General features: G+C 34.5%; 1 non-coding gene across 1 annotated transcript; it reads right to left on the bottom strand.

Moving 5' to 3' along the window:
* Positions 1 to 142,842: 142,842 nt before the first annotated feature.
* On the bottom strand, positions 142,843 to 143,006 carry LOC147830372 (U1 spliceosomal RNA). Its single transcript, XR_015439456.1, has one exon. It is a non-coding gene; the product is annotated as a U1 spliceosomal RNA (small nuclear RNA).
* Between the last annotated feature and the right edge of the window lie 1,173 nt (positions 143,007 to 144,179).

The raw sequence follows: 144,179 nt of genomic DNA, 5'->3' as shown, positions 1-144,179 counted from the left end.
AAATTACCATGAAAGTTTGCCTCTACCTGATTCCAATGATCAATAATTTCAGTATGAAAAAATTTTATAAAATCTATATTCATTCATCGTACATTCCAAGTTTTTGTTAAATAACCAGAAATATGTCAAGACATTATTAGAAAGGAAACAAGTAAGTTATTTTAATTTCAGGAGGCTACATCATCACAGCATGCCTTTTATATACACCATCATATTTTTTTCTGAACTTTGAGACTCTGTTGAAGTTAAAGGGTCTTTCATGCATAGATGAGATGGATGGCTCTGTGCAGAAGTTAAAAATTAGACTGATTATTAATTTGGCCCAAATTCTTACACTATATTTCAAGGAGAAATCTGAGCCAATACCTGAGATCTTAGAAGGTGGAAGTTCAGCCAAAGCAAGAAATTGATCATTCACATATTCAATCACTAAACCTACATCTTGGCAGAATAATGAGTTAGATTTCACATTTGAAAATGGTATTGCATACCAAGTATAAATCTAAAATTAATCCAGCAACCTTGAGCTGAATAATCTAAGAGGAGTGTTATCTAGTAATGAAACCAAAAAGATTTAACATGCTGTCTTTTAGTTTTACTTACTCAGGGTTAATTATTTTTTTATTATTATTAAATTCTTTTATTGGTACATTGTAGGTATACAACACAATTACATTTCTCATTGGGAATTGTACCTTTACATAATACATCTTGGTTCTTATTTTTTTCCCCATTCCTAGCCCTCCCTTCAAGTCCTCCACCCTTCCCTATTTACAAAGACTTTATTTCCATTTTTTCTATTTACATCACTTGTCTCCAATTATGTAGGCTGACTTCTAAGGGCAGACTGGTTTTTCCAGAGCTGACTCTGGGAAAAGATAAAAGATATATTTGGACTCAGAACACTATGTTTCCAGGCTGGGGATTTAGCTCAGTGGTTCTGCTGCCTGCCTACCAAGCACAACGTCCTGAGTTCTATCCCCAGTACCAACCCCCTCACCCCCCAAAACACTATGTTGTAAAACTACACTGGATAATACAAAAATCAAAAAATCTATTTTAAAATATACTTGTTTTTATTAAGAACAAGGATTTTGTTATATGTTTATAACAGCTAAATATCATGTGTTTTATACCCGATTGTCATCGTGAGCTTGTGAGAATCTGAAGATTATATGTCTTACACAGCTTTAAAACAAACAATATTCAACACTTGAAGTGAGCTGATATTTAAAGAATAATGTGAAAACATTAAACATGATCTGAAGCAGGCCAGAACAATGTTATAAACAATATCCTTTCTGCAGGACCAACTGGGTATGAGTGATTCAAAGGAGAAAAGCTACAGAGCAAAATATATTGGACTTGAAATTATACATCATACAAGCAAAGGAAAAATGCTGTGAGTTTATAACAACATTTGAGCTAGTTTAGGTTTATTTTTATCAAGAACTTTTTAAAATTTATGTACTTAATAATTAACATTTTGGATTAATAATTTTGTAAATATTTCCTTGAAAAATGATAAATATATGTGAATGTTTAAGCATCCACTGAATTTTTAAGAAATTCAAGTCATTTTATTGATGAATAGGAGAACTTCGAAGGTAAACTACTTTTGGTAACTATAGATCATCAAGCACCTAATATTATTCTGGAGCTGAAGATAAGATGCCCTGCATTTGATATCTTTATGGGATTTTAGGGTTTAGCATCTTATATCATACATATTGAAAGTAAAAAGCACAATGATAAAAAATTCCTCTTACATGTAATTCAGTTATGATATTTTACAGAGTATGATTCAAAAAGTATGACAAGCATAAAAATGTGTGACTTAAACTAAACACTTAAAAACCATTTTAGGAGTTCAGAGGTGTTTATTCTGTGCTGAAATAATTGAGAAAGACTTTATGGGAAAAAAGAGAATTCAACAAGATTTAATAATTTTATAAAAAAATAATGTTAAATGAGCAAAAATGATGAAAATGTTTCAGAGTTCTAGATAAGCTTGAGTTTTGATACAAGTATAAAATACTCATGTATTGAAATATCCCTATCTCATATTCCACATTTCCCCAAAATTGCATATATCTGATCTCTTTACTCCTTCTTTTGAATGCCCATTTTGCTTCTTATTTGAATTTTCACATTTCGGAATAATGAGGGACCAGGTTTCCAGAATCACTGCGTTGCTATTTCTAGTTTCTCAAAGAGCTGTACTTAATGCCTCATAAATGTTAAGGTGACAGTTCACAGCTGGCTTGGCCTTTCATAGATTGCCACCAACACGAAGTGGCAGGTTTTTTCCCAACCACTTTGATATCAGATAGCTAAGTGAGAAAGCTCATGAATTATTTGTAGATTTAAAAACTGTTTTGTAAATGTCAATTTCTTAATGAGAAAATCAACTAGAAATACAGAGACTGAATTTTAAAAACTGTCATGTATCAATAATTAAAATTTATTCTGCAAATGACAACTATTTCCACATTGTAAGATAATAACAAATAAGAAATACTGCAAGAAAGACTAAAATACAAGCAAGAGAAGCAAGCTGTAAACTAGATTGGGTACAGTGAAATACAGGCTATGAAATGCATTACCTTTTAGGAGCTTTAGGAAAGTTCTATTTGGTTTGAATATTAGAGCTCTGAAAAAGTGTCAACAAGGGATAGTGGAGTAAACAGTAAAAAATACGACTGATTTTTACATAGGTGTAATTTGTCTGAGCAAATATTATAAGAGCAATTTTGTGTTAAGTACTTTTCAATATTGAGAAAACTTGTTTGAGATGACAGCTCTTTTCCTGTCTTGTTTTATTTTAATTCAGTATTTGTCCTCCTTAGAATCTAAGTGGTGCCCTCTCTTGGGTGGTATAGTCAAAGAAGGGAGAAACTGAACATATTGTAGAAGTTTTACAAGTGGTTGTGATTTGACCATATTTTCCATTGAGAACTGTGTAGAAAGTATCAAGTTTTGAAATTCTCAGTCCAAATAAAAATATCAACCAGTGTTTACTTCCAAATCCTCAGATAGGTAAGTCAGAATGTTGCATTTAAAGCAAGCATTCACCACTCTACAGAAGATTTATTAAAATGACAGCCACAGAATAAATAAAACAAACCTATGAAATCTCTGCATGGAATAGAGGTAATAAACGTGAGAGATTTAAAAAAATTAGTGTAATTAGTTGAGTGTAGAAGAATGTTCACCAACAGCCTGGAGAAAATGAAGCCATAGTTTGAGTATATTAAGAAATATGAGATGGCAGTAGTAAAATAATAGAGGCCTAAAACATAGATATTAATGGAAAAAAATTACTAATGAATTATTTGCCTCCATCCAATTTACTATCCAATTTAAATTCAAAGAGAAAAGAAAAATTATCTCTGACCAAAATCGTGAGGTTTATGCACTCATCTAAATTGTCACCAAGCCAGTCCTAAAATATACATCTTTTATAATATCATTTTAAAAATTAAATTGATGAAGTGTATGTATTTTCTAAAACATGAAAGAAAAGACTAAAAGGAACTACGTGGGGGACATTTTGTCATACTGCTTTTCTTTGTTTTCTTATTGCTGGAACAAAAATCCCAACACCCATAAATTAAAGGAGGAGAGATTTATTTTGGCTCAAGTTTGTAAAGGTTTCTGTCCATAGTCACCTGACTCCAAGGCTTGGTAGAGGAGAAAGATCTTGTGACATGGCTGGCAAGAAGCAGAGATGGATCAAGGGAATAAGAAGGATGTATATTTCCAGTCCACACTCCCAATGACCCTGACCTACTTCTTCCCACCTGAGTTCACCTCCCAGTATCACACTCAGCTATAAATTCATCCAGTGGACTAATCCACTGATGAGTACCACCATGATCCAATCACCTTTCCAAAAACACATGAAGGCTTTGGGGAACATCTGAATATAAACCATAACAATCTGCCCCAGCCCTCAAGAAAACCATGCATATTCCTTTATACAAAATGCATTAGTCCGTTTCTAAGAATTGCCAGACTCCTAACAATTTCATCATTGCTAACAAGGCCAAGTCCAAAGTCTCTGTGGAGATTTAAGGCAAACTCTTACCTGTGAACACTTATAAAAATGAAACGAAAGTTGATCACTTCCAACATAGAGTGACACATGATAAACATTCCCATTCCAAAAGGGAGAAACAGAGGGATAGAGAGAAATGGGACTGAAACAAGAACAAGATCCAGCAGAGCAAACATTAAATCCCACAGTTTCATGCCCAGCACCCAGGCCAATCTGTAGCAAGGTGTGAACTCCCAAGGGCTTGATGGCCCATCCCTATGACACTACTGGTGGCTGTAGCCCTCATGGCTTCCCTCTCAAGCTGTCTTTGCCCACTGCTCATGGCTTTCCTCATGGCGGTTCCATGTTCCTGGCTTTTCCAGCATCCTAGCACTCCACTGCACTGGTTCTATCCTCACAGCTTCACAAACTGCTCTGTCATGGGCACACAGCCTGGCCTCCCAGGAGTTTTTTGAAGGAGAGATTTGAAAATATGTTTTCTTAATTTTTTAAATGATTTTTATGAAACAAAATTTCATAATCATATAAGAGAACAATAGTTATTACACTGCATATCATTATCTTCAAAACAGTTACGCAGAGTACAAAACATAAACCAAAAAAAGATTGTTACAAAAAAAGAAACATAATAACACAAATCTTTCTTTTCAAGGAACTAAGAAAAAGTAGTATAAGTGAAACCAATTATCGCATACATTGAAATATTTTTAAAATGAAATTTGTAGTTTGGGGAAGTATTGAACTTCTCCTTATATGGTGGAAACCTTCCTGTCCTCCCAACTATAACATTCTTCATAATTTATCTAAAACCAGCACCATGTGGAAGATGCCATGGTATGCTGCCAGGTAGCTGAGCCCTTTTGCATTTTGCTGATTGTTGCAGAGGCCTCAGAGTTCCTGGATGACTGAGCATGGTGAACTGAATTTTGTGGTGTTAGTTCCCATTCCACAGGTTGCCACCATTCTAAATGCCTCTCTTTTCAAAGCAAAGTCTTTCACCTTTGCAATTTTGCTCTTGCAAAAGATGGAGTCCTGCTGGTTCTTGTGATGCCTTTAGGCCCTTTTCTATTGTTTTATACCAAAATACTTGACATTTTAATGTAAATATTTTCAGTAAGCAAGTTCTCTCCTGATCCATCTTTGAAGGCTACAACTTTATTGGAGCTCCTTTGTGGACAAACTCACAACTTTTTAAATCATTCTGCCGGGCAATTTGCTCTCAATTCTTAAGGGAGAGTTGGCTAAAAGCCCCTAACAGTATTTGTGTGCCAACAGCCTTGAAATTTCTTCTGCCATGTTAATTAGTCCCCTGGCCTTAATCTCTCATAAAGTCTCTGGTCGTGAGTAAAATGCAGACAAATTTTCTGCCAGAGCATGACACATGGCTTAGACTCCAACTACCAATGGAGTCCTTCCCAATTGAAGCCTGCTAAACCTGGTCTTTTCTACCTATATTACTGTTAATATTCTGGTCTATTTAGCTCTGACCTGAATCTCTCGTCAAGTTCAGCTGACAGCACTCTAGGGTTACTTCTCTAGCTATCATCTCCAAACATTCAAACCTTTCCAAACTCCTCCTGCAAGCCAAAGGTTTCTGAACTGCATGTCAGGAAGTATTATAGCAATGACCCCACTCCTGTTACCAAAATCTGTATTAGTCAGTGTTCACAAGAAAAATACATTTAATAATTTAATGAGAGAGAGAGAGAAAGAGAGAGAGAGAGAGAACACAATGTACAAGGGAGGTTTACATGGCTGAATGCAGAGACAGTCAGGTGTGAAAGAATGAAAAAGCTCCATGTCCTGCAGATTTGAAGGATCTAGCCAAAAGTTAAAGGCCAGGTGCTTACTGCTGGCTGTTGTGAAAGTCTGTTTCAAGCTGAATAGTTTGTGCTGGAAGGCTGAAGAGTCTGCACTGCAAGGCTAAAATATCCATGCTGGAAGCCTGGAGATGGGCATCCAAAAGCAGTGATAAAGACAGAAGCTCCTCCCAAAAAGCAGAATTGATATTTCCTTCTTCTCTCTATTTTTATTTAGAACTATGGTAAGCCAATTAGTTGAGCATTTAAAGTTGACACCATTATTAACTGTCACAGTGGTACATGAAGGAACTGAGAGAAAATAAAAGGAAAATTAAGCTTAATTCTATGTTGAGAGAGATTGAAGGAGATAGTGCATCCATGGTACAAAAGCGGAAAATGTTCAAACTGAATCACAAATGATAAAAACAAAAACTACTTCGAATTCCTTAAGATGAACAGGAACAAGAACAAGAGAATCAGAAGAGAAAAACATTAAAATATCCTCTTTACAGAAAAGAGAAAGCAAGGAGAGTGAAATAGCAGAGACAGAAGGGATTGAACAAGGAGATCGGAGAGCTGTTTTAAAAGAGTTTCTCAAACCAGGGGATTGAAAATAAAGGGAAATACCAAGCATTAATAAAAGATAGGTTTTCATTGCTGAAAAAAGATATGTACTTCTGACCTGTATAGCTTATTAATTACTCAAAGCAATTATTTGAGTAACAGCAAAAAGCCTTATTCCTCTCATAAACTTGTGAAATTTCCAACCACATATGATCAAAATAAGAGTTATTTTATCCAAATACTACATGACACCTGCAAATAATGGCAATCAACCAACTTGACTAAGATATCTCTTCACTAACACCAGAGCCTCGAGGAAGGCGGTACACAGCTTGCAACATTCCTCAGAAAATTATAATTATTTATCTTAAATTATAACTCTTTAGTCAATGTAGTGTGATAATAAAAATCCAGAGACAAGGACTAAACATTTTATAATAAAAATGGAAATATTTAATACAGGATGAATCCAAGAAAGTGAAACAGGAAAGTTTCTGAATTGGCTGATTGGAACTCTGAATCAGTGAGGAGTGGTGTATCTTGATTAAAATGGGGGCATTGATGGAAATTATATAAGATGAAATGTTCTGAAAATTCATTTTAAATGGGTGTGAGAGGTAGATAAAGTAGGAATGGAACTTAAACTTGGTTTTGACCTTCTCCATAAGTGGCACAGGATTAATTCATTGAACCTAAAGTGTAACAAGTAAAAAAGCCTCACCTAGCATCCAAACTCTAAAGAATATTCAATATTGATATTTGATTGTTTTCTCTTATGCCTGTTTGAGAAACACTTACTGGGCAGTATAGGAAACATAACTATGGCTTTTAATGCAGAATACAAATCTTACCAAACTTAATGGGATAAAGGTGAGAGCAGAATCATCTGAATCAGAGATGTATAATTAGAAAAGGACTATTAGAAGACAGGTAGAAAGAGAAAAGTCTCCTTATTTTTTAGGAAAAAAATTAAAATTAAAGAGGATTTACCTGTAGTAGAGGTAACCAGATTGGGGCTACCAGCATGGGGTTTTCAGTGGGACAATTGAATATAGGCATAGGGAAGGGTTATCAATAGATCAGAGAGAAAGGGAAGTAAGAAACACCTTTTTGTTTCTTGAGAACTTCTTTTGAGATCTGAGCCTTTGGAAAGTTTTCCTGGTTAAGATGCACAGCAAGAATGTGTGCAAAACACCAATCAGTCTTTCACAGAAACATAACCAAGGTTCAAGGAGATTAAGTAACCTGCCAAGCTTATGCAGCTCTAAAGAGATATGACTTGGGTTTGAGTGCATTTACTTTATCCAGTGCCTCCACTGAACCACTCTACCTTATTCCTCTCAGCATAGGTCATTTCTGTAAAAAAGTGCTGGGTCATAAATTCAGATCTTCTGATTTCAACCATGGTTCACTTGCTGCTTCACAGTTCACACTGGATAAAGCGCTGTTACGTTAGGTAACCGTCAAAAAAGAAAGGGACAATAATGGCTTAACGTTTTTAATGCAATCAATTCTTCTTATCAATACTCTGAAGTGTAGCTCAAAGAAACATTGCTACTATTACAAATACTAAAATAGCAAAAGCTGTAGCCAGACACTAACTACAGTAAAATGCTGATCTTTATAATCAATATCTCAATCTTAAGGATGATACAGATATCAAGTCCATAGAAATAAATGAGAAAATATATCCTTTAAAAACTGTAGTGTGGAAAGGTGAGGTAAAAATTATACTTTTGTGTTTATGCAAAATACTTGTATGAAAAAACACATAATTAAGTTCTGATGTTAACCTTATATTATTATGAAACCATATATCAATTTTTAAAAACGATTGTTAATTTACATACTTTAATCTATTTCAGTGGTGAATTTTTAAAAATCACTATTATATCCATAATATAATAATAAATTTTTAAAAGAATTATTCTTGTGATATTGTATAAATTGGATGAAAACTCTGTGAAAGAACTCTCCATTAATATTTTAGTGTCAGAATCTCTGTTTTATTTCACCAATGAAAATCATTACATTTATTTTTTTCCCTTAAATTCTTTTATTGGTACATTTTAGGTATATGATACATTTACATTTATAATTGGGTACTCATACTGGTACATGATGTATCTTGGTTCTTATTTTTTCCCCATTCCCTGACCTTGCTTCACCCCCTCCACTTTTCTCTATTTACAAAGACTTTGTCTCCATTTTTTCCCTTTTTCACAGTTTTTCCTTTCACTTCTTACTTTTTGCCCTCCCACTTCTCCTACCCCTTTGGACTTTTTCTTCTTATTCCACATTATCAATTATTTGTTTTAATCATTTTAATCCTTAATTCCACTTTCAGTTTCTCATACCTGAGAAATTATTTGGTATTTACACATGTATGTCCTATTTATTTCACTTAAGAGTATGGCCTCAATATGCATCCATTTAGCTATAAATGTCTCTAGTTTCTCATTCTTTATGGCTGAGTAGTACTCCATTTTATTAAAAAACCACATCTTCTTTATCCAGTTTCCATTTGATGGGCACTTGGGCTGTTTCCAACCTTTTGCTATTAGAAACTGTGCCACTATAAACATGGGTGCACATATAATTCTGTGGTATGATTGTTTTAATTATTTTGGGAAGATACCAAACAGGGGAATAGCTTGGTCAAATGAGACTTCCAGTCTGAGTTCTCTGAGGTATTCTCCATAGTGATTTCCACAGTGGTTGCACCAGTCTACACTCCCACCAGCAGTGGAGCAGGGTTGCTCTTTCCCCACAGCCCTGCCAGCATTTGTTATTGGTTGATTTCATGGTAGCAGCCATACTTTCTGGAGTGAGGTGAAATCTCAGTGTTGTTTTCATTTGTATCTGAAATACTTCACAATAAAATCAGGAGCAAGACAAGTATATCCACTATCACCATTCTTGATTTCTTGATAGCAGCCATTCTTTCTGGGGTTAGGTGGAATCCCAGTGCTGTGTACATCTCTATCTCTCAAATAACCAGTGATGTTGAACATTTTTTCATATGTTTCTTTGCTGCTTTTAGTTCTTCATCTGAGAAACGTCTGTTCATTTCAGAAGCCCATTTTTGAATTGGGTCTTTAAATTTTGAGGGTCTGATTTTTTTCAGTTCTTTATATATTCTCGATAGTAGTCCTTTGTCTGAGGTACAGCTGCTAAAATTTTTTCTCAAAATGTAGGTTGTCTCTTAGCTCTGTTGATGGTTTCTCTTGCAGTGAGAAGCTTTTGAATAAGATGAGATCCAAGTTGCTGATTCTTTGTGCTAGTTACCATGCTACTGAGGTTTTGTTTGTAGTCTTTTCCTATGCCAATGTCTTCACGAGTTCTACTTAACTTATCTTCCAGCAAGTTTAGTGTTTCTGTTTTAATATTTAGATATTTAGTCCAGTTCAATCTTAGTTTAGTGCATGGTGATAGACATGGGTCTAGTTTTAATCTTTGGCAAGTTGAAATCCAGTTTTTCCAACAGCATTTATTAAACAGGCTATCGTTCCTCCAGTGAGGGTGGTTGGCTCCTTTGTCAAAGATGAGGTGGCTGAATATGTCTGGAGATGTTTCTGTATCTTCTAATCTATTCCACTGATCTTCAGGTCTGTTTCTTTGTCAGTTCCATGCTGTTTTTATCACAGTAGCTTTGTAATATAGTTTCAAGTTGGTGATTGTGATATCCCCTGCCATGTCTCTGTTGCCTAGAATTGCTTTTGCTATTCTAGGTCTCTTCTGGTTCCAAATGAGTGTTTGGATTGTTTTCTCTAGTTCTGTGAAATATACTGTTGGAATTTCAACTGGCATTGCATTAAATCTATATAGAAGTTTTGGAAGTATGGCCATATGGCCACTTCACTATATTGGTTCTTCCTACCCAGGAACAAGGTATGTCTTTCCATTTTCTTTTATGCTCTTCCATCTCTTTTTTCAGAGTGCTGTAGTTTTCAGTGTAGAGGTCTTTTGCTTCCTTTGTTAGATTGATTCCTAGATATTTCATTTTTTTGGATGCTATTGTAAAAGGAATTGTTTCCCTAATTTCTTTCTCAGTGTGTCTTATTATTTGTGTACAAGAAGGCTATTATTTTGTGAGTGTTGACCTTGTGTCCAGCTACTCTGTTGAATCTGTCAATTAAGTCTAGAAGTCTTTTGGAAGAATTTTTTAGGTTTTCTATGTAAAGTATCATATTGTCAGTGAATGATGACAGTTTAAATTCTTCCTTTCCTATCTTTATTCCTTTTCTTTCTTTCTCTTTTCTAGTTACTATGGCTAATGTTTCCAGAACTATATTGAACAGGAGTGGTAATAGTGGGAATCCTTGTATTGTTCCTGATTTTAGCATGAAAGTTTTCAGTTTTTGACAGTTTAGTATAATGTTGGCTGTTGGTTTTTCATAGATAGCTTTGATCAGGTTGAGATAAAGACCTTCTATTCCAATTTTCTATAGTGTTTTCATCATGAATGGGTGTTGGATGTTTTCAAATGCTTTTTCTGCACCTATTGAGATGATCATATGGTTTTTGTCCTTTGTTCTCTTAATACACTGTATTGCATTTATTGATTCACATATGTTGAGCCATCCTTGTATCCCTGGGATAAATCTGACTTGGTCAGGGTGTATGATCTTCTTGATGATCCTCTGTATTCTGTTAGCCAGTATCTTATTGAGGATTTTTGCATCTATATTCATTAGAGTGATTGGCCTCTAGATCTCTTTTATGATTGGGTCTTTGCCTGGTTTTGGAATCAAAGTAACACTTGCTTCCAGGAATGAATTTGGAAGTATTGCTTCCCTTTCAATTTCATTGATGAGTTTGAAGAGTAATGGAGATTGTTCTCCTCTGAATGTCTTGTAGAATTAAGCAGTGAAGCCATCAGGACCTGGGCTTTTCTTTGTTGGTAAATTTTTTATTACATTTTCAATTTCACTCATTGTAATTGGGGTGTTTAGAATTTCTATATCTTCTTCATTTTACTTTAGCAACTCATATATATCTAATTTTATTAGAGTACAGCTTCTCCAAGTAGATATTGATGATCCTCTGGATTTCTGCTGGGTCTCTTGTGACTTCACCTTTTTAATTCATAATTGCATTGATTTGAGCCTTTTCTTTCTTTTTCTTGATAAGGTTAGCTAAGGGTTTATCAATTTTATTTATTCTTTTCAAAAACCAACTCTTTGATTCTTTGATTTTTTTGTATCATTGTCTTGGTTTCCATTGAATTAATTTCTGCTCTGGTCTTTATAATTTCCTCTCTGGTACGAGCTTTGGATTTGTCATGCTCTTCTTTTTCTAGGAGATTGAGGTTAAGCATTTGGTTGTTTATTTGAGCTCTCTCTGTTTTCTTAATATGCACATTTACTGCTATGAATTTCCCATGAAGAACTGCTTTCATTGTGTCCCATAGACTCCTGCATGTTGTACTGGCATTATCATTTACTTTAGAAACTGTCTAATTTCCTCTTTAATTTCCTCTGTCACCCATTGTTTGTTCAGGAGGGTGTTATTCAATTTCCATGTGTTTCTTGGAGTTTTGTGGTTTCTTTTGCTATTGATCTCCAGTTTTATCACACTATGGTCTGATAATATACAGGGGGTAACTTCAATTCTTTTACATTTACTTAGACATGTCCTATGAGCTAGCATGTGATCTATTTTGGAGAATGACCTGTGTGCAGCTGAAAAGAATGTATACTCTGATTTTGTGGGGTGGATTACTCTGTAAACATCTATTAAGTCCATTTGTTCAATAGCTTGATTCAGTTCTAGAATTTCATTGTCAATTTTTTTTCTAGTTGATCTGTCTATTTGTGATAGAGGGGTGTTGAGGTCTCCCGCTACAATTGTATTAGTGCTTATTTGGTTTTTCATGTCCATTAATATTTGTTTTGTATAGTTGGGGGCATTCGTGTTTGGTGCATATATATTTAGGACTGTCATCTCTTCCTCTTGGACTGTTCCCTTCACAAGGATGTAGTGACCATCTTTTACTCTCTTAATTAGTTTTGGTTTGAAATCTACTTTGTCTGCAAATAAGATTGCTATGCCTGCTTTTTTCTGGGTTTCTGTCAAGTGGAGAACTGTTTTCCAACCTTTTATTTTCAGTCTATGAATTTCTTTTTGAGTTAGGTGTGTTTATTGTTTATAGCATATTGTGGGATTTTGCTTCTTAATCCATTCTGCCAGTCTATTTCTTTTGATTGGTAAATTGAAGCCATTCACATTGATGTTTATAATTGATAGATATTGACTCATTCTTGTCATGATGTTTTACTGTTGTTGGCTCTTTTATTTTTTCATTTTTTCCCCTTTCCCTTTAGTTTATTGCTTTGGGTGGTGGCTTCACTCTGTTGGGACTCATGGAGTTGTGAAAATCATTGTCTTTTTCTAGGATATTGTTTAGCATTGTTTGGAGTGCTGCTTTGGTGTTCATGAAGTTCCCCAGGTGTTTTTTTCATGAAAGTATATTACTTCTTCATCAATTTTCAAAGATAGTTTTGCAGGGTACATCAATTGGGGTTGGAGGTTTTTTTCTCAGAGCTTGAAATACTTCACTCTAGGCTCTCCTTGACTTGCAGTTTTGTGTTGAGAAGTCTGCTGTGATTCTGATGGGCTTTCCTTTGTAGGTGATTTCTTTCTTTTCTCTAACTGCCTGTAGGATTTTGTTCCTTTGTTGGGTTTCTGGGATCATGACTATTATATGTCTAGGTGTAGATTTTTTTTTGATCATGGCTTCAATATGCCTCACTTATCTATATGTCCAAATCTTTACCTCTGTCTGGGAAGTTTTCTACCATTACTTCTGTGAACAGTTGATTTTAATGTTATTTGTATTTTCTCCTGCTTTTTAGTGGGCTCCTATTAGTCTTATGTTATTCTTCTTTGTATCATCTAGCAACTGCTGGATTGATCTCTCGTGGTCCCTTAGTATTTTTTAAGAAATCTCGGTTTTCATGGTCACTAACCAGAATCCTCTCTTCTATATCTCATATTCTATCTTCACATTCACTCAATAGTCTGCTGTTAATACTTTTGAAGGAGTTTTTAATCTCCTGGATATCTATTTGAATATATTTCATTGATTCCATTTCTTTCCCATGTCAGGTGATCATGGTTTCCATTTCTTTCTTATGCTGGTCATTCATGGCTTCCAGAATGTTTCTGAGCTCATCTATTTTTTTAAATCTTTTTTTGTTCTAGAGCCTTTAATCATGTCTTTCACTCTGCTCACCATCTCTGTAGTTATCTGGGAAATTATTTCTGTTTTGAATTTTTCCTTCCTGTGCCATCAGTTCAGTGTGCCCAGTTCATTGACTATCAGACTTTTCCACCTCATTTCCCCCATAATTTGCCTTTGGTGTAGTAGAAGTCTGGGTTTATGCCTTGCTTAAATGTCTTCTCAATTTGTTTTTGGTACTGTCCTTGGTTTAATTCTTGGGCTGATATTTTGAAATTGCTTATTGTAAGTATCATTGTTGCTTGCATTTAGAATGCTTATGGAATAATTGCTTCTCAGAGGTGTCTTCTGGCTATATCTGGTCTTTAGGTTTTGAGTCTCTAATGACTCTGAGGCTATCTCATTTTCTTTATACTAGGAAGGACAACTGATTAGATCAATCACAACACCTTAACCCAAGTGAAACAATCAGCAACACCATAGCATTACTCATAGCTTAGAAAATGACAATTTGTGGTAGTTATTAATCTATCACCTTTAACTGTGTGAATTAAATAAAAATTGAGGACCAGCTCAACATAAGTTTATAGTGAATAAACTCTTCAATATAGCAACTTTACCCTTCAGGATGGGGAGTTAGAAGGAGTTAGGGAGGGCGGGATAGATAGATAAAAGTATAGGGAAAGCTTAGCAGTGAGGCCAGAGGACACAGGAAGATCTCACAAACTCTTAGAAACTGTTGAAGACAAGAGGAAAAGACAGAATGAAAGAACAAGAATGAGAATAGAACAACCTAAGAGCAATAGGGATGCTAGTAACTGTATTTACTTTCCTTTAAAACTAATGACAATCAAGACAAGGAAAAAGAGAACAAAAGAAAAATAAAGAGAAAAGCTGAATTAGGGCCAAAACAGGAAGAAAAAGGGAGATGAAGAACAGTGTGGGCCAGCAAGAGAATGAGAGAGTGAGAGAGTTAAAGAAAAGAGAAAAGAAAAAAAGAAGAAAAAAAGAGAAAAATTTGAAAAGAGTAGAAAAAATAAAAATAAAAATTTTAAAATAAGAGCAAAAAATAATTTTGAAAATAACAAAAAGTAAAAATGAAGAGCCTCCTTCAGGGTATGTCTCTGCTGTCACAATAGACAACATTGGCAGCAGTGTGGAGATGTAAGTCAATGAGTCTCAGCAAATCAGTAGCAGACCCATGAGATTCAGGCAGCTTTCTGGCTGCAAGTCCCAAGTTGAGCTCCCTGTCCTCCTGCAGGTTTGAACTCTGTAAGGTTCTACTGCAGGTTCCAGTTGCCCTTCCCCTGAAGATAGTCCAGGTTCTGATGGGAGGTGATGATCCCTCCAATTTATCAAGTACGGTGGTCTGGTGTGCCTTTATTGCAGAGATTCTCTTCACTTTTCCAGTGGGCTTCAATTTTCATTAAGGAACGTGAGAGAGGCCCTCTTTCTGTTGTTCACTTCTGCTGTACCTTCTGGAGCTCAGGACAATGGCCTTTATGCTCCCCTGTGCCTCTGTAATGTGGAACAAGGTACCCACACACAGCCGGGGTGCGGGGGGGGGGGGGCTGGTCACTGCGGGGTGGGGCGTGGCGGGGACAGAGCCTACATTTATTTTGTAAGGAAGAACCATTCAAAGAAATCCATGTGTTGATTTAATTGCTGCTGATGTGTTTCAAGTACTTTTAAATTTTTAATCAATTTCTGATTGCAATTGGGTTTCCTATCCATATGTGTTCATAGCTGACCTGCTGTTAGGAGGTGGGGCCTGTTTTGAGGTAGGTCTCCAAAAGAAATTCACTAGAAGAGAGGATTCTTGTTCTGGACTCCTTCTTGTTCTCTCTCTGCTCTGGCTTCCATGTAGTGAGCAGCTTTTTTTCTCAATGTCCTTCCACCATGCTGTGTCCCTTTGGAGGCAGTTGATCACAGGCTGAAACCCTGAAACTCTGAGCCTAAATAAATCTCTCCTCCTTTATGTCACAGCTGTTGGGTGTTTTGTTCCAATGAGAGGAATGCTGACTAAAATCAGCATTTTCAGTGTCACATGATCATGGTTTTATTTTTCTTTCTGCTATATTTGTTTCTTTGCTCTCCAACATGAAAAAACATTTATCTTATTAAGTCAACTAATAAAAATAGCAATATAATTTTACACCTGGTTTTAAAATTTTAATGCCCAATAACTGGATTTAGGTGCATTATTACCGTAACACAAATTTTAATTAAAATGGTTCATAAACATATAAAAATGCCTACTGTCATTTATAATTAGAGAAATTCATAATAAAATAATCAATCATGTATAACATATTAATAACATAATAATATTTGAAAAATGAAATTGAAGAGAGTATACTGAAACTGAGGTAATATCAGTCTTTTAAATTAAGACATTCTCAAGAAAAACTATATACATAATAGCCATTGAAATTTTAAGAATGGAAATAATTGGTGATTCAGAAATTCCTGGTATTCATGCATAGTTCTATATTTACAAATTAATTTACATACACGTATATCTAATGATAAATTGTTTATGTATAAAAATGGATACTTCTAAATGTTTATAGAAGTAAGCAAAATAAAATAAAATTTTCTACTTTATTCTATAGAATATTATGCATCATTGTAAAGATAAATTGCTAAACTAGACATATTTTATTATCAGGTAAATAATAAAATGGGTATTTTACTTTAAATATTACATTGTTAAGTAGGTAATTTGTTAGATTACTTATATTAATAGTGCTAGCTAGAGCATAGAAATGGTAAATTATATTACAGAATTCTCACCTTGTGCCAACATAGATTCTAAGCCCTTTGTATTCATTGCTTTATTTACAAGTAGTAGAGAATGTTATATTTAATTCTTATATTACAAATAAAGAAACAAAAGATGGACTGTGATAGATTGTGTGTTGTGCCGCTCTGCTTTCTCTGCCTGGACTGTTTGTCACAGACTTTTGGTGTGATGTCAGCAGATAGATGCCATTCCGATGACAGAGCTAAAGAGAGCCAGCTGGCTCAAAGCCACTCTCTCTTTCCAAGTTAACCCTCTTCCAGGGGTGAATTCATGCCACATTTCAAAGGCTGAGACATCTCAAGCCAACTTGGGACAAGTGTGAAAGGCCCTAACAACTCCAGAACTCACCATGGAGTTAGCTGCAAGGCCTAAATCTTCTCTGTACACATTTGTTTCTTTCCTCTCCTTCCCATAGGTGTTGCTTTGTAAAAACATCACTTAAAAAAACTATTGTGCACAAAGCTCCTATATTTTAGAAGATATTACTCTGGAGACATTGAGATTCTATATCAAAAGATGTGGCAGTTAAAGGGAAATTAAGGATGATTGATTATGATGTGTTTCCTTTATGTAAAAAAGTGATAATTATTCCTTATACATATTTATTTTTAATATATATTTATATTTAATATGTACATTATAATGTATAATTTTAATATTTATACATTATATAATTTGATGTCAATGTTTATATATTGATATATATAAACAATTTATATATATATATATATATATATATATATATATATATATAGAACATGTTCAAAATTTCAAAGAGAAAAACCATAACCACCGAAAATGCTTTTTCCCAGAATTGAGGCTGAGGGGGTGATAACTCATTTTATTTTCTTTCGGTACCGGAGATCGAACTCGGGTCCTTGCGCTTGTGAGGCAGGCGGTGGCACCACTGAGCTAAATCCCCGGCCCTGATAACTCATTTTTAATACTATATGTATGTTTTTTCATGTGTTGATATTTGTTTTAAAATAAATTTGAGATTACAGAATAAGTATTACAAATTCTATATTTGTTAAATATATTTAATAAGTACAAAAATAGAAAACAATTATTAAAAATCTTGGTCAATGCTATTTGGTTTGAAAAATAGTTACTTTCATCTTACTCAACTCCTTGTGAAATTCACTTTTCAAAATACTAGTGATTATGTAATAAGAAAGTAAATAATCAGTTGTATTGTAAGAAGGTATGAGTGCTCTATAGAAATAAAGTTCTTCAGGGGGAATGAGATGGACATTTCTGTAACAGGTTTGCTTATTCTAAGGAAATTTAGAGTCTATTTGATCCACTGAAACGTCCTGGGTGACAAGCCTATGTATATTTTCTATGGGGAAAAGTTTCCTTCCCCATGTTAAGGAAGAGCTCTCTATTCTATTATCACTGCCTGCCTCTCCTGGTAGAGGGTGGCACCAGTAAATACATTATAAAGCATTCAAAAGAGCTGCAAGCTGCTTTTGACTGTGCCTCCCCAGCCAGGGATGCTGATCTGATTCCTAGCTCAGCTGCTGCCGTTCCTTCATTTGAGTTGCTCCCATTTATACTTGATCCTCATGATATTCCCTCAAGATAAAAGATGATTATGTAGTTTTTAGAAAAGGTACCATCCTTCTTTATTTTTCTGTTGAGGACTTAGTTACAGCCAAACTTTTATATGAGGTGCACACACATTAATTCAAATATTAGATGTAAAATTATCCTTAATTAAACTGTAGACATACTATGGCAGTCACCATTATTGTTGATTTCACTTATTATTAAAGGGTTTGTTTTCTTTATAAATTGGAACTCTGCTGTCCACTTATTATTCTTAATATTTACAGACTGAAAACAAGATATATTTATAGCAAAGAAAAATAGAGGCAATTTAAAAATCTGTTTGAAATAAGCTCTGTATTATATGAAACAAATTTTACTTAACACTGTAGAAATACATTAAGTAAAGCATAGATAAGTACATTATATGCCCTTTGCTGGGTAAAATGTTGCCATACACAGAGGATAAGAGCAACATGCATTATCTCATACTTTCTGCATGTTAGGATTCTAGACATGACATAGCTTGGTTTTCTGCTCAGGGTCCCACAAGGGAGCAATCAGGGTATCAGTAAGGCTGCATTTCTTTCTTAACCTTGATATCCTCTTCCAAACTCATATAATTATTGATAGAATCGGTATCCTACCACAGGAAGAGAATGGTGTCACTTTTCTTGCTGCCAGCTGGAAGCTGCTATTATCTCTCAAAGGCCATCTAGAGTTTCTTCCATGTATCCTTTTTCAGGTCCTCTCACAGACCTCTTACAAGATGATAGCTTGCCTTAAGACTACGAGGGTCTTTCTGGATCTATTCTCCTCAGAGAAAGTTTTATGAAACATAGGAATTACAAAAGTGAATGTCTAGCATCTTTGCTATTGTTGATAGGAAGAACTAACTCAGACGTACTCATGCTTTGAGTCTATGGCACACAGGGTCATCTTTTGCATATTCACTATGATGGGATACTCCTTACTTTTTAAAGGGGGTATGATTTGCAAAGACTAATTAATTCCTATAGATTGTGTCTTGTGATTTCACCAAGTTTACCACAATATACAAGTGGAACGTTTTCAGGTCATTTAAATACATCCTTGTGGAAAAATGCATGGGCATTCAATTTAACATAAAGTACTAAATTTACAGGGTGGTCAAAAGTGTGCCCTATCTTGATAAAATAATATCTTGATATGATGCTCCCTAAGGACGAAGTAAACACCTTGAGAGAGTGACAAAATACTTGATTTGAATGTATCATAACTGACCTTCAAAAATAAATTTCAAGGTATTTTTGAAAGTATAAAGATAAGATTCAGTCAATCTAAATTGTGACTAGAGAAATATTTTGGTTACAATAATGCAGGATATTCATATCCATTCTATATTTGCATTTCCTTGAACTAAAAATCAATTGAGCCAAAATGATCATGCTTATTTATATAAGAAGGATATGACATAAAGACAAATGCTAACCTAATTTTACTTTTTCACATGACAAGCATGAAATACATAAATAGATCACAAATGTGGAAAAGTTAATATTTGATATGAACTGTAATAATTTTTGAAGTAGATATTCTGCCTCAAGGATTTTTGTAGAAAATATAAGCCTGATGTCACAACAGTATCCAGTTGCAGAATATGATGAAACAAAGATAAGTAGTTATCTTCAAAGAAAAACGAGGTTTTGATTATACATTTTAGTGTCTATAACTCCTCCAATTCAAAATTTTATTTTATGGCTTTAGCAAAAACACTTTCTTTACTATTCTTCATTATTTAATCATTGTTGATAAATGGAAATATCCCATGATATTTATTTACACAGTTTAAATCATGGTTTGTTTGTTTTGTTTACATTATACATCTTAAGGTTACCAATCTGACATACTAATTATTCTGATTTGTGATGTTTTTCCTAAATGTTATTCTAATTTTATATATTTAAATGGTATTAAATCATTATACTTGTCCTTTCCAAACTAAGGATGCAGTTACAAATACCAATTAATTATATCTTATGCCTCTTTGTAGTCTGCTCATTTTTAGCAGGAAAATTTTAGTAGAAAATATAAAGAATGATTTGATATTTATGGGAGCATATGAGGTATGGAAAGCTGAAATTAATTATTTTTAAGATACTAAATTCTTAATTACAGTAAATGATATTTTGAAAACAAATTGGTTGAATACAAATGAATAAATTTTCATGTTTGATAAGCTACATAAGGTTAGTAACCAAAAAATAAAAAACACAAATATATTCACATTTGGCTGTATAAATGTTTCACACATGTGTACAATAAGACTATTGATTTTACTTCAAAGGAGTAAAACAAATCATAAATGTAGAAAAGTTGATTCAATGCATTGTAGAGAGAGGATTGCTTTGAAGCTTAAGAGGTTATATGTGGAAATAGTATGGTATATGCAGAAATAAGATTCAGTAAGCATTCCAAATGATACTGGCTAATACAAGGTGTACAAATGACAAAAATTGACTTCTATCATAAACCAAAGCAAGGTAAAAATTTTAGTTTGGCTTCAGCTGTCTACACAAACACATGAAAATACTGGAAGGAATACATTTCAAGAGGCATTCTTCTTCATGAATATTGGAAACAAAGAAGTATAGGGCAGGAAAATTTGAAAACGAAATAACAAAAACCCAAGTCAAAGGCTTACACCAAAATTGAGGACTTAAGGTTGTAGTATGCCCCACCCTCCCACACAATCTGAGTTTCAATGTTGAATTTAATCTCAAAGACATATAAGACAGAGGTTATCACTAAGGACAGTACTTATGGAAGCTCCAAGGGAACAGAGATGAAAGGACATTAGGAAAATGGTCAGCTTCTTGTACCTATAGCCACAGAAAACCTTAAACTCACTCATCTCCTAGAAAGATTTATATCAGTATTTATATTAAATGCTACAACCTGTGTTATGACTTGTGTCTAGATGTCCCCCAAAGCCTCATGCAGTCAAATGTGGGGCTTTTCAGACGTGGCTGGATCTAGAGTGTATGATGCTGGGATTAAGGCTGTGTGATTACTAAATCAGTCCACTGATTGGTTTGGCACAGTGCTAGACATGGATAATGGGGAGGTGAACCCTGGCCGTGGGTGGTACAACCCTACAGGCATGTAGCTTCTATAGAGTATAAGGGACAGAAAGAGGGCTGCTGTCACTCTCTGCTTGCTTCTTTTACTGCCTCCTGGCTTCTGCCTTCCATCCCATGCACAGTTTTTTCTCCTCTGTGATGCCCCTCTGCCATATCACCCTGCCTTGGCGCCAGCCCATTATGGACTGAAACCTCTACAAACTGTAAGCCAAAACAGACATTTCCTCCTTTAACTTTAGGGATTGGGTACTTTGTCTCAGCAATGAGAAATGTATGACAGCATATCAAGCTTTCAAAATAAATACAATTCATGAAAAAGTCAAGAAAATATACTGGAAAGAACATGATCACCAGTCAAGTTCAGGCCAGAAAACCCTGATAAAGAGGACAAATGAAGAAGAAAGAGACAGAATATCTTTATTGGGGCATCTGGGGACTTCATCAGAATGAAATGAAGCCCCAAAGCGATTCAAACACCCATATCTATTGAGGAACAATGGAGACATAGAGATCTGCCTAGCACAGATGTTGGTTTTAGGTTAGCAAGGCAGGCAAGTAAGGCATAGTAACACTTTGGCTGAATTATTAACTTTTAGCTGACTGACCCCTAGGGAGCTTCTGTTTTTTCCATATAAGGCCCATATGTGCTGGAGTTGGCAAAACATCCTGTCTTCAATATGTTTTGGATCCTCAGAGTTAGCAGTCTTCTGCCTCTTGAGTCAATCCAAGTAGACATTGGCCCAACCAGTGTCACAAGGAACTCCACAATCACCAGAAGGCTAAAATATGACTAAAAGATGTTGGAAATATCAGATGATTTAAAATAGCAAAAATTAATGTTAAAGGTTTTAATGGAAAGCTAAAAATTGAGCAATAACAAATGGGTAATGGAAACTATAATTGCACTGTTTATATTATTTATTAAAATTTACTCTGTCATAATACATGTAAGAACTACTCAAAGATTGAGAAGCAAGGTCACCTTTCTTGGCATAATTTGTCTATTTAGTCCAGGAAAATGGGTCTGTAAATCAATAAAAATTTAACATTTCCCTTCAAAAAAGTCTTGTGAGATATTTTCCCCCAAGCAAAGAGTGAGCTTATTTAAACAAACAACTTACTTCAGACAATAGATTGATAAAGCTTACTTGTTTGACAACTGTTTACTTTTCAGAGCTTTCATCTTACCGGGCCCATTAATCTTAATTGTGTCACAGTCTTGCCAAACCTACTTTATCTCCATCTTTAATAGATTTGCAATAATCTATTATTGCAAAATCCCTATATTCTATAAATATCCTCCTGTAATCATTTCTTTCTGACACACTGTAAACACTTAAGTCTCTTTTTCAAGAACAATTAGTACAGTTAACTTTGCTTGATTAACAGATAACACTCTTATTCTTTTGATGGAGTTTGTAATCAACAACTGTTTTACATCTGGACAACTATCACCTATCTTATAAATCATAGATGTACAAAAATTTTATACCACATAATGAGGAACAGAGGATCAATGAAGACAGGTTATTTGTGCCATAAAACAGGGAAAAGATATAGAAACAGGTTCTACTATATAGTTTCAGTCAAAGTACTCAAATGTGTTCAGTCACCTTAATAACTTAGTGCATTTCTTCTGTATGTAATTAGCTTCTTTTTAAGACCTACCTTTTTTGTGTTAGAATGATTTACCTTAACCTCTGGTCTTCTCCATCCCCTAAGCTTCAATCCTGCATTTCAACTGCCTGTAGGACTTTTTACTTGAGGAGATTATTTTTATCATTTGACACCATTTAACTGGCACCATTTAAATTGAACTCATCTACAAGAAAAATGTAATTCTCTGGACTTCATTATTATACTGAAATTTGACAGTCATTTAAAAAATATTATGCATATATTTCTTGCCTCCCTATTAACATTGTAAATGTCCTGAGAAAAAGGAACTTGTATGATACTTCTCAATATTGTCCTCCTCTGCAGAGCACAATGCAGTGCATGATGTACTCTCTAAAAGGAAGAGCAAGGGAGGGTATCTAAATTAAAAAGTGAAAATGATTGAGCTATAAGTCATTTTAATTACTACATTAAATTAGAATCTATGTGACGTTTAAAATTCAATTCAATTTGATTCAATGATCGTGAGCTAGTATTACTGAGGGTACTCAAGAAAAAAACCCAGGGGTACATAGAAAGGATAATTATTATACCCTGACCCCTAGGCAAGCTGCCTTTAAGTTTTTGGTATCATAAAATGAGCTTTGGAAGTGTTAATAAAGAGGAGAGTAAAAAGGGAACAGAAAGGTTGGGGCTTCTCTTGGATGTTTTTGCTTTCCCTCAACTGGAACAGTCAATTGAAGAGGACCACTTCAATTTTCTAGGAGATAGAAAAAGCACATTTCAAAAAAACCCTCCATAATTTAATCTTTGTTTTACTTTATTTTTAACTGACACATAGCAATAGTACATATTCATAGGATACAATGTGATGTTTCAGTACATGTGCAAATTGTATAATCAGTTTAGTATAAACGTATCCCTTACCTCAAACACTTATTTCCTTGTGGTGAGAACATTTAAAATCTTGTCTTTCTGGGGCAGGGGATTTAGCTCAGTGGTGCTGCACCTGGCTCAAAAGGGCAAGGTCATGAGTTTGATCCTCAATACCAAAAAAAAGTATTGTCTTTCTCCTATTTTGAAATATGCGAGGCATTAGGGTTACTATATCCCTCTGCCTTGCAATAGAGCATCAGAACTTTTGCCCCCAACTGTAACTTTATATCCATTGGCCAGGAATTGAAAATGAAAACTGCAATAAGCTCATGCTTGTTAGGATGGCTATTATCAAAATCTAACACTGGAGAAACAACAAACATTGGAAAAGGTGTGGAGAAAAAAGGACTCTACTATATTATTGTTAAGAAGATAAATCAATACAACATTATGGAAAAGAAAACAACAAGGAGATCTGTAAAAAACATCAAAATTAGCAGCATAGTTTAGTGAGAGAAGAGAAAATGGAGTGGTAGAACTGGAGAAATTGAGCCCATAATAGTGATCACAGGAAGAAGCTGTCAAAGAAAATTGTTAATGAACTGCTGGGCATTCTTTCCTAGAATCAGTGAAGTTGGTAAACCGGGAGATGATCCAAGCAATGACAGTGCTACAAAATCTAGGCATTCAAATGGCTCTGTGAAGGTGAATCTTGATTGTCAAATTGATGGAATTGAGAAATGCCCAGGGGTTTAGCAAAGCACATTTTGGGTGTCCTTGTGAGACGTTTTCTGCAGATGATTGGCATATGGATCAGGGAAGTTAAGGAGGAAGACCCACATCAGATTTGCAGTCCAGTTGGAGCAAAGGTGGAAGAAGGAGGAAGCCTGCTAGAACTTGATTTGAAAACTCAACTCTTTTTGCATGGGTGGGACTTTAGCTGCTCTTCTTATAATAAAATAATAGATAAGCATGTGGATTCACATACAGTGGCATCTCGGTTTGTGAACTTAATTGTTTTACTATTTGATGGAAACATGGCTGTTTGTGTTTGTGAGGGGACAATGGCCATGGTCAGTGTTTGTCACCAGATGCAGAATTTGCAAACAGAAGTAAAATTTTGCAGAATGATTTTGAGGACCGAATTGTTTGCAAACAGAACCACATGTGAACTGAAGCATTACTCTAGTAGGTTAGGGATAAATGATACTGTCCCAAACTTGTGGATAAAGTGATAAATAAGAAAATTTAATATATGACCTATGTCCCCGAAGGAGATGGATTTTTCTGTGGTGTGAAACTCTGTATTTCTCAATTTTTTCCCCTATCTTTTTGGATAATTTCATACTTCTTCAACTCTTCTGAAACTCACTCACAAAAAAATGATCTTGCTTCTGGGGAAAAGAAGTAAGCAATCCGAAGAGAATTTGCACATATGCTGACACTCATGTTACCCACTTGCTTGTAGATTAGTATCCTAGGTATAAATACTACCTGCTCATTGAGCAATTTCAAATATTGTCCATGATCCCAACCTAATTTTTGCTTTAAATTCAGACTGAGAAATTTAGAAGCCTCGTTGAAATATCCACTTTGGTGTCTAACAGGCTGTGTTAGCTTTTCATTGCTGTGACCAAATACCTAAGAAAACAACTTAAAGAAAGAAGATTTATTTTGGGTCATGGTTTCAAAAGTTTAATCCATCATCGCCTGGATCCTTTGCTTTTAGGCTTTCAAAAAGGCAGAAATATTCTGGAAGAAAGGCTGTAGCAGAGGAAATCTACTTACCCCATGGAATCCAAGAAGCAGAGACAAAGTGAAGAGCCCAAAAGAAAGGATCCAGGGATCATATCCCCAACATCACACCTAGGACCTAGAGATTTAGCCCATTCTGAGTGCTTACACCATTCCACCTGGATGTGGGCTGTCTGAGAGGGAGAACTAATCTAGCTGATATCCACCGAGTATCTGAATAGTGCCTACCATGCGGAGGGGCCCAAATACATGTTGAATGAGTAAAAGACTATTTCAAAATTGTGCCCTTCTTCCTTTCATATGTGAAATTTCCACTTTCTCATTATAGATCCTCCCTGCCCACAAAAGATTATTAAGTACAGCTGATGTTTCTTGAGTTAAAATGATGAGTATGAAAGAACTAGGGACTAGTAAAATAAGTGACATTTTATGGTAGAGTACGATGACTAATGTTTTCCTTTGACAACATCAGATTCTATATTGTGTGACATTTTGTTTTAGAATCATGTGGAATCTACAAACACACATGTCTGTAACGTTCAGCTTTACCTTATACATTCATTTATTTGACATTTTGAGGTGGGATAGAAAAAATAAAGACAGGTGGTAGAAAGGAGAAAAGAAAAAAAAAACACTGCAGTTTTAGGACACAAACCTAATTAAATATATTTTTTTCTTCTCAGAAGATACAATAAGACTAGATCATTGACTTTTTTTGTAGAAAGAAAAAGAAAATTCTATTTTTCACATGCAAATAGTCTCTTTCACCTGTGAATACATCACCTCTTTTCACGTATGATAATAGGTCTTTCCCTATGGGTGGGCTGCAGCTCTTTCACCTGGGATGGCAGTCACCTATTAATGGGCCATCAGCCTTCCTCCACAGAAAGAGCTGCCTTTCACATGTAAATTGAATCCCGTCTTTCCATTGATTCACTAGCTGTACAGATTTCCACTCCCAAATTTCGCATAAAGACAATATATCCAGGCCCAGTCTATGAGCATCTCTCTCTCTTAAGGGCCTGTGCTTTATTTCTTTGAATGTGTACATTTAAATTTCTATCTAATAAGTCCCTCTATACCTTTCACTGATGTGTCCTTAAAATTCTTTTCCTTCTATGGGAGTCAATGAACCTGCAATCTAGTCTACAGATAGGGTGAGTTTAGGTTTTTTATTACTCTTTTGGAAACTTCTTAGGACCCTGTCCAGTGACATTTTGAATGACCATAAAATACTGCTTTCGTTGTCTGTTTTTCTTTCATTATACACAATACTAGAATACATCCTCTTTTAGCTCACGTGTATGGACATGAACACAATGTAAGGAACCATAAATCACAACCCCACAAGATATCTATGTGAATGTGGCCATCATTCCTCTTTTGTCACTTGGAGAAATATGTGACTTTTAAAACAAATTTCATGCACTCTCAAGGTATTAATGCTCAACCATTTTAAATGTGAAATATTTTATTGTGGCTTGATTTACATTGCTAGTAAAATGAATTAGACTATTTTAAAGTATGATTTGTAAGCACAATTCATTCTTAAAGTATATCATGTGTTTTAAGGTAGCATTGTAGTAGCCAGTATTTTGTTTCATCTGTTTGTTTCCTTGTTGCTAATCCTCATTCACCCAGCATTATTCAGTTATTTTCCTTGAAAATTTAATATAGAAGACTTACATATTTATTTATGCATTTGAAAACTAAGTTTCTACCTTATAATGTGAAACAAATTCTCTGTATTAAAATGGTTCTGTCATTTGAAGCTTTAAAAATCAAATTAATATGTGGCATTTCTGTAGTTAGAGAAAAACTATTTTTAGGAATCTGAGTAAGATTAATTTTAATTTTCTCAATGAATGCCTAATGTTCATTCCTCGGTGAAGTAAATAGTGAATATATTTACCAAGGTTCAGTGGTATAAAAGTAGTGACATACTGTGAGCTTTTTTTATACTAATATTGCTAAATTTGTGCTGGAAGACTCAAATGGTGAAATATATACTTTTTCTAGATTTCAAATTTGCCCTCATATTCCCATATTTATTAAAAACTAGATCACGTGATCTAGATTAGCTTAATTCCACTGCTAATCTGGAGATCTTTTGGTTCACCTACCAAGTCTCATACAATATTGGATTTTTCTAATTAGGTTTCATAAAATTCTCATTGTGTTGTGAACAGGTGCACATACCGAAGCTTAATATATTTAGTATGGTTTTTAGATTAAAAGACATTGTGATATTGATATAGGGGATATAAATATAACTCTCAGCCTGCTAGATGTCAGATACATTGAGTTTTTGGACCCCAAATTTGAAAAATACATTCTAAGGAACAAAAGTTGAGTAGGAAAATTTTATTGAGAGAGCTAGCTCCTGAGAGACAGGAGGGGACTCAAAAGTGGGTTGTCAATGAGACCATTTCTCAAAAGAAATTTTATAGAGCAAAATCACAAGGTGGGTACAATGTGACTTAAAACTATAATCAACCAGTAAGATTACAAGTATAGTTGCTTAGAGAATATTAATCCAATGGGGAAGCTGGTCATGTAGCAAGTGTATATGGAAATAAAAAGACCTTCTTTAGGAAAGGATGGATCAGGGGGTCTTGGTCACCCACCAGAGTGACTGATGTCTATCCAGACTTTATTGGACCAGGTGATACCAGTTGTCTTATCCCCCGGGGAAGTACATAGGCCTGGTCATTTGGTCTTTATCTTAGGCCTGGACTTCAACAGATGTGCCTCCAGCCATTTGTTTTCATCCTCCACACTAACTCCCTCTAGGGCCTAGCCCTATCTGATTGCCAAGAATATTTCTATCTAATTTAGCTGTCTATAATAATATCATCATTTTGCCATACAAATTATTTTTTAGCTCTTAAATATAATGTGCAATACCATTTAAGCTTCTTTGCCAATGTATACCCTACATCTACAGCATGAATGTTACATATAAAAATATGGCAGAACACGTACAGTTAGTCAGGAACTTTGACAATTTCCCCCCAGCAGGTTGGATAGTTATGATGATCTCATTCATATTATCTGACCATTCTCTAAGCAGGAAATTTTATATTTACATGAATATTTATTCATAAAGTGTCTAGTTGGTGCTAGTGATACAGGAAATATAACATTAGAGATGAAATATGAAATATTATATCTCCCAACCTGATAGATGGCTGTTACTCTGAGATCTTGTTCTCCAAAAATCAAGGAATGAATTCTAGGAACAAAGGAGGTTATGAGTAGGAAAATATTTATTGATAGAATGGCTTCTGAGAGCAGCGGGAGATGTGAGTGGGTAGCCCAGGGACCCTACTTTACAGAGGATTTTTATAGAGCAAAAATCCATGTGGGTACAATGTAGGCCATAGCCATGATCAACCAATAAGGTTACAGTAGTCATTTAGGTAATAGTGGTCCAATTGGGAAACAAGTCACATAACAAGTGTGGATGGAAAGAACGAAGACTTCTAGGAAATGATGGGTCCAGAGATATCTGGTCACGCAGGGGGGTGGCTGATGTCTATTTAGGCTTCTTTAGGGCAAGTGTTTGTCCTTTGAGGAATATACACGTCTGGTTTTCTTGTCTTTATTTTCAGACCTGGCCTCCAACAGATGTGTCTCCGCACAGTTCTGGTGGGTTTCACCTTTGACCTGACCCTCTTGAGGACCTATCCTTATCTGACTGCTTGTAATATTTCCACCTAACTCAGATGTCTATAATACCGATATTATAATAGGAGAACATTATAGAGTAATGCTCAGTGCCTCACCTAAAAAATGAGCTCATGAATTTAGTGGCAGAAGTAGAGACATCACATCCTGAGGTAGCTACCTATTCTGTCAGTGTTACCTAATATTACACTGCCACAATTCAAATGAAGTCTCATCCTCCTTTAGCTTGCAGCAAGAATGTATCCTCAGAAGACTCTTTAGGTTGTTTTCACAACATGCACTAAGTCAAAAAGTGCATAATATGAGCTAACTAAATAAATAAATGTAAAATTATACATGTCTTTAAATAAGCTATTTCAAGTAAATGGCCTGAAGTGCATTTTCTAAGAAATGATGTACATAGGATGAGCCTCAGAAGAAACCCAATTTGTGGACGGTCTTTGATTTCAGGGGTGACACAGGTCTCAATCCACAAAATAATCAGTTTGCTTAAGAGGCTGATGAGGCTCTGAGGAAGTAAGTTCATGGAGTGAGTCTGTCAACTCTTTTGGCCTGGAATCCCAGAAAGATATGAAGCACACGAAACTTTTTATAATACCATTACCAGGGTATTAAATTTAAAAAGTAATCCTCACACGTATTCACTTCCTCTACTGCACCAGCCCCTTACAGAAGAGAGCAGGAAGGTGATGGATGTAGAGGAAGGCTAATGGAGGATTTTAGGGGCGACTCTTAGGAATGTTACTTAAAATATCTTTTGACCGAGTGCCAAGATAACTTTTTTGTTTTGGAGACAAGGTCTCACTATGTAGCCCAGGCTGACCTTGAACTTCCTGCAATCCTCTGCCTTATCCTCCTGAGTGCTGGGATTATAGGCCTGCACCACCATAGTCATTAAGATAACTCTTAACCAATTCCTCAGGAGGGAAGATGCTGTGAATTGTGAATAAAGAAAATAATTGAAATACTTGTGAGTAATATAAAAAACCAGAAGAGCAAGCTTTCTGGTTCTGATTGCCTTTTAGGAGTAAATAACTGTTATTGCTGGTTCATTTTTCCAGAAATACTACCATAATTTTAGTTATTTTTTTAACATTATCACTGTCCATAGGTCAGGTTAAAAGCTTTTCTAATAACTAATGTAAATTTCAGAATGTAATACATCTTAATGTAACATTATTCTTTAATATTTGGATTCTAGAAAAGAGTCTTAGGGTTGATCAGACATAATTGGATATATGTAATTACATGCTTGTTAAATATTATCTAATATAAATTTGATGAAATATAAATGAAAATATGACTCCGTGCAAGTAAACATTGTTAAAATGCATTATTAATGAAACTGTTTAAAAATCTCTAGGCCCTGACAAAGTAGGTAAAAGTAATTAAAATGAAAATATTTATTGACAGTCTAGTAAATTAAGCTTTAATTTGTTGTTGCTGTTTAAGATATGGCTATAGAAATATTAAAGATTTTGCTCATAAAAATCTCATTCAGAATAAATGTCAATCATAATTCTTTACTTTCATTTGCAGATTGCTTAAATAGTCATTTGAAAAAATTTTAACATGTGTCTCAATTACTGTCAATAACTTGGTTCCTCATAGAACCATGTTTATTGAAACTGTATTTAAGTTACATTTATAGAAATACAAAATATTTTTAAAGCAAAAATTAGAATATTGAGCTTATTAACTAAATCCTGGCCACCTGCCTCGTATCTGTTGATGGTTCCAATAATTCTCATTTTCCTTCTCTTTTTCTTTAATTAACAAGGACTATTTGTACAATAGTCATAAGACCTACCAGTTAAGAACAGTTAAGATCTACCAGTTTTATTGGCCTTGATAGATGGCCAGTATGTAGATCTCTTTTCAATGTGAATAGGCAACTATGATCCTATCCAAAATCTTAAACTACTTATGCAAATGCATCTTTATTACTTGAAAAAAAAACAACAAGGATTACAATGGTCATTTATTCATAAATCACCCTCTTCACTAATTGAGGATGAGTAGTAGGTGTCTCACTAATTTCTTGTCATAAAACAAAGGGACTAATACTTACTGGTATAAAATCACCACTAACTCACATGATTGCCTGTTTTCTACATCAGGGAATGGCATTTCCAGTAGAAAGATTCACAGGGTAGAAATAATTTGAACATAAGGAGGCTTTTAAAAGTATAACCATTTAGAATGACTTTTATATATATTTAAATTGTACATAATGATGTTTGATTATTCAAATACATAGTGAAATGAATGATGACCACAGTCAAGTAAATTAACACATCCATAACCTCACATTGTTACCTCCTGTATTTGTGCATTAAAAGCACCAAAAATCTATTCTTTTATCAAGTAGCCAGTATACAATATACTATTGCTAATTACGGTCTTTTTGTTATGAATTATACTTTTACATGTACTCAGTCTACATAACTGCAGTGTTGTATCCATTTCCTTGGTGCCAAGTTTTAATGGTAGTGTTTGTTTTGAATCATTGGTCTTTTTTTAAAAAAATGCAAATATAAGTGAAATGATGAAGTTTTTTTTTTTTTTTTTGCTGGCTTATTTTGTTCAGCATAATGTCCTTCAGATTTATCCATGTTATTGTAAATTTTAAGGCCTTTTGTTTCTTAAGGCTGAATAATACTCAAGTTTGTGTGCATATGTATCACACATGAACTTCACAATTTCTTCATCCATTCAGCCATCAGTGGGCACTTAGGTTGTTTCCATGTATTGGCTCTTGTATATAATGCTGCAGTGAAACCGGGAGCATAGATATTTCTACTAGATGTTGATTTATTTTCCTTGGGCATACAAGTAGAAGAAGGATTACTAAACCTTTTAGAACTATTTTTAGTGTTGTTTTTTTTTTTAGGAACTTCCCTACAGTTTTCAATAAAGGTTGTACAAATTTACATTCCAACCATCAGTATAAGAGGATTCCTTTTTCTCCACACCCTTCCCAGCACTTACTTCTTGTGGTTTTGGTAATAGCTAGTCTAATAGTGATAAGGATATATTTCATTTTGGCCATATATTTCAAAATAGAAATTAAATTTATTTTTGATTGAGACAAAAACCAAAAATATACATATTTATGGAGAGCATGTGATGTTCAGATACATATACACATTGTATAACATTTACATTAAATTAAAGATATCTACACTGGTACCCGTGTTCACTAACACTTTTGCTTATGAACAATTTGGTTCATGATCAAAAGTGTTTGGCAAAATTTTGTTTTTGTTTGCAAACTCTATATCAGGTGACAAACACAACTGTGGCCATCTTTTCTAGAACTGAGGGGAGAATTAAACTTGGGAACTGGGTTACCACAGTATCTCGTAAAGCGTTTTAACCTTTTGATGGTGGAAACATTCCAACCCTTTTATGTCACTTTTTGAATTCTACGGTATATTGTTGTTATACGTAATCACCTTGATGCAAGAGATTAGGTTGCAGGCAGCCAGCTGGGCATGTGAGCCTGACCTGTCACTCACAGAGGTCTCAGACACATGCTTGGAAACCGTGCACCAGGACCGAGCAGAGACTGCTATCTTCAATTCTTCTGGCGTGCAATCAAGCAGGTTTTTGATAAGATGGCTTAGATGTCATATTAGAATAGAGGAAACAAAACAAAACACAGTGGCCTTTAACCTCATGGCCATTGAAAGCTCTTTCAATGACCCACTCTTACACATAGAAGGTATTTCTTTTCCTACTTTAGTTGGCTTGTACTCACTCTGTGGAGAATACTTCTTTTCTTACCTTTAATAAATGTGAAATCTTGTTATCTTTTGTGCTTGTCTTGACCAAGTCTTTGCTCAGGGCAATAAGAAGCTGGCTGTGGAAGAACTTCATAGCACCCCAGACCCTGGTTACAACCCCACTATGCAAAGGACATCAGAACATTTTTAACACATGTATTGTCCTTATCCAGTCATGAATTGGACACTTAGTAGTTTCTATTCCTTTGCTATTGTGTTGCAATGAACAAGGGAGTACAGATGTCCCCTCTATATACTAAAATTCTTTCCTTTGGAAATACACCATGGTGAAATTTCTGGATCATATGTTAGTTCTGTTTCTTTCCCCTTTTTTTTTTCTTCTTTTTTTTGGGGGGTGGGGTTGAGATCCAACTCAAGACCTTGTGCTTGCGAGGCAGGCACTGTGCCACTGAGCTAAATCCCCTGCCCTCTTTCTTTTTCTTTTGGAGGAACATCTATACACTTCCACAATAGCTGCTCTAATTTACATTTCCTCTAATAAAGTCCACATTTTCTCTACAATCTCAAAAACCTTTGTCCTTTTTAAAAGTAAGCATTCATCCTGGAATGGGATAATATCTCCTTATGGCTTTGGTTTGAGTTTTGCTGATAAGTAATGATGTCTAATATTTTTCATATACCCATTAGTCATTTGTATCTTTTGAGTGTTTGGAGTGCTTTATATGCCCTAGATATTATCCCTTTTCAGATGTATAGTTTGGAAATATTGTCACTTATTCTGTAGTTTATTCCTTCATTCTGTTATTTCTTCTGTTGTCTATTTACATGTCTTCTTTGGTGATATAGCTAGTCAGGTTCTTGGACCATTAATTTTTTTCTCCTTTGTTTACTGGGGAATTTGTGTTTGTTACATATTTTGGATATTAATGCCTTATCAGACATAAAATCTGTATATTTTTCATTTTTTTGTGATGCTAGGGATTGAATGCTGGTTGTCAAACATATACTACATTCCTGGTCGCTGGTTGCTAAATATTTTCTCTCAATTCCTAACTTACTTTTTCATTTTTGTGACTTTTTTTTATTCACTACACAGAAACTTTTTAGTTTGATATTTCACTTCTTTTTGTTTTGTTGCCAGAGCTTTTGGTGTGACATCATTGTCATCACTGTTGAGACTATTTTAAAAAGGCAACATTCACAGAGCAAGTGATCCAAGATAATCAAGTGGAAGTTGTCTGATCTACTATAAATTAAACTCAAAAACATCAGAGCTTCACATGCTCTGTACTCCGCTGTGTCAGGTTGTATAAGCCCATGTACATAAGGTAGGTGAAAGTAGAAAGTAACCAGAGGTAGCTGCTTAATTAGAACAAAAAGAAGAGTGAAATAATGACTCAAGTAGCAATTTTTATTTATTTTTATTTTTATTTTTACTTTTTGGTACCGGGGATCAAACTCTGGTCAGCAAGTTTTATTTTTATAGCCTGAATCTAGAAAACAATCATAAAATGGGGCTAGGATATAAGAAATAGACTATGTAAAGGAGAGGTAAAGAAGATTTACATAAATTATTCACATTACGTTTTATTTTGTTCCACATTATATATTGAAAAAACATTAGATATTCATTTTACTATTTATAATAACATCATTATGACCTATTTTTACCAAAACACTAATTTCTAAAAATTTGCTTTATAACCTGTTTTATTCTAAAGCTTTCCAGAAAAATGATAAGTGAATGTAGACTTAATTGAAGCACATAACTGCACACATAATGTAAAAAATAAAGTGAATGAATTAATGAATTAATAAGTGAATAAGTAAAGAGAGGCTTTTAAAACCGCAATTACTTAATGCTTTCAGAAAATATATTTATTTTGAATAATTCAGGGGAAATTTAATTTCTTATTTCACTTTAAATGATTGAATATCATGATAAAGCAGTATTCCCTCTGTGTTTTGGAAAATCTGAAATTCTGCAATAGTGGAATAAGACAAACTAATCAGACAGCTAATATTTTTAGGAAAAACATTCAAAGATGGTGAATAAAGAGTCGGTATTTGAAGGCAGTAGCCTAAAAATGTATTAGTATTACTTCTAAACCATTAGAAAATGAGCTACCAACTATATAAAAAAAATCAACTTTGATTTTTTTATTGTGCTTAAAATCTTAAAGAACTAATTTAATGATAATATATATCTTTTACTGATGCAAGCAATTTCAGAAAAATTTTGAATATGATATTATGAGTTAGCAGAGATATGGATTATGCTCAATTATTTACTATAAATGAAGGATTTGGGTTCATGAATATACATAAAAGTTTGACAAATTATATTGAATCATTAGTTGATATTATTCATAAGTAAAGAAAAATGAATAATTTTCTGGCTTGGTGGGAATTTATTCAATCAATTTAAATAGTCAGATATAGTTACTCTAAGACATCAGTAGAGCTTTATTCTATGGATTATGACAGAGATTCCTTCATTCAATATATTATTGAACACAGATGCTTAGAATATTTTGCAACACAAACAATTTCTTACTTTGTCTTGTGAAACAACCACTAAATGAATAAACAAATGATATGATTGTTTACACTTGATAAATGTTACATAAATTTAGAAACATGTAGATCTCATTAAGAAAATAGGATCTGAAAAACAACTTGGAGAAGGAACAGTAATCCAATTTGTGTAGATGTTTTTAACTTCATAAGGAAGTGGTGTGTCTTTCCTGTTTGAGAAGCACTTGAGATTTCCGTAACCCTAGAAAGGAGTGTTGGAGTTTAAGAGTGGTGAGAAAGACAGGCAGGTACAGTTTGTAGATTAGGGATTTGTGGGCTACTCTAAATGAATGAAATATGGAGTCATTCTTAGGTTTTAATAGGATCTGACAGAGTTAGTTTGACTACTGTGTTGACTGTTGTTTTATAATAGTGGAATAAGGCAAACTAATCAGGAGGCTATCACAGAAATGCAAGCTAGAGTCAATAATGAGGACCAGCATGCTAGTAATGGAAGTGGTGAGCAGTATGTATCTAGGAAATATCACAGAATTTCCTGAGGGAATAGAAAAGAAATGAAAAAAAATGACTAGAGTCAAGAAAAAGACATAATTGGCATGGTAATATTCTTATCAGGAGCAGGTATAGAACACCACATACAGTACAGTAGGACTGAGAGAAGATCAAGTGTTCTACGTATGAAAACTCACTGCTCATATGAAAAACTTTACTCATTAAAGAAAAAAATCACCATTTTGTTTGTTTCCAAGGACAATATTTTTACATGTTCTGTTTTGTTTTATTCTTTGAGACAGTCTTTCTAATGTCATCTAAGCAAGCACTTGACTCTCTATGTAGCACAGCCTCATGATTCTGCCTCAACTTCCTATGTGATGGGATTGTGCACATGTGCCACCGTGCCTTGTTTTTTTTCTTTTTTTTTTCTGTAAAGAAGAATTTTTTTCGATAGTCATACGATTGAATCAGTTTCTATCAGAACTTTGTATTGAGCACAGAATTGTCTTCATGGCATGTTTTCCTACTGGAAATAAAGGAAGAGTAACTGAAAGCTTGAAAAATGCTTGCCCAGTGAGACTTGTCCACTCATCTCCCTGGGAACACTTTTGTCTTTGTCCGAGCAAATCCAGGATATTATTTTTGAGCATTAAAAAGCACACAGTAAGAGAGCCTACAAGTGGTTCAGTCAAAGCTGTAGACAGGAGTAAAGTCACCTTAACCATGTAGCCCACATCCAACAAAATTCCTGGTCAAAGTGCAAAGAATATATTCATATATTTTTTTTGAGACAAAATCTGGCTATGTATTTCAGGCTGGCCTTGAACTTATGGTGATCGTTCTGCCTCTGTCTCCCAAGTGCTGAAGTTAGAGTCGTGCAGCACAACACTGGATGAGAGACTATTTTGAGCCACTAATTTTTCTAGGGAAAACACATTGTGATGTACACAGATTAGCTGATATAAAACTGAAAGGGTTATTTAGTTAGCCATATTAAGAGTATAGTCTTGAGGATTAAGAACTTTTCATTTAATTGGAAAAGGACAAATTATTTGAGTACCAGCAGAACCTGGGTTTGAATATGAACTGTGACATGTGCTATTTGAATGGCTCTCAGTCTTTGACTTAACTTTGCTGTACTTTACTCGGGCCACAGAATTGTGTATATTTTAGAATGTTAAACATTATAAGAAAATATTCTAGCACATATTACATGCTTGACAAAATACTATTTTTATTTGTTAAATATCATAATTTAGACTTGTAATTTACTTATTATTTTCCTAATATTAGTATTATTATAATTTTTAGCATTTTTGGTCAAAGCTCTAGAGCATGTAACTACCTTAACTATCCTTATTTTTCTTTAAGAATTTTGACTAACACTTTATGAATTTCAAATCAGTGTTACAACTCTTTAACTAGATTTAATTTTCTTGCCATCTTCTCTTTTATGTTTACCTATAATTGATCTTACTTTTTGACAGCATTGTGAGGATACCAAGTGGCATGTAAAGCAATAGATTTGCAGCACTTAATCTGTCAGAGACTTGCCCTTAGAATTAAAGAGGAGTACCATATCTTCAGACCTCAGGTCTCATGCTTAGTTATATTCAAAATATCTTGTAAAATTAGTTTGAAAGTCAGCATACTAATGCCCGTGTCAGCGTTTTTAGAAAGAATGGCAGTGATATACAGCCACCTAACTTTGACTGAAGAATATAAAATAGATGGAGTGGCTAGCTGTAGTCCTAAGTAACCTTTTATTCAATGACATTAATTACTTATTTGAACCTTTAATTCATTTAAATTTACTTGAACTTTCAAGTGACTACCCACGTATTTCTCATTTTGACAGATAAAATTGAATGACTAATATGGAGAACAACCTACCTAATGTTTTGATATGATTGACAGTTTAAAAAATCATAAAGCCCCTTTTACTTTGCCAGATTTGAAAAACTAATTTTAACATGATCAATTTATGTTTATTATGTCATTACACAATTTTCACAGAAATATTCTCTAAAGTAAATATTCGGGAAACGGTAATGAGATTTCAAGCTATTCTAAAAATGTGGAAATTTCTTGTAGGTAAGCACTTTTCTTATCAAGAAACCCACCTTTTTCATCATTTTTCAGGTTTATTTCTGAATCTGTGGAACTAGAAACCACCATGGTAAGTAAAGTTACCCAGGTCAAGAAAGCTGAATATTGCATGTTTTCTCTTATACAAGGAACCTAAACAATGTCTAAACTATTTAACTAAATAAATAAATAAAATAGAGAAGATAGGAAATGAGGAAGTAGACTTCTAGAGAACAGAAGGAGACATTTGAGAAAAGAAAAGGGGAGAAGAGGGTAATAGAATTAAAATTAATTAAAATATGTTAAATACATGCACCAACTTCTCCATCATTACATAACATTAACATGAACAAATGCAATTCTTATAAAAAGAACCAATGAAAAAGAACAGAAAAAAACATTTCCAGTGATTTGCTATAAATGGGCTGCTGAGCAAATGTCGTATTGGAAGTTGGTATTTGTACTTTTGATCCTTGCTGATCAAGTGAATGACAAATTCTCATGCATCTGTTTACTGTGGAATTTTGGGAATCGCTGTTTTGTCTTTGAACACATTCCCCGGAATTCTGATGATACAGCCACATTTTCTAGAGGTGACAGTAAGTTAGTGAGATTGCTTTGTCTTTAGAGGTTGCCACGAGAGAGTAATTAAAAAGAGTGAAGTTTACTTATAGTCTTATTGATACTTTTTGCAATCAATGTGCTGCCATTCTCTAAAGTCCATCTCTATTTTAGCTATATTCTCAATACAATGTTTCTAAGATATAAAATTAAATTTCTGTAACTTGAAATCAGTGGTCCTCCAGATGCAGAATAGATGACACATGGTAGGCTTATTAAAATTAAATTAAATCAGATATAGTGACATCTTCTATTAACCTGTTACTTTATTTTGTGGTTATTACTGACTGGCATTTTTCCTAATTCTAATTCCAGATGGTTCTCAGGTGGTATTAGAAGAGCTTGAACAACTTATTATACATGACAATAATTAAGATTTATTCCAAGTTTTTAGTTTCATAGATTTTGTATGCAACCAATAGATCTGAAAAGTTTAACAAACTCCTTCTAATGATTCTTCTACTTCTTGTGCTTTGAAGACCCTCATTTGAGAAAATGTTTAGATTTTAACTTGAGGTTCTCCCTTGAAAGACTGCCCATTTCCTCACCCTTCATATGAATTGCAATCAGAAGACATAGCCAACAAATCTGTACAATCATGGAGAAAATTGAAGGCACAGTTATACATCTGAGGATTCCTTCTTCTGTGTATAAATATTCACAAATGACCAGTATATTGTCTTCTTCTGTATTCTTCACATCTTCCCTCACAGATATTCAAATTTAAAATTATTTAAAAGACATTAGAACCAAAAAGGATAGTTATACTGATATAAAAAATGCTTCGTATAAAATGAAGAAACTGAGCCTGGAAAAGATATAACTTTTATTTTAAAAATTGTTATTTATTTTAGATCATTTAATAAAACATTATTCTTATTTGTAATTCTACTTTCTTAAGGTAGAGCTACTAACACTTACTTTAATCTTATTTGTTGTATAGTTTTAAAGATCTTTTTGTTAACCTAGAACTCATCAATGACAACATTTAATTGCATTTTAATTATTCAGTGATGCATGCTTATTATAAAAGTGAAAATAGTTTAACTTTTGTACAGCAAAGAGAAAGTAAAAAATAAAACATTTTGCTCAATTTAAAATGTTAACACTCAAAATTAAAGAATAACTTCCAAACCTTTTATTGAAAGACATGTGTGATACAGATGTTTGATATTAAATGTATAACTATATATCTGTAGATATTTTATATCCATATGAACTATATATATTCATATATATATATACACACTACAGTATGTTTTATTTCACAGCATATATTGACAAAATGCTAAAGTATAGATGCTGGAATCAAACTATGTTGTTTTAATAAATTTATATTCAACAATTGTAATTGTGCCTGACACATAGTGTTCATTACTAAATGTATTCTTAACAAATAAATGAACAATAGAACATGTTATATTTGTCCCTATCTATACAATTATAATACTTCAATTTTGTTTGTCTACAAATTATTCAACTATTGCATGCAAGTATTAACATTTAACTAAAATAAGGGATAATTAGATGCACTTCAAGTGCACAATCTTTTTAAGTTAAATTTAAAAGTTCTATGATTTCTACTTATTATAGAGAAAAATTGGAAATGGGATATCATTTCATATAATCAGAATATATAACCACCATCACACTGCCTTCTAAATATCACAGAGTACAAATTAAACTGCAATATGTTTACATTCTTCACATGTGTCTGCTCATATACATAATAAATGGATAAAACAACTAAAATAGTGACAAGTCATCAAGGTATGAGTCTAGAGATAGCATGGCATATTTATTTAATTACCAAGTAAATATCAAGAACTGTCTTAGTTCATGCTGGGTGCTATAACAAAATACCATAATCTGGGTGTCTTTTATTCAATAGAAATGTGCTTTTCCCAGTTCTACAGGCTGAGAAGTTCAACAAGGTGGTAGGAGTTTCTGTGTATGTTGAGAACCCACTTGTGGATAACACACAGCTCTCTTTTTTACTGTTTCTTTACACGGTGGAAGGATTGAAGGAGCTCACAGGTATTTCGTTGACATGGGCATCCCATGCATGAGAACACCTTCTTGGTGCCATATTCAGCTGTCAAGAACTCAATACCACCACCTTGAGGGTTGGTATTTCAAAGTATGAATTTGGGAAGGGCACAAATATTATACCATGGAATGAATCTATTAAATAGAAACATTAAGTGTTTTATATTCCTACATGTAAGAAAACATGATCTGGATTTCATAAGATTTAAAAGCATGAATTTGTAAATAATGTATTACTTGATTGTAATATCTTGCCAGATTCTGCCACTTACTAATTGTAGCATTTGAATGACATAAGCAGTTAGTGTTTTAAAAACTTGTGTAATAATTATTGCAAGCACTGGCCTCTAACCACCTTTTTTTTTTTTTTTTGGTACCGAGGATGGAACTCAGGTCCTTGTGCTTGCATAGCAGGCGGAGAAACTGCTGAGCTAAATCCCCAGCCCTAACCACCTCTTTTTTAAAAAAAACCTCAATCCCCAGAATATAATTTTCCTTGACTTGTTTACCCTTAATATATGTGGTACTGAGGTGTGAAAATTATTAATTTTTCCTCTTCTTTACTCCCTATAACAACTCAAATTCCCTATTTTTCTGCCTATATCAAGAGCAACTGACCCAAGTTTGCTTTTTCTCTAAGGAGTGAAAAACTTTTTACCAGGAACTCTTTGATTGTTTAATAAGACATTTACATTTTTATCCTTGCCTGATAAACATTTTATTACTGGCACTGGTATTTCTACTGAGCTTCCCTTTCCCAAGCACTATTATAACTATCAAATTGTGGTTTCTTTCTTCTTATATCTGGCAATAAACTCAGCTTTTGTTGATCTGCAAGCTATTATGATGGTCTTTGGGCAGTCAAAAATCTATATTGCTTGTGTTATATTATTAAAGGAATAAACCTTTGTACATTAAAGAAGAAGCAGTGTTAAATTTAAAATTTCCCTGGCTGTGCTCAAATCTCTCACTAAGACTATCATGCTTTCCTTTTTATTATTTAGGATATCTACTCTGGCTCTCATTTTTACAATGCAAATTATTTTGTAGCCAATTACTATACATAAGAATCCACAAGACATTAATTTATTTACATCATCAGTGCTGAAACAACAATTACAGATTTTGTCTCTAGATGTCTTCAAAGTTTTGCTAATCTTATGTCACCTAGTCTTTCCCTCACTATGTAATAGATTTAGATTTTTTTCTTCCATGATATATATACAGCTCATAGGTTGTTAGTTTCAAATTGCACAATCCCTATAAATAGTTGCAATTCAAATCTTCTAAATTGTGTTTTGTTACTATCTTAACAGATATAGTTGCTTTATACATGTCTGTGATTTCAGCATAAGGAATTTTCTTTAAAGTGCGTTGTGCTATCCATAACAAAGATCATACCTTAGGTAATTAATGGCTAATTAATTGTCTTAAGCTTACTCTAAGAGGGCCCTGATGATTCCTACTGCCAGATATCCATAGCTTTATGTTTTATCTTACTCATGAGTAATTTCTAACTGAATACAGAAATGTTAAGAAGTCATTTTCCAGATTGTTTCCAAAGACTGTGACTTCTGTATTACTAGCACATTTGCTCATTGACATTCTTAACTTGTAAGCTTTGATGAAGTACAGTCATGTGAGAGAGGAAGTGGCAAAGTATTGCCAACAGTTTTAGACCAACAACCTGAAAAGAATTGAAGCCCTCAGTTCAGGAGTGTGCAAGGGCCTCCATGTTACACTGATCACAGAATGAGCTTGCAAGTAGTTTTCTCTCTAGTTGTGACTTTGGGTTAGACCACAGACCCTGGACCAGCAGCTTCATCAGAACCTCTCAGGAGACTGTGAAGCAGAGGACCTAGATTAATCAGTAAAGGTTATATCTGTTCCCCCAAAATGAATTACTATGGCTTCTAAATGGTTAGAAAAGCATTGTATCTGATTTTTTAACCCATTGAAACTGTAATTAGTTATTTGTTGTTTATTGCTAAATTTTGCAGTGATTTATAATTCAGTCATTAATAACCTGTACACTAATATAACAATTAGAACTTACTTCTTTTGTGAACTTTCATACAAGGATGGATTCTGAAAAGCTATCTTTTACAATTTAGGCATTTAGAAGCCATAGTAATCAATTTTTCTTTGGAAAAGATACAGCTCTTACTGATTAAATGGAGAGAATCTCATTTATCTTTTGGTGCCTCTGATAATACATGGAGGTCCTGAGAGAACGTGAGACCTAGATTTAAAACAAAGCTCACTAAACTAGACAGCAGGATGTTAAAGAATCTGATTCAGTACCTGATGTCCCCACTAAATTTTAGCAGAAACTCCTATAACCATGAGTAACGTTGGTGCTGCAAAGAACTCAATCTTTCAGTCACCACTAAGTCTGAAGGCTGGACATGAACTTCCCTGTAACAAATGATCTCTTTGAAATTGAAGTACATTGTGACATTATTTGGTTGACAAAGCCAATGCAGTGCTGTGTCTCTGATTCCAAAGTAGACTTATATTGCTGGTTTTCTGAGCTCTATTTTAGGTTGATGGGATCTACGAGGCTGAAATGCTTTTGGTGCAGCTAGGAGTTAAGAAAGTGAAAGGACAAGGGCTGAACAAAATTAGAACACATGTTTTGAAGCATGTGTTTTATTGTTTAGTGAATTTCTGCAATGGGAAGAAATGAAGAGTTTCACCACCAGCCAGAAGCAGGATATTGTCATACCTGTTATAACATGTAATTTGTATAAGTGCATTTCCAAATTGTTCCACATTTCCATTATTATTTTGAGATTGGAAAGAGAAGGAAAACCCCTCCACTCAAGATTAAATGAAATTCTCCATATCTGATAATATACATTTCATAATATACATTTCAATAAGGTATCACAAAAACAATATTTAGATATCTATTTAAAAAGGAGAAGCTCAATAATTTAAAAAATTGTATATCTGAAAGGAAATGAAAATATTTTAAAAGAAAGTGTCATAATATGACATCTGAAAAAGGAATACATAAAAAGGATCATAACATGGAAGAAGTAAAAATTATCAAAAATATATTTTAATAGTTTAGTTGCAGGGATCATAATATTGTGTTGATCCTGAATGGAAAGTGTTTCATTCTTACTAGGCAGCCAGTAAACTGCAATTGGCTACATAATTCACATGTAACACAAAATAGTTTTACCATACCTATCTTTCTAGAAATTATTAAATAGCATGCTTTGCCTTTTTTCCAAGACTGGGATGTTCTTCTTCTGAGTCTTACATCTACTTTAATTGTCAACTTTAGCATCCTGTATTTATACTGTCCTGTTTACTTCTCTGGAATTTCTCTTAATTATAAGTTAATTCAGGGTGCAGAATTGCTCTCATTCACCCCAATAACAACATTGGCTGAAAAAACCTGAAACCCAAAACATCATATGTGCTATATTAGTTTATGTAGAAACAATGTGACTCAGTTTACATTTAATGAATGTAAGGCAACCAAGTCAATCATAAATAAAAATACCAAAACTTTAAAAAAATTATACAATCTACTAAAGGCAAAATTCATATTAAGTAAGTGATATTTTGAGTGTACTAGATTTTTAGTTGCTAATTAAGCAATATTAGAAAGGAATGATTAGCTTTTCAATTTTATTTTTCATTTATTGTTGGCATAGGTTTGCAATACAAACTAAATACATTCATCATAAGGAATTTTCACATACACACATCATTGCTAGATTCTTTTTATTTCCCACTTCTCTCTTCTCCCTTGTATCTTCCCCCAACTCCAGGCTTCTTTCTCATTTCCACAACATCTATCAGGAAGATAAACTCTGGAAATCAAAGATGAACTTTGGAAAAGAGCTTCAAAGAAAACTGATCAGTAATTGAAATCATCATCGCTTCTTGGCCTTTTGACTAAGATCAAGTGTAGTAATTGAAATCATTTGGTATATATAACCAGTAGATATTTTTCTCTGTATTTCATAATAAAGTATTTAAAAGAATACTTTAAATACTTATGTGAAATTGACTTTTCTATGGTTGTCAGCAAACTAGTATGGAGTGCCTTTTGCACTACTATTTTGACATGTGAGATTTGGATACAGAACACACATGAGAATTCCTGTCTTATAAATGCTGCTTTAAAATGCAAATACTTTTTATAGGCTCAGTATGGCAGTCAAACACTTACAAATATTGTATAATACACAATAAAACATATCTCTTAAACAATTAAAAAAACCCGAAATATTTCCTGATGTATTTACTCTCATTTATTACAGAACTTTAACTCACTCTTGGCTAATTTCCCAAAGAAAAACACCAAAAGTAGTTGAAGCATATTGCTTACTGCAGTCAAAAACACTTTAAGTAGAGCCTTTGTAATATATAGAGAAAGGAAATTAAACAAATGATAGCTACAAGTTTGGACTGGTAAGAAGCAGATGTTTAAAGTCACAGTCAGAATTGGAAATGGAATAGTTTAGGAGTAGTGTTCAAAGAAAATTCAAAAAGTTTTAAAAAAATAATTTTTATTGTTTGATAGGCATCTAATAATTGTACATGTTTATGGAATAAATGTTATATTTTAATTCATATAGACATTGACTAATTTTCAAATCAAAGTAACTAGCAGATCCAGCATCTTCAGCTTTTACCATTAACTAACTTAGAGTGAGTGTCTTACTAAACTTTGCTTTACTACAGTGAAATATCTAAGAGAGCTGACTCACAAAGAGAAAAGGTTTATTCAGTTTACAGTTCTGTCAGTTCAGGGAATTGTGCTGCCATCAGCTCATTTCTCATTTTGTCACATATGGTGAGGATACAGGTAGTAATGGAAGTGCTTATCACCAAACAGGAAGTGAATGAAAGACTAGGAACTCACAATGACTTTGGAGAGCATACACCCATTAACCTAAGGCAATGATGATGAACCTTTAGACAGGAGTGTCCAACCACAACCCCAAACCCACTTACTTGTCACAAAATTCTAACACTGCAATTAAACCTGAATATTGAGATTTTACTTTAGAAAACCCCAACTGATACATCAATATTTTTTGTCTTAAAAGAAAAACAACACCTAAGATCTTCCCTCTAGGACCTACTGTGCACAATTTCAACCACTTCTCAAAAATGTCAAATTAGAGATAAAGCTTTGAAAATGGGGGCCTTTGTGGGTCATTCAACATCCAAACTATAGCAATGCATATGTTTAAAATCCTACTACTATCTCCAATCTCCGGTAATCACTATTCTACTGCCAAATTCTTCAAGGTCAATATATTTAGATTCCACATATAGTGATGAAATGCAGTGCTGTCTTTCAGTGTCTGGTTTATTTCACTTAACTAAATGTCCAACATGTCCATCCATTTTGGTTCACATGATAAAGTGTTAACTTTTTATGGTTGAATAGTATTTTATTGTTTGTATAGAACATATTTTCTTTATCCACTGGTCCATTGCTGGACATTTTGATTGATTCTACAGCGTGGTTGTTTTGAATAGTATTTCAATAGACATGAAATTACAGGTATCTTTTCAGCAGACTGATTTAAATTCCTTTGGATATGTACTCAGTAGTAGAATTGTTGAGTCATATGATAATTCTATTTTTAGGTTTTTGTGGGAATGCTATACTGCTTTCCATGTTAGTTGTACTGTTATACAGTCTCACCCACTGAATATAATAATTCCTTTCATTCTGCATCTTGGACTTCATTGTTATTTTTGTCTTTTTATAATAGGTATTCTAAAAGGAGTGAAATGATATCTCATTATAGTTTTGATATCCATTGCTCTTATTAGTAGCAATGTTTGGGATTTTTTTCATGTATCTGTTAGTCATTTTTATATTTTTTGAGAAGTTATCTATTCAGGCCTTTGGCCCACTTTTAATTGATTCTTTGTTATTGAGTTGTTTGAGTGTGTCATGAATACATAATATTAACACTTTGTCAGATGAATAGTTTGTAAGTGTTTTCTCCCTTTCTATACATTATCTTCACTCTATTGATTCCTTCCTTTTCTGTGTGTGTGTTCTTTGGGTTGATAAAAATGCACTGCCAATTTTGTTTTATTGTCGTCTGTACTTTTGGTATTGTATCCAAAAAAATCTTTCTCCAGGCTAATGCCCAAAATGTTTCCATTATGTTTTTTTCTAGCAGTTTCATAGTATCTGTCTTAGAATTAAATCTACATTTCATTTGGTTTTCATAAGTTCTGGAAGATAAGCATTGATTATTATGCTACTACATCTGGATAGTCAACTTCAACTGCACCATTTACTAAAGAAAGTACCCTTCCGCATTGCCTATTTCTTTCTTCTTTGTCAAAATAAATTGACTATAAATGTATAGGGTAATTTCTGGTTTCCCTATTCTGCCTCATTGGTCTGCATGTTTGTTTTTAATCCAATATATTGTTGCTTTAGTTACTATAGCTTTGTGATATATTTTGAAGTCCCATAGTATGAAATCTCAGCACTGTTTTTGATCAAGATGATATTGTTTATTTGAAAACTTTTGTAGTTTCACATGAATTTGAGGACTTTTGATCTTATTTCTTGGAAGAATGACATTGAGATTTTAGTAGAAGTAGTATTTTTCAAAAGATTATTATGTTGGGAAAAGTGACCTGAATTTGAAAATAGAAAATACTGACAATAATTGGTTATATTTTCTCCTATTCAACGTATTACCAAAAGTCCTATCCAATCAGATAAATAAAAAAAGATAAAAGACATGCAAATTGGAAAATAAAGACAAAATGATTTTGCAGATGATATTATCTTATATAGTTACAGAAATCTAAAGATTTCAACAAGGGCTATGACTCCAGATTTTTATTGATACATATTTATTACTTAGAAAAAAACACATCATTTCTTTTAATGCCTGGTAGATTTATTACTTTTTTGAGATATTAAAATTTTTAATATGGTAAATATCAGTGAATATAGCCTGCAAAAAACTCATTAGTATCTTGTTTTCTGAAAAACAATTTTTCAGTAATTTTTAACATCATAGAACTTCTGAAAAAAAATTAACTTTAAGAAGTCTATGCTTGTATTTGCTAATTGGTTATAAAGCTACATATATTTCTGTACAAGAGAAAAATTTACTTGTATTATTATTCAATTGCCCTTAGTAACAGATCAAAATATTAAACTGAGTAGGCATTTAAACCAGTAATATTAAAAATATTTTTTTTTGTCCAGAAATTGTCACTTCATCAAATACTCTTGACAGTGAAGTTACCATCTTATAAGTTCCATCATTTATACATTAAGACATTTTTAATATGTGTCAAATCAATCATTGGACAAGAATTACATTTCAAACTTTTAAAAAATATACTTTTACAGGAAAATAAATGGATTTATATTTTATATGAAAGACCATGACCTTATACACACATTTAATCCTAATTTTGATCCATAGTGCAAAAGAAAACCTATGATAACTGACATTTGCTCAGGTATGTGGAAGTATACTAAGAAGTAAGAAATGTTTCGTTTTTTTGAAATTTAAGTTTAACACAATATAGTTTTTTAATGTAAGTGAAATAACACTTTTAAGAATTCAATCCTAGTTGTCTTACATTCTATTTGAGTTTACTAAATAAGATTTCTGGAAGAGTAGGGGTAAAAAGTATTAAAGTTAATTTAAACTAAATGTAGTTTCAAAAACTGATAGTAAATCAGGCAGATGTATGAAAGTTTATAGAATGAGAAAGGCTTCACATTCATCTCTCAGAATTGTTGAAGTGGCTAGGATTTTTGAATGACAGAGTACAATGCTTTGATTAGGAATCAAAGAAATGAACACAGAGAAAAATCCCACTTAGATAAATATAACTTGTCTTATTTATTTACTATTTTAATATTCTGATACTCATGTTTTTTACATATTTTACAGAGTAGAAAAATTTTAATTATATTGCTTACATAGGTTTGAAAACAAAACAAAGAAAATCTGTAGAAGATTGGGATGTGAACACATTTTCTTTAAGTAAACAGTCAAGTTTTAATAAGCAGAAGCCATGAGATAGATGCTAGAGACACTGTATATCACAAAAACCCATTTATGTAGTTTATAATAGTTTATTATTGAGAGATTTCAATATTTTCATATTTACAACTGGTCAAATTAATTTTTATTTCTTTTTCTTAGTATATATTTGCGACCCATAATAATTAATTCATCCTGAGGAATTGGTACATACATGTATCTGCGTCAAAATCATTGTTACATCCCCTTTCCCTTCTCACCCTCCCATCTGCAGATCTCCTTCCCACCTCTACAAAGTTCTCTTCCATTTCTTCTCATCTATCTTTTATTTTACTCATTCAAATTATTTATATTTTCTTTTTCTCTTGTATAAGAAACCATGCAATATTTAACCTTCAGTGTGTGATTTAGTTCACTTAGTATTATGATCTCAAGATTCATCCACATTCAAATGGTACTCAGACCAAATGAAATCTGATGTTTTTATGCACCTTTTATGACTTTGAAACAATTAGAAAGATGAATGCTAAATAAAATTTATTTAATAAATAATGAGGAGTATTTTTCATCATTCAGATATTTGAAGGTCATAGGAAGTTTCAATTTATCTTGTGCTACACTACAGAGGCACAAGGAGTGGAAAGAAGTATGAGGTTCATTTCTGCTTTTGACTGTTTTGATGTAGGCTTCAGATTATTTGATATACAGTTAAAAGATATTTCAGTGTATTTTAGATCTTGATTGGAAATTAAATATTGCCAACTCTATCATTTTATGATTTTAAAAACTAAAGTCCGGGAGCTTTAAATGACTTGCCTAAAGGCAGGAGCAAATCTTTTCAGTGGCAGAATACAGATTAAAACTCTTTTCTTATGGCTTCAAGTACACTTTTTAGTTTACCCTTCAGTACTTTGCTGCAGAAAAGAAATAGGAAAAGTGTGTTCAACATCAATGCATCAAAATATGTGATTAGCAATAAGATTTAGAGAGAAATCATAGCAATTTTATGTGATGAAGTGACATAAAAGAAACACCTTTTGTATCCCTACTGGAAGGACCGAGCAATACCTAGAGGTACCATTCCTTTGTCAATCATGGAGTCAAGGAGTTCTGAACAAAAGAATAAACAGCAAATTAAGAAAATGATAATTTGAGAAAAATATCAGAATATATACTGCATCATATAGGAAGTTTTCTTTCTGTACGAAATAAGAATTCTGCAAATTTGATGTAACAAGAAAGAGCAAGAGGGCAGAATGAGTAAATACAAATTACTTAAGGTCTGATTTCAAAATTAAGGAGATGATTATGGTGGAAACAAGAAATGATTTAAATTAAAATCAACATAATAAGCAATGAAAATGTTAAAGATACCAGACATGTAATGTCCTATAGCATCTAAAATTCCTCTATTTTCTCCTTGTTCTTTATTAAAGAGTATTTGCTTCAAAACTTAAGAGTGCAGGTATCATTGGTATGGAGCCATATGTGCTTGAACCATGTGAGGAATCTGGAACAGCTACAGATACAAAGGTATCTCTTCAGACGTACAATTGGTTCAGCTACATGTCATATGTTCATTTGGACAGTGACAGATTTTTTCACATCTTATATTTTATAGCACAATGCATTTTTTCATAACATATTTTGGCATAAATTTTGCATAAAAACAACTAAGTTATTCTTTATAGTTACTGGTAATATCTGTATTTCAATCACTGTTTGGTATGTTTGTATTTTATTGTTCACATGTTTCCCACAAATTGAAATTACAATAATGATGGGTAGGGAGAAACTGGTAGGAAAATTTCAGCAATGTAACCCTAAATCTTGTGAATTTAGGGTGTTCAGCATAAATGACAAATGCAGAGGTATAATGACAATGGTGGAACTACTGGAGATTTTGGGATGATTGAAAAAAAAAAGCGAGTTAAGAATATGTTTTAAGATTTTAATGGGTTATCTATAAGGGGATACTTGATAAAGTTGGAAACATGAGGCAGAAAAAATATAAATAAATATAAAGAGAGGGCTAAGGTACAGATTTGTGTTTTCTTTTTCATTTTCTGTTTTTTATTGGATGTTTCCAGTATACAAAGATTACATTTCCTTGTGTGGAGTTGGTACACCTACATAATACTTTAATTCCTTTTTTCTTATGAGCTGAAATGCCATTGTTGATATCAACAAAGATCATCTTGCTAAAACTCTGGACAGAGTTTGAGTTCTGTTTAAATTACTCTCCATCATTGGGCTTTTTCCTGATTTGTCCAGTTGTCATTTACACCTTATCAAGTCCATTTAACAAGAACTACTACTCTCAACCTCTGATCATTTTCAATATCAGGTCAAGTTTTTCACCCTCTATATCCGCCATGTTAGAACTGATCATCTTGACCTGCCTTCAGCAAGAATCCTGTTTATTGATGTAGAAACAGCTGCCATCCTTGATGTTCTTTCTTAGTAAATTTCTCCTTACTGACTCCTCCCTATTCCTTGCCCATAGATCACCACTTGTCCTGCTATATTCAGAGTTGAGCTCAATCACAATGTCTTACTGAAAAACACCTATAGAGTACTGTCACAAATAAAATTTTCCTCACCATCTTTAACACATGTCATAATGGGTTTTTTCTTCATAATATCAGTAGAGAAGTAATGTGCCTGAGGGGACAAATTAAATAAATATGACAAAATGACTTGATGCTAATCTCAAATTGTTCAAAATGAGGAGGTAAAAGAGAAAAGGAGAATCACATATTTATATATCTTATAAGTCATTCAGTATTTTATGGAGCCTAACATCAAATGTCATACATATAGCTCTGATTCAAAGAAACCTGGGATTGGAGCTAGAGGATACAGGCTAAAATTATTATTTTTTAAATCTCTCCAGCTGCTGCTTCTTAAACACGATATATAATCTCCTTTTAGATTTATTTTTCATATAAAGTGATATAATAACACTTGTCCTTGCTATACCAATATTCATTTAAACATTAGAATGACATTTTATGTAAGCATTTAAAATGAGTTTTACAAATACAGCTTTTGTAGAATAATTTGACCAGAACCTACTTTTCTTCTAGTCTTGGAAATTCCATAAAATAAAGTGGAGTTGTGCCATCGGTGAACTTCATGGATTTCTAAACTATGTTTTGTAGGAAAATCGAGGGGAGAGGCAAAACAGTGAAGAACATTTTCAATGTATTCCTGTTGTGTAAGTGACGCACAATAGTAGTTTGCAAAAGAGTTATTTGTTCACCTACCACACACGTGGAAATAATGCTACCAAAAGCTGGGGATGACCCACATGAAGACAGGGAGTAAACTCCTAGTACACAATTCGCAGTCTTTAAATAAGGATCCATCAATTCAGAATCCACAGATATGGAGATATCTGAAAGGTAAATGAATAGTCTTGAAGGGATCGCTAAACATCATGAATTTAGAAAAATAAACCATCATCCTTCTTTATATATATAGCTGCCAGATAATGAAATATAATATCCAGAAATGGGGAATTCAAATTAGTCTTATTTCTTAGGAGCTTAATCTTTTATTCCAAAATGAAAGTGTTGCAATTTTCAATGAGAAGTGGTTTCTACAATATTTAGAATTCAATATCTATAAGAGCTGAATGAAAAGAAGCTTAATTGCCAGAAGGGTAAAGGAAGCATGGGAATTGGAAAGAAATAGAATACTTATCTCATGCATTTTCCTCTAATTTCAATAGATTTCATTCACTAAGACTATCTTCAAACCTTGAGATTTATTTTTCTTTCTAAACCATAAAATCATTAATACCTTCTGGGCCCTGTAAAATGATATGAATTAGTCGCAACTCTGAATTACCCATGGTAATGGGAGAAAATAGTCACATATAATTTAAAAATTATAATATGGCAGAATAGGAAACCACTTTCTGTAATCCATTCAGATACAGAGATTTTGTCCAACACTCAACTGCTTACTTCATCTACATAATTTCAGCTAATCATTGCTTTTCTTTGTACCTGGCTCTCAACAGCCTTGAACATCATTTGTTTGACTGAATTTTCAAACATCAACTAGTTAAAACTAGCATTTGGTTTATACTGACCATGAAGCAACGCACTTCAAAAGCGATATAAGTTTGCGGGCATATTATGAAACATGATTCAGCAACAACAACAGAAGTATTTCTTGATCTTTTGGTGTCCATTGAATATGCATATGCTATGTAAAAATAGTTAATGAAATTCAGTGCATCTAATATGTGTGCTATTGGAAGCCACGTGCACATTCAAGATCAATATTACCTCCACTTACAGAAGCGCTCCATTTGTTACACTTTCTCTATTAGAACATTCCTCCATTTACTTTTAGCGTCCTCTTACATCTGCTCTTTGTTTTATGCATGCAACACAACAGGATGCTTGATAAGAATTTTCCTTCATTTTTTATTATCTGTACTTTTGCATTTTTAATATTAAAATATGAAATAAAAGTAAAATAGATAACTTACTTCTTATGTGCTTATTTTAGAATATGTCATATCATTGACAAAGTGTTTCATCTTTAAATACTGTGTGTTACATATACAGAAGAGATCAATCTACTTCTACCCTTCTCATAATTACTCTGTAAAGGAATTATAGTTTTTTAAAATATATATCTTTTTTTGGTTAAAGCAAAAACATTTAAAATTTCCAGCTGTGTATTCAAGGCAATGTGACAATTATAATTTCTACTAAGTTTGTTTTCAGGCATATCAGGCAAGTAAACTTTCATTGGAAAGGGCAAGTATAAACACCTGACAAAAATCTCCTGATTGGAGCAAATCACACCCTACCTCAGCCATCAACATCTTTTCTCTTTTCTAAATTTAGAAGAGAAGACAAATGGAAAAGATTAAAACAAGTTTTTTGGTAATTAACCACAAATGGAGCAATTCAAAATCATTATTTATTGAGGAGTCTGAATTGGTTTACATTTCTTAAAGCAAAATCTTCTTAGTTGGATTCACCAGCCATGTAAGAAGATATATTAATAAATATCATTTTCATATAGAATCCTTACTTGAATGTAAGATACTTAGAGAAAACAGATACAATTTGCTTAGCGTGAAATTATTACTTACTGGGAGAGATATAAATAACAGATAGATGAAAGATAGAAACTGATAGATGATTGATAGATAGATGGTAGATAGATATTGATAGATTACATGTATGTCCATAAGTGTATAAAGATAGGTAAAAACTATGGACAGATAGATTATATATTCATAAGTGTGTATACACATATAATGTAGGAAATGTTGTCTCTAACACTGAGCTACATCTCCAGCTCCCAGATATTATTAAATGCAGAGGAAATTATAAATTTATGGAAATTGTAGCATAATTTCCAAATGAGCCTGAACTATAAGCCAACTATAAGAGACAACCAAATCTAAGAGCTCTCTCCCTGTACAGGAGTATTTTGCGAATTTGTACTTGGTGTAAAGGTATAGCCCAATAAAAAAATGTGTAAAATGTAAAAGAGATTATGGAGACTTATCTTTATGTTGAACCAGTGACTTATTCTTATTTTTTTTTTGTTGTTTTGTTTTGTTTTGTTTTTTTGCTACTGGGGATCGAACTTGAGTCCTTGCGCTTGTGTAGCAGGCGGTGGAACCACTGGGTTAAATCCTCAGCCCATATTCTTATTTTTTGATGTCTGTAAAACCTCTAGTTAGCAAAGAAAGATAAGAAAGTACCTTATTTATTTCATTCTATAAAGTGTTATTTTTGTGAAAAAAAATTTTTTGAGACAGAATCTCACTTTGTAGTTCAGGCTGGCCTTGAACTTGCGATCCTTCTGCCTCCCAAGTGCTGGTATTATAGGTATGTACGCCAACCTGACTGTGAAAACATTTATTTTAAAATATTGACATTTCATGCCTTCGTATTATGCAGTCCTATATAGTATGATGAATTTTATGTAAAAAATTATTAAAATATTGGTTTATAATAGAATAAACAACTAAGTTAAAGGGACAAGGAATAAACAATTAATTTAAAAGGGTAATTATAATGGCAGAAATTTTATAGAAAAGACTTGGATTTTTAAAAATATGAACTTTTTAAAACAGATTTTTCTGTATAAAATTTAGGACCACATACATTTTGCACATGAACCTGAAGATGAAGTTTAGGCTGGGTGTGAAGCCCATGCCTCTAATCTCAGCACACTGGGAAGCAGAAGCAGGCAAAGCTCCACTTCAGTGCCAGTCTGAGTAACTCCCTGACTTAGTGAGATCTTGTGGCAATTAAATAAACAAACAAAGAAGCAAGCAAGTACTTAACTAATTAACCAACTAAATAAATGGGCCAGGCATGTAGCTCAGTGTGAAGGCCCTGTTTTCTGTCCCCAGTACTGTGGATTACAAAACAAAACAAAACCAAAAAGAAAAAAATTAATTCAGAATTTTCAAATAATACAATAAAATGTAAAATGTACCATGAAAAAAAGCCTGTCAATTGTTAATATTAACATAAATTCAAACTATGCAAAGTAGATTTAAAACATAATTTGACTATAAATCTACAATGGGGTAAAAATAGATAAGAATTCCCTGAAAAATAATTAATTTTTAAAACAATAATGTTGCCGTAGTAGTGTTGCTATTTCTGTTCTGAGATGGTAGTGTGTATTATAAGATAAAAATTGAATAATAATATTTTAATTATAAGTTTCTTGCTATCCTAGAAAATTATTAACCTGAGGAAAGGAGATCTATATATAAGTTAAATTACATTAAGTACTAATACTATAATCCTGAACTTTAATTTGGAAATATTATCATGAATTTATTTTGTACTATAACTTGTAAACCAGCAAAAACACAAAAATAACAAAAAATTTCCAGGATTTTATACAGTGTAGACTAGAAACAATGAGGTAATACAAATACAAGATTACAAGATAATACAGGGGATACATCTGCAGCATTCTAATAGTTTAGAAAGCAAGAGAAATGCCCAAGACTACAAGCGTCTTATTAAAATGACACAGTAACCTAATGTAAGAAGCTTCTACTGATTAAGGATGAAACGTGCCAGTTCTCAGAAAAATAAATGCTTCAAATATATTGTGCTCATGAGTTAGTTACTTTTTTTTTTTAAAGTAACACATTTGGAACTGGATCAAAATGTTTTGAATTCTGATAAATTTATTTATTTTAACTTTTTTTTTAGAAATTGTACTGCAGGATTACTAATCGAGAAATGATGATAAATTTCTCTGTGCTGGAATTTTCAAACAATACATGAAGAATGAACCGTCTTAGACTATTTTCTCTTTCAATCCTTTGTGAAATAATAAACATGTACATGAATAATTACTATATGGTGATACCAAAAAAATATAACCCTGAGACAATATGTTTTTCATAATGATAATTATTTATCTCATAGAGGAAAAAACAATAGAAGGTATATATGTTAGAAGTTTTTTTGCCAAAATTTAAACCTTCATCATTATTTACTTACCATTGCATAGGGAATACAGTGAATGCAGAATAACGCTTCATCACTGCATAGTAATATAATCAGCAAAAGCCAGAATGAGGGAGTTAGAGTAGAAATAATTTGTTAAACAGATTTAAAACAGAAACAAAACAGGAAATTTATTCAATAAAAAAACAAAGGAGAGGGATGAGAAAAGGGCTGAGAGGAATATGGAGAGTGGCAGGTACACAGAATATGAGATCCTATAGAAGAAAAGAAGTTTTTAAAGATCAACAATATAGAACTTTTTTCTGGGACAGGAAAAATCAACAATATTAATCTTCCTTAAAGTCTGTATCATTTATGAAATTGTTTGAAATGTGAAAACTGATGATAAATATTAACGTATGGCTATGTTTTTAAAATGACATGTTTTTAAATGGCTTATGTTTAAGAAGTATAAATTTAACAATCCATTGTTTAAATATTACTTTGGAATTTGTAACAAAGAGAAAGGAGGAGACAGTAGTGGTGGCACATGCCTGTAATCTCAGCACTTGGGAGGCTGAGGCAGGAGGACTGGTGTGAATTTAATAGCCTCGGCTGCATAGTGAGTTCAAGACCAGCCTGAACTACATAGTGAGACACTGTCTTAAAAAACAAAAACCAAAAAGGGGTGGTCAGAGGAAGTTCAGATATGATGAAATGCAGATTGATATAAAATAGAATTAGTTAACTCTAGAAGCTTAGTGATAAACACAAAAGGGTTAATTATACAACTGAGTTTAACTTTGAATTGTTTAAAAATTTTCAAATTTAAAAGTTAGGAACACTGTCAACATTCAGAGACAGTGATAGTATTTCAACACTTATTTTTCTTGTTAAGCAATTTTTTATGCATTTATTTGGAAAGATCAATTTAAAAAAAATCACTTTGGATTTCTAGAACTACACTGTCAATATGGTGCAAATGAGCCATATGTCATTACTGAGCACTTTATACGTGTGTAACTCCAGTTGAGATATAAGTGTAAATGTACAATGGATTGCATTACAGTACAAAACTGTGAAATATCTCATTTATAGTCTTTTACATCAATCATCTTTTGAAACAACATTTTGAATATATTAACATATAAGACACCTTACTAAATGAAAATACCGACATATTTCTTGATATATATGATAGAAAATGCAAAATTACATTTGTCACTTTTCTTTTCTTGTATTTCTATTGGATAGTACTACAGTCCCTGATATACGAACAAGTTCCACTCAGGGAGAATGTTTGTAAATCCAATCAAATGAGTCCTACACACTTTTGACGCAAATATACAATGTATCTTGCTTTGCCCTTCCTAGCACTGCCCTGCACATTGCTACTGCTTTTCCTCTTCCAGATGCCCCAGGCTCTGACTGAGCACTGTACTAATGTACACCACCGCACTGTGCAGTAAGCCCACAGCAGCACAGCTGTGACAGTGTACTGGAAATGCATAAGGTACCACCATGATCTGTTCACATCTACAAATGTTCCTACTGTGAGATCCACTGGTATCTGTGAAAATTTGCAACTTGAATGTTTATAAATTGGGGACTTACTATATTCTATATAAAATACAAAAGTTAACTTAATATGCTATTAGAAACTGTGAAATGTATTTCTAATGTAGAAATATAATTAACTTCTTTTTGGTACTAGAAATTGAGCTAAATAAATATGCAGATGACTGTATCAGGTTAATCCATTTTAGGCTTCAAGGAAAACAGCAATAAAAGACAACAAAATTTATATTCAGCTATTAGGATGTACAGTACAGAAGTTTAAAAGAAAGCATTCAAATGTCCAAAATAAAATAATCTCTGAGAGTAACTGATTTTCTAAATATTATCACTTAATGATTAAGTATAGAATAATTAAGGTTATTTTGTATAATCACAATTATAATGCAGAAATCAGTATTGTATTTAAGAGCATCATTGTGAGGATTATATAATATCCAAATGCTACAGGATATTGTTTAAATATTAATACAGAATCATTTAAAAAGTCCATGTTTAATACTTGTTCCTAAATATCACCTGGGAGCATTATTGCATCATTTAGGATGGAGTTCTGCTTATCAGTACATTTTAATCTCAAAAATAATTTAAAACTAGTTTCGAAAAGGAAGAATACAGCATGTAGAGGTTTACAAAAAAACAATGTGTTAATCATCTTGATTTATTTCTTACTGAAAAAAAAATTTTTGAAGCTGTTGTTACAGACAATGAATTTGTAGACACCCTTTGTCACCCATGGAGGGCTGTGTCCAGGACTCTGGAAACACTAGAATCAGGAGATGCTCAAATCTCAAACATACAATGTGCAGCATTTGCATATAAAATATGAACATTAACCTGTATGTTTCCTGAAGGTAACTTAAAATTTCTTTAAAAATGGATATGCAACATACCAAAACCTGTGGGATACAACAAAAGTTTAACCAAGAAGGAATTATAGAGCAACAAATGAGCATACGTGCACACACACACTAAAAACAATAGAAAGTTCTGAAACAACGTATTGCTGCCTTTCGAGAGACTAGGAAAACATTAACAAACAGAACCCCAAATTACTTGAAGAAAAGAAATAGTAAAGATCACAGTATAAGTACTTTAGAAAGTGCAAAAATCAACAAAGCAAAAAGTTGGTTCTTCAAATTGTCAACAGAATAGATAAACCTTAGCTAAATTAAGCAAAAGAGAGAGAAACCCAAAATCAGAGAGGAAAAAGGAGGTAGTGAAACAAACATCACAGAAATACATCATCTTCAGTTGGACTGTCATGGCTATTTGATGTCCTAAATCAGTTCAAAATATTTATCTTTCATAATCACATTGACTTTGGGGAAGAACCAGGAATTGTACCCTGCCAGATACAGTAAGATCAGTGAGGACGCCGTAAGGTCAGACCAAGGTGCGATTGAGACCACCAAGGCAGGCAAAGTCTAGGCAACATGTGATGAGTTTATTGCCATCTGGGTGCAGATGGCCCAGCGGCAAAAAGGCCAATCCTTCCTCCCTGGATCTTCTGCCCCTGCGCCCCACAACCTCAGTCCTTCCTAACCCACCCAAGAGCAACAGCCTCCCCAGCCTCCCTATCCACTCTCCACACTGCTTCTCATGCCAGTTCTGGTCTCCTTTTCGCCTCAGTTCCAGCTCCAGCCTCTCCTCCCCCTCCAGCTGCAATGCCAAAGCAGCTTAGCTTCCTTCAGGACCTCTTACCATAACTTCCTCTGCTCTGGGCCCTATTTCTCCACTTATCTGACACTTTCAACACTTCTCTTTATCTTAACAAGACCATTCCAACTCTCACACAAGGTCTGAACAGCAGTTTGGCCTTTCTTCTTTATCCCCTGCTCCTCAGTTTCTGCTTCTGGAGGTAGTGAAGATGGAGGGAATAGTCCAAGTTGATGCCCCTTTTGCTCTGTCTGATCTTTCTCAGATTAATCAGTGCTTGGGTTCCTTCTTCAAAGACCCCACTAAATATGTTTAAGAATTTCAATATCTCACTCAGTCTTATGACTTAATCTTACTTCTAGTGTCATCCTTGCTTCTACATTCTTCCCTGAGGAGCAAGAACAGAAAAGATTTGGTCCCCAGCTCAATCCTATGACAAAAGCAGGAGGCTTGAGCCCAATTTAGACAACAAAGCTATAGCTATCCCCAGGCCAAGCCCCCATGGGATTTGAATCACACTGATGCATGGGGGCACCTTCCTGCAAGGCAATGCCAAGACTACATGACAACTTGCCTTTTTTAAAAGGTAGCCCACAAATCAGTTAACTCTGACAAAGTAAAGGAAATTACTCAAATGTGAGGTGAAAATCTGGCCCAGTTTATGTCTCACCCAGCCTCCACTCAGAAAGTTTACTGCTCTAAACCCAGAGAGTCCAGAAGGGTAACTTATTTTAAGGATGCATTTCATTTTACCCAATCTCTCCCAGATATTCAAAGAAAGCTCCAAAAAGTTAAATCTGGCCCTCAGATTCCCATCAGAAATTGATCAATCAGGCATTTCAATAATTGTGACATGGCCACCCGCCAGCAGTATATATCTGACTTACAATTACTTGCATCCACTGTAAAAAAAACCCACCAAAATGGCTGAAAGGCAATTAGGGGCCAAATAAAACCTCCAGCTATCAAAAAAAGGGGTCCAAGACTCAGCTTTAAGTGTCACCAGATTGGCCACTGGGCCAAAGACTGTCCCAACCCAGGGCTCCCTCCCAAGGCATTCCTCACATGCAGAAGCCCTCACTGGAAGGCAGACTGTGCTGATGTAGCCAAACCCATCGCAGAGGTCTACTCTCAGGGCCACTCCCTGGACCTCCGATGATTGACATACCTCTGAGATCTCAGATGCCCCTCGGAAAGTCACAGCCACCAAATTCTGGGTAAATCTTTCCTTGGAAGGTAAGACTGTTTCATTTCTGATCAATACAGGGGTGATCCATTTCACCCTCTCTTCATTCTCAGGACAGCTAATGTTAGCCTCAATTACTGTTGTGGGACTTGATAGCACTGCGTCCAGGCCCCTCAAACCCCTTTGCTCTAATGCCAGTTGGGAAACCAGATGTTTACTCATTTATTTCTAGTCATTCCCACCTTGTTCAGTCCTGCTTCTCAGCTGAGATATTTTAACAAAGCTCTTTGCCAGCCTCACTACTTCAGGCTCTGCTCCCCACCCTATTGCCACCCTTCCCACATCTACTGCTACACCCTCCTCCTACCCCATATCTTCTCCCTCCCTGAACCCAGGAGTTTGGGACATCTCAATTCCCCCTGTCACTCAACATCACTTTCCCCTCACATCCCCCTAGTTCTTCCCCTAGAACACATACATTTAATTACTCAGATCCCAACACCAATCACGGCACAACAGCCCCTTTCCTTCTTGGGAATCGTTGTCTATTTCTGTCTCTGGATTTCAGGTTTCGCAATGTTCACAAAGCCCCTTTATAAACTGACCCAAGGGGACCCCCCCCAACCCCTTAGACAACAAGTCATTCCCCCACTCCTCCTTCTCTCCTATTTCCATCTGACTGACCCAAATTCTGGAGGATATATAAATACTTTGCTTTTGTGGGTCTTATCATTTTATCTACTTCCTTCATTACCTCTCTTCCTCCTGCCTAGTCCCTTTGACCTAGTTAGCTTCCTTTCCTTTCTCTCTCCAAGCCCTACAATACCACCTCAGCTGCTCCCCCCTGCTGTTCTCAAGTACCTTTACAAAATCTTGGAGTTAATTCATTCCCTGCTGAACAGGCACAATCAGTCCTTAGCCAAAGACTGCCATTCACCCTTCTTGGGCTCATTTGCTGGAATCCCTTCTGCCCTGGGCAAAATGTCTCCTTTCTCCATCCACAAATTGACTCCCCAGATTCAGTGCCCATCCCCAGATGAACTCACTGAAGGTTCTGTACTCCTGGCTAGAGAAACTCTCCTCTATGGGACCCTTATCCACATCCCCCCAGACAAAATACACCTACTCATCTTTTTCTTCTTTCTTAACCTTTCCACACCTCCCGCCTAGACACCACTCTACTCACTCATATACTCCATTTCCTCTTCCTACTCACCCACACACCCCTGACCCTAATACTCACTGCTGGCTTAGCTTTACCATCCTCCCAGAACCAAGCAGCCAGGCTCAGAAAACAGGCAAAAAGTGGTCCTATCAATGGCTAAGGAAGTCTTTTCCAAGCAAGCTAGATGTCCTGGCTTTTCCCCCTGCTAGAACCCTAGTCTCAGTTTTTCTAGAAATTTTATCCAGGAACAGATCCAATCCATGACATCCAGGCAACTTCTCCTGACTGCCCTCTACACTGCTGTCCCATGAGAGCCTCAGCTGACCCCTGAGAAGGGCCAGAAGGTCATAGCACTCCTGAAACTTTTGCTGCCTCTCTTTGAGACTGAACCATCCTCACTTCCCCCCTTTCTCCTCCTCTCTCTCCCCACAGGATACACATGCTGTCCCCAGTCACTCTTGAAGAAGTCGTGAGGATATATGACCCTTACCCTTTTTTTCTTCTTCGTCTTTATAACACAGCAGGCAGGAATGACAGATCCCCAATTCAGACCCCTGCCCAAGCAGGAGCATAGAGATAACCGAAAGCCAGCAGCCACCTTGTTTATCAGCCAGCCTCAGGCTTATCACCCACGGGATTCTAAAATTTTCTAAAATTTCCACCCTCTCAACCAGTGCCCCCTCCCCTACCTGTACTCCCCTATAACAGCACACCCTCCTCTCAGTGCTAGCTGCCTTTTCGCCCTTGGCCCGTCTGCACCAGATGGCAATAAACACATCTCATGTTGCTTGACCTTTGCCTTTGTCTCAGTCGTGCCTAGGTCTGACATTACAGACACACTGTAATGTTTTTGGGAACCTACTTAGTATTAGATGGGATTCAGCAGCAACATTCACTGCATTTTGATCACACTGTGCAGACACATGAAAGAGAATTTCCGAAACAGCTTCAGAAAGTGTCGTGAATGACTGAATAAGTTTGTTCAAAGTGATATGGAGCATTTTGAAGGGGATTAATGGGAGTGATTCTTTTGCTATTATATTTTTTAACTTAGCCATATACTATGTATTTTGATTACACCTTATTACCATGGATTTAGCAACTAAAAAAAAGCATGAAATTCTGTCATTTGCAAGATATATGGAATGTAAGATTGTTACACTAAGTGAAAATAACAAGACACAGAAAATCAGTACTACATGATTTCACTTATGTGGGAAATTGTAGAATTTAGTTATCTAGTTGTAAGAATTGATCACAAGAAGTTTGTTAACTGGGAAAATTAAGTCGTTTCTGGGAAACTTCACATCTGTTTGTTAAAAGAATGCCAGAAAACTTTAAGAGATGTTGTAAAAGTCTCATGGGAGAAAAACAGGTTTTCCTATTTACCATTTTCTGGGATCAGAGGACCACGACCCAATGACTCTACGGGTGGTAAGAGAGATACGACTCACTATGCACATCTGTGATGTTTGTGGTGGGCCGGTGGGCTTGATTTTGGCTGAAGTCCCCTACTCTCTTGATACTATCTGATAAGAAGAGGGCTGCGGTGTGCTCTTTGATGTATGGGATTGGTGAATGGAAACAGGGGACTTGTGAATTCACCTGTTGCTTTTATGAGTCACTTAGTCACTTGTCACCAGAAGTTAAAATCAGAAAGACAATAGCCAGAATAATTAAGCTGCTTTCCTACATGTATAAAAGCCTCGCTTCTTTCCTTTGTGATTGCCCAATAGTGCCAGAGGAATTGGCTGTCTCCTTTTCTTTCTTTAAAAGTGCTTTCCAGGGTCTCAGGTCTCCTTCTAGAGAGACCACTGACACACTTAAATATGAAAAATAATTTTTAAAAGTTGATCTCATAGAAGCTGGGAGCACAATGATGATTTCCAAACATCAGGAGAAGTGAGTTTAAAATGGTGAATGGCTTATTAAAGGACAATTAGTTACAACTAGGAGTAAGAAGTTCTAATGTGCTATTGTACAATAAGTTGATTATAAATAGAAATAATGTGCTTATATTTCAAAAAGCCAGTAGAAATCATTTTGAATATTATCACCATAAATGAATGATAAAAGTTGGTGGAGATAAGTAGATTATGGAAACATTACATAGTACCCCATTAATATGTATACTCTATATGTTTGTACATATTAGTTAAAATAAATTTTAAAAATAAAAAGATTCATTCTGCTTTTGTTAATCTGTACTACTTTTTCGTATTCTCTTCATCTCTTTGTACTCATGGAATGTGCATACAGGTTGCATTGGATATGGTGTTCAATAAGACTCACTGTGTTTATCTTGTCTGTACAGGTTCTGGGAAGCTGAAAAACAATGGGGTAATATTATCTCTTTTGATTTCTTGAAAAGATGTGAATATTAGAGATTGAATATCTTGCCAAATATGAAATCCCACTCCATACAAAATGGTGGCTTTAAGGCAGTACTACAGTGTAATCGATTTGTAGCCTTTAATGCCTTGACTTTTTCCCAAATGTCAGGAGCCTTAGCTCTGAGTCATACACTTCAGCAAGAGGTAAAGGTCACTTATAAAATGTCTTGACATGTAGCAATTTACAAGTATATGAATTGGACTTAGAAAACAATGTGGAGATAATCCTGTGTGACAATGGAAGAGATCAATCACATCCTCAAATATCTGATTTCGAGTGAGTTTTGGTAAATCATTTTAAGCAACAAGAGAAAAATTCTTTGGGATTTCCCAGTGACAACCTCAGTGAACCCTGATGTGTGTGGCTTATGCACTGGGAAATCATAGAAAGTGGCAGTTGACATTGGTATTCTCTGGCAGAGGCTGAGAATCTCTATGCAATGATTCAAACATATGAGGGAGAGTGTACTATTTGAAAAAATTTCAAGTGGTCCCAAGAGACAGCAATCTAAACACTTAATGGATAGACATTGCCCAATGCTGTGCTAACTTTGAAAATTAAGACAAACAATATCAACACATGTCCAGCCATTTGTTTACAATTTTTCAAACCCGAATAATTAACACAAAAAAGGAGTAGACTGTTATTCATCTCTGGGTTTACTATAACAGGTAGTATTGTATGGTAGTATTGTTTTCCACTTCTGGATATAAAGGTTTACAGGTTAAAGAATTGTGAGTAACATTAAAATCACAGAGCAATAATATATGATATTGTCTTAGTAAAGAAGATCACACAATTCCAGATAATGGAAAATGGTGCTTGTAAAAGAAAAGAAAATATAAACATGGACTTGTCTAACCCCCAATTACACAAATAAAAGTAACCATGAATATCTGTCACTGCTATGTTAATAGAGGGGATAAATTGTACTAGTTAGCCTACTTCAGAAGACAAATTGTGTCCTTTTTAATCTTTCTTGGGCATGACTGCACTTCTCAACAGAGTGGCTGAACTAAACAATTGTGAGTTAAACTGCATAAGTCAATAGAAAAAGTGGGGTCACATGTTCATTATCCAGGGGATAATAGCCTATTGTAACACATATTTCTTTGCATGGCCATTTAAAATACATTTCTATCAAGTATTTACTTCTGCGCATTAATAAAAAATATGGAATATACTTATGATCAATTGTATTTTAATTCATTTAAAATATGAATTCAAACTAAAGTTCTCTCATGAGATTATTCTATTTTCTTAGGAAAATATGTTCTGCAGAAAATAAAACTATAAAGAACACTCAAACCTAATTTATATCAGTTGCTCCTATCATTCTCCTTTGGCAAAATCAACATGAACGCATCTCATTCTATTTCATTTTCCAATAGAATAAAAAAAATTAGCAGTTCTCTCTGGCAGGCAGCAAAACAGAAACACAGCAAATCAATTATTAAAATATAAAGTGCTCTTTCTAGTCTTGCCAGTTTTAACTGTGATCTACAGTTCAGGAAAATGGTAAAAGGTAGATGTGACATCATTGTAGGTTTAAGATTCAAGAATTTCATTTAATTAAGATTGTATAAAAATTCCTAAAGGAACTTCATTTCCTATTCTAAATAGTTTTTGTAATCTCTGACAAAATCTTTTACAATCAGGAAAAACACAATATGGGACTGATTTTTTAAAAATATAACATTTGGAAATCAATTCTATTTGTAGGTAAAATGTTATAAAGGAGAACCTGCCTGCCATTTCAAGAATTTAAAAAAATTATATATTTTAAAGCATAAATATCAACTTGAGAAAGCACAAAAAGAAAATTCAGTGCCAAATCATACAGTTGTAAAGCACATATCCTCCCAAGAATGATGATCTATAATTAATGCCAATCATTTGGAACCTAGATGGAGCAGTAGAAAGAAAAAATGTAGTAATTTCCACCCATTATTTTGATGGAGAGAAATTGTGACTAGATTCCATGAATGAGCATGCTTTTGGAGGAGGAGGAGGAGGAGGAGGAGGAGGAGGAGGAGGAGGAGGTCGTCAGCAACTCAGCTCTCCAGAATACAGTTTGAGTAAAAAGGATTTTAAAATTGAAGAAAATGAACCATGCAGGTTAAATTGAAGTAATGATTTCAATATTTCTTCATCATTGTCTTCTCTTTCTTTCATTTTTTTTGTACCTGGCTAGACCAAACATTTATTTCAGGTGAAGCCAAATATTTTTCCTCTTTGTCAGTGCTCACTCTTAGCTGATGACTAATGCTCAATGATTTCCTTAACAGCAGAGAGAATTTACCAACATAAATTAAAGTAAACCTTATTTAGAGATTCTACAGTACTACATATATTCTACTGTACTTATTTTGGTAGCTGATTCTAGCACCCTCCAAAACAATATAGGAAACATTATTTCTACTTATTTATTGTTGTGTAAAATTGTCTGAAAATTTAGTGGTTTAAATAAGTACTTAATAATAAATAAGACTTCAGGATCTGTGTGTTGGCTCTGCTCAGGTGACTAAATGTAATTCTTGCTGATAAAGTGTAAGTGGATGAAATCATCTGAATTCTTGAATATTTTAGACATTCAAGGTGGCATTCTTGCTTGGAGCCTGGTATACCTTGGTGTCTCTTTGTCTCTGTGTATGATATCTTATCCCCCATACACACTCTCAAGGCTTGGTCTTCCAATAAGCAACGGACTCAGAACAAAGATACTTCAATGGACTTGGTTTCCAAGAAGAAGAAGCTGAATGCCCAGTTAAAAGCTGTAACTGACCTGGCTGTTTCTTAGGGGGTAAAAGTAGTCAGTAGAACCATTCAGATCCAGGAAGACTGCAATTCAGACTTCAGTCCTTGGTTAGAAATTAGCAATTCCATGGTGCTGAAGTGCACATGAGGTGGTAGATGCTACAGTGTCCTTGTATGTAAAATACATCTTGATACTCATGCACTATTTTTTCAAATTTCTGAACCTCACTCTGTTTTGTTTTTTACTTGTACACTATAATTCTGAGAAAAGCACTCACTTCTTACTTCACAGCGTACCTTGAAGTCTTAAGGTAAATGTAACCTCAAATCACCATGGCCAAATCTATGAGTCTCTGGGATCTGAAATCATCAATTTTGTACCTCCTCTTATAATTGAAAGAGAGATGCTTATAAACTTCACTGCTTCTGGTGTGGATTTTGTCTTTATATTCCTTCTTTTCACTTCATCAAATTACTTAACTGCTATTTCTCCAAGATATTGACTTACTTCTTTCCCCTATTTAATTATCTGCTCACACAACAAGGCTAATATTATATCATAGTAGCAAACGGGAAAATGTTGAACAAAGCAGAATCTTCTCCCTTCAATATAATAATTGAGTATAGGGGAGGATGTAGTGTACTTATCTTCTGTTTTTGTAAATTTTTTTTTTTTTTTGTACCGGGGATTGAACTCAGGTCTTTGCGCTTGCGCAGCAAATGGCGAAACCACTGAGCTAAACCCCAGACCCTGTAAAAATTTTTTGAAACAGTTGTCACCATTCATTTTCTGTACATACTGACTCTATTCTAAAGGAGTTTTGCCAGAGTCAAAAATAAAGTCTCTAGTGTCAAAATCCAAAGTGTACTCTTTAGTATTTATCAGTTTAGAAATCTCAGCTGCCTTTGACAGAACAGACTGTCTACTCTGACTTAAAATACACTAAAGTACCACTGCTTTTCCCTCAAAATCTTACAATGGGGTCAGAGAAGCAGTTCTTTCTAAATGTATTTAAATTTGCCCCAAAGCCTAGAGATGAATCCGCAGACGGAATTGATGACCTTTTCCTCTAATGTAAAGGACTAGGTTAGTTCAAGTTCATTGTGTCTGGTTTCCTTATCCTTTAGGACGAATTCTGTCCTAGGAGTTTCCTCCTTCTCTCAATAGAATTCTTGTGCTGCCTCCCACCAGAACACTAGACAATTTTGAACCACAGCTTAGGTTAAACTTGTACTAGTAATGTACTGAGGGAATAAAAAAAAAATCTCATGAAACATTAGAGAGAATCCACATAGTCCTTTAATAAATGCTTATAAACCTTCAATTTCTTATAATATAAAATTATCTATTTGGCCAGACAAAAAACAGTAAAAGATAAAATTAAGTGTGTTAAGTTTTGAATGAAAGAATTAAAATAAAAAATACATCAATAATATGATCTCTATTAATGAATTACTTAAAATTTAACTATAGCAAGAAATCCATAAACCTTTAGAAATCTGTATCTGTGTGTATAATACATAAAAAAATCATAAATGGATTAAATCTGTACTTTCTTTTATAAGTAAACAAAACTCAATTATGGTATACTGATTTTTTCTGACCTGAATCAACTGTTTGATTTAATATTTTACTGAAATTCCATCAGGTGGAAATAGAAATCAAAAATGAAATTCAGTACATTTTATATTCAAATAAACTGTGATTATAAATGGTTTTCTAGATACAAATTTAGAAAATAGAAAAAAATGGTAGTTAAGTTGGCTAGTTACTTGAAAAATCTCAGAATGATTAAAAAAATTTAGAACCTTGATTAAGATTCAGAATTCTGAATTAGGTAAGATCTCCTTTGAATGATGTGATGCAGACAAAGAATATTTTTGAGACCCCTGCTTGCATAGGATACCAATATTTGATTCATGATTATTATATTTAAAGAAATAGTGATATTATGACATACAATAACTCATTCTAAAATATTTGCATTTTGATACATCATACCTCTCCTGTTACAAATATGAATAATTAATAAGTAATATATTTAAAATTATGATAAAATTTGATAAATTATATAATTTCATTATGTTAAGACATTTAAGACCATATTATTTGCATGAAACATGACATTCTTATTCTGTTCAGAATGTAATACTTTTAATGTGGAAAGTCATGCATGTGCAATGATACAAGGCCTAGAAGAAAACCAACAATTGAATAGATAAAAGTCATATTAATGACAAGAGATCTGTAAATTTATTTATGAAAAAGACATTAGAAATATAAAGAATGATGTGAAATATGAGAAACATTCCTTTGTGGACTGTATTTTATATTACCTAAAGCCATTTCATTAGTTATAATAATAAATGACAAAATGTATATTCCAAACATGATGAATATCAGTACATTTTTACAGAACACTAAAATATTTAAAATATGAAGTTCATAAGTAAACATGTTTTCTAATACTTAATAGTGTATATGTATATATGATTCTCCTTATATAGAATATATTATATTTAATGCTATTTAGTTTTGTGGATATCTTTGTACTATGGATATCTTTATTTGTACTATAGCTGGCCCTCAGATCAATGTGTGAGACAAGATTTTAAAACTTAACATTATATGATGTCCTCTCTGAAGTTTATTATAATTTTCCTTAAGATAGAGAACAAAAACTATTGAGGTTACAATGATCAGCTTGGTAGAATTGATTAGAAACAAATAAAATCCTAAGGCAAAATAAACCTTAACCTACTTAATTTATATATAAACTTTTCCAGACAGTTATTTAGAAGTTAGCAAAGTATAAACTACAGTTATTTGTTACAAATGTCTTTTAGAAAGCATTACATTTATATTATTTTAATTCAAATATCAAATAAAAATATTATGAAAATCTATCAAGAAGCCCATAAAAATTTTTATTTGGTGTAAGAGTTGAGAATATAAAGTTGTGTGGGGTTTTTTGTAACAGTTAATAATGTCTAAAATCAGACAGTCAGGTAATATTTTTGTAATGGTGGATGTATTAATCTGTATTCTGTTGTTATAGAAAAATACATCAGGCTGAGAACTCCATTTCAAACAGTTATTTAGTTGAGTATTGGAGGCCATTATGGTTTAAATCCAGAATGTTCCTCAAAAAAATCTCATGTGCTTAGAGGTGGTGCTCTGGAGAGGTGATTGGAGGAAGAGGATGATATAATCATCTATTGAGGAATTCAGAGATAACTGTGCTGTTAGAAGGCTGGTGACCAGCATACTTCACTGACCTTGAGAAATAATCCAAAAATTCATTTGGAACACAAGAGACCCAGAATAGCAAAAGCAATTCTAGGCAACAGAGACATGGCAGGGGGTATCACAACCCCCTACTTGAAACTATATTACAAATCTACTGTGATAAAAACAGCATGGTACTGGGAAAGAAACAGACCTGAGGACCAGTGGTATATATTTGAAGATGTAGAAACAACTCTAGACACACTGAGCCACCTCATCTTCAACAAAGGTGCCAAACACTCTCCCTGGAGGAAAGATAGCCTCTTTAATAAATGGTGCTGGAAAAATTGGGTTTCAGATTGCCAAAGATTAAAACTAGACCTATATCTCTCACCATGCACTAAACTAAAATTGAAATGGATGAAAGATCTAAATATTAAAATAGAAACATGGAACTGGCTGGAACAGAGGTTAGGTAGAACTCTTGAAGACATTGGTGTAGGAAAAGATTTTATGAACAATACATCAGTTGCTTGTGAACTAGCACAAACAATCAACAAGTGGGATCTCTTCTTATTAAAAGGCTTCTGCACAGCAAGAGAAACCACCAGCAGTGTGAAGAGACAACTCACAATGTGGTAAAAAATCTTCACCTCCTCTTCCTCAGACAAAGATCTACTATCTAGAATCTATAAAGAACTTTAAAAAATCAGATCTCTCAAATTTCAAGACCCAATCCAAAAATGGGCTTCTGAACTGAACAGACATTTCTCAGACAAAGAAATAGAAATAGCAAATAAACATATGAAAAAATGTTCAATTTCACTGGTCATTAGAGAGGGGCAAATGAAAACAATGCTGAGATTCCAACTCACCTGAGAAAGAATGGCTGCTATCATGAAATCAACCAATTACAAATGCTGGCAGGGCTGTGGGGAAAGAGGAACACTGCTCCACTGCTGGTGGGAGTGTAGACTGCTGCAACCACTGTGGAAATCAGTATGGAGACACCTCAGAGAACTATGACTGGAAGTCCCATTTGACCTAGCTATTTCCTTGCTGGTTATCTTCCCCAAAGAATTAAAAGAATCATACCACAGTGATATATGTGTACCCTTGTTCATGGCAGTACAGTTTGTGATAGCTAAAACTTGGAAGCAGCCTAAATGCCCATCTACTGGAGATTGGATAAAAAAAAAAGTGTGGTTTTTTTTTTTTGTAAAATGGAGTACTACTCAGCCATAAAAAAAGAGAAATTAGAGACATTTATAGTTACATGGATGTACATTGAGGTGATACTCTTAAGTGAAATAAACAGGACATACTTGTGCAAATACCAAATAGTTTCTCTAGTATGAGAAATTGAAAGTTCAAATAAGGACTAAAAGGTAAAATGGATAATGTGAAATAGGAAGAAAAGGGGCAAAGGGGAAGGGGAAGTGGGAAGGGTGGAGGAAAAGAAAGAATGGAATGGAATTAATATGAGAAAATGGAAAAAAGGAAACAAAGTCTTTGTAAATAGGAAGGGATGGAGGGGTTGAAGGGAGGGCAGGAGAATGGGGAAAAATAAGAACCAACATAGAGTATGTAAAGGTGCAAATTTCCAGTGATGAATGTCATTATATTTTATACCTATAATGTACCAATAAAATTAATTTTAAAAATTAAGAAAAAAGAAGCCTGGTCCGAAGAAGCGGGTTACTAGGGTGTGACACACAAGGGTAGATCTCCCTCCTGTGCTCTTCCTTTCTCCCTTTGCTTCCTCACTGCCATGACAACAAACAGCATCCTTCTGCCTGGAAGTTCCATCATGCTGCTTCTGTCTTGGAACCTGTTGACTATCGACTGAACCTTTTAAAAATGGAAGGTGATGAAATAAACATCTCTTTTGGGACCGGGGATTTAGCTCAGTGGTTATGCCGCCTGCCTTGCAAGTGCAAGGACTCGAGTTTGATATCCTGTACCCCCCCCAAAAAAGAAATAAACATCTCATCCTTTAAATTGTCGGTGTCAGGTATTGTTTCTCTATGATGAAGGAAGCGACTAATACAGAGGCTCAAGTGCATGGTGCTGACGTCTGCACTGCTTCAGTGGGGGCTGCATCACATGGTGGATGGCATCATGGTGGGAGCAGGTACAAGGAGGATCACACCCTGAGTCAGAAAGGGAGAAGGTGGAAGAGGCCAGGCTTAAACAATCCTCTCTTTGGAGAACTAGCTGATGTCTTATGAGAACTAACTTAATAACTTTGGAGTCCAACACCAAAAATGACTTATCCACCTACCACTTGGCCCTGGCCATTACATTTCCCACCATTTCTCACACTGCTAACTTGAAGACCAAGCTGGTAGCACATGAACCCTTAGAAAGCAAACACATCTAAACAATAGCAATGAAGATATTTCTGAGTCTCCTTTTTCCAAGCCTCCATTTCATGTATACAAGAAGATTAGCATATGTACCAATTTCATGTAGCCCTTATAAATACTAAATGACAAAAACCTCACTTAATCGAGTGCCTAATGTAAGTATTTTTTAATATAAATATAATTACCTTATTATGTAGTATATTTTAAAATATATGATTCCTATTTGCTTTCACGGAGTAACTTACCCAGCTTACTTATCTTCAGATAATTTCTACTTTTATGTCTCTTCTACAATATTCTTGATTTTTGTCTTCTTTATTGCACCTATCTTTTCCACAGGCAACATCATTTGATGACTCCAGACTAAATTATGTCCCTCAGCCAATGGATACATTGAAAATGTAACCCACAATACACCTCAGGATGGGATTGTCTTTGAAGATGGGACCATTTAAGAAATAATTAATGACTAATGATGGGATATGGCTAGGTCTATGTGGTTAGTGTTTTCATAAGAAAAAAGAGAGGCACTACAGATCCTATGCACAGAAATAAGGCCGGGTGGAGACATGGATGAAGCCCATGTGAGGACAGGGAGAAGGCAGTCATCGGCAAAGAAAAGAGAAAGATTTCAGGGGAAATGAGCCATGCTGACATAATCTGGGACTTGTAGTTCTCAAAACTTGATAAAATAATTGCTATGGTTTAAGTTACTCTGTGATATTTTGTAGGCAAACTTCACGAACTAAGACAAAAAAGTGTTAAGAATGCAGAACATTGTCATTTGTAAATTTTATACTTTAAAATTATTGTCTCTCTTTATCATAACATCGTTTTTTCACTATACCTTCATGTTTAGAATATCTGATTTTTTTTTTATTTTTATTTTTTGCATTTTGACCATACTGTTTTGAAAATGCTGACTCGATCAGCCTATTGTCAAGTCTCACTTTTCTTCTTATGTGGTACACATTGAACTGGGTCCATCATACAATCCATAACACCCTTGCATTTACTTCTTGTATTAATCCTACCAATCATAAACTCTCTCGATACCACGTCTTTTCATATCATTGCATTATTACTAATTGCTACAATGGAAGTCATAAAAAAGATGATTTTTCTACTCAAATTTCTGTCATTTAGCCTCATATGATTTGTCACTATTTTTTTCATTAAGTTTTCCTTTATACATAATTTGATGTGTTTTACAACTATTTTCCACCTTCCTTAAGCTCCTTGGTTAGATCTGAATTGATCTTTTTAATAGTTTCCTGTGCATATTGCAGGAAATAACAGCTTCAAAGTTTAAATAGACATAAGGACACATATGCATTCAAACACCCATTTAATAGGATTTTTTTCATAGTACTCATAAAATTTCTATAAACTTTATGTATTATCCATCATATTTATTTTGATTTTCCAAGATTCTATTGTATTACTTTTCATCCTCAATAATTTCTCTTTATTTTTCCTTCATAGAGAAATTCCTCTGCTAAAAAGTATCCCTACCTTTGAATGTCAACTTTTCTTTAAAACAATTTTTCCTCCTGTTATTTTGACTGCATATACAGCAGCTATGGGCATGTTGTTTCCATCTTGATTTTTCAGGAGAAATAAATGGAGAAACTTATTTTAGTTCTCTGAGCTCAAGGAAGGAGGCTCACTCTTCTTACTTTTGAGGAAATTTCTTCCTCTTTCCTTCATTTTATTCTCTAACTTTCAAAAATCTGTCCCAGATTGCTCATTGATTGGAAAATATAAATTTCCAATTTCACATTTTCAATATTAGCTTTCACATCTTGAGTATGTATTAAAATTTCCTTTATTTTTCTCCACTTCCTACTAATTCTGTGGCATCTTGAAAAGAGAAGTCCCCTTCATTTTCACCGAAGTCAATTCCTTCATTTCTGTTCTCATTTTGATCTATTTCTATCTTTGGGGATTTTGTTTCATTTTTCCCTTATTTTACCATGCTTCTCAAACCTATCTCCATGGAATCCTTTATAACTACAAAAATCCTTATGATTGTCTATCCTTTAAAATACTTTTCCCTTACTACCATTCCAAAAATAACTTCTCCTTTCATTATAATTTCCTAGATTCTTCTTTAACTCTTTGCTGATCCTTGATCTCATTAATCTTTAAACATTACAGCAATGAATCCACAGTGGGAAATTTCATAGCATTTCCAGAAGTCCCTTACTCATCAAGTAGTCAGTAGCCATTTTAAAAAAATGCTTATATATGTATGCTTATTGAAACTCTCATACCTAAACTAATTTCACACAATAATTCAGACACATGGGTATATATGAAGTTCCTAGAGTCTGAGATGAGAAATTTGGGGAAATGCTACCAGGGGTCATTTTCCATAAATGGTTCCCATCTTTTGTTTGGATCTGGAATGTCCCCCAAAGGGTCATGTGTTAAAGACCTGGTGTCTAGGCCATGGCACTACAGAGAGGCAGCAGAAAAGCTGGGAGGTGGGGCCTCATGGAAGGTTCTCAAGTCACTGGGGTGTGATTTTTCAGTGGATAGTGGGGTCCAGCCCTTACCTTATCCTCTCTTTGGTGGAATGAAATCTCCAAAACTGTGAGCAAATGAAAGAGAATGATGATCCCCAAGTTAAGGTAGGATGAAAGTTCAGAGATTAAAGTAGGGATTATACACAATGGAATACCACAATTGAATCCTTCAGTATAAAAGGATAAATTGCATCATTTGTAGGAAAGTGGATGCACCTGGAGAACATAATATTAAGTGACATAATGAGAAAGGAATTAAGAGTTTGAGGGAGGGGGGAGAGAGGTGAGGGGAAGGAGATGAAAAAATAATTGAGTTGTGTTATGTATATGTACCAATTCCACACAAGGAATGTAATCATTACATATTGCAAATACTTACTAATAAAAATGAAAACTGAAAAAAAGGATGAATCTAAGACAGTATATACTCACATAAGTCATTTCACCCTACATTCTCGTTTCCTAGAAGTGTAACATGGCTTGGGTTTAAAGGCAGAAGAACTGAAAAGAGTTTCTTCACAGATGAAATATTAAAAGCACAAATAGAATTCCTTTGTCTGCATAATAGGAAAGGAACAATGAAGCTGTTAGTATATTTTTGTATAGAGTAAATGTATGAAATTCTATAACTGTATAAGTATAAAAGTGGCCACATCTAGGTTTGGCGAACCAGGGAGCAATTATTAAAATTTTAAAACACACATATATCTTTCAATACAGCATTCTGAATCCTGAACATTAATATCAATGAATTAAAGAAAACGTATATAGAGATATAAGGTGTTTATTCTAGCTATATTTCTTAGTAGTAAAATGTATAAAATACTTATTATCAATAAGAAATAGAAGGACAAAATATGGACACCATGGAAGTATACAACGTGGAAAATTACAGAGCCTTTAAAGATAGTGCACATTCCTGCTAAATTAGAGGATTGTAAAAGTCAATTTTAGATTAAATAAGAGAAAGTTGGAACAAAAGGTGTATATTTTTTACAGCTTTTCTGTTTGTTTAAAGGAAGGTTGCATACAAAGTGTAATGATTGATTTCACGTGTTAACTTGATTAGTCCAGAGTTTTCTTAGATATTTAGTCAAAAATTATTCCGCGGGTTTCTATGAGAGTATTTCTGGGTAAGATTAACAAAAGCCCTTTGCTGCTTTAGTATAGATAGGCTTCACACTATCAGTTGAAGGCTTGAATAGAACAAAAAGACTGACCCTCCTGCACATAAGAAAGAAACCCATCTGCTTTATGGCCCTTGTTTTTGAACATTATTCTTTCTTCCTTTTGAATTTGAGCTGAGATATTAACATTCTGCATCTCCTCTTTACCATGATTGGCATTAGAGCTGTACCATCAATTCTTCTGAATGTCCAGTTTCCTCAACCTATCTATATACCACTCACTCTGTCTCTATCTTTACCTGTCTGTCCATCTATCTATTAATCTGTCTGTCTATCTATCTTTTTCTTCATCATAATCTATCTGTCCATTCATGTTCAGATGTCTGTTAATTCTTTTTCCTTTTAAAGATATTAAGACATAATGAAGTACATACATATCTAGAATCAACCCAAGAGTCAGTATGTCTTTCATGTTAACTTTTACTTTTGAAAGCTTCAGTATTACTAAACTCAGTGATATAGACAAAAGTATCTTGCGGGATACATTACTGAAAATACTCTATATCAGTAAGTGTTTATTCAGGTAAACAGAAATTAAATGAAATGTTTCCAAGGAGGTAATTTAGTCCAATTTGTTACATGGGTGCTAGGAATTGATAAAGTACAATGAAGGAGAATCACTCGTGTAGAGTTTATAAAAGGCTGGAGAAGAAAAAGAAAGAATTCGGGGCACTGAAAACTTAAAAAATTGAAATAGGAACCCTATGAAGCTGAGGCTCAGCCAGTCCAGGAGAGGGTTACCTGCCAAATTCTGGACCTCTGTGAGGGAGAACACTTGGTGTGAGGCCTGGTCCCAGTAGAGCTAAAAGCAGCCACAAATGGCAATGGCTCTACTGCTCCTAATTTACACTGATTTCTGGGGGGGAAAAAACCTGTTAAGAACATCATGCATATTGAACAGATCTAATCCCTTTTCCACCTTCCTGTCTTCCAATCTCCTTCTGGTTCTCACTATTACTAAAACCCATTAGAAGGCCAGAAAGGAAAGAAGGAAAATACCTAAATAGAGATACAATATTAACATCACTACATAAAGCAGAGAAAGATGGTCCATTTATGGAGCTGGAAGATAGTATCTTAAAGAGTATCATTATCTTTTGTGAACTCAACGATTAAACTCATACTACATTGCTAAAATTAATGGTTGAGTTTTTTGAAACAGAGAATTAAGAAAGCCACAAGAGACAAAAAACTGCAAATTGTACTTTTGGAAATGATTCCTTTGTCAGCATAGGCTGCCTATGAATGGATATGGTTTTCTGCTTTTGCTGCCATAAAGCAGACACCTAAAGTAGTGTTTTATTGTTTTTATTGTTAGTTTTTGCTTTTCAGGTACTGATACATGGCTATCATTCTGACTAATGTAATATATTTCAACAGAAGTCATAGTCAACAATTTTGATATCTACATCATGGACAGTTAGAATACTACCTCTCTTTAAAGTTTAATCCATAAGAATTATAAGCTATATATATATATATATGAATGATAGGTTAAAGTGATAGTTTTTACTTTTAAAATTTATGTGATATATTGAAAACAAAAACTTTTATAGATGTTCAAGCCACACATTTCCAGTAGTGCAAAACAAACAATGGCTGATCAGTTTACTATTGGCTCCAAGAGAAACTATTTATGGAACATAGGAAATCTTGAAGAATAATTTAGTAACTTTTGAAAGCATCCTGTATTTAAACTTTTATTACTTGATGAAATAATGGAGACCTTGGATGGTGAGATGATTAACCCACAGATACTGCAGTTGGAGTGACTGAGTACCTCTGACCTGTAGAATTCATGGCATGTGACAATCATGCTACACTCCTTACAAATGAAATTATTTCTGACCAACAATATTCAGTTTCCATATCAGCAGTATTATATAAAACATTTTAGCCAATTAACTTCTTTTAGTTTATAGCTTTCATAAACACTATTATTAATGATATTAACTAATTTTTTCTCTCATTTCAAATACATTAACCTATTCCACTTTTCTCATTAGATAAACTGTTTTTTTTTTCTCATGGTCTGTAAAGTAGGTGCCATTTAAATGGCCATGCTACTATTGGTTTCTCCAATGCAAGGCTGGGCATCCTTAACAAGACCTCACTCAGTTGGATCCAAGCTATAAGCATACCATAAACAACAGTTAAGCATTCAATTTGATATCCTAAATCCCCAACTTACAAACATTCAGGAAGTCATTTCCACAGGTGTACTTCATATAATTCACTGGTATACTGTATAAGACTCACTTTGTTGGATTAGAAATGAATCCAACTTATGAACATTCTCCTGGAACATAACTCCATGAGTCAGGGACATACTGTAGCCAAAAATTAAGTGGAATTCCAAACTATGAAATATATTTTCATTACCTTGACACTCAATATGCTATATTTATGGCATAGAATAGCATAAAATATGCAATATGTTAATTTTATTTAGGAAAACAGTGTTTCCTATGGCTTTGCTAATCTGAATATTCACTATTAATTGTTGGAATCCATCATTTCTTGGCTCTTGTACAATGTAATGCCTGAGAAAACTACTCCATGAAACAAAATCTCCAAAAGAACAAACAGTTTCCTATCTATCTTTTCCATAAATGTTTCCTCTTTGCCTGGAATAGTTCCTGAATATAGTCATCCCTCTCTATATTTATTCATAAGTAAATTCATATGTATATATTAATGAATAAATACATATGTGCAGGGTGAAAAGCCCATGTGTATATAAATGAATGAATAAATAAATGAATGTACTAAGCATTTTATGAAACATATATAAAAAGATCATGGAAAGGACACTAGATATTTTATCATTTGTAGAAGTGGTAAATTTGCACTTTACAAATCACTGACTATTCAATTTTCTGTGATTATCTTTTCACTCATATTGTCCATAGCAATAAAAACTAGAATATTGTGAGCTTTCCTTTGGCATCAAGTGTTTTTTGTGTCTCATTTTGTATAATCTTTCAGCACAAATCTGACTTGTATACAGCTATGTAGAACTCCCTTGTAGGTTATGTCCCACCTTGAAAGTGCTGAGATAAATAGTAGTGGCCATTGGAATGTGATATCCTGGGACATTGTAAAGTAGTCAAAATTTAGCTTCTTTCAAAACATATTTATTAGGTTTCTATTAGGTGTCTGGAACTCTTCTAGGTGTACGAAAACAAAGTTTAAAATGAACTTGTTTTCTAAGGCCTTAGAAAAACAATAACATGAAAAGATTTTTAGCAGAGATGCTAGAGTCATGGAAGGGAGGGGAAACTAAATTAAACCATCATTCAACTGCTCATTAGTTTAAATGAACAGAATTCAAATAAAATATATCTATTTATATCTACAGTGGTCCTCAGGCTCGGGGAATGATCCCTCAGAGAGATAGATGCTGCTTATGGTTTATGCATTTAAACCTACTGAGGTTTAAGTAACATTTAAATGGAGATGTTAATTGATGACTCTTTAGATTATAAAAAGAGATTCAATTATCTGGTTACCTGTTTAATGAAATATTTTTATCCGAGACATATTTTACTCTGAGATCCAGACTTACTGACTTTCAATACAATGTTTGTCTAGAAAGAAGCAGGATACATCATGTGCAGGTGTGGGGTTCCCCATAATGAGTGTTGTCATTGTGTGTATCTGAAATGCACCAATAAATTTTTTAAAAAGTACTTATCTTAAGAAAGGTGTCATATTCAGACCAATTGTCTATCTATCTGTGTGGCAGAGAACTCTAATGGGGTCTTGTATGTTGCTACATATGATAAACACCCTCGAAGTGAGGCTTGCTTGTGCTTTATTATCTTTTCAGTTTCTCACATCCGTTTCTGAATCTATTGTTTTGTTGCCCATTTTGAATCCCTAAAACATAGACACTTTCCTTCCACCACTTCTATCCCCTATTAATCTCTGCAATTTTAATATTGTAAATACTTTCAGTCAAGAGTTATGGGCTTGGCTCCTCACAATTTTTTAAAAATTGTATTGGTACATTTTTGGTATACAATATAATGACATTCATCATCGGAGACTTGTACCTTTACATAATATATCTTGATTCTTATTTTTTCCCCATTATTCTGCCCTCCCTTCAACCCCTCCATCCCTCTCTATTTACAAAGACTCTATTTCCATTGTTTCCATTTTCTCACATTAATTCCATTCCCTTCTCTCCTTTCCGCTAGTCCTCCTAGTTCCCCTTCCACTTTGCCCCTTTTCTTCCTATTTCACATTATCTGTCATATATTTTGATCCTTATTTACACTTTCAGTTTCTCACACCAGAGAAACTATTTGGCATTTACACATGTGTGTCCTATTTATTTAACTTATGAGTATGGCCTCAATATGCATCTATTTAGCTATAAATGTTTCCTGTTTCTCATTCTTTATGGTTGAGTGGTACTCCATTTTATAAAAAAAAGAAACCACATCTTCTTTATCCAGTCTCCAGTTGATGGGGAACTGGGCTATTTCTAAATTTTAGCTATTACAAACTGTGACAGTATGAACATGGGTGCACATATATTGCTGTGGTTGATTTTTTAATTCTTTTGGGAAGATACCCAGCAGGAGAAAAGCTGGGTCAAATGGGACCTCTAGTTCTCATTTTCTCAGGTATATCCATACTGATTTTCACAGTGGTTTCACCAGTCTACACTTCCACCAACAGTGGAGAAGGGTTGCTTTCTCCCCACAACCCCACCAGCATTTGTTATGGGTTGATTTCATTATAAAAGCTATTCTTTCTGTGGTGAGATGGAATCTCAACATTGATTTGGATCTCTCAAATGACCACACTTCTTGGAATTTTTTTAAAAAAAAATATTCATAGTACTTTTATTGTTCAGATTGCCATATACATTTTTCTCCTTGCTCTTGATTTGAAAAGGTTTATGAGACCTCATAATCTGGTTTCATTTGCAGTGTGCACTGTGGATTCTTCTTAGTTTACTCTAATTAATATTTGTACAAATCTCCAGCATTATCTGTTACTCATAAAATAAAAAAATTTAAAAGTTATTTCTAATCATTTTCTATGTATATTATTTCTCCTATGTGAATGGATTGAATACATTTAAATGTACTTATTCCTAGTGCTTATTTTTACCCATAACAAAATATTAATATTAGCACAAAATCACCAATTCTATCTTTACTTCTGATTGTAAAATTTTGACAAGCCCAATTAATTTTGTAACGTATACATTCTTGTGATTAAAATACCATTGTTTAACTTTTCAAGAGTATAATTAATTTTTGGCATAAGGAATTCAAATTGTGTTTCAGTCTGTTAGCGAAACTACAAAACAAATGTATCATTGGTTTTTTGATGATAGGTAGTGAAATATTTTCAAACTATACCACACGGGCTAATTGTTGGCAACACGTCTTTTTGAACTGATATCTAATTGTCATCAGAACAAAATTGTGTAAGGATAGGTCATGTTTTATTTCCTAAATTTTTTACACATTTTCATGCATATTCAAGACTCACAAAACTAAGAAAGAATTTCAGTGGCATGGCACACTTCCACAAATGTCTTTTTGCAGCTCCACAAGATCATTCCTCATCACTTTTAGTAGAATATGACCAATCACTGCTTTTACATTATTGTCCCCCTCTTGACAGAGTATCTGAAATGTGTTTATTTCCAGAATGCCTTTCTGAAATACTCTCATAAGCTTATCATCTGAATATTTGAAATGGTTCACTCAGAAATTTTCACTTATATATACATTAATTAAATCAAAAGCGATGTTCTCTATCCTTAAAATATGTCATGCATTGCAAATATTGCGATTTGGTTGTAAGCTCTATTTTTTATGTGAAAATATAGAATGGATATAGAATAAGAGGAAAGAAAGGAAAATACAGTCAGTTTGGTTCTATTATTTCTAACAGATTATATGATGAAGTTCATGTTAAGTAACTTCTCTAAAGTTAGAATAGTCAATTACAAAACAAAAAGAAAAATAAAAAGTACCACGTATTTCTTAATTCGTACACAATTATTTCCCAACAAGATCTTTCTAAACTCATAGCTGAATTAAGTCAATGCTGAGACTTTTATTTCAATCATTCATTTATTCATACAATGCATATTTAGTGGATGTTTATTATGTGTCCAAAACTAATTTATGAAATTGGCATAAGAAAAATATTCAATATTATCGTTATAACTATTACAGGGTGTGATCAAACTATACAGCAGATTATTAAATTAAAAAATTACAGTGAATGACCAATAAGTACGGTAAAAGACATTACTGTTAATCTCCTCAAATATCACCTTCACTTCAAGGGCACTTGTCCCATCCTTCTTGCCACCTTATGAAACACTTCTGTAAATCCTCTTTCATGACTGTTTTTTAGTGTGTGTGTGCACTGTCTCCTGGCTGCTTGGATATATTGAATCAATTCAAAACGTTTGCTTTTCATGGTCATTTTGAATTTGAGGAAGAGCCAGAATTTACACAGTCCCATATTTACTGAATAATGTGGAAGAAGACACATCACCGTATTTTTATTTAACATAAATTGCTGTAAACTTTTTATTGAGATGTGATAAAAACATATAGTTAATGTTTAAATTTTTTAAAAATGTATTACAGTAAAAGATACATTGACAATTAATAGCCCTTGAGTGCAAGGAGTGGAGTTCGATCCCTGGTACCAAAAAAAAAAAAAAAACAACAAAACCAAATATCCCTTGAAATACTCCCCCAGGCTTCAAATACACTCATCTCAAGCTTTCTTGGCAATGTATCTTTAACAGTAATGTTGTAATACTGTTTAGAAAATTTAAACATGCATCAAAATTTTCGATCACGCCTTGTCAATGAGGTATACCAAAAGATTGCATATGTTATAGAGAAATAAAGCGAACAGATTAAGAGGTATTTTGAGAGCAAAAAAGGCATTCTGTGGTCGCTGAAATTTGCTAAAGATAGTTAGTGGAATTTCCTCCTGGGACAACTTTTTAGCAAAGAATTGGAGATGAAATTTTCCTGGAGGATGTTTTTGAGAATGATACCTCAGTAAATGAAAGCAGTCAGTGCAAAGCCTTAAACTGTGTTAAAGGAAGAGCCACTCAGAAGTTAGCCTTGCTGGGGCCAAGAGGATGAGAAACAATGAAGAGGTCAAAGAAATAACAACGAGTGAGCCAGAGCAGAAAAGCCATTTTGTCTTCTGAAGGAATTTATATTTTACTCTGGATAGAGCTGAGAAACAGTGCGAGCTTCTAAGCAAAAGAGTGACGTGAATTACACAACTGCTATGTTGCAAAGAGATTGTCAGGGCATGATAGTAAAAGAAGGTGGACCACTTTAGTGGCTCCTGCAGACATCCAAGCTCAGACCAGGGTAGTCAAATCAGAACGCTCCGTCTTATGGAGAGTTCCGACTAGTTTGCAAGAAAACAAAAAATTTCTACCACCGTAGAGAAGTCTCCGATGGCATCTCACGTTCCAAATATAGATAAGGAGCCTCCCAAAACAGGGAAGAAATAGGTACAGGGGCATTAAGGGAGATCCGACTTCCTCATACGGTAGTTCTGATCTTTCTACACAGAGCCCAGGATGGGGGACTGGGAAGAAAACTTCAAACTCTTCTTGCTTACTTACTAGGTCAGAGACCAGAGGAGAACTGAGGCCCAATTGGCCTCCTCTGTGAGCCCAAAGGAGAAAGGCTGTGCTCAGGGGTGATTGCATAGTACAGGTTCTAGGGAAGATTTAAGACAGCTGAGGTTATGTTGTGTACCCGAGTGTATACCATATTGGAAAGTAGATGAATTTTCTGTTACTTTGATTGCTTGTACTGGTGTTTGGGTGAATAAAGGCCAGATGAACCAGGGCCAAGGGTTTAGCTCAGTGGTTTCACTGCCTGCCTCACAAGCACAAGGTCCCAAATTCGATCCCCAGTACCCCTGCCCCCCAAAAAAGGCAAGATGAGCCAGACACTAGGGGCTCCTCTGCCTACTAAGAGACAAGATCACCCTGGCGGCCCCCATGTGAGGCTGATTCCGTGTCTCTTTGTCATTCATCCTAGTTTGTCCCTGGGTCACGGAGAAAAGAGTAGCAGCTCTAGGTCCCAGAAATAAAAAGGCCTGCCAGGTTCCTCTACATTACTCAAGAGCAAAGTCCTCAAATCCTAATACACATCTCTCCTTTGAAACTCAGAAAAACAAGTGCATTTTAAAGTTTAAAATTTTGGAGGTACTTTGGGGAAAATATGCTGCGCATGTACTGCGTATTATATAACACTCTTAGTGGAGTCTGTAATCAAGCACTGCTTTATGTTCACAGAAAATCACATGGATATTCACACTAAATGAGAAGAAAGGAAACTAGAAATAATCTCAAATCTATTCATTCAGTAAGTGAATATAGAGTGGATCAAATTTTCCTGTCCATTGAATTATGAAAACATTTTCAGTTTTCAGAAGTTTTGGATTGTGTAAGCACAGATAAGTGATTAAGCACCGGTATTTTAATCATATATTTTATCTCAGCTACTGCAAATAATCACTTTAACCTAAAGCAAATTAACTAAAGAGTGCAAGTGAACATTGTGGTATAAGTCTTTAAATTAATACTAAATATTAGATATTGTCTTGTCTGGTGAAAATATGTTTCCCTGAAGAATTTAAAAATGATTCTAAATCTAAACAAAAGTGTTTTGAGGAGATTGGATATTTTGTCAAGTCTAAAATGAGATCAATTATATACAAAAGCTTAAGGATTTTATCTGATGTAAATTTTAATATTACTGATTATGAACAAGATATTAACTGTTTAATTTGCATCTGAGCATGGTTGAAAATAATATAAGCGTAAAATATAAGATATGGTTAATTGAAATGTGTTTAGTTGATTACAGAAAGATGTATTTCTGACAGAATGATAAACATATACCACATACAGACATTTTGATAGATTTTTATTAATGTTCAGAGAATGCTTAACAGTGTATTTTGTATTGGCATAATTATACAACACTAATGAAAGTTATTTTCTATTACATTTTTGTGCATTATTCTAAACCTTTGAATGAGAGAAACTTCAGTCGTTTTCACCAAACATAACTTATATGTTATTAAATTTATTGGGGGAAGGAAACTGCCTGTTATACAACTTCATTATTTTATATTCTGGGAAACATTGCTATTAAATTTAAATATTTGAAAGGTAGACCATAAAGCAGAGGTGTGATAAAATATTTATTCTAGAAACAGTTTCCACTAATTTAATTTGGTAAATGTTAAGACTTACTTCACTCATTTTTTACTTTTTAATATAATATTTTTATTTATATTGTGACCTGAGAAAACATGCAGCAATAATTTTTGCCTCTTTAAATATTAAATATTTTAAATACAGAAAACTAGTATTTTTTTCACCACTGTAGTTATTAATGGAATTTTTTTCTTGTTACCATCATTTAGAGTATTTTCAAGAACTTTTCCACTTAGGCAAGAAAATCTCAAATTTAGTACTGTTTAAATTTTTCCTACTATTCTTTAAGTCCCTGTGGAAAAAAGTAATGAAAAACTTTATCACATATGTGCTTTTGCGATGATTTCAAATTTATCTTTGCCTGTGTTTGTCTCAAGTTCCTTGTATTTACCTTAGAACTCTCTTTTATCTATAAACAAATATGGGGTTTGTGTTCATATTGCTTTAAAAACATCTTGGCTTTAATCTATTTACTAAGTATGAGTTCTTCTTTTCCTTAGATTATTTCCCATATTTTTCCTCTTTAAAATAACCTTTTAATGTTTCCTTTGAAATTGTCCATAGAAAAGTTTGCATAAGAATATTAAAAGCATTTTTACATGAGTTCTGCCAACTTCATTTTATAGTGTAGAAGTTATATATCTCATATTTAAAAGTGCTTAGAAAAAGCTGATGCATCTTTTCTTTCTAGATAATGCTAAAAGTCTCATCTAGTTTAATGAATGGAACAGTTCTTTACAAGTCATGTTGTAAAATATCCATTAACATTGATGGAGACTGCTACTCAAACAGCAAAAGTATGTCTGTACAAGCTTATTAAGATTCAAAAGCTCAAATAATGCAACTCAAGACTTCAAAAACTTCTGTGAAATTCAATTGCAGGGTTTCTATCAGATATACATTTCAAAAATGGGATCACAAGTATGATTAACTTTTGAGTAACCTTTTGTTTGTTGTAGTTTCAAATGTAAAAGTTTTAACTTTTGAAAATATCAACAAAATGGTCCTCAATTTGCATAGGTTAAACAGCTAAAGCAAAATTGAGATGACCTTATTTAGCTCTTGTATGTAGCATAGAAATTGTATAAAATTATTTCAGAGAAATTTTAGAACATAAAATATTATTTCCAAGTTTATATTTGTCTAATATATTTGTGACAAAGTATGAAGTCCATATAATCTTTCCATCTAAAATGATATTTTCAAAACTTTAGAAACAGTTTTTCTGGAACATAGTAGGTATTTTCTAAATGAATTTACTTTCAATTTTGTTTCTATATTTGTATTACACACAAAAAGTAAATTGAGATAATAATTAATGTTACACATAGGTCTAAAAGGCACAGATTTTCTCATTCCTATAAAAGAAATTATAAATCCTATATTGAATTAATTTTTTTTGCAATCAAATCCAGGGTTTTTGAACTGAGGAAAATTCCTACTCCTTTTTTTTTTTTTTTTTTTTTGTTTGAGGGCTTTGTGTATGTTCTTTAGGACTCACAGCAATTCTGTGGGCCAGGGTTTGGTTCAGGAAATAGGTGCAGCAGGAATATGCTGTTTTATCTCTTCCATGCACAACTCACTGGGATGCTTTTTTTAATTCATCAAGTTTATTGGTGCATTTTAAGTATACAATATGAGGACATTCATCATTGGGATCTTGCACCTTTACATTATGTATCTTGGTTCTTATTTTTTTCCCATTCCCCTTCCCTCCCTTCAACTCCTCCACTTCTCCCTATTTACAAAATCTGTTTTTTTTTAATTTTAAATTTTTAATTTGGAGACATGATCTCACTAAGGTAATAAATTGCCTGGGTTTGGGTAGATCTTGCAATCCTTCTGGTCCAGATTTCCAGAATGGTGGGATTACAGGCATGTGCCACCATGCCTGGCTAAAATGTGCTCTTTAAAAAGTGCTTTTATGTATTTAGGACAGAAGAAATTTTCATCTCATCTTTGTCTGCATTATTGATTCACATCTTTTCAAAGTATAGAAGAGAGAACAGACTCAGAGCATCTTAATACAGAAAACAGGATAATTTTCAAAGTTGTGCAATAAATAAGAATTCAGCTAGTAGGATGTATGCTAGGATTGTAGGGGAGATTATATTTTTAAAAGTCATAATCAAATCATTTTTATTCCGGCTAAAAGTTGAGATAATTGATATTCAACAGCTTCCCCTTCCTCTTTTTAGAAGAAAACAATGAAGAAATCTTTAAAATATTGGACCTAATATCACAGAAATTTTAATATAACAGAAATTTTTCTCAGAAAATATATTATCTTGGGAGAGCTCAGGAAATCAAACTATGGCTTAGAATGAAAATCCAGATCACCATCAATAAATTTATATTTTGGAGAACGTTAAATCTTTCTCTGTACATTCAATTACATATTTTATCTCTAGTGCTCACTTTGTCAGCATATATAAAAATTTTATCTCTAATCTCTTCTAACTCTTCAGTGCCTTTTCACATACAAATTTATTATGCTATATATGTTTAGTTTTCTCATTTAAACAATTTATTACTGAAAGTAACTCAAAAGATTAAGCAAGGAAATACCAGACTGAATTTGTATTTTTCAAAGTTTTTAGCTCATTGCACAATGTTAAGTAGACATAAATAAATTCATAAATCATTAATATGATTCCTACTGGAATCTGAAAGATAGTAGAAAATTAAAGAAAAACAAGATGCCATAACAGTACATAAACAGTGCAGAGCACAGGAATAAAATGAAGCTCTGGACACCTCTGTGGGGAGATTTTCATAGTGTCTCTTTATGGCAGACACTCTGTGGTCCTACTTCTCTGCTTTTCTGCAAATATAGAACTTTTTCAAACATATGAACATTAAAAATATGATGTCCTTATTATTAGTTCAAGACAATGTATCAAAAATAAAACAAAAAAATTATTCAGTAGAATCATATCTATTTCAGATATAAACAAAACAATAATAATAACAAATCTCTTTGTATTAAGTGAATAATAAATGGAAGAATTTCTTTAAAAGTCTTACTCTCTTACAGACAGTATCCTTGGAGGTTACTCTCTGACTCTACTATTTGTGCTGTAAGTATCTGTACTTAATATCTCACCTTATTAACCTAATATCATAAATCTATATGATTTTAGTACACTTCTAAAATAAAAGATACTGTCAATCTGATTTGGCGCCCATAACAAAATATCACAAACTCCCAGGATGTGTTTAAACAAGAGAAACTAATTTTCTCACAGTTACGGTTGTTAAAAAGTTCAAGATCAAATTGCTAGTCAGTTTAGTTTCTCATGAGGGTAATAGTGGCCTTCTCCCTAACCCCTCACCTGAGGACAAACATAAAATGAGCTCTCTCATATTTCTTTTTTTTCCCCTTCTTCCCTTTACCTTTCCCCTCCCACCATCCCCAAACCCTTGGACCTTTTCTTATTTCAAATTATCAATTATTCATTTTAATCATTTTCATCCTTAATTACACTTTCAATTTCTCACACTAGAGAAACTATTTGGTACTTACACATGCGTGTCCTATTTATTTCACTTAAGAGTATGGCCTCAAAATGCATCCATTTAGCTATAAATGACTCTAGTTTCTCATTCTTTATGGCTGAGTAGTACTCCATTTATTAAAAAACCACATCTTTATCCAGTTTCCAGTTGATGGGCACTTGGGCTGTTTCCAAGATTTAGCTATTACAAACTGTGCCGCTATAAACATAGGTGCACATATATTGCTGTGGTATGATTCTTTTAATTCTTTGGGGAAGATTCCTAGTAGGGGAATAGCTAGGTAAAATGAGACCTGTAGTCCTAGTTCTTTGAGGTATCTCCATACTGATTTCCACAGTGGTTGCCCCAATCTACATTCCCACCAACAGTGGAGAAGGGTTCCTTTCTCTCCACACCCCCGCCAGCATTTCTTACTGGTTGATTTCTTGGTAGCAGCCATTCTTTGTGGGGTGAAGTAGAATTTCAGTGTTGTTTTCATCTGCATCTTTCGAATGACCAGTGATGTTGAACATTTTTTCATATATTTATTTACTGTTTTTATTTCTTTGTCTGAGAAATATCTATTCATTCTGGATGCCCATTTTTGAATTGGGTCTTTGAATTTGGGGCATCTGGTTTTTTCAGTTCTTTATATATTCTCAATAGTAGACCTTTGTCTGAGCTACAGCTGTTAAATATTTCTTCACACATTTTAGGTTCTCTCTTAGCTCTGTTGGTAGTTTTGCTTGCAGTGCAGAAGCTTTATAATATGATGAGATCACAGTTATTGATTCTTTGTGCTAGCTCCTGTGATACTGAAGATCTGTTGATAAAGTCTTTTCCTATGCCAATGTCATCAAAAGTTCTACCTAACTTATCTTCCAGCAAGTTTAGTGTTTCTGACGTAATATTTAGATCTTTAATCCACTTCAATCTTAGTTTAGTGTGCGGTGATAGGTATGAGTGTAGTTTAAATCTCTGACAGGTTGAAATCCAGTTTTTTCCAATACCATTTATTAAATAGGCTATCTTTCCTCCAATGGGGGTGGTTGGCTCCTTTGTCAAAGATGAGGTGGGTAAGTATGTCTGGAGTTGTTTCTGCTTCTTCTAATCTATTCCACTGATCTTTGGGTCTATTTCTTTTCCAGTACCATGCTGTTTTCATCACAGTATTTTTGTAGTATAGTTTCAAGTTGGGGATTGTGATACCTCCAGCCATGTCTCTGTTGCCTAGAATTGTTTTTGCTATTCTAGGTTTCTTCTGCTTCCAAATGAATTTTTGGATGGTTTCCTCTAGTTTTGGAAGTATGACCATTTTCACTATATTGATTCTTCCTACCCAGGAACAAGGGATATCTTCCCATTTTCTTATATCCTCTTTGATCTCCTTCAGAGTGCTGTAGTTTTCAGTGTAGAGGCCTTTTGCTTCCTTTGTTAGGTTGATTCCTAGATATTTCATTTTTTTAGATACTAATGTAAAAGGAATTATTTCCCAAATTTCTCTCTCAATGGGTCTGAAATATATGTATAAGAAGGCTATTGTTTTTTGAGTGTTGACCTTGTATCCAGCTACTCTACTGAATCTGTCAATTAAGTCTAGAAGTCTTCTGGTGGAGTTTTTTGGGTCTTCTATGTAAAGTATCATATCATTAGCAAATAATGACAGTTTCACTTCTTCCTTTCCTATCTTTATTCCTTTTATTTCTTTCTCTTTTCTAATTGCTATGGCTAATGCTTCCAGAACAATATTGAACAGGGGTGGTGATAGTGGGCATCCTTGTCTTGTTCCTGATTTTAGCATGAAAGTTTTCAGTTTTTGAGGATTTAGTATGATGTTGGCTGTTGGTTTTACATAGACAGCCTTAAATAGGTTGAGATAAAGACCTTCTATTCCAATTTTCTGTAGCGTTTTTATTATGAATTTGTGTTGGAGTTTGTCAAATGCCTTTTCTGCATCTATTGAGATGATCATGTGCTTTTGCCCTTGACTCTGTTAATATAGTGTATTACATTGATTTACGTATGTTAAACCATCCTTGCATCCCTGGGATAAATCCAACTTGGTCAGGGTGTAAGTCTTCTTGATGACACTCTCTATTCTGTTTGACAGTATCTTGTTGAGGATTTTTGCATCTATGTTCATTAGGGAGATTGATCTGTAGTTCTCTTTTTGGTTTGGGTCTTTCCCTGTTTTGGAATCAAAGTAACACTTGCTTCCAGGAATGAGTTTGGAAGCCTTGCTTCCCTTTCAATTTCCTTGATGAGTTTAAAGAGTAATGGAAATAGTTCTTCTTTAAATGTCTTGTAGAATTCAGCAGTGAAGCCATCAGGACCTGGGCTTTCCTTTGTTGGTATGTTTTTTTATTACATTTTCAATGTCACTCATTGTTATTGGGGTGTTTAGAATTTCTATATCTTCTTCATTTAATTTTGGCAATTTGTATATGTCCCGGCCCGCGGGTAAGTCAACGAAGACCCTAGAGGGGGAGCGAGGATGAGAAGGGACAGGGGACACGAGAGATGGAGACAAGACAGGTTTCTGATCAAGTCTCGTTTATTGCGGAAGCTGCTACAACATATATACCGTAGGGCTAGAGGGGAGGAGCGAGAGGAGGGTACTGGGGCTACTTCCTTCTTGCCGGGTAGATTTGCAGCAGGCCCGGATATGTCCGTAAAAGGCACTCAAGAGTTCTAGCGGGGGTCAAGGCCCCCCACAGGTCCTCCCTTTAAAATTATAATTATAAGAAAGGCGTCAGGAGAGCCAAGCCTGCGGGGGCTGAGCCTGTCTTGGGTCAGAGCAACATACGTGTCTGCACCGTGCACCTTACCCGTCATCGGTTAACCAGAGAATCAATGCTCTGGCACCTGTCTTAGGCGGCACACGAGGGCCTTTTTACAGCATGGCACACTTGCTCAGTTGCCCGTCATTGGCTTGCCAGCCCTCTCACCAGGTACTCATCCTGATCAGCCATGGCTAACCAATTATAATGGACCTGTATGGGCGCTGTTTTTATTGCCTTGATTTGGGCTTTTAGGAAGGCCACGATTTTGTTATAAAGTATGGGCCCTAAAGAAATGAGCAAGAGTAGACCCAATAGAGGCCCCAACAAAGGGAGGAGATAGGGGAGAAAACCATTGAGGCCAGTCCAAAGGGGATTTTGAATGAGTTCTTGTCGTCTTCTGTTTAAATCTTCTTGAAGTTCGCGAATTTTTCCCTGACGATCCCAGATTTGTTGGCATAGAAACAGCAATGTTTATTTAAGGCTATGCAAATCCCTCCTTGTTCTGTTGTGAGGAGGTCCAGATCTGATCTTGTATATCTGTAAGAGTGTTGGAGAGAGCTTGAACATCATTAATCAACTGGTTGGATAATTTGGCAAAGGAGTGTAACGCCATTCCGACGCCAGCAGAGCCAGTGGCAAGGGTGCCGGACACCCCTAGCCCCACAAGCAAGGGGACCAGTGAGACGGCCCTTTTATGTCACCCAGCGATATAGTCAAAGCTGGGCAAGGGCACTGGCTCATCTCCAGGAATAAGGGAGATGTCCGGGAGGACAGTCGCCACCACGCACAGACCAGTCCAATTAGTAGGGAGGGAGGTGAATGCCAAGCTCCCTCCACAGACGAGCACGTGACCCGGGGCAGGGCAAATGGTGGCAGGGCCATTAAGCACTACTGAGCAGAGAGAGAAATTTTGGACTCCAACACATATATTGAAGCTATTGTTGTGGCCCGAATTTAGATAACAAACTGAGGCATTGAACTGTACTGGCTGGACCCTGAAGGGCAGAGAAAAACTGCAATTGTAACTAGAACTGTTGGCATAGTCAGTTTGGTCGACAACTGGCAAGGCGAGGGGCAGGGGTGTGTCAAGAGTCAAGCATAGCCAACAATCCGCAGCAAAGGCGGGGTTGGATGTATTGATCAAATGATAAGTGGCCTCTAGGACACTCAGAGTTTGGGCGTCAGGGTCTGGGCCTCGAGGTTTGGGAAGGACCAGTGGATGATAATTTAGGGAGGGATACATCTCTTGGATGATAGTCTCAAGTTGTTTTTGTACTCGCTCTTCCCTGAGCTGATCTGAAGGCCCACCACCATCAGATATATGGATTGGGGCCTGTGGTGGCCAGGAACAGCAACAGACCATGCAACAGATTCATGGATGTCATCTCTTTAACCTGTAAGCAAAATTTCATCCTGCGATGTAAACAAGGCTGGGCTGTAGATAAGAGAGTTAGGCTAACCTGATTAAGCTTTTGAAGATAACCAATGTGGACATACTACAATAACATATTCAGAACTTAACCAATATAAACATTTTGTAACAACATATTCAGTGCTTAAATATCAAGGACAACCAATACAATCAATTTATAACATATTTAGATAATATTCATTGTGATATGTCTCCCATAAGATTATATAATATAAAATTTACTAGGGGGTCCCTTTAATGAATTAAGACCAGAATAATCATTTTCTGGGTGGCCACTTCTATATTCATCAAAGGGAGTCCCCATCTTAAGTCATTTTGACAAACAAGAGTCTATATCTTCCTATTTTGTAACTGTCAATTGCAAATTGATTATTGCTTGTAATGCACATTACTTTCACAACATAAATTCCAATGGTACTTTGATCCATTAACAACCTGGAAAGGAAGGCATGTCTTTAATTCAGTCATATTTATCTGTAAATCAATTTAACAATAGGCGAATATCCTATGAAAGGGAAGGAACATATTGAGCTCAACTGTACGAACACAAACAACAGACAATAGACAAACATATAAGACAGTGTATAAAATTAGGGTGCACCCAAATATAACTAACCAAATTGAATTATACTATACTCTTGATGATTATTAGATTGTAATTGTAGGCGCCGTTGTTAACTGGTTAAGATTGGACAATGTCAGGTCATCGGCATCATCAGCACGCCTATCGACTTGTTTTACTAGGCGTTCTGGGAGCCACCTGGCTGACTTCATTTCCTTGGAGTAAATACACACTGATCCTCGGCCCCAGATAAGTACAGGATCGGGCCCGTGCCATGAGTGGTCCAGGGGGTCTTTCCACATCACCGAGGCAAATTGTCGTTGCGTCTCTGGTTGCCAGAAACGATTGGCTGCAGATAAACCTTTGGCATCCAAATTTAAGAAGTTAAGAATAAATAGTGCATGTGATATCAGGTTTCTAGGTGACCCCTTGATAGGGTACCATTCCCCTCCTTTTATTTTATCTAATGTAAGTTTGAGTGTGAGGTTGGCTCTTTTTATAATGCCTTGTCCCTGTGGATTATATGGGATTCCCGTTATGTGTGTTATGTCTAATTGTTTGCAAAACTTTGAGAAGCCAGAACTGGCATAGCCTGGACCATTGTCTGCCTTAATTTGTTGTGGACATCTAAGTACTGAGAAGGCAACTAGAAGGTGGGCAATTACATGTTTAGTAGGCTCCCTGGATTGTAGGGTGGTAAATACAAATCCACTATATGTATTAATGTTGACATGTATATATTTAAAATTTCCAAATTTAGGGTAATGTGTGACATCCATATAGTGTATAACATACATTTGGGCCCAAGATTTACGTACGGCCTGAATAGCTGAAGCTACAAAGGACTGGCTCAATGGGCTGTACAATACCTGTAGAGTGTTTACCTAGCCCTTTGCCTGGAATGTACCCATTTTTAAACATCTGTGTAGTGACAATTTTATTAGGGCTAGAAATAATCATCTCCATTTGTGATAATAGGTGTCTCCCCCATAGATTAATGGGTAACCCTGAGATGATATAAGGTTGAATGGTGTCCTGATTACCATCTTGGTCTCTCCAGGTCAGATCTTTGGCACTTTGTTTAGGATTTTGACTCTGACCTATACCCCTGAGATGGGTGAGGGTGTCTTTTAATGGCCATGCCTGAGGCCAATTTTTTCCCTTGATGAGAGTTACATCAGCACCAGTGTCTACCAATCCAGAAAATTGTCTCCCATCCAACCACAAGGTCATGAGAGGCTTCTGGGCTGAAAGCATCTCCGACCAGTAGACATCGGATGAGCTGAACCCCTGGCTGCCTCGGGCGTTGTTAAGAGCCTTATTAGAGGTAGAGAGAAGGGGAAGGAGTAACAATTGAGCAAATCTTTGGCCTGATTGAATGGTGTTAATGACTTTGGGGGAAGAAACCATAACTCTAATCTCTCCGGAATAATCACTATCAATCACCCCCGGGTAGATCAGCAGCCCATCTATAGTGCTGTTGTTTTTGTCTATTACAAGCCCAAAGGTTTCCTTAGGCAGGGGCCCAAAGACCCCTGTCGGAAGGGCCTGTATCCCCATTTCTGGAGTCAATACTGTGTGGGCAGTGGAACTGAGGTCCAGTCTGGCACTTCTCGTTGTTGCTCTGAAGAGGTCTGGAATGGATTGTTGTTTGCTGGAGCAAAATTGAGCGCCCCGTAAATTTGTTTGGGTGTGGGGGCCCGGGGCTGGCCCCCTTTCCCGTTTCCCTGGTCCGGGTTATGGACAAGCGGGAGGGGCCAGCCTTGAGTGTCAGTCATGGACTTGTATTTATTTGTCCAATGTCTCCCTTTATTGCATCGAGGGCAAGGCCCCGGAGGTGTGGCCCTAGGGGCCGACGTCCTAGGGGCCTGACATTCTTTGGCAAAATGACCCGTTGTCTCGCACCGGAAACATTTGTTACCCGGGCGGTGTGACAAAGCGACAAAAACTGTTTGACCGTGTAACCCTGCATGGCGGCAGCCCTGGCAAGTCCCTGTTGGTAGGCAGTCCCAATTTCTGAGCAAAGGCGAATGTAACCTGAGAGATCAGTTTTCTTTTTATAAGGGCGGATGGCGGCCTGGCAAGCAGCATTAGCATTTTTAAAAGCAAGCTGTTTAACAAAATCTGTCCCGGTTTTTGTGTTCCCAAAAATCTGACCCGCTGTTGTGAGCAGGCGGTGAACAAAATCCGCGAAGGGCTCATCAGGCCCCTGTCGGATATTGGTGAGAGAAGTACTCACATCCCCTTTAGAAGGGAGCTTTCTCTAGGCTCTAGTGGCTGCGGTCTGAATCTGGGCATATAACCCCGCATCAAATTGCATCTGTTGATCGTTGGTAGCATAGGCCCCATCCCCTAGAAGCATATCAAGTATCCAACCATTACCCGCCTGAGCATTGTGTCTAGCAGTATCTCGGCAATTTTCAATATATTCAGATTTCCATAATAAATAATCACCTCCTGTAAGGGTGGCGCGGGCCAGAGTCTGCCAATCAATTGGGGTGAGCCAATTTTCTGCCACCGATTCTAGAATAGCCATGGTGTAAGGTGCAGTGGCCCCATATTGAGCTGTGGCCATTTTAAGTTCTTTAATAACCTTGAAATCAAAACCACTATGGTGTCTCCACGCCTGTCCCTGTGCGTCAGCAGTCTCAGTTACAGGAAAGACTTCCACAGTTTCAAGTTTTAGGGGTACCCTTGATCCAGATGGCACCCTGGGGGTCGCCCCTCTAATGGGGGGTCGTGGCTTAAGGGTGTCTTTTCTACGGACATTTTTATGGGCTTTGCCTGTTCTTAAGCCTTCAAGCTGGGTAATAAGGTCTTGATGTTCCTTTTCTAACCTTATCTGTTTTTTTAGAAATTCTATTTTGTCCCAGAGTTCCTTTTGGGGATCAACAACAGGGCATGTCAAAGCGGGCGCAATGGGAGTGTTGGGTTCTGGAAGATAAGGAGGCGGACATTGAACTACGGGTGGCCAATCAGGATTGCGATATCTGGTTGCCTCCTCCTCAAGATTGGTCCAGTCAGCCTCCCCCGGACCGTTCTGTGGGAAGGGGGGGTTTCTGAAGTGTCGGAGGGAAGGCTACAAGGCTGGTTCCTCCTTAACAGGCGGGGCGGGGTTAGAGGCAGGGGCTGAAAGAGCGGGGGCGGAAGCTGAGGAGCGCCGAAGCTTTTTTTTTTAAAAGGCTTGGAAGAGGCAGAGCCCGCCTGTAAGCCCTCATCAATAACATTTTGTTTTTCCTTGTCTAAGTCATCGTCGCTATCAAAAGACATCAAGTCTTCTCCTTCATCCTTTGAAGGAGTCCCGTCCCGCAGGGGCTCGGGCCTCGGCGCCATCTTGGCGTCCCGCAGGGTATTTACAAACTCCTCACTCCGAGGGAGAGTGATCAACCCTTCCTCCGATCGGAGAGCTATCTCCCCGACCTGGATGGCTTGAGCCACCACCGGATCTTTGGTTTTCTGAGAGATAATGTCATTAATAAGATTCCAATAAGAAAATGCAGTGATCGGGACCTTTCCTGGTCCGCAAGTAGCATAATAATCTTTAAGGGCCTCCCCTACTCTTTTCCATCACCTCTCGTCAATGGTACCCTCGGCGGGAAATCAAGGGCAGAGATCTCTAATATAATCAAAAAATTTCAGCAATTGTTTGACTGTAACCTTTACCCCTCGTGCCTGTAATGTCTCCTTGAGACCTTGCACGAACAATTCGTGCTGACTAATGCCCTGTCCCATAATCGCTGCTCAACTTACCGAGGTGCAAAAAAGACGGCAGGTTTACGTCAATTGCAAGCCTCTCCTGTGTCGAGTGTGCTCTTTGTTCCTCAATCTTAATCTTAGGGCCCCTGAGCAGCGTCCTTCACTGGATCCCCCGTTCTCTGGCCCCACGTTGGGCGCCACTTGTCCCGGCCCGCGGGTAAGTCAACGAAGACCCTAGAGGGGGAGCGAGGATGAGAAGGGACAGGGGACACGAGAGATGGAGACAAGACAGGTTTCTGATCAAGTCTCGTTTATTGCGGAAGCTGCTACAACATATATACCGTAGGGCTAGAGGGGAGGAGCGAGAGGAGGGTACTGGGGCTACTTCCTTCTTGCCGGGTAGATTTGCAGCAGGCCCGGATATGTCCGTAAAAGGCACTCAAGAGTTCTAGCGGGGGTCAAGGCCCCCCACATGTATATATCTAGGAATCTGTCCATTCCTTCTGTGTTTTCCATTTTATTAGAGTACAGGTTCTCAAAGTAGGTATTGATGATTTCTGGATTTCTTCCAGATTTGTTGTGGTTTCATATTTTTCATTCTTGATTGGGTGGATTTGAGCCTTTTCTTTCCTTTTTTTGATAAGGTTGGCTAAATGTTTATCAATTTTATTTATTTTTTCAAAAAACCAACTCTTCAATTTGTTGATTTTTTTTTGTATCATTCTCTTAGCCTCCATTGCATTGATTTCTTCTCAGATCTTTATAATTTCCTTTCTTGTACAAGCTTTGGGTTAGGTATGCTCTTTTTTTCTAGGACCTTGTGGTTCTGCATTAGGTTATTTAACTGAGTTCTCTCTGTTGTCCTCAAAAGAGCATTCACTGCTATGAATTTCCCACATAGAACTGCTTTCATTGTGTCCCACAGTATCCTGTATGTTGTACTGGCATTATCATTTACTTGTAGAAACTGTCTAATTTCTTCTTTAATTCCTCTGTCACCCATTGTTTGTTCAGGAGGGTGTTGTTCAATTTTCATGTGTTTGTGAGAGTTTTGTGGTTTGTTATGTTATTGATCTCCAATTGTATTGCACTATGGTCTGATAATATACAGGGGATAACTACCGTTCTTTAACATTTACTTAGAAATGTCCTATGAGCTAGCATGTGATCTATTTTGGAGAATGACCTGTGTGCAGCTGAAAAGAATATGTATTCTGATTTTGTGGGATGGATCACTCTGTAAACATCTATTAAGTCCATTTGTTCAATAGCTTGGTTCAATTCTAGAATTTCATTGTTAATTTTTTTTCTAGTTGATCTATTTGTGATAGAAGGGTGTTGAGGTCCCCCACTACAATTGTATTAGTGCTTATTTGGTTTTTCATGTCCATTAATATTTGTTTTGTATAGTTGGGGGCATTCGTGTTTGGTGCATATATATTTAGGACTGTCATCTCTTCCTCTTGGACTGTTCCCTTCACAAGGATGTAGTGACCATCTTTTACTCTCTTAATTAGTTTTGGTTTGAAATCTACTTTGTCTGCAAATAAGATTGCTATGCCTGCTTTTTTCTGGGTTTCTGTCAAGTGGAGAACTGTTTTCCAACCTTTTATTTTCAGTCTATGAATTTCTTTTTGAGTTAGGTGTGTTTATTGTTTATAGCATATTGTGGGATTTTGCTTGCTAATCCATTCTGCCAGTCTATTTCTTTTGATTGGTAAATTGAAGCCATTCACATTGATGTTTATAATTGATAGATATTGACTCATTCTTGTCATGATGTTTTACTGTTGTTGGCTCTTTTATTTTTTCATTTTTTCCCCTTTCCCTTTAGTTTATTGCTTTGGGTGGTGGCTTCACTCTGTTGGGACTCATGGAGTTGTGAAAATCATTGTCTTTTTCTAGGATATTGTTTAGCATTGTTTGGAGTGCTGCTTTGGTGTTCATGAAGTTCCCCAGGTGTTTTTTTCATGAAAGTATATTACTTCTTCATCAATTTTCAAAGATAGTTTTGCAGGGTACATCAATTGGGGTTGGAGGTTTTTTTCTCAGAGCTTGAAATACTTCACTCTAGGCTCTCCTTGACTTGCAGTTTTGTGTTGAGAAGTCTGCTGTGATTCTGATGGGCTTTCCTTTGTAGGTGATTTCTTTCTTTTCTCTAACTGCCTATAGAATTTTGTTCTTCTGTTCGGCTTCTGGGATCTTGACTATTATATGTCTAGCTGTAGATTTTTTTGGTCATGGCTGGTTAGAGTTCTTTATTGCCTCACTTATCTGTATGTCAATTCTCTACCTCTATCTGGGAAGTTTTCTACTATTACTTCTATGAACAGTTTTTTATGTCAGTTGTACTTTCTCCTGTTTTTTCGTGGACTCCTATCAGTTTTATGTTATTCTTTGCATCATCTAGCAGCTGTTGGATTGATTTCTCATGGTCCCTTACAATCTTTAAGAAATCTCTGTTTTCATGGTCCTTAAGCACTATCCTGTCTTCTATATCTGATATTCTGTTTTCAGATTCTCTTAGTCTGCTCTGGATGCTTTCAATGGAGTTTTTAATCTCCTGAATATCTGTTTGAATCTGTTTCAAGGATTCCATTTCTTTCTTATATTGGGTGATCATGTTTTTCATTTCTTTCTTTTGCTGGCCATTCATGGCTTCCAGCATGTTTCTGATCTCATCTATTTTCTCATCTGTTTTTGCTCTAGGGCTTCTAATCAAGTCTTTCACTCTGCTCACCATGTCTCTATTTATCTGGGAGATTATTTCTGTTTTGAATTTTTCTAGAGCCTCATGCAACTGCTTTGGTACTTCCTGTGCTATCAGTTCAGGGGGTCCAAGTGGTTGCTTATCAGACTTTTCCACCTCATTTCCCCCAGAATTTCCTTTTTTGGCATGGAAGCCTGCATTTGTGCCTTGCTTAGGTGTCTTCTCATTTTTGTTTTTGGTACTGTCCTTGGCTTAATTCCTGTGTCAATATTTCAAAATTGCTTATTGTAGGTATCTTTCTTTCTTGTGTTTGAAACCTTTGTAGAATGATTGCTTTTCAGAGGTGTCTTCCAGATATAGCTTGTGTTTGGGTTTTGAGACTCTAATGACTCTGAAGCTATTTTATGTTTCTTATACCAGGAAGGAAAACTAATTAGATCAATCACAACATGTTAGCCCAAATGACATAGTCAGCAATACCATAGCATCAAGCACAGCTTAGAAAATGACAATTTGTGGTAGTTATTAATCTATCACTTTTAACTATGTGAGTTAAATTAAAACTGAAGACCAACCCAACATAAGTTTATAATGAATAAACTCTTCAATATAGCATCTTTCCCCTTTGGGGTGGGGAGTTAAAAGTAGTTGGGGAGGGAGGGACAGGTAAAAAGAACACATAAGATTAGCGGTGAGGCCAGAAGACACAGAAAGATCACACAAACTCTAAGAAGTTGTTAAAGGCAAGAGAGAAAGGGAGAATGAAAGAACAAAGATGTGAATAGAATCACCTAACAGCAACAGGGAGGCTAGATTCCAAATTTATTTTCCTTTAAACCTATTAATAATCAAGAGAAGGAAAAAGAGAAGAAAAAAAAAAAATAAGGGAGAAATCTGAATTCAGTGCAAAAAGGAACAAATGGGGAGATGAGGAGCAATGTGGGACAGTGAGAGAAGAAGTGAGAGAGAGAGAGAGGAAGAAAAGATAAAAGAAAGAAAAGAAAGAAAAGTAAAACTTTGAAGAGTAGAAAAAAAGTAAAAATTAAAAAATAAAAATAAGAGAAAAAAAAGTTTTTTTTCTTTTTTGCAAATAGCAATAGAAATTATGGGCCCCCTTCAGGGTATGTCTCTGCTGTCACAGTAGGCAAAGTAGAAATCCCTGTGCATATATGAGTCAATGAGTCTCAGCAAGCCAGCAATAGACCAAGTACTTTTCTGCTGAGCGTCAGTTTTCATGGAGGAGCCTGAGAAGCCCTTTTTCTGTTACTAATTTCTGCTCTATCTTGTGGCACTCAGGACAAGGGTCTTTATAATCTCCTGTGCCTTTGTAGTGTGGGACCAGGTAGCAGAAAAGCCAGGAGGTAGGAAGTGCATGGGGGAGGCAGGGGGATGGGACTGGGGGTTGGAGGAGCCCGCATGGCTAAGTGGACCTCACTGTTGCGTGAGCGTGGCCCGGCAAGGCCGTGGAGCTTCAAGCTGCTTGTCTCACCTGGCCAGTCACAGCTTAGAGAGCCTAGATGAATTTCTCAACATCGTACGGCAGCGGCAGAAAGAAAATGGCACCGTGAAAAAATTGTTATTAGTCGATTTTTTTTTCTCATATCTATTGTAAGGAAACTTGTCTTATCTGTTCAGGACCTCATCCTTTTTATCTCATTTAGCATTAATGGACCCCTTACTCCAAACACAGGGTCATTTTGAGTTAGGAATTTAATGTAAGTTGGGTTGGTGGGAGGTGGAGGAATATACATTCAATACATACCAGAAATAAATTTTTGAAACAGTATTAATAATTTTTGCCATAATAATATTTTGCACACTTTAAATTTCTGTTAACTCTTGCTTCTATTATATATAACAGTATCATCATTTAGAAAGTCTGAACAGAGTCTATCCTCATTTATATTCAATTTCCCATCTTAAGGTTGTATCTCACATTGCACAATCTAGTTTATGTGCTGGTGTACTGATACAGTCACACTGAGTGTACTGATTTCATTTAGATTATTTTGGCCCCTCTTAATAAACTAATATAGTCATATTATTGGAAAAAATCTATTTATAGCCGAATAACAACAAATATTAATATTAAACCCCAGGTAGTAGAATTTAAAACCTATATTAGTTTACTAGGGCTTCCATAAGAAAATAAAACAGGGTGTCTGGCTTAACCAAAGGAAATGTATTTTCTCATTTGGGGAGGTCAGAAGGGCAACACCAGTAAGTCATCAGGGACGGTCTCTGGTGAGCGATCTCTTCAAGTCAACAGCCTTCTTATTGTACCTTCACCAGACCTTTACTCTGAGTGACACCTGTCATATCAGATTAGTGCTAAAACTTCATGACTCCATTTAACCTTAAGTATCTCTGTAAAGACCATATCTCCAAATACAGTAATACTGTAGGTCAGGATTTCTGCAAATGTCCTTGAAATGAGCACAATTCAGTACATGATACCATCCAATTTAAACTCAATAAGAAACATGCTTTAACAATTACATTGTGTTAGCATTTCTTCTCTTGTTTCATTTTCCAAGATTTCAATTTAGAGTATTTCAGTAAATGTTTTGATATATGATATGTGATTGAAATTGGTGATATAGAAATAAAATTAAAAACTATAGATGACTCCTCTATATTCTTGAGACTTAAAATATTGTTTTCTACATCAACTTGTCAGCCCAATATTAAAAATGAGAGACTCAAAATGTTCATCGTGAATAAAGGTGACAAAGTTTCAATTTCATCACTTCCTGTTCACTGCAATTTTAGCTAAATCGTTGAAAGAAAATAACCAATTTTTATTTTTGTCTGTAGCAATTCATGCTGGTATTTATTTTGATGCACTAGGCAAACATTCGTCACATGAAGTCCAACTGTCATGGTACTGTTTTCCCTCCTTTGCTTCTGGGAGATAAAGCTTGTAATGGATTGCTTGAATCTCATCCTTTTCAGAAGAGCCCTTCATATGGGGAACACAGGGCTTTGTCATCTCAGTATGGTCACTTTTTATCTACTGTTCTTTCATTGTAGTTATTCTTCTGAATGTGTCCCATATTTTCCTCTATTTTCTTAATCACACTGTGTAAAAAAATTAATACAGAATGAAACAAAAGCTAAAATGAAACCAGCCAGCAATAGGAACTTTAATTCTTTGTTAGTTGGAATACAGCCACTTGGAGGATAATATGACAGTATCTTAGAAAACTTAACATACCCTTACCATGTAACCTAGCAATCTTGCTCTTTCGTCTCTGTTCAGACGATTTAGAATATGTCTATACCAAACCTACAACCAAATGATTATAGATGATTTGTTCATAATTGATGAAATTTGACTGAAGCAACCATCTCATCTTTCACCAGATAAGTTAATAAATACATTATGATATAATCCAGTCAATGTAATAATCTTCATCACTAAAAAGAAATGACTTATCAAACTATGAAAAAACATGGATAAAAGTTAAATGCACATTACTAAGTGAAAAGATCAATCTGGTAAGGATCCATAACACAAGATTCCGATTAACTACAGGTATGCAATATTCTGTAAAGACAAAACTACGAAATTTGCAAAAAAAAAGATCAGTGGTTGCTGGGGATAAGGGAGGAGAGGCATGACATAGCAGAGCACACAGAATTTTTAGGCAGTGAAGCCTAATACCTGTGAAGTCTATAATACCATGATAGTAGAAATGTGTTGCTATGATTTGGGCCTGAATATGCATAGCACTCCTTAAGAGATCTTTGATGTATTTTTTACTAGTAGCTATAGGTTATATAAAAATGTTGCAAAATAATACACCTTCAATTTCCTAATACTTTTTATAGGATCCACAATTCATAAAAAAATTAGACATTATTAGGACAAAATTTAATTGTTTTCTTCTCATTTTTAATGATTTTCTAAGTTATTTTCCCATGTATCATATTTTGGACACTCAATAATGTGTAAAACAGCTTCATAACTTGAACATTAAATTAATTAAAAGTATGATAATTAGATAAATTAAATACGATTTTTAAAAGCTAATTTGTTATTCTATAATTGTTAATATATAATAGAATAACAGTGAGATCCCTAGGGACATTGAAACATTAGCTGATGGTAAATGATTTAGTGCCTGACTACTGTCCTCTCACAGCTCCAATGCAGATTATGGTAATTACTCTTAAAATAATTTTCTACTTAACATTTTATGCAGACAGAAATACTTTTTTGGTCTATTTGAGAATCCATTTAGTCTTTCATATATTGTTCCATTAACTGCCTACTTAACACAACAATTAAAGGAGTATCTAATTTTTATATTCTGATAATGATAAAAGTGCATGAAGAGATTAAATCTATACTCTTACATTAGCTAGAAAGAAGACCAATAGATGCCATAGCCTTTACAGAAAATGCTTCTCTTCCTGATTCTTCAATACACTTCCCTACAATGTCTACAGCATTTTTCTTCTCCAAATTTCTCTCCTATTCTTATACTAAATAAATAAAATTATCAACATGTAACTGAATTTTTTAGTTCACAGTATTTTACATTACTGCTGCATATTTCTTACTGAAATTTCCCTTATTGTAACTCTTCTATGATCTATTATAGGAAGTTCAGCATTTCTGATATCATTCACTCATATATGAAGGAACTCAATTAATTGACCATCCCTTCCCCCCTGCTCATATTTTAATTTATTTATCCATTAGTCTTTTCCTTCTATTTCTAAATATGTTTGCTCAGAAGTATAGCGTAATATTAATCTTTTTGCATACATTATGTCATTGTGTACCTACAACCTCGTTTTGCTAAGGCAATAGAAGCTTAGGGAAGTGAATGACACTTTCTAGGACAAGCAGTTACTAAGAGTGATGGTGAAATTCAAATTCATTTCTGACTCTTTTCACATGGATATTCAGCATACTTGTTTGATTAGCTTTTTACATTTTTACACGTGTTATTTTTCTTTCAGGGTACTGAAGTTGGGAAGAATTTTTCACTGCTCTGTGTTCCTTAAGTATAACTTAAATACACAGCGAAAAAGTCTTCATCTTACATTGTATTATTCCTTTATGTTTTTGTTGTTTTTCAAGATACTGAGAATGGAAACCAGAGCCTTGCACATCCTAGGCACTGAGTATATCATTCTCCCTCCACTTTTCATTAACATATAAGAAGTTAATAGAATCAAGAAAGTTTTATTCCAGGGGAAATTTTTACATTTTAAAATTTTGTCGATAGAAAATTCCTATTAGATCTCTTGTCTAAATATGAAATGTATAATTCTTTTTCATTATTGATTTTTCCACAAATAGTGTGAAATTCACACTATAAAATTAAGGCAGTGTAATACCAAAAAAATTAAGGCAGCATATTTATCTATTCATTCATATAAAAACTTACCAGTGTACTAAAATTTCTTTCAAACTGTTCTAAAAATGTTTTTAAAATCCAAAGTTTTTATCATAAATCAAATCTTCCTGAATAATTGTATTAACTGATTCTAAAAAGCACAAACATTTTCTATAACTACATTCACTAATGTAGAATTCAATCATGTTGTGAAAGGGTAGGCTTATTTTCTTATTGTGAGGAGAGCTTATAGTAGGAAATAATAAGAGATTACCAGCGTTAGACTCTGCTGATTAAACACAGAACTTTTAGCAGAGTTTTGGAGCAAAAGTCACAGCTCTGGGTTCCAGGAGACCAAGCTGGGCCACTGGCACCATAATGCCATTCAGGGACATTAGTGGTGTCCAGTGAGGAAAGGAGCTTTAATCAGCATGGCCAGATAAAGAGTTAAGATCAGTTGTCAAAATCACTGACTCACTTTGAACTCCATAGGAGCGCACTATTTTCCAGGTTTCTGATGCCACTTATTCCACATCCACTTGGTAGTGATGAATAGGCACACCTCCATGGGAGTCCGGCTTGTTGAAAGAAGTCTTGGCGGTGGTCTGTGACAGCTCTATTAACTTCACTCCATAGGGACTGGATGGCACATCTACGAAGGAACAAACACAAAGAAACACAACCCAAGTCATCTGAGTGGTCAGTAGGAATATTAGGAGTAAGTGCTCTTAGGAATATTAGGAGTAAAGGAAACTTGTTATTTTATCACTTACTTGTTTCAATGGCAAAGCTTACCTAACACCTGGCTGAGGTCCTAGAGTTGGAAGAACAAATGAATAGTCATTTTCTATTACAGTGCATAACAGTAAAATATTCAGGAAATAACTGTGCAATATGTATTGAGGAAATATTTGACGTGTGAATTTTCTATGGTATATAAACATGTTTTGAAGTGAAGGAAAATAGGCATATTGATTGTGTGTGTGTATGCATATGTATGTGTTTGAGTAAGACAGATAGAGAAAGAAAATGAATAATTGAAATGTAAAAATAAATAAATATTATTATATAATTATATAAATATTATTTAAGTACTCCTGTAGACAATATTTTTAAAAGCATATATTTGTTCATTAAAATTATATTACTAAATTTGAGGAAAGCATTGACGTTAGATAAAATGTTAGTATTCTGATCTAAATAGTACTGCAAAGTATCTGTTATAACATCATTTCTATCTCATCTAAGTAAACTAAACTTTCAGTTGAGTTATTGAATTCTTAATCCCTTTTAAAACCAACTATAACGCTGGGCATAGTGGCACTTGTCTGTGATCCCCACACTCAGGAGGCTGAAGCAGGACGATTGCCAGGAGTTCAAGGCCAACTTCGGCTACATAGTGTGTTCTAGGCCAGCCTGAATGGCATAGCAAGACCCTGTCTCAAAAAAACACACACGTAAACCAGATATAAAATATATAATGGGTATATCATTGTACAAATTTGTTAATTGTTTAGTTCTTCAGTAGGATAGCTTAGATGAAAATCTACTTTAATTTCTAATATATAAAACCTCAGAAAGAATTACCTGAAAAGCAGAAAAAATAACAGAAGATAATAAAAAACAGGAAAAAAATCCTCAAAGCTATACTTCAGAGATTTTAAGGCAAAGAGTAATGTTGAACATTAAAGAAACTTTCATCCTCCTCAAATCTCATTCTCTTTATTCCACATAATATTTGAAATATTCTTTTAAATTTTTTTCATTAGTACATATTTGCCAAACATAGTGCTCACATTCATCATAGGGAATTTGTACTTTACATAATATATGTTAGTCATTCTTTTTCTTTTCATTAACTTCCCCTCTCTTCACCCTTTCTTTACCTCTGCATTTACAGAAGATTTTTTCATTTTCCTTTCATTCTTTATTTTTAAAATCCCCTTTTCCTTTCTTTCTTCCTCTCTCCATCCCCTTGTTTCTCTTCCAATTTGAACATGCTCTTCTTATGTCCCCAAATCTGTCCTCAATTTTGTTCGCTGTTTACTTTTAGGAATTCTCACACAAGAGAAACAATGTGTGTCTTATTTATTTCACTTAAAATTACTGTTTCCAGGTGAATCTATTTAGCTACAAATGACTCAAGTTTATTCTTCTTTATGGTAGAGTACAACTCTATTTCATATAAATACCACACTTTCTTTATCCATTCATCTGTTGACTGACAAATTAGCTGTTTCTAAGATTTAGCTATTATAAATTATGCTGGAATAACAATGCATATGTATTCATCACTGCGGTATGATGCTTTTAACTGTTTGGGAAGATACCTAGAAGGGGAATAGCTAGGTCAAATGGAACTTCTAGTTTTAGCTTTCTGAGGAAATTCCATAATGATTCCCACAGTGGTCGTATCAGTTGATGTTCCAACTAATAATGGAGAAGGGTTCTTTTTTCCCCATAGCCTCACCAGCATTTGTTATTGGTTGATTTGTTGATGACTGCCATTTTTCATGGAGTGAAATGGAATTTCAGTGTTGTTTTAATTTTCATTTCTTGAGTGACTGGTGATGTTGACCACATATATATGGAATGAATATGTATGTTGCACTGCTTCATCTGAAAAGTGTCTACTCATTTCAGAATACCCATTTTTTATAATTAGGGCTTTTAATATGTAGTGTCTAATTTTTTTAGTTCTTTATATATTCTAGATATTAGTCCTTTGTCTGAGGAATAGCTGCTAAGAATTTTCCCATTCTGTGGTTTGTTTCTTTACTCTGTTGATGGTTTCTTTGATATGCAAAAGCTTTTTAATAAGATCAGAATCCAGTTGTTGATTCTTTGTAATATTTCTTGTGCAATCAGGGTTTGGTTCATAAAGTCTTCGCCTACACCCATGTCTTCAATAGTTTTACCAATTTTATCTACCAGCATATTGTTTCTGTTTTTATATTTAGATATTTGATCCATTTCCATTCAATTTCTTGTGTGGTGAGACATACGGGTCTAGGTTCAATGTTTAGCAGGTGGAAAGCCAGTTTTCCCAGCAACATTTATAAAAGAGACTATCTTTCTTCCAGTGAAAGTGTTTAGCCCCTTTGTCTAAGTAAGGTAGCTAATTGTGCTTGGAGATATTTGTGCATCTTCTGTTCCATTGGTCATTGTGTCTGGCTTTTTTTTTCTTCACTGTAGCACTGTGGTATAACTTCAAATCAGGGATTGTGATGCCCCCTGTTTTGCCCTTGTTGCTCAGAAATCCTTTTGCTCTTCTGAGTCTCTTCTGATTCCCTATGGGATTTAGGATTGTTTTCTCTAGTTCTGTAATGTATGGAATTGGAATTTTTTTTTTTTTTTTGAGACAAGGTCTCACTATTAGCACAGGCTGGCCTTGAACTCACTATGTAGCCCAGGCTATTTTTGAACTCAAGGCAATCCTCCTGTCTCAGCCTCCTGAGTGCTGGGGTTACAGGCATGTGCCACCATGCCCAGCTGCTATTGGGATTTTGATTGAAATTCATTCAATCTATAAATATTTGGGAAGTATGGCCATTTTTCACTATATTGGTTTTCCCTATTGAAGAGCACGGGACATAATTGCATTTTCTGACATCCTTTTCAATCTCCTTTTTTGAATCACTGTAGTTTTCAATGTAAAGATCTTTTACTACTTTCATTAGATTGATTTCTAAGTATTTCATTTTTTGATGCTATTGTGAAAGGTGTTGTTTCCCTAATTTCTCCTCAGTGAGTTTGTGATTCATGTAGAGGAATGCTATTGATTTTTGAGTACTGATTTTGTATCCTGCTGCATTATGAATTTGTCTATTAATTTGAGGAGTCTTTTGGTGGAGTTTTGGGGGTCTTTTAAGTAAAGTATCATATCATCAACAAATAATGATAATTTAACTTCTTCCTTACCTATTCTTAATTCATTTTATTTCCTTCTGTTGTCTAATTGCTCTAATGTTTCCAGAAATACATTGAACAGAAGTGGTGATAGTGTCATTCTTGTCTTGTTCCTGATTTTAGAGTGAAAGCTTTTAGTTTTTGACCATTTAATGTGATGCTGGCTGTTGGTTTGCCATAGATGGCTTTTATCAGATTGAGATAAAGACCTTTTATGCTAATTTTCTGTAGGGTTTTTATCATGCATGTATGTTGGACTTTGTCAAATGGTTTTTATGTATCTATTGAGATGATCGTGTGTGTTTGCTCATGGTTCTGTTAATGTGGTGTATTACATTTACTGATTTGCATATTTTGAATCATTGCTACATACTTAGGATGAAGCCTACTTAGTCATGGTGTATAATCTTTTTGATTTGCTGCATTCTGTATGCCAGTGTCTTATTGAGGATTCTTGCATCAATGTTCATTAAGGAGATGGCCTGTTGTTCTCTTTCTGTGGTTGGATCCTTCTTTGGTTTTTGTATCAAGTTAATGCTTCCATACATGAAAGACTTTGGGAGTACTGCATCCTTTTCAATTCATTAAACAGTTTGAGGAATAATGACATTAGATCTTCTCTAAAGTTCTTATAGATTTCAGCAGAGAATTCCTCAGGACCTGGCCTTTCATTGGCTGGAAGTTTTTGTTTTTATTTTTTTACTACTTCTTCAATTTCATTAACAAATATTAGATTATTTAGAAGTTTTATATCATCTTGATTCAGCTTTGGCAATTCATATGTGTCTAAGAATCTGTCTATTTTTTCTGAATTTTTCATCTTATTAGAGTGAAAGTTCTCAAAATAAGTAGTAATGATCTGGATTTCTGCATGATACACTGTGAATTCAACCTTTTCATTCCTAATTGCAAAAATTTGGCTCTTTTCTTTCCTTCTTTTGATAAGGTTGGCTAAGGGTTTTTCTGTTTTATTTAATCTTTCATACAACCAATGCTTTAATTCATTAGTTCTTTGTATTGTTTTCTTAGTCTCAATTATATTAATTTCTTTTCTGATCTTTATAATTTCCTTCTTCATATGATATTTTGGTTTAGCTTGCATTTATTTTTTTTCTAGAACTTTGAGGTTCAACATTAGGTTATTTGAGCTTGCTCTTTTTTTTTTTTTTTTTGGTACTGGGGATCGAACTTGGGTCTTTGTGCTTGCGCAGCAGGCGGTTAAACCACTGAGCTAAATCCACGGCCCCAAGCTTGCTCTTTTTCTGATGTGGGGATTCGCTGCTATTAATTTCCCTCATAGGACTGCTTTCTTTGAGTCACATAAGTTCTACTATGTCGCACTGGCATTATTGTTTAATTGAAATATTCTTGAAGAAATATGGATATTTAAACAAGAATGTATGTGTGTGTGTGTGTGTGTGCGCGCACGTGCGCATGTGTGTGTGTATTCCTGGTATCATACAAGCATTTATATAAAAATCTCAAATGGCAGTCCGAACAGATGAACTTTATTTACTACAGCACTAGCACAACACTATAGGCCATAAAAACATGCTGTGTAGAGTTGGGGGCAGATTTAGGGTTTTTTTAATGTAAAGAAATACAAAAGCATATATTTCAGATTTCATTAGGAAATCTAAATAACTTAGAAATGTTATGTAGTTCATTATGTCGTAACTAAAAGATGCAAAAATAAATGTGTTGAATACTGGTAGATCCACAAGTCATATTGCTATGCAAATCTAATCCAGAAGTACAACATTCAAAACTATCTTTCAAAATTGATGGAGAAATAAGATACTTTCATGACAAAGAGCACCCTAGTACCTTCATGAATACCAAACCAGAAGTCCAAAAAATTGGAGAAAATATCCTAGGAACAGACATTAAGAATCACAACAACAGGAAGCCCAGCAGAATGAATCCATTGGGCATGACAAGAAATTAAATGCCAAAGGGGAGAATCCAACAAAAAGAAAAAGTCATGACAATGATAAGTCAATATGTAACAGATACAAGCATCACTGTTAATGGTCTCAATTCACCAATCAAAAGAAATATACTGGCAGAATGCATCAAGAAACAAGATCCAAAAATATGTTGCATATAATAAACACACTTAATTTAAAAAGAAACTCATAGACTGAAAATTAAAGGGTGGAAAACAATACTCCAGTCAACTAGAACCTGAAAAAAATCAGGTCTAGCTATCCTCTTTGCAGATCAAGTGGATTTCAAACCAACACTGATTAAGAGAGACAAAGAAGGACACTACATCCTTGTTAAGAGAACAATCCAAGAGGAAGAGATGACAATCATAAATATCTATGCACCAAACACTAGTGCACCCAACTATATAAAAAAAATTCTAACTGACATGAAAAACCATATAAGCACTAATACAATAGTAGTGGGATACCTCAATACCCCACTGTCACAAATAGATAGAACAAGTAGACAAAAAACAAGTAATGAAACACTAGAACTCAATTAAACTCTTGAACAAATGAACTTAACAGATGTTTACAGAGTGTTCCACCCCACAAAATCAGAACACACATCCTTTTTGGCTGCACATGGGTCATTCTCCAAAATAGACCACGTACTCACTCATAGAACATGTTTAAGTAAGTTCAAAAAAATTGAAGTTATCCCCTGCATATTATCAGACCATAGTGCAATGAAATTGGAGATCAATAACAAAGGAAACCACAAAAATTACATAAACACATGGAAATTTAACAACACACTTCTGAATAACCAATGGGTCATAGAGGAAATTAAAGAAGAAATCAGACAGTTCCATCAATTAACTGACAATGACAATGCAACATATTGGAATCTAAGGGACACAATGAAAATGGTTTTATGAGGGAAATTCATAGCAGTGAATGCAGATATCAGGAAAATACAGCGAGCCCAATTAAATAAACTGATGCTGAACCTCAAGGTTCTAGAAAAAGAAAAGCAGGACAAACCTAAAGGTCATACAAGGGAGGAAATTATAAAGATTAAAGCAGAAATTAATTCAATGGAGCCTCAGAGAATGATACAAAAAATTAATGAAGCCAAGGGTTAGTTCTTAGAAAGAATAAATAAAATTGACAAACCCTTAGCCAAACTTATAAGAAAAAGGAAAGGCCCAAATGAATGCAATTAGGAATGAAAAGGGTGAAATTACAACAGACTCAGCAGAAATCAGGAGGATCATCAATACCTATTTCCAGAACCTATATGCCAATAAGATGGAAAACAGAAGAAATGGACAGATTCCTAGATACATATGAATTACCAAATTTGAACGAAGAAGAGCTAAAAATTCTAAATGACTGAATATCAATCAATGAAATTCAAAATGTACTTAAAAACTTACCAACTTAGAAAAGTCCAGGTCCTCATGGGTTGACTGCTGAATTCTACAAGACATTTAGAGAGGAACTCCTGATGCTACTGTTTAAACTCTTCAATGAAATTGAAAGGGAAGCAATACTCCCAAATTCATTCCTGGAAGCAAGCATCACCTTGATCCCCAAAGCACAGAAAGACCCAACTGAGAAAGAGAACTCTAGGCCAATCTCACTAATGAACATAGATGCAAAAATCCTCAGTAAAATACTGGCAAATAGAATGCAGAAGATCATCAAGGAGGTCATACAACCTGACCAAGTGGTATTCATTTCAAGGATGCAAGGGTGGTTCAACATATGCAAATCAATCAAGATATACTATATCAATAGAGCCAAGGACAAAAACCATAGGATTATCTCCGTAGATGCAGAAAAAGCATTTGACAAAATCCAACATCCATTAATGATAAAAACCCTACAAAAAATTGGAACAAATTGTCTCTACCTCAATCTGAAAAAAGCCATCTATGAAAAACCAACAGCCAATATCATACTAAATGGTCAAAAACTGAAATCCATCACACTAAGATAAGAAACAAGACAAGGATGTGCACTATCACCCCTCTTGTTCAATATATTTTTGGAAACATTAGCCATGGCAGTTAGACAAGAGAAAGAAAAGGAGTAAAGTAGGAAATAAAGAAGTCAGATTGTCATTATTTGTAGATGACAGATATTCTATATAGAAGACCCCAAAAACTTCACTATAGTCTTCTAGATGTAATAATCAAATTCAGTAGAGTAGCTGGATACAAAGTCAACACACAAAAATCAGTAGCTTTCCCCTACATGAACAATAGATTCACTGAAACAGAAATAGGGCAAACAATTCCTTTCACAATAGCATCCAAAAAATTGAAATACCTAGGAATCAACCTAACAAAAGAAATCAAAGGCCTCGTCTTTGAAAACCATAGCACTATGAAAAGAGAGATTGAAGATGTTATCAGAAAATGGAAAGATATCCCTTGCTCCTGGGTAAGAAGGATCAATATAGTGAAAATGGCCATACTTCCAAAACTGCTATATAGATTCAATGCAATCCCAGTTGAAATCCCAACAGCATACTTCACAGACCTTGAGAAAACAATCCAAAAATTTATTTGGTACAAGAAGAGACCCAGAATAGCAAAATCAATTTTAGGTAACAGAGATATGGCAGGGGGTAACACAATCCCCAATTTGAAACTATACTACAAAGCTACTGTGATAAAAACAGCATGGTACTGGCAAAGAAACAGATCTGAGGACCAGTGGAACAGATTAGAAGATGCTGAAACACATCCAGACACACTCAGTTATCTCTTCTTTGATAAAGGACCCAAATACCCTCACTGGAGGAAAGATAGCCTCTTTAATAAATGGTGCTGGAAAAGTTGGGTTTCAACTTGTCAAAGATTAAAACTAGACCTATATCTCTCACCATGCAGTAAATTAAAATCAAAATGGATTAAGGATCTAGATATTAAAATAGAAACACTGAATCACCTGGAACAGACCTTAGGTAGAACCCTTGAAGACATTGGTGTAGGAAAAGATTTTACGAACAAAACATCACTTGCCTGTGAACTAGCACAAACAATCAACAAGTGGGATCTCTTATTAAAAAAACTTCTGCACAGCATGAGAAACCACCAACAGTGTGAAGAGACAACCTACAATGTGGAAAAAAATCTTACCTGCTGTTCCTAGGACAAAGGTCTGCTATCTAGAATCTGTAAAGTACTTTAAAAAATCAGACTCCCAAATTTAAAGACCCAATCCAAAAATGGGCATCTGAAATGAACAGACATTTCTCAGACAAAGAAGTAGAAATAGCAAATAAACACATGAAAAAGTATTCAACATCACAGGTCATTTGAGAGATGCAAATGTAAATAAAGCTGAGATTCCACTTCACTCCAGAAAGAATGGCTGCTATCATGAAATCACCGAATAACAAATGGTGGTGGGGCTGTGGGGGAAAGAGGAACCCTGCTCCATTCCTAGTGGGAATGTAGACTGTTGCAGGCACTCTGGAAGTTAGTATGGAGATACTTCAGAGAACTAGGACTGGAAGTCCCATTTGACCCAGCTATTCCCCTGCTGGGTATCTTCCCCAAAGAATTAAATGAATCATACCAGAGTAATATATGTGTACCTATGTTCATAGCAGCACAATTTGTAATAGCTAAAGCTTGGAAGTAGCCCAAATGCCCATCAACTGGAAACTGGATTTTTAAAAAAATGTGTTTTTTAATAAAATGGAGTACTACTCAGCCATAAAAAATGAGAAATCAGAGACATTTATAGCTAAGTGGATGCACTTTGAGGTGGTACTCTTAAGTGAAATAAACAGGACACACGTGTAAATACTGAATAGTTTCTCTAGTATGAGAAACTGAAAGTGTAAATAAGGACTAAAAGGTATAATAATGTGAAATAGGAAGAAAAGGGGTAAAGGGGAAGGAGAAGTGGGAGGGGGAGGGGAAAAGAAAGAAGGGAGTGGAATTAATATGAGAAAATGAAAAAATGGAAACTGTAAATAAGGAGGGATGGAGGGGTTGAAGGGAGGGCAGGGGAATAGGGAAAAAATAAGAACCAAGAGAGGTTATGTAAAGGTGTAAATTTCCAATGATGAATGTCATTATATTGTATACCTAAAATGTACCAATAGAATAAAATTTAAAAAAATAAAAGAAATAACTAATTTCAATAGAATAGTAACTAGAAAAAAATAGTGTGTTCATTATTGGAGCTTTTAAGAATTTTTTTTTTATTCTTTTTCTCTCTCCCTGTTTCCCATCTTCTTCCTCTCCTTTCCTTCTCTCCCTTTTTTCATTTCCACTTGCCTCCCTTCTCTTTCTCCCTTATTCATTTTTTCTGTTGCCGAAGATAAATATTTATGCAATCATGTAGCCCACAGATAATACTGTTTTCTTTTTGCAGCCAAGTCTGTTAGTTTAACATAAGAATGCTGTATTTGAGTTGCAGGCCATGGAGTCAGCTAGTTCAATTTGGTAAATTACCAATTCATTTATGTAGATGATGAAAATATCCATTCAATTATTTTGATAAATTAGGAATAAATGTATGAAATAATTGATGCAATAAATAAGCTCACATAGTCAAAACTGTTTATGGCCTGAAATTTATTATAAGCATATGAGAAAAATAAGGGATAGGTTCATGGGTGTGTGTTGAGTGAGTGTGCAGTTATACAAAATCAATTCTTGTGTCCTCTCCAAATCAATTCTTTTTAACGGCTGAGGTTGGAGATTGGTGACATTTTGAACTTACTTCTGTCATCTGGAATAAGTTCATTAATATCAACATATTTTCTTAACAAACCAATTTCCTTTCTACTAACCAGTTTTATTTCTCCACTAATATATTAATCGTTATGGATGCTCACTCATTCTCTTTTGTAGGATCTTAATGTTCCTTTTTTTCGTGCTTCTTGGTATTTAAACATTAACATTGTGAATAACATGTTTCTCCTCATCTTGCTTGAGGACAAAATTTTTCATATCTTTCTTAGTGGATGCAAACTTTTGGCATTGTAGCCAAGAACATTACAAATATAAGAACTGTGTCCTATTCATGGTCTGGTGAGTTGAATTAGATTATGAGCTGGATGGTTACTTATTCATTTGTTTTGTGAAGGAGAGCTAAAGGGCTCAGGTGACTGGAGACTGGAAGGTGAAATTAAAAAGGACATGTATCAGTATTTCAGAAAGTAAAAATAATGGTGACAGTTTTTGTTTATAGACTAGAGCTGATACTGTGTTTGCCTTTTCAGTATTTTGTCCCTTGTCATGCCAAAGCAAGAAGCTATTCTGGATTCACCATATACAGGGATGGATAATTCTAAACAATGAGTAAGGGCCACAGATAACCTTTAGCCATGCCCCAGAGTGCCAACCCCCCCCCCCCCAAAAACCCAGAGATGATGTGAGGTTTAGAAGAAAGAAGTGACATAAATACTGAAGAATCTAAATGACATCAGCAGAAAGGAAAGTGACATGTGTCAATTATAACTCAAATGAATCACTAGCTAAAGACCAGAGAGGAGGAAAAAAATCTTAAAGGATTCCCCTATTGACTGGTTATTTGCAGGCAGATTCCAACATCTCAGGACTGGGATAGCACCTCAGACTGAGTGAGTTTTATTCCTTCAACTTCAGTGTTTTGGCCACTTACATTAGTCAGCTTGTTGTCACTGGAACAAAATGCCTAATCTATGCAGCTTAAAGAAGAGAATATTTATTTTGGCACAGTTTCAGAGGTTTCAGTGCATGCTCATCTGGCTCCAAGGCATAAGCTCCATGGTGAAAGGACACAACAAAGGTCCTCATATCATGCAGTAGGGAAGCAGAGAGAGAAACAGACAGACAGACAGACAGACAGAGAGACAGAGCGTCATTGAAAGAAAAACTCATAACCTTTCAATGGAAGACCCCAGTGAACTTCCTCCTCTACCTAGACCCCACTTTTGACAGCATATTCTACTATGAATTCATCAGTGGATTAACCCACTGTATGGATATTGTCCCATGATCTAATTATCTTCCAAAAGCCCAACCTCTAAAACATGAATATTCTAGGGGACACTTTAGACCAAACCATAATAATACCATAGAAAATAGAAGTTAAATTAAATTATATATATAATAAATAATATATACAAATACATTTATATATATACACATTTTGGGTTTGGACTAAAATTCATAACAAATTTCAATGTATTCTTATTGCTATATTTTAACAGTGCTTCACTTTAACATGTGAAACTAATAACTTTTAAAATAGCATTATGTTGTCTTTATCTAATGTAGCTATACTTTTTATTAAGTACCCTAACTCCTCCTTATGTAGTTAACTTTTTGTTTTGTTTTGTTTTGTTTGTTTGTTTGTTTGTTTTTGGTTCCGGGGATCAAACTCAGGACCTTGTGCTTACGAGACAGGTGTGGTGTCACTGAGCTAAATCCCCAGCCCCTGTAGTTAACTTTTAAAAACATTTCTGGAAGTATTTTTCATTTGACTGTAGTATAGGCTGTTTATGTCATTGTATTATTTTGTATTAGAAATAATGATAAGAATAGATATCATTAAAAGCAGGATCAGTGAAAATAGTAGCAACAGCAACTAAAAGGAAAAAAAAGGTAAAATTATATCAAGCATTCTGAAAGGCATTTTCTATAAATTTATTAACTCATTTAATATTCTCAGGCATTATTGAGGAATATAATATTTCATTACTTATATAAATGTGAAAATTTAGGTTTTAAAAAACTAAGACACTTTCTCATAGTATCCATACAATCCATGTGATTTCAGGAGACAGTTTACCAGCCTCTGTAATACAGTGCACTGCACAAAGGAGGAAAATTAGACAAGCAGTAAATTTTAGCTTTTTAAAAATCATTCTTAGCAGCGATTCTTAAATTTTAACATGTCCCAAAACTTGAAAATCTTCTTGAAATGTAATTTATATTTCAGAAATGATACTGACTATTCATTCAGTAAAGACCATTTCAGTGAACACAAATGTAACATTAAATGAGTAATCTATAGTTTTTGCTTTTAAAGAATTTATATTGAAAATAATAAATTTCATAAGAAATAATGCAAAAAGCTTATACAGCTAGTACAACATAGCCAAAAATGCATGTTTCATAAAAGCAGATAATTTTATTTGCATCGGATTATGCATAAGGGAGTAAGATTTATCAGCTGGATAGACATGTCAATGTCTTAGCCTATTGTTGAAATTCAAGTATATTTATACCAATCACATACAGCACAAAGCTTTACTTGCTAAAGTATGGGAGGGGGAAGAGTGCTGTAACAGCTAAGAGTGGAATGTGGAAAGCACCAGATTAAGCAGAGTGATACACATACATTCAACTAAAGCTCTTGAACTTCATGCTGAACGTAATCATGAACCTTCAAATGTTCTATGAGAGGTGTGGAATATCATTCACTTTTTTACTTTAAGTGTAATCTGATGACACTTTGGAGAGTCTACTGACCAAGAGGAAAATTATGTTTAGTATAATTTAATTTTCTTAATAAAATAGTAATATAGAAAACTGTGCTCTTCAAGTAGTGAAAGTTCACTGTATTGAATTTTGCAGACAAGTGAATTTTTAAAATAAAATGTGGCTGATGTTGACAGGGACTAAATAAAATGTAAATCAAATTATGTTAACACATTATACAGACCAGTGGTTCTCAAACTTCTGCATATTAGAATAATAAAGACAACATGATAAGCAGGATACAATTATTAAAACTAATTCAGAATCTTTGTAATCAACAGTTTCCCAGATGAGTCCACAGTATAGCTGAGGTCATAACTACTAGATGTAGAAATAATAATACTATTTGCAAAACAGTCATATAATGTAGAGCATAGGTGTACAAAAGAGTATAGAGAAGGAGTTAGAAAATAAAAATGAACTAACTAAAAAATGTAATGTGGAGTAGAGGGCATTGGTTTAAATACTAAACTGAATTTATAAAACTATGTATCAATTTTTGAGATAAAAATGTGCATAACGAATAATATACATCCATTCATACATCTTAGCAAAAATAGAAAAACCTAGGATCTTCTTTTCTAATAGTCTGTATTTTTTCTTTTAATGCATGGATGTGTTATTTCCAATTGGATGGGGAAATAAGAGAAACAGGGACAGAGATAGATATTCTTGCTATGAAATTCCATATTTGAGAGAATGTTGTAGTGGAAAACTGGGGAGAGATTAGGAATTTCTTACTGAAACAAATCATTGAAAGGAGAAAGGACTACTACAGAAAAATATGTATTTACTATTACTTACTCTGGAATAAATACTGTCTTTCTTTCCAGAAAAATCCTTTTTTTTTTTTTTTTCAAGCACTATGTTGAAAAATACATCTATAACAGAGCTCTCATCTTCTCATATGGCTGGTCCTTCAGGTAAAGTTATATGATCCTAAGTTACATGTTTAACATTTTCTGTGACACTTAACCTTCTGGAAGATAAAATAGGTAAAAGTCTTGAAGACATAAGAGTAGGCAAGGACTTTATGAGCAAAACCACAATCACATAGGAAATATTTCAAATAATCAATATAACATCATATTAAACATTTTTGGCACTGCAAAATAAACCACCAACACAGTGAAGAGACAACTCACAGAATGGGAAAAATAATTTTTACCAGCTATTCCTCAAAGGACATATATTTAGAATATATGGAGAACTCAAAAAATCAGACAGCCCAAATTTAAAGACACAATACAAAAATTAGCATCAAAATGAATAGACACTTCTCAGATGCAGAAGTACAAACAGTAAATAAATGTATAAAAAAATGTTCAACATCATTGGTCATTTGAGAAATGCCAATTAAAACAACACCAAAATTCTATCTCACTCCAGAAAGAATGACTATCATCAAGGAATAGACCAATAAATGCTGGTGAGGATTTTTGGAAAAGGAGCCCTTTTCACTGTTCATGGGAGTGTAAATCGGTACAACCACTATGGAAATCAATATGGAGATTCCTAAAAAAACTAAAACTAGAAGTTCCATTTGCCCTTCTAGGTATCTTTTTGAAAGAGTTAAAACATCATACTACAGAGATATACACACACTGACGTTTATAGCAGCACAATTTGTAATAGCCAAATCTTGGAAACAGACCAGATGCCCATCAACTGATAAATGGATAAAGAAAGTGTGGTTTTCATATACAATGGAGTGCTACTCTGCCATAAAGAACAATAAACTTCAGATATTTTTAGGTAAACAGTTGCACCTTGACACAGTATTTTTAAGTGAGATAAATCAGGCACATATGTTTAAATATTGCATTGTTTCTCTTGTATGAGAAACCAAAAGCATAAATAAGAACCAAAATGGATGATAGATATTGAGGAGTAGGAAGAAAATGTTCAAATGGGAAGATGAACAAGGGAAGATGGATAAGGAAGGAAAGGAAGGGAACAGGAAATAAAAGAGAATGGAAGGAAAAGATGGAAATAAAGCTTTTATAAATGGGGAGGGAAGGAGGGAGTTGAAGGGTGGAGAAGAGAATAGGTGAAAAATGAGTTAAGATATATTATGTAAAGTTAAGATATATTATGTAAACGTAATATATATATTATATATATTATATATATAGGTATATATATATAAGATATATTATGTAAACATACAAATTGAATGTTTTCATACATACAAAATGAATGTTTTCAATATGTGTGACAAATATGTACTAATAAAAAATAAATTTAAAAAATTTTTCTGTGACAAAAGGGAATTTTTAAGATTTAAAAAAATTCAAAAATAACAGTAACAACAAAAAACATACCTCACTTGATTGACAACAAAAATCAGCTTATTAGTACAACTGACTAGAAATTTAAATAGGGGCTTTTAACTAGTGAGGTACTTAGTAATATACTGTAGTTGTTGCTCTGTAGTTTATTATATTTAATCAGACTTAAAAAGGCAGAAAATGACACAGTTTTCTTTAGGATTCCTTAAACTTCTGATTTATATATCTGAACTATAATTCTGGTGCATTTACCATACTTGTTAACTAAGCAAATTAATTTCTGGTTGCAATGTTTTAGAGTATTTTCTCTTATAATGTTTAGTGTTGCTTGAAAACCTAGAAAAATACTGCTGACTTTGTCTTCTCTGGAGTCCATATTTGGGTGTCCAGACATGAATGTTGCTTCTAACACTTGAACACAATTTGAAATTTTTATTTTCTGTAGGAACTTGACAGGTGATGCAAAATGAGTATTGTGATTAAGGTCTGAATAAGAAACTAGAAGAGCTCTAGCTGAAGCTCTAAAGGTAAGTTAGTGACCCATACTCCTCTGCAAAATTGATGGTCACTGGGAAAGGGTATAGCAGAATTTTATTGAAAAATCTAATAGATAAAACTTTGAACTGAATGACCAGCTTCTTTTCAAATTGAATGACCAGCTTCTGTTCTTTATTTTAAACAAAGTATGGAAGAAACATTAGATCTAGATCTACTTTTCCTAAAATGGTAGCAACTAACTAAAGTTTTATTGAGCCCTTGAAATGTGACTAGTCCAAAACATAGTCTGCACAGGTGATTTTATAGATTCCTCGAAAAGTAAAATATATTAATAATAATATTTAATATTGATTAAATTTTGAACTGATACTCTTTTGGATTAAATGAAAACATCAGTATTAAGTTCACTTCTATGCTTTTTTACTCTTTAAAATGCAACAAATAAAAATTTAAAATTAAATACTCTTCTCACATTTTATTTCTATTAGACCATACTGGTCTCCAAGTACTTGGAGAGGAAGGAACATCAATAAGTATTAACTTGGAACTTAATTTACTTTATGGAGCATAGTGGCAATGAGCTGAGCTGTTTTCAGACTCTCATTTTTTTGGTTAAGATTGAAATTAAAGCTTACTTAGAGAAGGAACAATTTTAAAGTTATTGCTGCTATCAAATCCTTTAATATTTTTATAAATTATCAATACTAGTCATATTAATATATATTTTCTTTTATTTCTCAAGAGTGTTGTAATTTTTAGTAAAGACTTGGCTATTTATATGTCAGTAATTTCAAACTTTCTTCATTCTAATTTATTCTTATTAATAACCTGGTATAATAAGACAGAATCAACTTCCTTCTTATTTTTACATTTGCTTTACTCACCTCTCCATGTCTACAGAAATAACAACTTAGAGAAACATTTCTTCAGTGAAGAGCTCATAATTTGGTCATTCATTCAACATTCACAATAAAACAGGTTTCTGTCTTATTTTTCCAACATAAATATGCTTTTTGAAAATTGGCCATTCTAAGTATTTTTATATATATATATAATATATATAAATATATATATATATATATATCCCATTTCTCTTGTATTAAGTGACTGTTGTGAGAGGCTCAATTTACCACTTCTAATGCTTGCTCTTGAAAAAGAGCTACCATGTTGTGAGAATGCTCAAACTACACAAAGCAGAGACTCCATAGAAAGGATGTGTGCATGAGTTTGGTTGATAGTGCACTTGAGATTCTAGCTGATAAGCTGTACTATACCACTATGTTATGACAGTCACCAATGTTGAAAGTAGATCCTCCTGTCCCTACTTCGATTGTTCCAGCCAAAGCTCTGAATCAAAGACAAGCTACCCAAGAATCCCTTGCCAAGCCACAGATATAAGAACAAAGTAAATGACTATTATTCTTTTAGGTCCATAGGTTTTGTGAATTTTGTTTAGTCATAAACAAATATATAAGTATCAGCCAATATTATATATTTTCTTAATGTTGATTTTAAAAAAAATTTACAAATGGAACTAGCAGTTGCAAGGGTTTTTTTGCACTTTTTAAAAATTTATTAATTTTGTTGGTACATTTTAGGTGTACAATATGCTGACATTCATTTTTGGGAATCTTTACCTTTACATAATATCTATAAATTCTTTTGTTTTTTCCATTCCTCTGCCCTCCCTTCAACCCCTCAACACATTTATTTACAAAGACTTTGTTTCTATTTTTTCTTTTTCTTATATTTATTCCTTTCCCTTCTTTTTTCCCTTACTTCTCCTACTTCCCCTTCCTCTTTGGACCTTTTCTTCCTATTTTACGTGGTCTATAATACATTTTGATCCTTATTTACACTTTCAGTTTCTCACACCACAGAAACTATTTGTTATTTACACATGTGTGTCTTATATTATTTCACTTAAGAGTAGTGCCTCAATGTACAAACATTTAGCTACTAATGGCACTAGTTTCTCATTCTTTGTGGCTGAGTAGTACTCCATTTTATTAAAAAAAAACCACATTTTCTTTATCCAGATTCCAGTTGATGGGCAATTGGGCTGTTTCCAAGTTTTAGCTGTTACAAACTGTGCTGCTATGAACATGGGCACACATATATTGCTGTGGTATGATTCTTTTAATTCTTTTGGGAAGATACCCAGCAGAGGAATAGCTGGGTCAACTGGGACTTCCAGTCCTAGTCTTTGAGGTGTCTTCATATTGATTTCCACAGTGGTTGCACCTGTCTACACTCCCATCAGCAATGGACCAGTGTTCCTCTTTCCCTACAGCCCCACCAGCATTGGTTATTGGTTGAATTTGTGATAGCAGCCATTCTTTCTGGGGTGAGGTGGAATCTCAGCATTGTTTTCATGTACATCTCTCTAATGACCAGTGATGTTGAACATTATCTCATATGTTCCTTTGCTATTCCTACTTCTTTGACTGAGAAATGTCTGTTCATTTCAGATGCCCATTTTTGGATTGGGTCTTGAAATTTGGGAGGTATGACTTTTTTATGTTCATTATATATTCTAGATAGTTGACTTTGTCTGAGGAATAGTAGGTGAAATTTTTTTCCCACATTGTGGGTTGTCTCTTCACTCTGTTGGTGGCTTCATTTGCTGTGCAGAAGCTTTTAAGTAAGAAGAGATCCCACTTGTTGATTGTTTGTGCTAGTTCACAGGCGACTGAGATTTTGTTCATAAAGTCTTTTCCTACACCAATGTCTTCAAGTGTCCTACCTAACATCTGTTCCAGCCAGTTTAGTGTTTCTGTTTTAATATTTAATCCATTTAGATTTTAGTTTAGTGCATGGTGAGAGATATAGGTCTAGATTTAGTCTTTTGCAAGTTGAAACCCAACTTTTCCAGCACCATTTATTAAAGAGGCAATCTTTTTTCCAGTGAGGGTGTTTGGCTCCTTTGTCCAAGATGAGGTAGCTTAGTGTATCTGGAGTTGTTTCTGCATGTTCTAATCTTTTCCACTGGTCCTCAGGTCTCTTTCTTTGCCAGCACCATGCTGTTTTTATCACAGTAGCTTTGTAGTATAGTTTCAAGTTGGGGGTTGTAATACCCCTGGCCATATCTCTGTTGCCTAGAATTGTTTCTGTTATTCTGGGTCTCTTCTTGTACCAAATGAATTTTTGGATTGTTTTCTCAAGGTCCATGAAGTATGCTGCTCAGAATTCAATTGGGATTGCATTGAATCTATATGCAGTTTTGGAAATATGGCCATTTTCACTATGTTGATCCTTTCTCCCCAGGAGCAGGAGATGTCTTTCTATGTTCTGATATCTTCTTCAATCTCTCTTTTCAGAGTGCTATAGTTTTCAGAGAAGAGGTCTTTGATTTCTTTCATTAGATTGATTCTTATTTCAGTTTTTTGGATAGCATTGTGAAAGGAATTGTTTTTCCTATTTCTCCCTCATTGAGTCTGTTGTTCTTGTAGAGGAAAGCTATTGATTTTTGTGTGTTGACCTTGTATCCAGCTACTTGACTGAATTTGGTTATTAAGTCTAGAAGACTTTTGGTGGAGTTCTTGGGGTCTTCTACATAGAGTATCATGTCATCTGCAAATAATGACAATTTAACTTCTTCATTGCCAATCTTTATTCCTTTTATTTATTTCTCTTGTCTAATTGCCATGGCTAATGTTTCCAAAACTATAGTGAAGAGGAGTGGACATTGTGGACATCCTCATTTTGTTCCTGATTTCAGTATGAATGATTTCAGTTTTTGACCATTTAATATGATAGTGGCTCTTGGTTTTTCACAGATGGCTTTTATCAGATTGAGGCAGAGCCTATCTATTCCAATATTTTGTAGCTTTTTAACCATAAATGCATGTTGGATTTTGTAAAATGCTTTCCTGCATCTTTTGAGATGATCATAATTTTTCTGTCCTTGGCTCTATTGATATAGTGTATTACATTTATTGATTTGCCTATGTTGAACAATCCCTGCATCCCTGGGGTGAATCCCACTTGGTCAGGGTGTATGATCTTCTTGATGATCTTCTACATTCTATTTGTCAGTATCTTATTAAGGATTTTTACATCTATGTTCATTAGTAAGATTGACCTATAGTTTTCTATTTCGGTTGGGTCTTTCTGTGCTTTAGGGATCAAGGTGATGCTTGCTTCCAGGAATGAATTCGGGAGTATTGCTTCCCTTTCAATTTCATTGAAGATTTTAAATAGTAGTGGCAGTAGTTTCTCTCTAAATGTCTTGTACAATTCAGCAGTCAAGCCATCAGGACCCGGGCTTTTCTTAGTTGGTAAGTTTTTAATTATGTTTTTAATTTCATTGACTGATATTGGGTTTTTTAGAATTTTTAGGTCTTCTTTGTTCAACATTGGTAATTCAAACGTATCTAGGAATGTGCCCATTTCTTTTGTGTTTTCCATTTTATTGGCATATAGGTTCATGAAGTAGGTGTTGATGATCTGCTGGATTTCTGCTGGGTCCATTAAAATTTCATTGTTTTCATTCCTAATTACATGGATTTGGGCCTTTTCTTTCCTTTTCCTGATAAGGTTGGCTAAAGGTTTGTCAATTTTGTTGAGTCTTTTGAAGAACCAACTCTTGGCTTCATTGATTTTTTTGTATCTTTCCCTTAGTCTTCTTTACACTGATTTCTCCTCTGATCTTTGTAATTTCCTCCCTTGTATGAGCTTTGAGCTTGTCCTGTTCTTGTTTTTCTTAATGCTCAAGTTTCAGCATCATGTTATTTAATTGGGCTTGCTCTGTTTTCCTAACATGAGTATTCACTGCTGTGAATTTCCCTCATAAGGCTGCTTTTGTTGTGTCCCATAGATTCTGATATGTTTTATTGTCATTGTCATTTAATTGAAGGAACTGTCTGATTTCTTCTTTAATTTCCTCTGTGCCCCATTGGTTATTCAGAAGTGTGTTGTTCAATTTCCATGTGTTTATGAAATTTTTGCAATTTCTTCTGCTATTGATCTCAAATTTCATCGCACTATGGTCTCATAATATACATGGGATAACTTCAATTCCTTTGTACTTACTTAAATACGTTCTATTAGCAACTATGTGGTCTATTTTGGAGAATGACCCATGTGCAGCTGAGAAGAATGTGTATTCTGATTTTGTGGGGTGTGACCCTCTGTAAACATGTTAAGTTCTTTTGTTCAAGAGTTTGATTGAGTTCTACTATTTCATTTCTTCTTTTTTTGTCTAGTTGATCTAGTGTGGTATTGAGGTCCCCCTACTATTATATGATTTTTCATGTCCATTAGTATTTGTCTTATATAGTTGGGCACACTAGTGTTTGGTGCATAGATATTTATGATTGTCATCTCTTCCTCTTGGATTGTTCCTGTTCCAAGGATGTAGTGTCCTTCTTTGTCTCCCTTAAGCAGTGTTGGTTTGAAATCCACTTGATCTGCAAAGAGGATAGTTAGTCCTGCTTTTTTTCGGATTCCAGTTGTATGGAGTATTGTTTTCCACCCTTTAACTTTCAGTCTATGAGTTTCCTTTTGAATTAAGTGTGTTTCTTTTATGCAGCATATTGTTTGATCTTGCTTCTTGACCCATTCAACCAGTCTATTTCTTTTGATTGGTGAGTTCAGACCATTAGCTTTGATGATTGGAACTGATACATATTGACTTATCATTGCAATGACTTTTTCTTTTTGTTGGATTCCCCCCTTTGCATTTAATTTCTTTTCTTGCCCAGTGGATTCATTTTGCTGTGCTTCCTGGGATTGTGATCCTCATTGTCTTTTCCTAGGATATTGTCTCAAAATTTTGGAGTGCTGCTTTGGTATTCATGAAGTTCCGGAGGTGCTCTTTATCATGAAAGTATCTTATTTCTCCATCCATTTTGAAAGATAGTTTTGCAGGGTACATCAATCTGGGTTGGAGGCTGTTTTCTTTTAGAGCTTGGAATTTCTCACTCCAAGCTCTTCTTGCCTTGATGGTTTGCGTTGAGAAGTCTGATGTGATTCTGATGGGCTTTCCTTTGTATTTGATTTGTTTCTTTTCTCTAATTGCTTGTAGAACTTTGCTCTTCTGTTGGGTTTTTGGAATCTTAACATTTATATTCCTATGTGTGGATGTTTTTTGATCAAGGCTATTTGGAGTCCTATATGGCTCATTTATCTGTATGTCAAGTCCTTTCCCCCTGCTTGGGAAGTTTTTTGCCATTTCTTCTATGAACAGTTTTTTTATGTCATCTGCACTCTCTCCCGTTTCTTCATTGACTCTGATCAGTCTTGTTATTCTTCTTTGCATCATCTAGCAGCTGCTGGATTGATTTCTCATGGTCCCTTACTATTTTTAAGAAATTTTTCTTTTCCTGGTCACTAATTGTAATCTTATCTTCTATATCTGAAATTCTGTCCTCACATTGGCTCATTCTGCTGCATAGACATTCAGTGGAGTTTTTTTTCCCCAGTGGAGTTTTTAATCTTCTGGAAATCTGTTTGCATCTGTTTTATGGATTCCATTTGTTTCCTATGTTTGGATTCCATCATGTTCTTCAGCTCCTCTATTTTTTTATTTGTGTCTTCTCTAGATTTATTAATCATTTCTTGCACTATGGGCACAATCTCTGCTGTTATCTCAGAAATGATTTCTGATTTTATTTTTTCCAAATCCTCCAATTTCCTTTTTTGCCTGTTCAGGGAGTCCAGGTGGTTGATTATCGGAGTGTTCCATCTCCTTTCCCTTTGGGGTTGCTTTAGGTGATCTGGAAGTCTGGTTTTGAGGGTTGTTTACATGTCTTCTCATTTTGATGGGTGTGGGGGTCTTTTCACCTCCTTTGTGCTGGGAGCAGTGGAAAGTTGGCCTGGAAGCCTCCCACTGTGTGCTGGGAGTGGTGGCACATTGATCCGGAAGTGTCCTCCACTCTGTAGGGAGTGGTGGTATATTGGCTCAGATGTCTCCTACTCTGTGCTGAGAGTGGTGGGAAGTTGGCCTGGAAGGCACCTGCTCTGTGCTGGGAGTGGTGGCATATCTTTTTTTTTTTTTTTTGTCTAGTTGATATATCTATTTGTGACAGTGGGGTATCGAGGTCCCCCGCTACTATTGTTTTAGTGTCTATTTGATTTTTCATGTACATTAGTATTTGTTTTATATAGTTGGGTGAACTAGTATTTGCTGCATATATACTTATGGGTATCATCTCTTCCTCTTGGATTTTTCCCTTTACAAGGATGTAGTGGCCTTCTTTGTCTCTCTTAATTAATTTTGGTTTTAAATCCATCTGATCTGCAAATATTATAGCTTCTCCTGCTTTTTGGGGATTCCTGTTACAAGGAATATTGTTTTCCACCCTTTAACTTTCAATCTATGAGTTTTATTTTTGAATTAAATGTTTCTTGTATACAGCATATCATTGGATCTTACTTCTTCACCCATTCTACCAGTCCATTTCTTTTGATTGTGAACTGAGACCATTAATATTAATATGTATAGACTTACCACTGTCACTATTTTTTCTTTTTGTTGGATTCTCCCCTTTTGCATTTAATTTCTTGTCTTTCCTGGTGGATTCATTCTGCTGCTCTTCCTGGGGCTGTGATCCTCATTGTCTTTTCCTAGGATATTGTTTAAATATTTTTGGAGTGCTGGTTTGATATTCATGAAGTTCCCCAGGTTTTCTTTGTCATGAAAGTATCTTACATCTTCAATTTTCAAAGATTGTTTTGCAGGGTACATCAATTTGGGTTGGAGGTTGTTTTCTTAGGGCTTGAAATACTTCACTCCAGGCTCTTCTTGCCTTCAGGGTTTGTGTTGAGAAGTCTACTGTGGTTCTGATGGGGTTTCCTTTGTATGTGATTTGTTTCTTTTCTCTAAGTGCTTGTAGGATTTTATTCTTCTGTTGGGTTTCTGGAATCTCAACTACTATATGCCTAGGTGATGATTTTTTTGAACACTAGTTGGAGTCCTATATATCTCATTTATCTGTATGTCAAGTTCTTTCCCCCTGCTTGGGAAGTTTTCTGCCATTACTTCTGTGAACGATTTTTTAAAATGTCATTTGCACTCTGTCCTATCTCTTCATTGACTCTGATCAGTCTTATGTTATTCTTTGTTGCATCATATAGTAGCTGCTGGATTGTTTTCCCATGGACCCTTACTATTGAAAAAATTTTTTTCTTTTCCTGGTTGCTAATTGCAATCCTACCTTCTATACTGATATTCTGTCCTCACACTGGCTCAATCTGCCTAGTAAATGTTCAGTGGAGTTTTCAGTCTCCTGATTATCAGTTTTCATCTGTTGCATGGATTCCATTTTTTCCTATGCTGGGATACTGTTTCTTAGCTCCTCTATTTTTTGTGTGTGTCTGTGTCTTCTCTAGAGTTATTAATCCTGTCTTTCACTATGGACTCAATCTCTGTTGTTATCTGAGAAATTATTGTTGATTTCATTTTTTCCAGTTCCTCTTTTGTTACCAGTTCAGGAATCCAGGTATTTGAGTGTCAGATTGTTCCATCTTGTTTCCCCTTGTGGTTGCCTTAGGTGATCTGGAAGTCTGTTTTAAGTCTTGTTTACATGTCTTCTCATTTCAACAGACGTGGCCTGCTGTCCCTTTGTTGAGCTGCATTTTTACTCACCCATTGGGCTTCAATTCTCAGCAAGCCTCAGAGAGTCCTTTCTGTTGCTCACTACTACACCAATTTCTGGGTTCTGAATAGTGGCCTTCCGGATCCCTGCATTCTCCTGTTGTTCAGGAGGGGTTCTGGCCATGGGTTCTGGCTGGGACCTGAGCACACTTGAGATAATATCTGGGAGTGCCTCTGGCTGGGGCCTGCCCTCCTTCATAACTGTTGTCTGGGAGGGCCTTTGGCTGGGGGCTATGGACTCGAGTTGGTGGTTTCTAAGCAGGCTTCTGGCTGGGGTCTTCACCCTTACCAATGGTATCTGGGCAGGCTTCTGGCTGTTGCTTGCCAGCCTGTGTAGCTCTTTTCCAGGCAGGCCTTGCCTGGGGACTGTGGTCCCAAGCTACTGGTGCCTGGGCGGGGTCCTGGCTGGGACCTTGTCCACCCATGCTGCTCTGGTCCATGTGGGCTTCTCATTGGCATCTTCACACACTTATCAATGTTTTCTTGCTCTTATAGCAGTATTGCACTTAAGTTATATATATATGGTGATTATTTTTTCTACTTAGTTCTTATGATTCAGAAAAATTAGAAATAAAAACAGAATGGACTTTTACTGAATTAGGAAATTAATGAACATAGCTTGGAAATTCTACACTCTAAGATTGGCAAGATCTTTTTTTTAAGTTTTTTTTTTCATTATATTTGATTGGATAACAAGCTGTTTCATTGACTCACATTCTTGTGAGGTAAATATTAGGATAATTATAGTTATATATGGTTAGGTCATCTTTCAAAAATAACATTTTTAAGCATACTATAAATAAAAACTTACATAATAAGGAGAAATGATTTTATTTCATATTGGTCTTCATCTCACTCAGACTTTCATACAGAGCCTCATCTATTTTGTTACTTCCTGTGGTATCAGTTCAGAGTGTCCAGGTGGTTGATAATCAGAATTTTCCATCTCTTTTCCCCCAGAATTTGTCTTTGGTGAGCTGGAAGTCTGAGCTTGCACTTTGCTTAGATGTCTTCTCATTTTTTGTTGTTGTTGTTGGTACCGTTTTTGTTTTTGGTTTACTTCCTGGATTGATACTTCAATATTGCTTATGGTAAGTATCTTTGTTGCTTGTCTTACTCAGACTTTCTCATGATGGACACATGTGATGACTAGCAGGTGCTGTCTATGAAATTTTGATGTACACCATATAGGTATTAATCCAGAGTAAGCAACAAAAGCAATAAATCTCAAAGGTTCTTTATATATATATATATATACATACCCTGTGACTTAAATCATTTCAAGGTTAGGTAGATGATCCAGATTATTTTCCTAAAACTTGAACTAAAAGTAGTAATGGTTTTCCTGTTCAACAAGAAACACTTGGACTGGCAAAGGACACATTGTATTGAGTTTCATATATATATATATATATATATATATATATATATATATATATATATATACACACACATGCACACACACATATATATATATATCATAGTTATGATGAACTTGATTAAAAAAACTAGTAACTTTGCAAACTAGTAATTCACTTAAGGGAAAGTGAGTTAGAATGTGAATGAGTAATACCAAGCAAAAGCAAATAAATAAACTTAAATTCAAATTTTCAAGCTTTCTACAGTGAGAGTGACATGGAATTCCATGTAGAGCACCTCCCCATGATGGCTGTATCTCTGAATCTTATCTTTAAGAAATTATGAGTTATACTTCTACCTCTGTTTCACTGCACTATCTATATGCTTGTAGCACCCATCTCTGTCACATACTGACTACATATTTTTTTTTGCAATTAAAGAAGCTATAGGGAAAGGGAAGAAGGGAAAAGAAATATTATGAGAAAGAAAAAAAATGGAATCAAAGTCTGTGTAAATAGGGAAAGATGGAGGGGGTGAAGGGGGCACAGGTAATGGGAGAAAAATTAGAACTAAGATACATCATGTTCTGGTACAAACACCCAATGATAAATGTAAATGTATTTTATACCTGAAATGTAACAATAAATGTATATATAAATAAAAAATAAAAATTAAAAAAAAGAAGCTATAGAGAAAAAAAAGTTTTGTAGTATGGAAAATGGGTTCATAAAGATACCATGATCAGTAAAACACAAGTGAAAATCATCAGGAATTTGTTATTGACATCAGTCTTCAAATGTGAACACATGTCTAATGGTGGAAGGGGACATTTGAGAAAAAACAACATAGATAAATTTATAGACGTGACAAATAAAAATAATAACTATTTAAAATAGCTAAAACTGGAAGGCCAAATAGGATATATTTTAAAATGAGGTTAGAAATAGAGGCAAAATATTATGATGGAAATACCTGTATCTCACATTCCACTTTAAATTTGATTTTGAAGACAAAGAAGTTAAGAAAGATTTTCTGTAGTACAGCACATGACTGCATTAACATTTTAGAAAGGCTCTCTCAAGGAGTTTGTTAAAGCAGGGAAATCAACATAAACATAGTGCGTACCATTATCACAAATGACTCCAGAAGAAACATCAGATACAAAAATATTAAACCTCTTAATCAACTGGAATTGACTGACTAGATGGGAAGAGTTAAGGTATTGAGTCAGAAAAAAGCTTCAAATGAATTATTTGCTTGTTAATGAAGCCAAAGGATCATATTGAGGGGAATCACATGAGCATGAATAAATTTACCATTGTGCAGTGTAAACATGGTAATGTTTCTTTCCTATGCTCCCAGAAAATACCTTCAGACATCCTTGATTTTCTTTTTCTGTTAGCATAACTCTACAATATACCACCTAATATTACATCACATGTCTTGGATACACATTGTTACCCTCAGGAATACATCTTAGTCCACAAAATTATCAACTATAAGCCATTAGATGATCAATCACTTTTTCATTGTACCATTCACCATCAAGCCAATATGATCGCAGTCTGTCAAATAAGGAAGAGAGATGGATGATGATATCAGATAATCAGGAATGAGCACAATTTGGTTTTGGAAGCTATGGTAAGCCACTTGAAATTTGTTCAACACTTTTTAGAAAGCTACAGATGAACACTTATTAGTGAAGGAACACATCTGCTGAGGTTTCTAAGCCAGTGTTGCTCTATGGAGAAGGAATGAGAAGGTGGCAAAGAAAAAAATAGCTAAAAACCTCTTCCTGTAATGAAAGCTGAAGCTGGTGAATTTTGTTCCTTAGAATCAACCTTGTTCCAGTCTCAAGAAAATGTTCTTACTTTTTACATTACCTGGATGGTAGTTTTTTTAGATTTTCACATGCTTTATCAGTAGGATGCAGGACTCATCATCATCAAAGTCTTCTTCCTTCAATATCCTTCATAATTGGCAATGCTTCTGGCCATACACTTACCAATAATTCTTCTTAGGCTTTGCAAAGTATATAGTATTCTTTGAAATTATATTATTAATTTGTTTCTATTTTGTATTCCTCCATTAGAATATAAGGCCTATGAAGACATGGCATTTATTATTCTTGTTTCCCTTATATACTCTATGACCAACATAGTGCCTAGAATAAAATATGCATGCAAAACATGCTAATGATTAGATCAACAAGTGAAGGTAAAATGAGATATAATTACAAATTGAAAGTTATTTACTTAAAATTGACAACTAAAGTTGATTATTGAAGAATAAGACATTTGTTGCAGCTGCAAAGATGAAGAGAATTATGTTGATATATACTGATATATATAATTTATGAGATGACAATAAATGAATTTATTATTTTTAATATTTAAGGAATGAAACTGTGAAGTTAAAATTAATAAAGAAGAGAAATTGCATAAAACAATTTTCTACAGAGTATGAGGCACATTACTTTATATACTTAAACTCATATTATCCTCCAAGAGCAATGACACATTTTCTTTGATTAAAAATTAAAATTGATTAAATAAATTATTTGTTTTTTAAGCATGAAGAGTTATAATTGCTAAAATCTATGTAATAAATTATTATTATTATTTTTTTTTGCTTTGCATTTGCACCAAATTCTCACTATAAACCTTACTAAAGCAGGTAGCAGTTTCCAGGACACAGATTTAATGTTGGGATGCATTGAAATTTCCTCCACCAGTTCACCACCTTAGTATACTTCTCTTAATTTCACCCTTGGGACAGGGGCAAAAGGCAGATTTTTTGGTTTTTGCTGTATTTTAACACATGTGAGCTCTATTCTAATTGCCAGTCCTCGTTCCCATCTGAGAATTCCTAAACCTGGCCTTTACTGTCCACATTTTTATCAGCATTCTGATCTTCTAAGCTTCCACTAAAATTACCTGTCAGTTTTTGTTTACAACATTTTAAGGATTCTCTACCCTTCATCTCCAAAATTTTCCAAAGATTCCTGCAGTTCAGTTCCAAAGGGTTCTAAACCATGTGAACAGATACAGAAAAAGGAACAACCCTACTTATTTGTTACCAGTTATCTGTATTAGAAAGTTTCCCAGTCACTGGAACACAATAGCTGAGACTTGCATGTTAGAGAAGGAGAGGTTTAATTTGGTTCATGATTTCAGGAAATTCAGTACATAGTCAGTAGGCTTCAAGGCATTCATGGTAGTTGAATGTCACAGAATGAAGCTGCCAAGTTCATGACATCCAGAAAGTAATATGAGAGAAAATTTTTAGCAGCCATCTATGCTTCCATGACCTACCCAGTCACACTCAGAGGTGTGTTTTACAAGTCACATTCACATCTTCCAAGCCAGTGACACTAACAAAATCAAACTCAATCATTGCAGAAGATGAGATGATAAAATACCAACACACAATTAAATGAGAACAGATTGTACTTTTACTTGTTTACTTCTTGATCATCAATGATTCTCTTTGAACCAAGAGTTTTGTAACTAAATAAATGTGAGAAATATGAATAAAGTTACTTGCGAAATTCGAAACAATATTATAAAATTTGAAAAACTATCATCAATGAAGGATGTGTACAATTGACAAAATTAGTTTAAGCACTAATGTTGAATTTTCATTTGGCTTAAATTAATAACCTGGAATAATGATGTAATATGTGCTTAAATGGTACATTAAGACCTAAAGAAGAACAGCAGTTATTGATAATGCTAGCAATTTTAATGCCTTCTTTCTAATGCCCTAATACATTTAAATAAAAAACTGTCATATCTATTAATACTTCCACTTTAAGTATAAAATAGGAATTTGTAGAAATAAAATAGCTTATCCAATGATAACATATTGGATAGTTATTTGTTGCAGAGATTTCAAAGTAATTTGAGTTGGTCTGTAGCTTATTCTCTTTATGCCACATTGTTATTAAATTTCATAAAAATCCCAAAAGGTTATTTTAAAACATTTTTGAGTATCTTATTCAAAGAATTTTTGTTATGTTCCTTCAGCTTCACAGGGACAAAAGTAATTATATAATTGAAATATTTACAGGAGTAAAAACTAAATGGAAAATGCTTCAGGAAATCTATGTTTTACTAGAGTATTTACCATGGCTTTTACTTGTAGTTATCTGAAATAAAAATGCATGGGAAAGACTTGGGAACTTTACATAAAAAAGTAAATACATGAGTGATGGGAAATATTTAAAGAAAGAGTAGAAGCATTGAGAATATCTTGCCTGAAAGGCATGGAGAGATTTAATAACTACCCCTAGTATATAAAAGGTTATGTTTATTAGAATGGTTCCAAGCACTGTATTGAGGAAGCAATAGAATATAACAGCTGTAAGAGCTTAAAGAACAGGAAACACATCTCTCCTCTCTCACCATAAATATAATTAAATCATTAGATTGGAAATGATTTCTATAATTCTTTAGAGCATAGTGAAGATATTAGAAAATACATGAGAAAGAGTAGGACTATAGATAAGAAAACATATGTTCTGGTTCAAATTTTATAGGTAACAAACTGGCTTAGTTTTGTGTAAGATGTTTTACTTTCATAAATTTCACATGCTTCATTAAAAAAAAACATAAAGATGAACTATAACAGTGGCTTTTGATCTTTACGAGTCATGGACATGTTGAAAACTTAATGAAAGTTATATCTCCTCTCACCAGAAAAATTACTAGTGCATAACATTAAAGTTTTAATTTCAGGAATACAATAACATCTGGAAGCTCATATATATTTCCCAGAAGTTCTTCTTAGCTAAATAAATTCAGACCCAGAGTCTACAACTGCAAGTATACAATTGTATGAAATTCTAGAATCTATCTTTTGTTTATATGTTATTGCATTTCTTTCATTTAATAAAAAGTATACAAACAAAACTTCTTCATTACATAAAAATGAAATACCAACCTTGCTAATCATTTTTGGCACAAGAAGGCATATATAAACTCTACTTTTGCTTACACTGACTTTTTTATTATCTGACACAGAAATCGACATAAAACAACAAAGAATTATCTCCCAAAAGTATTTGTTGCTCAAATGTTCATGATAGTTTACTTTAACTAAAATATTCATTGCCTTTTAAAGTTAAATAAAAATTAGTTAATTAATCTTTGTATTAATTTTTACATATTTAAAATGAGGATACTAATTATAATGTATTATGTTATCTGTAAGTTTTATAATAAATTAAAACAACTTTCAAAATGTCTTTCATGTCATTATTTAATCACTGTTGTCATGGATCTTATTCATTCATCTTAACCCTCAATTAAATTTTTTCTGCTACTTCATTTTCAAAAGCACTGTGATATTATTTCACTTTTATAATCAAATTGTTTTCCTTTATTGCACTTTATCATCCTTTTGCTTCTTAAAATTAGGTATTCCTAAGACTCTGCTTTTTTGAATACTTTCTATTTTCCTTATATTTTTCCCTAAAGGTTTTATTAATTTCCAATTTTGATATTATATTCAACTTTTACATTCTTTTTATTTGTTTATTTGTTTTTGTACTGGGAATCGAACTCAGGACCTTGCGCTTGTGAGGCAGGTGGAGGCACAACTGAGCTAAATCCCTTGTCAGTTTTTACATTCTAAACTGTCACTTTAGCACTGGAATCATTACTCAATAAACTCCAGAATATATAATCAAAGAAATCTATATGTTAGCACAACAAAATACCAATTTTGCTTTTCCTAATCTGAATTTCTCATTGATAGATGTTGTTGGTTAGCATTTTTCTATGAACCTAGTTACAGGATACAGAACTCTTCCATCAAGTATCTCCAATGTCCTCCAGTGTCTTCCTGGACTGTGGGGTGAATTTCTTATTAAAAGGTTCATTTCAGCCCAATTTCCTCTCTCTGTCTCATGTGATTGCCTTTCTTCCAATGCCATCATCTTGGTCTTGGAATTTCCAACTTCTAAACCTATAAACTGAAAAAAAAAAAAAAAACCTTCCATTATTTATAAGTCACACAGTCAGTGACATTTTATTACACCGGTGGGGGGGGCATTTTATTTTGCCTCCCTCCATTTGTATCACATATGCTCTTTTTTCTGGTTAATTTCAGATTGGAAATATGAAGGGAGAACTTGACCAGAAATGTTTTTCCTTAGTTAAAGAGATTTTTCTATCATACTGACCACATGCCTAGGTTCACCCCTGGTAGATCTTAGAAAGAAAATATAACTAGGTAAAAGACATGTCAAAATGAGAGGAGGCATCCTTTTATAGGCCAAGTTTAATAACTGGAACACTTTAAAGTACAAAGAGACTACTTTAAAGAAATTCAAGAGTAGCCACTAAGTAGAGATAATTCTGTTCTTCAATTCCCCATTTGAAGAATAAACTGCTGACCAAGATGATCCTCACATTACCTTAATCTTGACTAAACCTTACACAAACTTCATTGTGCTTCTAGGCTCCTTCGCCCCTTTATTTTTCTAGAACATATGGTTTAGGAAATGTGTAACTGCAAGTTCTTTCTCTGCTTTGTTCAGATGGAAATCTTTTGTGAAAACCTCTTTCCACTTTCACAGAGTAAGACTGGCTGCCCAGGAATTCTCATTTGAAATATAATCATCAAAAATGTCAGAGTCTTGAAATCAAAGTCACTACCTGAGCATAGCAGCCTGATTCTAAGAAGTAAAAATCCCTATTTTCATGAAGACAAGTGTTTATATTTCTTTTGGGTAAGGCCAGTTAGTAAACTCAGTGCTCTCTTCCTTCAACACCAGATTCTAAAACCTGTCAGATGGCTTTTTATTTTCTTTTCCCAAATGCAGTCAGTCTTGAATATGTCTTCCTTATCTTTTTAACTTTTTTTAGGTTCAATTTTCATTTGATCCTTGTGGAGAAAGTTCCTAATTCTTGTTTCTTCAGACTTCTTGAATATATATTCTACTCCTGGCTCTGCAGAATTGCTCTTTTCTTATTCCTTCTATATTTCCAGAAATAGATCAGTTCTTGGGTAATTATATAAGATTAAATAACCTCACCATGTTTGCACCCCTTCTTGTGGCTGTTGTCATTGCAAGATTCTGAATAATTGTTTCATTGGTCTTAAGTCCAATTATTTTCTATTTTGAATCCAATGTCCTGCATGGCCTGATGCATTTGTGTTTATAAATTAGGTACTTTGGAATCAGCTTCCTCATTGCAACTATGTCATTTTCTTTTCCTAAAACCATAGCCATGCTCAAAACATTTTGCTAATGAGAGCAAATACTTTCTTACTTTTTAAAATCCTTACTTCTTTAAATTAGTGAACCTTTGATTGAATATTTTTCATAGACTAGAAATAGAAATGTGCCAGCAGGCAGCAGAGATCTTAGTATGTAAAGCATAACATATTGAGATTATTAATATCATTGGTGGGCATTTCTTTGTTGAGTTCGGTTCTTCTCTTATTTCTCCTGAATATTTAACTAAATTTTTGAACTGAAAATTTATTAATTCACAGATTATGTGATGGTTTGTAACATGAAGTGATCTGTCCATCTTTTACTTTTTTCTAATCTCATTTATAATCTTATTTTTAGATTTACTCATTTTTCAAGCTGTAATTTCTGTATGGAGGAAGAATAAGATATGGTGATGAGAGAAAGAGAGAGAGAGAGATTAAGACAGAACAAAGTTTTATATATTATTTAGAAAATAATCCTGTGATGTGGAAGAATAATTGCACATTTTTACATAGGTTTTGGTTCTTTGAGACAAATAAAACAAAGTAACTGTTTTTCTTCCTTTAATCAGTTCAGCTGGTGATCAGCCTCTCAGAACATGTGACATAATGTGCTAGTCCATGTCCGTAGGTCAGGATGAACTTCTTGATTAGAAAATTCTCAATCATATCCCACATGGAAACAATGCAATAATAGACTTTCAAATATATATCATTCAAATTAGAAAATATAATCAAGATTTTCTTAAACTTGCTTCATTTCTATCAATATGTTCCTTGTTAACTACTTTTTTCTCTTGATGAGATAAAGCATATCTCAGACTTGGTGGCTTTTCATTCATTGAGGGACTTTAAGACAATTTGTTATAAATTTATGTAATTTTAATGCCATTATGATACCAAAAATTGACAATAATTTCTTAGTATCTAATGTGTACTATGAATTTTTTGTATAATTCATTTAATTTTTCCCAGAATTTGGCACAATGAAATTTAAATAAAGGTTTTTGAAGATCAAGAGAAGGCAGCATCAGCTGGGAAGGCATCAAACAGCCCCTGCAGCCAGAGGTGGCCTGCTTTTGGGCTTCAGCTCCTAGGCATGGCTGATAGTCACAGATTCAGCCTTATCCCCAAACAGCACTATCTTCAACTAACAACTATCTTCAGGCAGAGCTCGGGAAGCTGGCAGAAGATCCCTGCTGCTTCTACTGGGGCCAAAGAGGATTGGGAATAAGAGGGAAAAGGAGAGAAACCAGAGTTGAAACCTCCCTTTTCCCCAAATGGGGTGGCACAATGGAGAAACAGTAGTTGCTTTCTGGCTCCAGGCCCACCCAGGCCCAAGGTGACCAGTAAGGTACACAAACTGGGACCAGTCACAGCCACTGGAGGTGGAGATTGTTTGTTTTTTTTTTTTTAAAAAAAAGAGACAAAACGGTTACAGTCTTCTAGAAGCACAGAGTTAAATTTTAAGACGTTAAAAAAAAAAGTATCCCAGCCCAGGGGGCTGGCATGTTTGACAGTCAGGTTGGATCATCTTTCAAAACCAGCTTTATCTAAATTCAACACACATTTATGATAAAAGCCCTACAAATATTGGAATAGATGGTCTCTACGTCAATCTGATAAAAGCCATCTATGAAAAATCAACAGCCAATATCATACTAAATGGTCAAAAACTGAAATCCTTCACACTAAAATCAGGAACAAGACAAAGATGTTCACTACCACCACTTCTGTTCAATATAGTTTTGGAAACATTAGCCATGGCAATTAGACAAGAGAAAGAAATAAAAGGAAAAAAGATAGGAAATGAAGAAGTCAAATTGTTATTATTTGCAGATGACATGATACACTATATAGAAGATGCGAAGAACTCCACCAAAAGTCTTCTAGACTTAATAACCAAATTCAGTCAAGTAGCTGGATAAAAGGTCAACACACAAAAATCAATAGCTTTTCTGTACACAAACAACAGACTCAGTGTGAGAGAAATAGGGCAAACAATTCCTTTCACAAGAGCATCCAAAAAACTGAAAACCCTAGGAATCAGCCTAACAAAAGAAATCAAAGACCTCTTCTCTGAAAACTATAGCACTCTGAAAAGAGAGATTGAAGATGATATCAGAATATGGAAAGACATGCCCTGATACCGGGTAGGAAAGATCAAGATAGTGAAAATGGTCATACTTCCAAAACTATTATATAGATTTAATGCTATTCCAATTGAAATCTCAGCAGCATACTTCACGGACCTTGAGAAAACAATACAAAAATTCTCTTGGAACAAGTAGTGAGCTAGAATAGCTAAAGCAAATCTAGGCAACAGAGACTTGGCGGGTGTATCACAACTCCAATCTTGAAACTATGCTACAAAGCTACTGTGATAAAAACAGAAAGGTACTGGCAAAGAAACAGATCTGAGGACCACAAATTAGAAGATACAGAAACAACTCTAGACACACTCAGCCACCTCACTGGAGAAAAGATTGCCTCTTTAATAAATGGTGCTGGAAAAACTGGGTTTCAAGCTGCCAAAGATTAAAGCTATACCTATAACTCTCACCATGCACTAAACTAAAATCAAAATAGATTAAAGATTTAAATATTAAAACAGAAACACTGAACTTGCTGGAACAGAGATTAGGTAGAACTCTTGAAGACATAGGTGTAGGAAAAGATTTTATGAACAAAACCTCAGTTGCCTGTCAACTAGCACAAACAATTAACAAGTGGGATCTCTTCTTATTAAAACATTTCTGCTCAGCAAGAGATACCACCAACAGTGTGAAGAGAAAACCTATAATGTGGGAAAAAATTTTCACCTGTTTTCCTCAGACAAAGGTCTACTATCTAGAATCTATAAAGAATGTAAAAAAATCACACCTCAAAATTTAAAGACCCAGTCCAAAAATGGGCATCTGAAATGAACAGACATTTCTCAGACAAAGAAGTAGAAATACAAATAAACATATTAAATATGTTCAACATCACTGGTCATTAGAAAGATGCAAATGAAAACAATGTTGAGATTCCATCTCACCCCAGAAAGAATGGCTGCTATCAAGAAATCAACCAATAACAAATTCTGGCAAGGCTGTGGGGAAAGAGGAACCCTGCTCCACTGCCGGTGGGAGTGTAGACTGGTGCAACCACTGTGGAAATCAGTATGGAGATACCTTCAAGAGCTAGGACTGGAAATCCCATTTGACTCAGCTATTCCCCTACTGGGTATCTTCCTCAAAGAATTAAAAGAATGTTTTTTTTTTAAAAAATAAAATGGAGTACTACTCAGCCATAAAAAGTGAGAAATTAGAGACATTTATACCTAAATGGATGCACATTGAGGCGATACTCTTAAGTGAAATAAATAGGACACATATGTATAAATACTGAATAGTATCTCTAGTATGAGAAACTGAAAATGTAAATAAGGACTAAAAAGTATAATAGATAATGTGAAATAGGAAGAAAAGGGGCAAAGGGGAAGGTGAAGTGGCAGGGGAAAGGGTAAGGAAAGAAGGGAGTGGAATTAATATGAGAAAATGAAAAAGATGGAAGCAAAGTCTTTGTAAATAGGGAGCAATGGAGGGGTTGAAGGGAGGGCAGGGGAATAGGGAAAAAATAAGAACCAAGAGAGATTATGTAAAGGTGCAAATTTCCAATGATGAATGTCATTATATTTTATACCTAAAATGTACCAATAAAATTAATTTTAAAATACCAGCTTTGTCTATATGATACACCTACTTTGAAGAATAATATTAAAGTGTGATCCTCAGTTATGATATTCAGAAAATTGAAAAGTGAGAGTTTCATTTTACTGGGCTTCATATATACAGAATCATAATGGAAATATCAAAAATTAATTACAAAATAAATAACACAATAAATTAATATTTTTAATTGTATATATATAATTTTTGCAAAACAAAGAATAAAGACACATTGAATTAATAAATATTATGATTTTTGGTTTTAAACCTCAACTTGTGCAAATCTGTTAATTCATCAAAGTTTATCTTCATTTCCAATATTTGTTATAGGCAATTTAATTAGTCTATTTTGCCTCTAATTTGGTTAAAGCATCCGTATTACTAATTTTAATTTTGAAAATTTCTTTCTTTTTTTTTTTTTAGGGGAGAGCGCGAACGCAGTCCCCCACTACTACAAATTATGCAGTCGAGTTTCCCACATTTGGGGAAATCGCAGGGGTCAGCATATCCGGAGTGCAATGGATAAACCTCGCCCTGGGAAAACCACCTTCGTGATCATGATATCTCCTCTGCCATGTAAGTATTGAAAATTTCTTTTCATATGATGTAAATATATACATTTATTGTAAATCATTCAACTATAAATTTTAAAGAGATACATAAATATCCTAAATGAACATCTATTATGATTTTCTTCTTCATCCACAAAATTTTCTTTAAAATATCTTTAACAGAATATACATATCATCAATGTCAATTATATTTATTATAGATTTCTGAAGTTACTTTTGTTCTATAAAGAGATACAGAAAATGGCTGAATGATAACAAACACTGACATTATTGAATCACTAATTTAGAATACACATCTATTTAAAAAAAACCACAATGAACTATTTCACTTTTGATGTCTTTGGGAATAAAGTATGCAGAATTTTTTGTCCCTTCTCCAGGTCTTTGAAATTTGATTCTATTTTCTTTAAAAGGATTCATTTCCTTACTTTTGTGGTTGCATAATTAATGGTTTACTCTACAATTTCCAAGTACTGATTTTTAAAGAATGATTTCAAAGCTGAGTGTTTCACTGTACAATGTTCAAGGCTAATTCTGGCTATTTGCAAATATATCTTGCTTCTGATTAACCTCATTTAAAATTTCATATTACCAGAAAAGAAAAAAGATAAAAATTACAACAGCCTTTGCATACAGAATTGTATGATTTTTTAAGTTAAAGACACAAAGTATGCTGAAAAGTCAAATAATTATGAATTCTTGCAAATTTCCTTTCAAGATGAGTATATGTATATAAACGAAACTGGCTGTATCAATAGAGATTCTCCGTGTTAATTTCCTCATAGAATGTAATGTGTGTTAAAGGTAGTGATACAAAAGTAACAAATTGTAGTTTGCAGATGAATTATAATAATTAAACCTGAACTAGAGCAATTGTTCAGAAATTCAACTAACAATAAGATCTTCTGTCATTTTTTAGCTTTGTCAGTTCATGGTAATAATAAAAATCAGACTGAGTTTAGTGATTTTATTACTGTTCTAAATTTCTGTATAGACAATACTACCTTATTGCCTGTTCCTAGAGTACACTGTTCCCACCACCCCACTTTTGACGTACAACTCAATGAGTGTGCATAAGTATTTACTTGGGTTTACCATGGGAATGGGGAACAGTTTAATTAGGGACACTGAAATCTGTTTCATTAGCTATTGAAATAATCCCATTGCTACCTCCTGGATTGAATC

This window comes from Heterocephalus glaber, unplaced genomic scaffold (genome assembly GCF_053883595.1).
Source record: "Heterocephalus glaber isolate CG9 unplaced genomic scaffold, H.glaber_assembly_v1.0 deba00000122, whole genome shotgun sequence".
Lineage (NCBI taxonomy): Eukaryota > Metazoa > Chordata > Mammalia > Rodentia > Bathyergidae > Heterocephalus > Heterocephalus glaber.
This window is presented reverse-complemented; position numbering and strand designations above follow the sequence as displayed.